A 144,179-nucleotide genomic window follows, 5' to 3' on the forward strand; every position below is an offset into this window, starting at 1 on the left:
GTGTATTCCATCTCAAATGAAGAGGAAGTGTGAGATGATTTGATTATCATTTTCCTCTCTGTGCTCATTTGTACTTGAAAAATTTTATAATATGAAAGTGTGTTACTTCCACAATCAGAGAAATAACTACTTTTAAAATATTCTTAGAAAGCATAAGAAGACATTAGCTTTCCCTGGGATAATTAGACAATGCTTAAAAGAGGATGAAGAAAAAGATGTTGCACTTTTTCTGCCTTTCACATACACAGACCATTCAAAATATTTCTATAAGCAAAAGCTGTCAAAAGAAGGTAAGGAAGTACAGCAAAGGAAACTAAAAGCAAACCATTCTTTAAGACCTTTAGTTTTTCAAATGAGGCAAAGTTCTCCCATCTGGTAGCCTTGAGAAAAACGTCCTACCAAATGTATCATGACAGTATCATTATGACAGTATCATTATGACTTTCTTACGCTATCATCAAAAAGAGTGGTGACATCACCATTACCATAAGACTCAAACACCAGGAAAATATTACACAGCATCTGATTTTTTTTACAGAGACCTCAAGATATAATGCTTGGGAAACATCCTAGGACTTTTTATATCACCAAAGGTAAGGCTCTTAGGAAGGAACCATATGAAAGCTTGGATAATCTGGCAAAATCACAGATGGGGATGATCCCCAAACCTTGGCCTTAAAATTATGTTGTACAAAATAGGTGACACATCAACATATGCCTGGCCTTTAAAAATAATGTCATTGAGGGCAGGCTGCCAGAAAATAACCTGGCTAAATGGAATCTTACCACATACATAGGGCATTTCTGATGGTCTTGAATTTAAAAGGTGGTCATTTCACATTTCAGGCACACTAAACTTGTGCCCAGTTGAAGCCTTCCCAGGGTGATATTATCTACAGAAGAACCGTAAAATAGAAATACAATGCAAGCCATACTTGTAACTTTAAATATTCCAGGAGCTACACTGCAAAAATGTAAAAGAAATATGAAATTCATTTTAATAATGTATTTCATTTAACCCACTGTATCCTAAATTTCATTTCAACATGTAATGAATAGAAACAATTATTAATGAGTTATCTCACATTATTTTTTTCATACTGAGTCTTCAACGTCCACTGTTGAACTAGTGACATTTCAAATATCACCAGTCACTTGTGGCTAGAGGTGACCATGTTGGAAGGTACAGATCTAAAACATCTTCCTCATTAAATGAGGGTTCAAAAAGTAAATATCGGAGACCTCTATTTTACTCCAACACATAACCTAAAAGCAGGACCTGTTTCTGGACGATGTCTACCGAAAACCAATTTATGCTTGTGAACAGAAATCCTGCCTAACACCTTCAACACAAGCTTGGTCATTGGCTGAAGCCAAATATTCCATTTTAGAGCTTAATGCCTTTAATTTAGATTTTCAATCACTGTTTATAAGGATATACCTTTGAAAGATCTCATATATATTTAGGTTGCTGGTCCTATAGACTTTGAATAAATTATCAGTCAATATTTTTGTGTGGAAAATACATACATAGATGGATTGATAGAGATATATAAATCAACTTTGGGGGCAGAATATACCCTAATGCATAATGATGTCTCCCTTAATACCCCATTTTATTGTCACAGAAGCCCAAGTAAAATAGAATGATTTTATTGAATTTCCTATACACAAACATAATGACTTTGATAAAGGAATACAAAAAGAATATCACAGACACTTTGAACCTAATTTAAAATGGATCTCTCCTAAAGGGCCCACCCTTAGGGAGATTTTTGCAGCACTTCAAACAGAATAGCTGGTTCTCCTGACTCAAGTCTGCCTTCTGCCTAAGGCTGAACATTCTGGAATCAGACACTTGGATTGATGGCCAAGCTTACATAAATTTATCTGTTATTAGAAAATGGCAAGAAAGTTGTTTTCTACTTCCTAAAAAACTTTTTCTCCTCTTTCTTTCTAGGAGAGAATGAATACCAAATGGAAAATACTGTTATTGATTGTATTTGCTTTATCCTTGATGTTGATTAAGCATCATTTTCGGTAAATACAAAGGACTGATGAGTTATTATCTTTAATGATTGGCAGAGTTGATCTAAAATGCTGTTGCCCCAAAAATATTAACAAATATTCCCTAAATTAATCAGAAATTACTTTCCCTTTGGGGAACAAATCAAATCATAAATATATTAATTCTTTCATTTTTCAACATTTGACAAATATTTATTGAGCACCTTCTTGGTGCTAGGCCCTGTCTAAGTACTGGGAAAACAGGAATAGTACAAAGTGACTGCCCTTATGAAGCTTTACATTCTAGGTGGAGAAGATGGACAATAAGCAAAGAAATATATAATGTCAGGAGCATTGTATTTTGTGTAATAATACTATGAAGAAAGAAACTAGTCAAGATAAGAGGATAGAGAGTGTTGGGGGCTATTTCACATACATTTTAAACTACATCAAAGTTCCATCTAATAGGAATAAGGCTCAAAGTAACCTGCTACAGATACACAGCTATACTGGAAAACCAATCTGTTAACCCACTAAAATTCTCTCACATAGAAAAATTCAAATTCTTCCCTCCTCCATGTCTTCCTTTTTATGATCCTTTTTAAATAAGCAATGCAATGCTACCGGTGCTATTTGAAAGTCAGCTATTTGTGGGAGCTAATGTCTTAAAATTAACCCTATTGCTTGGGTATCATGTTCTACATGTTATTTGCCCCTCTGAGGTGTTGTGCCTTAATAGAAAGGACTTGTGGTCACTTGTGAGAGTATTAATATCATCTTTTTGAAGACAACATGCTATCTTAATCAAAAAGGAAATCATAGATCATAAGCTCATTGCAGGCCTGGATTCCAGAACTGGAATGTCGTGTCAGAACTAGATGCCATGTTTTCCAGAAGGGGAGCATTATGCTTGGCATATAGTACATGTTTAGTAATTATCTGGCTAACAAGTGAGTGAATGAATGGGTCTGAATTCTAAATTGTTTTGTTATTCAATTGCAATAGGCATTTGTTCGAATTTAACACTGATATGTCTTTTTTCTTGTATCTAAAGAATAAAGAAGAACCTAGAGGAGATTAATCTCTGCTGGTAAGAATCTTTGTTCTATGAGTACTTTGCAAACTGTATGGAGGGCAAACTGCCTGGAGTTGGGTGGGTTTTAATGGTAATGGCAGTCAGGAAGAAGAGAAAACTAGACTGAATTCTCTAGAGGCAACCACTGGCAAATTTCTTGGGTATCAGTTCAGAAATATTCTATGCACATGCATATGTGCATGTATGTGAGTTTGTATGGACATTTCCCAATTTTGCTCACTTGACACACTCACTTGCTTATACCAAACAAGTTTTTGACATTTTCTGTTGGGAGCCGTCTGGACAAGCCAATGCTGTGACAAGCTCACCAGGCTCCAACGAGGACCGCAAGGTGAGAACTCCTTGGAAGGGCATTTCGGAGCAGGAGGATCGCAAGGCGGCGGCTCCCAAGGACAAGCCCCAGACCATCTCCACCCATTTTACATTCTGTTCTTTGTTTCTTTGTAATACTATGCTTACCACCCACTTCCCCTCCCTGTTTCTATGTCCCCAGGAAAGAACCAGGGTTTGACACATTCTTTCTCCATGTCTGCCCCACCAAGTTCCCTCCCACCACTCCTTGGTGGAAAAGGCGGGCCCCTCAGGCTACTGAACGCTGGAGAAAAGGGGGGGGGGGTGGCTCTTTTTGTAATGCTCATGATTGCAGCAGGCATAAGTATAGACATAGACATTAGGCATAGGTATGGGTGCTAAGGGCTATAGTTTGCTTAGATATAAGATTAAGAAGTTATTTACATATGTTTACCTCAGAGTTGCAAGGTTTGCAAGCCAAACCTGAGGAAAGAAAGAAACTGGTAGATGCTGAGGGAAGATATGCTCTGCCATAAAAGATTTTTTCTGAGATATGTTTACTATATAAACACAAAAAGCTCTGACAATAAAGAGAGATCCTGCATAGCAGACACAGGCCTCCTCTTCTCTTCCTTATGCCAACACCACTCATCCCTTGGGTACTCCTGGACCCGCCGGAGCTGGACTTCGGCAATTTTCTATAGTTTAAGTATCTCTGTCCAGGATGATATTTTTCTTTAGATTGACAGCCCTCTTTAGTCAACCATGTTTTCTACCATTGACCATTGTGTGGGACCCGAGAAATTAGTGAAAACCATCTTAAAAGAAAAAAAAAAAGCAAATAAAAAACTTTTTTTAAGTTCATTCGTCATTGTATATTTTTAATAAAGTTGGGTGATTTGAATTTTGAAAGAGCACAAATCTTGAGCAATCCTATAATGAAATATCTTTGACTAAAAATATTTATGAAATGTCAAAAAAAGATACACTTTTAAAGGTTTTTTTTTTTTAATATTTGATTTTGAAATAAAGATTCACAGGAAGTTGCAAGGATAGTACAAAGAAGTCACATGTACCTTTCACCTAATTTCCCCCAATATTATGTCTTACATAAATGGTTATCTAATAACAAAACCGGAAATCAATGTTGGGACCATGTGTGTGTATAATTATATAACATTTTATCACATGTGTAGATTCCTGTAACCAACACAGCAATCAATATACAAAACGATTCCATCACATTAAAGATGGAGCTATGACACCCAATTCCTCTCCCCGACTCTCCCCAAACCCTGAGACCACTAATCTATCTTAATATCTATAATTTTGTTTCCTTGAGAATGTTCTATAAGCAGCATCATATAGTATATGATCTACTGAGATGAGCTTTTTTCACTTAGCATAATGCTTTGAGCTTCAGCCAGGTTGTTATTTATAGGTCATTCCTTTTTCATGCTGTGTAGTATTCCACAAAGAGATGTGCCAAAGTTTGTTTAAGCATTCACCTACTGACGGACATTTTGATTGATAGTTCTTACAGCAAGTGGAAAATATGGTTCCATTCCTTTTGGGTTCAGTGTTTCTGATAAGAAATCTATTTTCATTCAAATTATTTTCCCCCTATGGGTGAATCATTTCTGACTGCTTTTAAGATTCTTTTCATCTTTAGTTTTCAGAAATTTGACTATCATGTGCCTTAGCATGGATTTCCTTAGGTTTATCCTGTTTGGAATTCATCCAGCTTCTTGAATCTGTACGCCTGTGTCTTTTGCCAAATGTTACGGAGAGCTCATCAACTTAAAAAATAATTTTTAGTCCCATCTCTTTCTTTCCCTCTGGGACGCCAATTGAATGAATATTACGTTTTTTGTTACAGTCTCACATATCTCTGAGATGCTGGTTTTTGTTTTTGTTTTTTGAATTTTTTCCTCTCTTTTGTTCAGCTTGAGTGATTTCTATTATTCTGTCTTCAAGTTCACTGACTTTTTCCTCCATCCTCTCCATTCTACTGATAAGCCTATCCATTGAGTTTTTATTTCAGGAATTGTATTTTGAGTTCTAAAATTTATATTTGTTTCTTCTTTCTTTGATTTTCTATATCTTTGACTTTCAACTTCTTTGTTGTAACTTTCTATTTTTTCATGTTTCAAGTGTTTGTAATTGCCCATTGAGGCATTTTTACAATGATTGCTTTACAATCCTTGTCTCTGTGTTATCAAGGCATCTGTATATTGTCCTTTCTCATTCATGTTGAGGTCTTCCTGATTCTTGGACTGACAAGTGATTTTTTTATTGGAACTTGGATATTTTGGGTATTATGAAACTCTGGATCTTATTTAAATCTTGCATTTTCACACGTGTTGACTTAAAAACAATATATGCACAACATGAGAGTTGCGAGTTAAGTTTCATTTGGGACAAAATGAGGACTCAGCTCTGGAGACAGCATTTCAGATAGCTCTGAGAAACTGCTCCAAGGAGGCAAGGGGAGGAGCCAGCATATATAGTTTTGCAACAAAGGACAGGTAGTCAGGAATGTCAAAAAATTATTGTTAATTAAAGAAAACCAGATATCTCAAGTTTAGGAATTTAGCGCTTTTCTATGTATGGAAAGATGCAAGCTCTGGGTTCACTGAAATCATTCCTTTGATATGCACCTTAGCTATCTGTGGCCTGTATTTTCACATCCTCATTTTCCTCAGGGCTAACCACAGGGAGTGGCTTGCAGTCTTGATGGCAGGTATTCTTTTCAGCCCTGAGCTTTCCCTGCTCACTGGTTCATGTTGAGCTGCAATTGTTGATGACTGTGACGTTCTTTGTCTATTGATACAGCAGGAAATATTCCATTTATAAATATTCCATTTATCACAGGCATCCTCTAATACTGCTCCAGCTGGGAAATGGGTTGGTCAGTTTGAGGGGTGAAATTTCAGGTTCTCAACTCTGCCTCCATTGGAACTTAGTGGGGAGGGGCTCCTTGTTACTAATGAGTGGGGATAAGAGTTTAGGCTCCCCACATGGTCTCCACTGACACTGACCACAGGGAGATGGCCACAGCTGCTGAGCGGTGGTGAAGTTTCTACCTCCCACTGACCTCCTCCAACTCCACACCAGTGTGGAGAGCAGGGGAGCCTCATTACAGTCTGGTGAGGGTGGAAGTTTCAGCTCTCCTCTTAGCCTTTGCTGGAGGGATGGCTATGGGGCCACAGTTTTTCTGTGGTATTGGGTGGGAGTAGAGTGAGTAGTGTCTAAAGGTTTTCTGTCTTGCTAGGCTGCCCTTTTCCTGGTCCTTTAGTTGCAAAGAGCAGGCTTTTCTCAGGGCTCTTTTTGTGTCTATACCCATCAGCATTTCTGGGTTGCTGGCTTTTCTTGCACTCAGTCTGGGATACATGAGGCAGAAAACCCAGGGAACTCACTGCCATGGCAATCCTTGAATTCTGAGGTGCCAACCTGAACTGCCTTTTCACTTTCAGAGTCTTCTTTTGTTTGCTTTATATATAGTGTCCAGGGTTTTTAGCTATACTTAGGGGTAGGAATAGGGAAAATTAGGACCATTCCATTTTTCTGGAAGCACAAGTCCCTTAAAGTTATTCTTATTTTACAAAAATCCCCAGTTTATGAAAGTGAAGTTCCCTGATAACCTTGTTAATTATGTAACTAACTTAAAGGTACAACAAAACCTTAGGTGCATCCTATCTTTAAGTGGAAATCAAAGATGGACATCTGGACCCCTACTCCAATCCCTTTATTTCAATACATAAGAGTATTTATCACATAATAAGCTACTAATGTTTGATAAATTAAATCTGCATTTTCTATGAATATACATTATCTTCTGGTTCTGTTAATTTTTAAAATATATCCCCCCCACTCCTACCCAAGAACCATACTGTTCCTTGCCTTCCTACCCTTGGTTATAATCTCTTCACCCTACACCACTTTCCTAATGTAGCCCTTATTTTTCCAGACTCAGTTTCCTATTTCTTCTCCAAGTGGTTTCCCTTAACCACAAATTTAGGTTGGATGTCCCATTTATATGCTCCCATAGAGATCTGTTTTCCCTATTAGCACTTATCACTCTGTACTGTAATTAATCTATTCAATATCATCTTTCCTGCTCGTCTCTCAGCTTCCTGAGGCAGGAGACTATCTAAATGTTCATAGTTATAGAACCAGCACCAAACAGTGCCTGTCATGTTATAGGGGTGCAACATATACTTGCTGAATGAGTGGATTACTCTTAACATGATTTTCATTTTGTACCCAGGGATCAAGAAGCAGGAGAACCTCAGCTCTCAGACTGGTTTAACCCCAAGTAAGAACCAAAAATTCTGCTCATAAAATAATAATAATGTAACTCTATTGGAATGGGGGAGATTTTTTTTGTTTCATCATCAAATTGTAGCTAACCTGGGAGGTTTCCAGGACTTGGAATTTTTACTTTTAAGGCATTTATATACAATCCTAGGACCTATTTATCAAGAATTAGGCAATTAAGGGTCAAAATGAGAAAGCTGTTATCTGGTTTAACATTCCTAGTTTTATTAGGGGAAAGAAAGTCTTTTAGTAACAGCCTGAAAAATGCCATTAATGACTCCTCTTGATTTTGGCATTAACATTTGGGGGAGAATTTCATTCTTTATAATGGCTGTATACCATAATTTAATTATTAGCCATTCCCTGTTGATTTTGTATTGTTTGCAATTTGGGGGCTATTGTAAGTAATAGTTCAACAAATAGCCTTGTATCTATATTTTTGTAAACTGCTGTGTGAATTAATCCATAAGATAAATTTCCATTATTAGTTTAAGAGGATGTAAACATTTTAAATATTGCTTCAGGTTGCTAAATTGCCTTTTAATAATTATACTATTTATTTTCTAATCTAAAAAGGATAAATGTTAATAATGTTTTATTTGTTTTATAGTATCAAACATATTATTACTTGCAAAACAGTTGAAATATCTCAATTCAATTTGCATTTCTGTAATTATTATTGAATTTGAGCATCCTTTGTTTATTATTTATTTGTATTTCATCTTATGTGAATTCCTTTTTTATATTTATATTTTTTAATGAACTGCAGGTGCAGAGAATTAGATTAATAATCCTTGTTTCATGACTCACTCTCATCATTAGTTCATGCAAAATCCACTTATTTTATTTATTTGTGTGCTCCCTTGCTTATTTTTAATGAAGCAAAAATTACAACCTTCTATAACTTCAACATCTAGCTTTGTGTCCTTTTCAATACCCCCAATCTGCCTCCTTGCCCTAGCCCCTGAAATAAGCACAATGCGCAATCCTGTTTCATTATCCTCTCGCTTTCTTTTTTTAAGTATAAATTTATATCCTCCATGTGTATTCTGGAAAAAAGTGTATTTTAAAATTTTAGTTGTTAATAACTTTACAAAGTGGATATCATGATGCATGTAATCTTCAGGGATTTATTTTTTCCCTTAATATTAGATAGCTAAAATTCATCCCCAAATTGCATATCACTGTCATTCATTTTGACGGCTGCATAATGGACTGTAGAAACATACCACAGTTTGTTCATCCACTGCTTGGTTAAAGGGCGCTTGAACAGTTTCTAGGTTTTTGCTGTTATGAACATTAAGAACTAATGCTCTTTTAAGATGCCTCTTCAAAGAGTTCAAAGAGTTTAAAAGGTGAAAAAAAATTATAGATAAAATAGCTGCCCAACATCTTCAACATTTGTCTCCTTCACTCCACTCCAGTCATACCGGCCTCCTTGATGTTCCTCAGATACACCAAGCATGCTCTCACCTCAGGGCCTTTGCACTTTCTCTTTTCCTGCATGAACCATGCATCCTCTGTATAGTCAAATGGCTCATTCTTTCAGTTCCATCAAGACTCCACTCAAATGTTATTTTATCAGTGAAGCCCTCTCCAACTGCCCATGTAAAATGGCCCCTCACATTCCCTTTTTCCCTCACGCAGTTTTATTTTTCTCCATTGCACTCATCAATATCTGGCATACTATTTATTTGCTTGTTTATTCATTTATTATCTGCCTCTCTCAATAGACTGTGCCTAGAAAAAAATCATATAGTAGAGGCTCAATATTTATAGAATAAATAAATACATGAAACCTCTTGACTCATTGAAATGATAGCATTTTCATAACATAGCATACCATTACATAATAGTGGTAGAAGTCATTTTTTAATTAAAGGGCTTGTTCTTTATTATTAAGCATCAAACTGGCTTTTAGTTTAAAATGAAATGATCAGGAATTCCTTGGCAGTCCAGTGGTTAAGAATTGGCACTTTCACTGCCATGGGCCAGGGTTCAGTCCCTGGCGGGGGAACTAAAACCCCACAAGCTGAGCAGTGCAGCCAAAAAGAAAGTAATTGGGTAACATCATTTAAAAATGAGCATATGTAAACAGGAATCCTACTCCTAGGATTATGAAAATAACAGCAACAATATATAAAGACATAAGATTAAGAAAGTTTGTTGTACCATTTTTCATTGTGAGAAAAATCCCAGAAATAAAATGAATACCTATTGGTAAGGAAATGGCTAAACTCCACACTGTGGAATATTATGTAGCCACTTAAGAAAATGAATAAGAGGGGCTTCCTAGGTGACGCAGTGGTTGAGAATCCACCTGCCAATGCAGGGGACACAGGTTCGATCCCTGCTCCAGGAAGATCCCACATGCCGTGGAGCAACTAAGCCTGTGCGCCACAACTATTGAGCCTGCGCTTTAGAACCCATGAGCCACAGCTATTGAGCCCATGTGCTGCAACTACTGAAGCCCATGCGCCTAGAGTCCATGTTCCGCAACAAGAGAAGCCATGGCAATGAGGAGCCCGTGCACCACAACGAAAAGTAGCCGCCACTCATTGCAACTAAAAAGAAAGCCCACGCACAGCAAAAAAGACCCAACACAGCCAACAAAATAAATAAATAAATAAATTTATAAAAAAAAAAATGAATAAGAACTAGTCCAGATAACCTGGAAGGACTTTTACAAGGTTGTATTGAGTAAGAAAATCAAGGTGCAGAACTGGGCATATACCCTGAGAAAACCATAATCCAAAAAAAAACATGAACCACAGTGTTCATTGCAGCACTATTTACATTAGCCAGGACGTGGAAGCAACCTAAATGCCCATCAACAGATGAATGGATAAAGAAGATGTGGCACATATATATAATGCAATATTATTCAGCCATAAAAAGGAATGAAATTGAGTTATTTGTAGTGAGGTGGATGGACCTCGAGTCTGTCACACAGAGCTAAGTAAGCCAGAAAGAGAAAAACGAATACCAAATGCTAACTCATATATATGGAGTCTAAAAAAATGGTACCGATGAACCCAGTGACAGGGCAAGAATAAAGATGCAGATGTAGAGAACGGACTTGAGGACATGGGGTGGGGGAGAGAAGGGGAAGCTGGGATGAAGTGAGAGAGTAGCACTGACATATATACACTACCAAATGAAAAATAGATAGCTAGTGGGAAGCTGCTGCATAACACAAGGAGATCAACTTGATGATGGGTGATGACTTAGAGGGCTGATATAGAGAGGGTGGGAGGGAGTTGCAAGAGGGAGGGGATATGGGGATATATGTTTAAATACAGCTGATTCACTTTGTTGTACAGCAGAAACTGGCACAACAGTGTAAAGCAATTATACTCCAATAAAGAGCTTAAAAAAAGGTGCAGAAAAGTGTGCATTATTTCATTATTGTAAAACAAACAAAATTTAAAAGCCTGGATACATATATATATTTATGTATATGTGTTTATTGTACACATAGTACCTATAGAATTATATGAATATGGAGGAAAAAAGAAAAGAGCATAAACTAGGCTGCTAACATGGTGATCCAGCCAGGAGGCAGAGAAATTGTATACTGATGGAGCAGGAGTAGAGGTGGAAATTCTCTAGTATTATCCTATCGTGATTCTGTCCATGTATAGTAAATTTATTTCCAATTTATCACTTCTGATTCTTACACCTTTTAGACTTATATACTTAGTTTCTTAGAACTAGATATAGGTCAATATAGCCTTGACTTGTAGGAAGAGTCCCCACCTTCTCTCTCCAGGTACACTTTTTGAACAAATTATTCCCTCCCATATTATCATGAGTCACAACTCATCAAATCTTAGTGACACCTTCTAGCATCAAAATCATTTTAGTACCTATTCTCTCTTTTGTAAGAATGTAAATATCTTAGGCCATACATATTATTTCCCTCTCTTATCATTGTGCTTCTTTCTGTGTCATACCTATGATAGCCTATAGTACCATGACACTTCAGCGTTTTATGTGTGTATCTTTCTGGAAATTTTCACTGTAAACAATATACTTCGTGAGCAGGTCACTTCGTGTCCTGCTGCACACTATCTGCTCAGGCCTCATAAGGTGTTGTCTAAGTTTCTCAGATACTGAATATGTCAGAGTATGAAAGAATTTGTTATTATATTATTACTCATATACTATTAAGTATTGCCAAATCCTACCCTTGTCTGGGTTTGGATTTGATTAAAACCTGCAATCACTAATAGCAACATGGCTTCTCACTTTGTATTCAATTCCTTCCAAAATGAAGGTCTTGATTGGCTTTAATAGTTTAATGCCCTGCCTCCATCCAAACTATTTATTATTACAAACACTGCTACCTCTGCTGTCATTTTGTTATTATTAGGAGCAAATCTACTGTCCTTCTTCCTTTATGGACTAATCATATTTTCTTCCAGGTTGCCGTGATGGGTGGGCCTAAAGCATTAAGGAGAAGGTGAAAAGAGAATACTCTGGTTCTTCTAGGAAAAGAGGAGGGAAAAAGAGGAAAAGGAGAACTGGGGTGGGTGTGGGGAGAAAGGAAGATATAAGGAGACAGTGGTGCTGTCTGCTTTAGGCAACAATCAGAGAAATGTTCAGACACTGGGCTACTTCAGTTCAAGCTGCAGTCAGAGCTCAAAGGAAAAAAATCCCTGGGCTCAAAAGGCAGTATGGAGTAATGACTAAAATCTAGATTTTGAAGCCCAGCTGGCTGATCTTGAGCCCTGACTCTGCCATTTATTAGCTGTGTGATACTAAGCAACTTACTCAACCAATCTGTGGCCTAAATTTCCTCATATGAAAAACAGAGATAATAATAATACTTCTAGGACATTGCAAGGACTAAATGAGTAATGGAAAGCACTTAATCACCATGCCAGGCACATGGTAAATACTTAATAATCATTAGCTATTATCACTTAGACAACAACTTTTCCTGTCATAATAAAGTGGTACCTGTTTACTTTGTTTCTTGTCTGTCCAACAGAAAACGTCCTGATGTAATAACAACAACTGACTGGCTTGCTCCAGTCATATGGGAAGGAACTTACAATAGACGAGTCCTGGAAAAATATTACAAAAGGCTAAATATTACCATAGGCTTGGCTGTAATACGTGCTCCTGGAAAGTAGGTGCTACTAATAGTCATCCTTTTTTTTTTTTTTTTTTTTGGAAAAATATGGATAAGCACCCATAGACTTTCTGCATTCAAAGAGCTGTTCATATTTAACTGTAACCATTATTTCTAGCTAACTGTGTAATTATTTTTAGTGGTTATTTTCTTCAGCCATGTCTGAGTCCTTAATACTACTTGGGAATCTTTTCATTAATATCCAGTTAGCTTTCACAGCAAATGCTATGGCTCTCCTCAGGCCCCCAAGCTCACTACATTCTCTTTTACAAACTGATACAGTTAAATCCTAGACCCAACTGTTCTACCCTTATCTACTGATAGTTCTTAAGCAACAATGACACATGTGTTAGACGGCATGTTTAAATGACAGGAAATCTCCTGATAATTTTTAGCAAAATGAGTCTTTTCTGTTATGTTGTTTGTTTGTTTTTCATGTTCCACAGGTTTTCACCTCAGGACTACCAAGAGTTCATCAGATCTGCTAATAAGCACTTTATGGTTGGCTACAATGTTATCTTTTACATCTTGATGGATAGCTTCTCCAAGCTGCCTCCCATAGCGCTAGGTCCCCTTCGAACATTGAAAGCACTTTTGGTGGTCAAAGAAAATCCACAGGAAGACTTTTATTTCATACACATGAAGAACTTATTTAACTACATCATAACACACATCCAGCATGAAGTCAACTTTCTCTTCGTTATGACTGCAAACCAGATCTTCAAGGATGACTTTGGAGTGGAAACCCTGGGAAAATCTGTAGCTCAACTTAGTGGCTGGTGGTATTTTAAAAATGGTAAAACTTTCCCTTATGAGAGAAGACGTAAATCAGCAGCTTTCATCCCTTTTGAGGAGGGAGATTTCTACTACCATAGTGCAATTTTTGGTGGCACAGTCCAGGAGGTTTTAAACTTCATTAAAGAATATCAGAAAGGAGCTATTCAAGACATCAAAAATAGACTTAGCAGCACATATGAACATCACCTAAACAAATATCTTTTTATCAAGAAACCCACTAAGTTATTATCACCAGAATACAATTGGGATCCAAGTTTTAGAACTCCTCCACAAATTAAATCTGTTAAGATAGTATGGCAGTCAAAAAGTGTTGGATGGTATTATTTTAGATTTGTGGATTAAGTTCATTATAATAATTCCTCAAATATTAAACTTATTAAAATTTTTGGTGTTTTAGAAACTTACAAAAATGTGCCATCTTCCAAAATAAATTGTTTTTCTCCTTCTAGTTTTGAACCATCTAAATCTACCTATGCTGGATTAAGAATAAATGGATATTAATTTAATGTTAATACACAGTGATGCTATTACATATACTCTCTCTCTCTCTCTCTATATATATATATATAATGTAGAAATACTTTTGGAGGCATAAAATAAATGTTTTATGAAGAAACACATCCAGACTCTAGTTCAAAAAAATAATAATAGATGGATAAATAGGTAGATAAATAGACAAACAGACAGATACACACACAAATATCAAAGGGATATGTGTAAGGGGAAAAATATTCGTCAACCCACTCATCAAATATTTACTCAATTTCTTAATGTTGAGATATATATTGCTTGTGATAAATCTCCTCAATCTAGTACCTGACTGAACTTAGGTGAACTAGAGACATTCTAACAAATATGTATCTTACTTTTATTGTTACAAAGACATTGAGTTCATTTTTTTTAATGTACAAGAATTTTATTTAAAAAAATTAGGTATCTACTGAATTCCATGGTAAGTTTATTAGATGCACTCAGGGATAGAAAACAAGTTTCAAAAATATATAATGTGCCCTCAAGCAGCCTACAATCTAGCAAGGGAGATAAAACTAATCATAAATATCTCTTTTACAAGTTTAGAAGTACCAAAAACTCATAAGGAAGACATGGCTAAAATGGCAAAGTGGTTCAGGAAAGGGAGTAATCACCTTCACAAGAATCTTTATGTAGTTATATCCACTATGTTTCCATAAATTAGTGAGGCACTATAGCATAGTTAAAAGAACTAGAGTTTCTAAAGTCAAAATAAGTTATTTTAATCCTCTTTTATGGGAGGAAAACTGAGTCTTAATAAGTAGTCAATAAAAGATAAAAATTATTGTCTATTAAAAACACTAAAATTATAAAGAATATTGATAATGACTGTGGCAGGCAGACCTTATGATGGTCCCCAATGATCCCCATATCCTGGTATTCATGTCTTTGTGTAGTCCCCCCTCCACCCGCCCACCTGAAGTGTGAGTTGAATGTAGTGACTTCCTTCCAACCTATAGAATATGACAAAGACGATGGGATGTCCTTTCCATAATTAGGTTACATAAGATTGTGATTTCCACCTTACTAGCAGCAGACTCTCTTTCTTGCTGTCTTTGATGAAGCAAGTTGAAATGCTGGAGAGGCCCTCATATCAAGGAACTGAGGGCAGCCATCAGCCAACAGCTAGAAAGGAACTGAGGCCCTCAGTCCAACAACCCTCAAGGAATTGAATTCTGCCAACAACCATGTAAGTGAATTTAGACGCAGATCTTTCCCCAGTTGAGTCCTCACATGAGACCTTATCTCCAGCCAACACCTTGATTGCAGCCTTGTGAGAGACCCAGAAGTAGAAGGTCCAGCTAAACCATGCCCAGATTCTTGAACCAGAGAAACTGTGAGATAATAAAGATATGTTGCTTTATTAAGCTTTGGTGTAATTTGTTACGCAGCAATAGATAACTAATACAGATACCATACCTGAAAGTGGGGTGATGCCATTAAAAAGACCAAAATTGCAGGAGCGGTTTTGGAACTGGGAAGTGGATGGAAGCTGGAAAGATTTTCCAGCGCGTGGTAGAGTAAGCCTAAATTTCTTTGAATGGACTGTTAGTAGAAATCTGAACTTTGAAGATGCTGTCAGTGAGAGCTCAAAAGGAAGTGAGGAACATATTATTGGAAACTGTAGGAAAGGGGGATCTTTGTTATGTAGTGACAGAAAGCATGACAACATTGCCCCCTTCAGTTATGTAGAAAACAGAACATGTACCTAATGAGCTTGGTTTTGTAGATAAGGAGATTTCTAAGCTTCCTTCTTGCTGTTTATAATAAAATGTGAAGAACTATGAAATAAAATAGTCTGCTTTCTTTATGACTTCTGGTCCTAAATGAGATGACAAAGACCCACTGTCCCTTTTACTTCCCTCAACATACAACTAAAAATCCTGGAAATAATTACAGACAACCATGAAAGGACTCCAAAAGGTGGAAAGAGGAAGGCAGGCTGGCTAGGGACGTTTAGGACTTGCAGAACAACATGGTGGTAAGTCCCCTGGGATTTCTTTTTGTCTCCCATATATCCCAGACTGGGCACTGAAGAAGCCCCACAACTCAACCACCAAAAGGTATAAATTTTTTAAAGTTCTAGGAAAAGCCAACTCTCTCTGGTTGAAGGCCCAAGAAAGGGGCAGCACAGCATAGACCTAGTGGGGAACCCCATCTTCACTTCATACCTGGCTGGCCTGCTCTGCCTGTACCAGCAGCACCTGCAAGAATAGGCAGCTGACTCCACCCAGAAGCACCACTAAGCCCAATGTCTCCTGGCCATCCACTCAGCAGCAGAGGGAGGCCTATATCCAAAATCTCCTGGCCTCCATTCAATGGCAAAGAATGACCCTCAGCACTACCACCAGAGTCAGAAGGAGGCCCAGGTAGATGTTTCCCTCCCTCTGTGGCACTGGCACCTGTTGGTACAAGATGACCTAGAGAGAAGCTCCTGGGATACACTCTCTGTCCCACAGGCTCAGCATCCTCTACCCACCACCTAGCAGCATTGGGGTGCCCAGTAAAGTGCCTTCCATACCCCTCAGGCAACACCATCAGTGATTAGGCAGGCACTAGGTGGTAGCCTTGAGAACAGGCTCAGGGAAACATTCACTGCCCTGTGGTCTAGCATCTCCACCGCTCCCCTTAGCAGGACCTGCTTGGGAAAGTGCTCTCGGTCTCTGCAAGCAGCATCAGCAGAATCAAACAGAAGCCAGGGGAATGAAGTGGACCAGAAAAGCACTGTATAGGCTCTAAAACCTATATTGTTGTTGGACCCACATATGAAAAAAGTAAGCAAGGGACTATCCACCAAACATAAACAGGATGTTACCTGCTGAAAGAAAAGACTTAAATAGGATTTAGGGTCTCATAACTTAATTCTCAAAATGTCCAGGATGCCAAAAAATCACTCATCATAGCAAGAACCAGAAAAGTCACAACCTGAATGAGAAAAAGCAATCAACCTGTATCAATATAGAGATAAACCAAATATTAGAATTATCTGACAAGGATTTTAGAGCAGCTATCATAAAAAATACTTCAGGGTGGAGGGATAATTTGGAAGACTGGTATTGACATATACACAGTACTATATATAAAATAGGTAACTAATAAGAACCTACTGTATAGCACAAGGAATTCTACTCAATACTCTGTAATGACCTATATGGAAAAAGAATCTAAAAAAGAGTTGATATATGTATATGTATAACTGATTCACTTTGTTGTACAGCAGAAACTAATACAACATTGTAAATCAACTATACTCCAATAAAAATTAATTAAAAAAATAAAACCAACTCGATTTTGCTGAAAAAAAAAATGCTTCAACAAGCAACCCAACTTATCTCAAAACAAATGAAAATATAGAAAACGTCAGCAGAAACATTTCTATCTGTAGAAGGACACATACCATATACTATCATTTATATATTACTTTATAAAATGCAAAGTAACAATATATATTATTTAAGAATATACACATATAAGCAAAAATGTAAGGATACGAATTGCAAAAATGATCACCAAATTTGTGATTGTGGTTACCTTTATGGTAGGAAGGAAATGCAATTAGAAAGGGATACACAGTATGCTTCATCTAGATGTGCAATGTTTTATTTCTAAAGCTTCATTGTTGGTATATGTTTGTTATAATAGTCTTTACATTTTTATGTCTGAAATATTTCATAATAAAAATGGCTATTGAAAAACTCTACTAAGTGAAATCTGTCTCTTGTAGTTTGAAACTTTTCACTTAGTAGCTTAAACAAAGCATTAGAGCTTAATGTGTTTGATTTTGGCTTTAATTTTCAAAGTTTTAAATAAAAATATAAGTATAAAAGATAAATACAAAAGAAGAAATAGAAAATTAGAATATCTTAAAGAAATTGAGTCAGAGGGGGAAAAATCGTTTCACAAAAATAACTTTAGGCCCTTACCTCATACCATTTACAAAAATTAACTCAAAATTGATCAAAAATCTAAATGTGTGCTCCCATGTCTTGGCTATCACAAATAGTGCTGCGATGAACATTGAGGTGCATGTATCTTTTCAAATTAGAGTTATCTCTCAATATATTACCAGGAGTGGGATTTCAGGATCATATGGTAAATCTACTTTTAGTTTTTTAAGGAACCTCCATATTGTTCTCCATAGTAGTTGCACTAATTTACATTCCCATCAACAGTGTAGGAGGGTTCCTCTTTTATCCACACCCTCTCCAGCATTTATTTGTAGATTTTTTTAATGATGGCCATTCTGACTGGTGTGAGGTAATATCTCATTGTAGTTTTGGTTTGCATTTCTCTAATTAGCAATATTGAATATCTTTCCATGTGCCTGTTGGCCATCTGGATGTCTTCTTTGGAGAAATGTCTATTTAGGTCTTCTGCCCATTTTTTTGATTGGGTTATTTGGGGGTTTTTTTGTTGTTGTTTATATTAAGCTGTATGAGCTGTTTGCATATTTTGGAAATTAATCCCTTGACAGTAGCATCATTTGCAAATATTTTCTCCCCGTCCTTAGGTTGTTTTGTTGTTGTTTATGGTTTACTTTGCTGTGCAAAATCTTTTAAATTTAATTAGGTCCCATTTGTTTATTTTTGTTTTTATTTCCATTACTCTAGGAGATGGATCCAAAAGTATATTGCTGCGATTTATGTCAAAGAGTATTCTGCCTATGTTTTCCTCTAGGAGTTTTATAGTATCCAGTCTTACATTTAGATATTTAACCCATTCTGAGTTTATTTCTGTATATGGTATTAGAGAATGTTCTGATTTCATTCTTTTATATGTAGCTGTCAAGTTTTCCCAGCAACACTTATTGAAGAGACTGTCTTATCTCCACTGTATATTCTTGCCTCCTTTGTCATAGATTAATTGACCATAAGTATTTGGGTTTATTTCTGGGGTTCCTTTTCCATTGATCTATATGTCTGTTTTTGTCCCAGCACTATACAGTTTTGATAACTGTAGCTTTGTAGTATAGCCTGAAGTCAGGGAGTGTGTTTCTTAGCTCTGTTCTTCTTTCTCAAGATTGTTTTAGCTATTTGAAGTCTTTTGTGTTTCCATACTAATTAAAAATTTTTTTGTTCTGGTTCTGTGAAAAATGCCATTGGTAATTTATTAGGTATTGCATTGACTCTGTAGATCGCCTTGGGGACTATGGTGATTTTAACAATATTGATTCTTCCAATCCAAAAACATGGTTTATTTTTCCATCTGTTTGTGTTGTCTTCAATTTCTTTCATCAGCATCTTTTTTTTTTTTTTTTTTTTTTTGGCACATGGGCTTGGTTGCTCCTTGGCATGTGGAATCTTCCTGGAGCAGGGATCGAACCTGTGTCCCCTGCATTGGCAGGCAGATTCTTAACCACTGCGCCACCTAGGAAGTCCTCATCAGCATCTTATAGTTTTCAGAGTACAGGTCTTTTGTCTCCTTAGATAGGTTTATTCCTAGGTATTTTATTCTTTTTGATGTGATGATAAATGGGATTGTTTCCTTAATTTTTCTTTCTGCTGTTTCTATTTCTGTTAGTGTATATAAATGCAGCAGATTTCTGCATGTTAATTTCATATCCAGCAACTCTACCAAATTCATTGATAAGCTCTAGTTGTTTTCAGGTAGTGTCTTTAGGATTTTCTATGTATCGCATCATGTCATCTACAAACAATGACAATTTTTTTTCTTCTTTTCCAACCTGGATTCCTTTTATTTCTTTTTCTTCTCTGATTACTGTGTCCAGGACTTCCAAAACTATATTGAATAAAAGTGGTAAGAGTGGACATCCTTGTCTTATTCCTGATCTTAGAGGATATGCTTTCAGGTTTTCACCATTTAGTATGATGTTAGCAGTGAGTTTGTCATATATGGCCTTTATTATGTTGAGATGTGTTCCCGCTACGCCCACTTTCTGAAGAGTTTATCATAAATGGATGTTGAATTTTATTAAAGGCTTTTCTTGCATCTATTGAGATGATCATACGGTTTGTATTTCTCAATTTGTTAATGTGGTGTATCAAATTGATTGATTTGAGGATATTGAAAACTCCTTGCATCCCTGGGATAAATCCCATTTGATCGTTGTGTATGATCCTTTTAATGTATTGTTGCATTTCATTTACTAGTATTTTTTTTTAAGGATTTTTGCATCTATGTTCATCAGTTTTATTGGTCTGTAACTTTCCTTTTGTGTGATACCTTTGTCTGGTTTTGGTGTCAGGGTGATGGTGATATGGAATGAAATCAAAAGTGTTCCTTCCTCTGCAATTTTTTGTAATAGTTTCAGAAACATAGGTGTTAACTCTTCTCTACAGGTTTGGTAGAATTCATCTGTGAAGCTATCTGGTCCTGAACTTTTGTTTATTGAGAGTTTTTAAATTACTGATGCAATTTCAGTACTGATAATTGATCTGTTCATATTTTCTTTTTCTTCCTGGTTCAGTCTTGGGAGATTGTACCTTTCTAAGAATTTGATCATTTTTTTTCTAGGTTGTCCATTTTATTGGCATATAGTTGCTCACTGTAGTCTCTTATGATCCTTTGTATTTCTGTGGTGTCAGCTTAATTTCTCCTTTTTCATATCTGGTTTTATTGATTTGGACCCTCTATCCTTTTCTCTTGGTGAATCTGGTTAAAAGTTTATCAGTCTTGTTTGTCTTTTCAAAGAAATAGCTTTTAGCTTCACTGATCTTTTCTATTGCTTTTTAGTCTCTATTTCATTTATTTCTGCTCTGATCTTTTTTATTTCTTTCCTTCTACTAACTTTGGGTTTTGTTTGTTCTTCTTTCTCTAGTTGCTTTAGGCATAAGGTTACATTGTTCATGTGAGATTTTTCTTGTTTTCTGAGGTCAGCTTGTATCACTATAAACTCCCCTCTTAGAACAGCTTTTGTTGCATCCTGTAGGTTTTGGATCATCATGTTTTCATTTTCATTTGTCTCTAGGTACATTTTTATTTCTTCTTTGATTTCCTCAGTGATCCATTGATTTTTTAGTAGGGAAAATTGTTTAGCCTCCACATGTTTGTTGTTTGTAGCTTTTTTTTTCTTGTAGTTGATTTCTAGCCTCTTAGCATTATGGTTGGAAAAGATGCTTGATATGATTTCAGTTTTCTTAAATTTATTGAGGCTTGCGTTGTAGCCCGACATGTAATCTATCATGGAGAATGTTCCATGTGCACTTGAAAAGAATGTGTATTCTGCTGCTTTCAGATGGAGTGCTCTATAAATATCAATTAAGTCTATCTAATGTGTCATTTAAAGCCTGTATTTCCTTATTGATTTTCTATCTGGATGATCTGTCCACTGATGTAAGTGGGGTGTTAAAGTCCCCCACCATTATTGTGTTACTATCAATTTCTCTTTTTATGTCTGTTAACATTTGCATTATATATTGAGGTGCTCCTATGTTGGGTGCATATATGAGGGTGAGTCAAAAATTAACTGCACTCTGGCTGTAGACTTTATTTTAATTAACTTTTCGAAAAGGCAAATACATCATTTTTTGACATAATCTCCTTGCTTTTCAATACACTTTGTCCATCTGTCAACAAGCTTTCATAATCCCTCATTAAAAATGTTTTAGGTTGAACTGTGAGCCATGAATGCACTGCTGTCTTCACTTCTTCATCAGTAGTGAATCTTTATCCTCATAGGGCTGCTTTCAGGGGACCAAACAGGTGAAAGTCCAATGGAGCAAGATCAGGACTATAGGGAGGTTGCTTTAACACCTCAAAAATGAAGTAATCCACAACAGACTTAGGTTTTGAAAAGTTTGTGCAAGATGGGTACTGAAACAACTCACAGAAGAGCATAAACAGAAGTGTTTGGATATCTGCAAATAAAATTTGGACCAATACTCTGAGGAAGGTGAAAGTTTCTTCAAGAGAATCATTACTGGTGATGAGACATGGATTCCTCACTACAAGCCTGAGAGTAAACAGCAGAGTATGGAATGGAAATATCCTCTGACCAAGAAAAAGTTCAAAAGTCAACCATCAGCTGGAAAATTGATGCTTACAGTTTTCTGGGATTCTCAAGGGTAGGTATTGGAACATTATCAGGAAAAAGGTTCAGTAATCAACAGTGCTCATTACAGTGAGATGCTTATTGAAGAGCTGAAGCCTAAACTTCAGATTAAAAACAGAGGACTGCTATCCAAGGGCATTGTGATCTTGCATGAGAATGCATGTCCTCACACTTCTGCCCACACTGTCGACACTCTGTAAAAAAATTTGTTTTGAGGTGTTAAAGCATCCTCCCTGTAGTCCTGATCTTGCTCCATCAGACTTTCACCTGTTTGGTCCCTGAAAGCAGCTCTATGAGAACAAAGATACACTTCTGATGAAGAAGTGAAGACAGAAGTGCATTCATGGCTTGAAGCTCAGCTGAAAACATTTTTTAATGAGGGAATACAAAAGCTTGTTGACAGATGGGCAAAGTGTATTGAAAAGCAGGGAGATCATGTCAAAAAATAATGCATTTGTCTTTTCTAAAAGTTAATTAAAATAAATTCCACAGCCAGAGTGCAGATAATTTTTAACTCACGCTCGTATATATTTACAATTGTTATATCTTCTCCTTGGATTGATCCTTTGATCATTAAGTACTGTCCTTCTATGTTTCTTGTGACAGTCTTTATTTTAAAGTCTATTTTGCCTCATATAAGTATTGCTTACTCCAGCTTCCCTTTGATTTTCGCTTGTGTGGGATACATTTTTCCATCTCTTCACTTTCAGTCTGTGTGTGTCTCTAGATCTGAAGTGATTCTCTTGTAGGTAGCATATATACAGGTTCTGTTTTTTAATCCATTCAGCCAGTCCACTTCTTTTGGTTGGAGCATTTAGTCCATTTACATTTAAGGTAATTATTGATATGTATATTCCTATTGTCACTTCGTTAATTGTTTTGGATTTGTTTTTGTAGGTCTTTTTTTCCCCTTTCTTCTTTTGTTCTATTCTCTTGTGATTTGATGACTATCTTTAGTGTTATGTTTGGATTCCTTTCTCTTCTTTGTGTGTATATCTATTATAGATTTTTGTTTTCCTGTTGCCATGAGGTTTTTGTATAGCAGTCTATATATATGTATATATGTGTGTGTGTTTGTGTGCAGTTGTTCTAAGTTGCTGATTTCTTAATTTCAAATGCATTTTTAGATACCCTGCATTTGCACTCTCTTCCCCTCATAATTACTGTTTCTGATATTATATTTTTACATCTAATTATTTTGTTTAGCCCTTAACTGCAGATGGATACAGATGATTTTACTACTTTTGTCTAGTAACCTCTCTACCAGCTTTGTGCAGGGACGATTTCCTACCTTTATTGTATGTTTGCCTTTACCCATGAGCTTTTCCATTTTGTAACTTTGTTTCTAGTTGTGGCCTTCTCTTTTCTGGCTGAAGAATTTCCTTTAGCATTTGTTGTAAAGCTGGTTTGGTGGTACTGAATTCTTTTAGTTTTTGCTTGCCTGTAAAGCTTTTGATTTCTCCATCAAATCTGAACAAGAGCCTTGCTAGGTAAAGTATTCTTAGTTGCAGGTTTTCCTCTTTTACCACTTTAAGTATATTGTGACACTCCCTTCTGGTCTGCAGAGTTTATGCTGAAAAATCAGCTGAGAGCCTTATAGGAGTTCTCTTGTATGCTGTTTGTTGCTTTTCTTTTGTTGCTTTTGATATTCTCTCTCTCTCTTTTTTTTAAATTTATTTATTTATTTATTTACTTATTTATTTTATTGGCCATGTTGGGTCTTTCTCTCTCTCTCTCTCTCTTTTTGTTGGTTTTTTTTGTTTGTTTTTGTTTTTTTGCTGTGTGTGGGCTTTCTTTAGCTGTGGTGAGTGGGGGCTACTCTTCATTGTGGTGCGCGGGCTCCTCATTGCTGTGGCTTCTCTTGTTGTGGAGCATGGGTTCTAGGCACGTGGACTTCAGTAGTTGCAGCACATGGGCTCAATAGTTGTGGCTCACAGGCTCTAAAGTGCAGGCTCAATAGTTGTGGCACATGGGCTTAGTTGCTCTGCGGCATGTGGGATCTTCCTGAAGCATGGATCGAACCCGTGTCCCCTGCATTGGCAGGCGGATTCTTAACCACTGCACCACCTAGGAAGCCCTGATATTCTCTCTTTATCTTTTTTTTAAGCTCTTTATTGGAGTATAATTGCTTTACACTCTTGTGCCAGTTTCTGCTGTACAACAAAGTGAATCCACTGTATTTACACATATATCCCCTCCCTCCAGTGACTCCTTCCCACCCTCCCTATCCCACCCCTCTAAGTCATCACCAATCATTGAGTTGATTTCCCTGTGTTATGCAGCAGCTTTCCACTAGCTATCTATTTTTCATTTGGTAGTGTGTGTATGTCAATGCTACTCTCTCACTTCATCCCAGCTTCCCCTTCACCCCCCATCCTGTGTCCTCAAGTCCTTTCTCTACATTTGCATCTTTATTCTAGCCCTGTCACTGGGTTCATCAGTACCATACTTTTAGATTCCATATATATGTGTCAGCATACAGTATTTGTTTTTCTCTTTCTGGCTTACTTCACTCTGTATGACAGACTCTAGGTCCATCCACCTCACTACAAATAACTCAACTTCATTCCTTTTTATGGCTGAGTAATATTCCATTGTATATATGTGCCACATCTTTATCCATTTATCTGCTGATGGGCATTTAGGTTGCTTCCACGTCCTGGCTAATGTAAATAGTGCCACAATGAACACTGTGGTACATGTTTCTTTTTGGATCATGGTTTTCTCTGGGTATATGCCCAGGAGTGGGATTGCTGGGTCATATGGTAGTTATATTTTTAGCTTCTTAAGGAACCTCCATACTGTTTTCCATAGTGGCTGTACCAATTTACATTCCCACCAACAGGGCGGAAGTGTCCCCTTTTCTCTGCACCCTCTCCAGCATTTATTGTTTTTTGATTTTTTGATGATAGCCATTCTGGCCAGTGTGAGGTGATACCTCATTGTGGCTTTGACTTGCATTTCTCTAGTGATTAGTGATGTTGTGCATGTCTTCTTTGGAGAAATGTCTATTTAGGTCTTCTGCCCATTTTTTGGATTGGGTTATTTGCTTTTTTTGATATTGAGCTGCATGAGCTGCTTGTATGTTTGGGAGATTAAGCCTTTGTCAGTTACTTCATTGGCAAATATTTTCTCCCATTCTGGATATTCTCTCTTTAATTTTTGTCACTTTGATTACAGTGTGTCTTAGTGTATTCCTCTGCGGGTTAATCCTGTATGGTATTCTCTGCACTTCCTGGATTGGGTGACTATTTCCTTTCCCAGGTTAGGGAAGTATTCAGCTATTATCTCTTCAATATTTTCTCAGGCCCTTTCTCTCTCTCTCCTCCTTCTGGGATCCCTATGATGCAAATATTAACATGCTTGATGTTGTCATATAGGTATCTTAAACTGTCTTCATTTCTTTTCATTCTTTTTCCTGTTCAGCAGCAGTGATTTCCATTCCTCTGTCTTCCAGCTCACTGATCTGTTCTTCTGTCTCATTTAGTCTACTATTGATTCTTCCTAGCATATTTTTCATTTCAGTTATTACATTCTTCAATTCTGTTCATTGTTTTTTATATTTTCTAATTCATTGTTAAAAACTTCTAATTTCTTGCTCCATGTCTCCATTCTCCTCCTGAGTTCCTTGATCATCTTTACAATCATTACTCTGAATTCTTTCTCAGGTAGATTGACTATCCCCACGTCACTTACTTCCTCTTCTGGGGTTTTATCTTGTTCTTTCATCTGAAACATATTCCTCTGTCACCTCATTGTGTCTAAATTGCTATTTGTATTTTTATGTATATGGTAAATTAGGCTTCTCAACCTTGGAGAAGTGGCCCTCTGTAGGAGATATCCTATGCATCCCAGGAATGCAGTCCCCTCTCATCACCCAAGGGCCAGGGGCCAACTGGTCCCAGGGTAGTGTCTGACCTGCGTTTGGATTTGGTCTGCAGGCTGCAGGACTGTAATTTTCTTGCTTCTGGTTTCTGCCCCCTGGTGGATGAGGCTGGTCTAGAGGTTTGTGCAGGCTTCTTGGCAGGAGGGATCATTGCCTGCCCACTGGTGGGTGGAGCTGGGTGTTGGCCCTCTGATGGGCAGGGCCATGTCTAGGGACATGCCCAGAGGTAGCTGCAGGCTCAGGAATTCTTCAGGCAGCTTGTCTGCTGATGGGTTGGGATGTGTCCCTACCCAGTTAGTTGTTTGGTCCGAGGTGTCCCAGCACTGGAGCCTACAGGCTACTGGGTTGGGTCAGGTCTTGGTGCTAATGATGCAAACAAGATGTCAGCCTTTAGGAGAATTCGTGCAGGTGAGTGTTCCCTGATATGTACACCTCCAGTGTCTATGTTCCCAGGGTGAGCCACAACTGCCCCTCACCTCTGTAGGATACCCTCTGAGACCAGAAGGTAGATCTGGCCCAGGCTTCTATGAAATTACTGCTTTTGCATGTGAGATTTTGTGTGCACTCTTTAAGAATAAAGTCTCTATTTCCCCCAATCCTATGGAGCTCTTGCAAAGCCCCACCGGCTTTCAAAGCCAAATGCCTCCCAGTGCTGGACACTCAGGCTGGAGTGCCTGACATGGGGCTCTCTCTCCTGTGGGAGAAACTCTGTAATATAATTTTTCTCCAGTTTGTGGGATGTCCCCCTGGAGGAAATGAAATTTGATTATATGATATGTCCAATCCTCCTACGAGTCTCATTGTGATTCCTTCTTTGATGTCTTTAGTTGTAGATATTTTCTGGTAGGTTTCAGGCTTTTTCAATGATGGCTGTTCTGCAGATTATTGTGATTTTGATGTGCTCATGAAAGGAGATGAGCTTAGGGTTCTTCTACTCTGCCATCTTGGCCATGCTCCTCTGCCCTTGCCTCCTTTCAGCCTGTTTTCAATGCAACAGCCAGGGTGATGATATTAAGTTGTACATAAGACCACACCCCTGCTCAAAACTTTGATATGATTTCCCATCTTATTCAGAATAAATGTGATAGTCCTTGCTGTGATTCCAAAGGCCCTCATCTCCTAATACTGTCCCCCTAGTTCAGTCTACTCTTCCCCACTGTTTCTTGAACTCACCAGGTATGCTTCTACCTCAGGGCCTTTGCACCATTTCCTCTGCCTGGAATACTCCCTCACTACCTCTCTTTTGTTACTCACAGGTCATCTTCTCAGTGAAGCCTCTCTGATCACCTGGTCTAAAATTAGAGTCCCCTCAATCCAAAATGTTAAACTTAATTCTTCCTTCCTTAATTTTGTCCTTACCATTTATAACTATATAGCATTCTATATATTGTATTTTACTTATTTATCTTATTTATTGTCTTTCTCCCCATGAGAATGTAAGCTTCCATGAGTTCAGGGTTTTTGTGATTTTGTTCACAGCTTTAATCTCAGTGCCTAGAAAAGTAACTGGCATGTAGAAAGTATTCAATCAGCATTTGTCAAATAAACAAAAGAACACATGCCTGATGACTGGAAACTGTCCTCAGACTCTTAATTCATCTGCTTCTAACTAGGACAAAGGAGTACATGAAAGTTAACACTAGATGGTGCAATATTACAAAGAAAGTAAACTAATCCTTTCATCCAGACTGGAATTGCTTCAAGAAAAGCCTAAGTGTTGCCAAGTTTCCTCTGGCCTCCCCACTCCTCAGCCTGCTAATGTTATGTTTTGCTGTAACAACTCAAATTTCACTGATTTATGCCCCACTTGCATAAATGTTATTCTGCCCTATTGAGTATTTCAGTGCTTCCATATGCCAGTTCATGTTACCAAGTTCCTCTTCCCCATCCCTTATAATCTCCAACCCATCTTCAACTGAAGTCATTAATGCACTAGAGCCTTCAAGTTTCCAGAGCTGTGGGTAGTCTGTGATGAGAAAAAAATCTGTTCCCTCTTGGGCGGTGTGGGGGGGGGGGTGTCACAGATTTTACCCCCAACCTCCTCTCTCCACAGAACTCACATTGGATCCATGGGTTCCAAGGGTTGGGGATGGATTTGAATGACAGCTACCATGGAGTCTTAAGAATCACCATTTCCCTGCACCACTTAAAGACTCCTTTACCAGGCCAAATTTAACACATCTTGACTGCTCACTCTCTAAGGACTGGTCAACCCAGAAGGTGACTCAGTGCTCATGCCAAGAAGATCCTGTCACTAATCAGCCTTTGCCAGTTCATAATAGGTTGTGGTGACCAACTCATTCTGGTTTTCCAGGGACTCTCCCTGTTTTAATGCAGGAAGTTTCAGTTTATAGGAAATCCTTCACTCTGGGGCAAACCAGGGCTGTTGATAGCCCTACATTAAGCTCATATCTCACTCCACTTAAACTCAAACCAGAACTGTGTCACATCTGTGTAAAATTTTTAATACACATATAGATTTCTGTTCTCTCCTCCCACCCACATCATCAGTCACCACATCTGCTGATTCTATCTCCTTTGTGTCACCCATATTCATTTTCACCTCTATATTCTCACTGCAAAAGTTGGTGGGAAACTACAGTAACCAAGACAAGACAGAACCACTGAAGATCCAGAGCCTTCAGGAATGAAGCTTTGGATCACACCACTTGGTACAGGTGCCGGCTCAGAGCGAAGGAAATACAGAATGAGTAGGGGAAGAAGGAAGTTACAAGTATCAACTACAAGCTCATAACCAGAGAGAAGAAAGGACTAATACCTAAAAATTATTTTCTTCTTTGCTTAACGTATGTATGCCTGTATATGTGTGTGTTTATGTATGTATGTATATACAAACTAATTTTTACTTCTTTCACATTGTAAGAATTAATGACAGTGGTTAAATTTACAGTTTCATCTTTAGCTTACATGATATTCAAGAGGGACTATGAATTTGAGGAGTAACTGACATCAACCAAAGATTGATAAAATGACATTTGTGATCTTTTCTTTTTGTGGAAAATGTGCGAGTGCCTATTTCTACAAAAGACAGTTGTATCTTGTTAAAGAAAAGTTGAAATTTGTTATTGCTGTATAGGAATTTGAAATATATGTAGAAAGTTGTATATGGATATTGAGTAGGTAAAGTGATGAGCTGTCCCAGTTATTGTACCATTGTCTCTCAGTCCAGACCCACACTTTTATACCCTGCTTTGTGATGCTAGAGTTGGGACTATAAGAACTATATTTCTACTTTGCCAGTTGACTTCCTGCAAGGCAGAGGAGGGAAAAAGGATGCACCCCTTCTCTGAGAAGTGGTTATCAATTATAGTATTCGGCTTTGGGGGGGTGGGGCACTCCTAGACCCAACCTCATCAAGCCTAATCAAAGACATCAGCAATAGTCAAGCCAGGGCCCCGCCTCAGAGGTCTCAGGGTCCTCTCCTTCAGACTTCCTTTTGTCCCCCCAAGCCCCAGGAGTGACAGCTTCATCATACAGTTCCTATCTCTGGGTTAGCTCAGTATCCCCTTTTTTGCCTTCTCAGTTCTCCAAAACTGCTTAACCAATTCCTTATATTAAATTCTATCTGTTGAAATGTCAAGTGTGTTTTCTGTTGTTGTGATTATATCCTGTTAGTCACCCTGCCAAGTAAAGAACCCTAACCACCTGCAGTGCTAGCTAAAAACAAATGAAATATAGAATAAGTGGTAAAAAAAAAGGGAGGGGAGTAATAAATATCAACAATGACCTTGTGACTTTTTACAGCAACAAGGACGATAGCACTAATACATTTTTTTTTTTTTTTTTGGGTGAAGTAGAAAAGAATTGCTTTATTGCTTTACTAAGCGAAAGGAGACACAGCAGGCTCCTGCCCTCGAAAACTGTGTGTCCCAACCCAGGAGGATTTTTTTTTTTTTTAACTAATAGGCTCATTGTTAATATCTTATGAGCTTTTTTTTTTTTTTTTTTTTTTGGGGGGGTACACCAGGTTCAATCAACTGTTTTTATACACATATCCCCATATTCTCTCCCTTCCTTGACGCTCCCCCCTCGAGTCCCCCCCACCCTCCCTGCCCCAGTCCTCTAAGGCATCTTCCATCCTTGAGTTGGACTCCCTTTGTTATACAACAACTTCCCACTGACTATTTTACAGTTGGTAGTATATATATGTCTGTGCTACTCTCTCGCTTCTTCTCAGTTTCCCCTTCACCCCCCGCCCCCTCCCATACCTCAAGTTCTCCAGTCCATTCTCTGTATCTGCTTCCTTGTTCTTGTCACTGAGTTCATCAGTACCATTTTTAGATTCCGTATATGTGAGTTAGCATACAATATTTGTCCTTCTCTTTCTGACTTACTTCACTCTGTATGACAGATTGTAGTTCTATCCACCTCATTACATATAGCTCCATCTCATCCCTTTTTATAGCTGAGTAATATTCCATTGTATATATATGCCACATCTTCTGTATCCATTCATTTGTTGATGGGCATTTAGGTTGCTTCCATGTCCTGGCTATTGTAAATAGTGCTGCAATAAACATTATGGTACAAGTTTCTTTTGGGATTATGGTTTTCTTTGGGTATATGCCCAGGAGTGGGATTACTGGATCATATGGTAGTTCTATTTGTAGTTTTTTAAGGAACCTCCAAATTGTTTTCCATAGTGGCTGTACCAACTTACAGTCCCACCAACAGTGCAGGAGAGTTCCCTTTTCTCCCCCCGCTCTCCAACATTTGTGGTTTCCAGACTTTGTGATGATGGCCATTCTGATCGGTGTGAGGTGATCCCTCATTGTGGCTTTGACTTGCATTTCTCTGATGATGAGTGATGTTGAGCATCTTTTCATGTGTGTGTTGGCCATCTGTATGTCTTCTTTGGAGAAATGTCTATTTAGGTCTTCTGCCCATTTGTGGATTGGGTTATTTGCTTTTTTGGTATGAAGCTGCATGAGCTGCTTGTATATTTTGGAGGTTAATCCTTTGTCCGTTGTTTCATAGGCAATTATTTTTTCCCATTCTGAGGGTTGCCTTTTAGTCTTGTTTATGGTTTCTTTTGCTGTGCAAAAGCTTTTAAGTTTCATGAGGTCCCATTCGTTTATTCTTGATTTTATTTCCATGATTCTAGGAGGTGGGTCAAAAAGGATGTTGCTTTGATGTATGTCAAAGAGTGTTCTGCCTATGTTTTCCTCTAGGAGTTTGATAGTGTCTGGCCTTACATGTAGGTCTTTAATCCATTTGGAGTTTATTTTTGTGTATGGTGTTAGGAAGTGTTCTAATTTCATTCTTTTACATGTTGCTGTCCAATTTTCCCAGCACCACTTATTGAAGAGGCTGTCTTTTTTCCATTGTATACGCGTGCCTCCTTTGTCAAAGATAAGGTGCCCATATGTGTTTGGGCTTACTTCTGAGTTCTCTATTCTATTCCATTGATCTTCCTTTCTATTTTTGTGCCAGTACCATACTGTCTTGATCACTATGGCCTTGTAGTATAGTTTGAAGTCAGGAAGCCTGATTCCACCAACTCCATTTTTCCTTCTCAAGATTGCTTTGGCTATTCGGGGTCTTTTGTGTTTCCATACAAATCATAAGATTTCTTGTTCTAGTTCTGTGAAAAATGCCATTGGTAATTTGATCGGGATTGCATTGAATCTGTAAATTGCTTTGGGTAGTACAGTCATTTTCACGATGTTGATTCTTCCAATCCAGGAACATGGTATGTCCCTCCATCTGTGTGTGTCATCTTTGATTTCTTTCATCAATGTCTTAAAGTTTTCTGCATACAGATCTTTTGCCTCCTTAGGCAGGTTTATTCCTAGGTATTTTATTCTTTTGGTTGCAATGGTGAATGGGAGAGTTTCCTTCATTTCTCTTTCTGCTCTTCCGTTGTTAGTGTATAGGAATGCAAGAGATTTCTGTGCATTAATTTTGTATCCTGCTACTTTACTAAACTCATCAATGAGTGCTAGCAGTTTTCTGGTAGAGTCTTTAGGGTTTTCTATATATAATATCATGTCATCTGCAAAGAGTGACAATTTTACTTCTTCTTTTCCAATTTGGATTCCTTTGATTTCTTTTTCTTCTCTGATTGCTGTGGCTAACACTTCCAAAACTATGTTGAATAACAGTGGTGAGAGTGGACACCCTTGTCTTGTTCCTGTTCTTAGAGGGAATTCTTCCAGTTTTTCTCCATTGAGAACAATGTTGGCTTTTGGTTTGTCATATATGGCTTTTATTATGTTGAGGTAATTTCCTTCTATGCCCATTTTCTGGAGAGCTTTTATCATAAATGGATGTTGAACTTTGTCAAAAGCTTTTTCTGCATCTATTGAAATGATCATATGTTTTTTATCCTTCAATTTGTTGATATGATGTATCACGTTGATTGATTTGCGTATATTGAAGAATCCTTGCATCCCAGGGATAAACCCCACTTGATCGTGGTGTATGATTTTTTTAATGTGCTGTTGCAGTCTGTTAGCTAGTATTTTGTTGAGGATTTTTGCATCTATATTCATCAGTGATATTGGTCTGTAGTTTTCTTTTTTTGTGACATCTTTGCCTGGTTTTGGTATCAGGGTGATGGTAGCCTCGTAGAATGAGTTTGGGAGTGCTCCACCTTCTGCAATATTTTGGAAGAGTTTGAGAAGGATAGGTGTTAACTCTTCTCGAAATGTTTGATAGAATTCGCCTGTGAATCCATCTGGTCCTGGGCTTTTGTGTGTTGGGAGATTTTTAATCACTGCCTCAATTTCTGTACTTGTGATTGGTCTGTTCATGGTTTCTATTTCTTCCTGGTTCAGTCTTGGAAGATTGTATTTTTCTAAGAATGTATCCATTTCTTCCAGGTTATCCAATTGATTGGCATATAGTTGCTTGTAGTAGTCTCTCATGATGTTTTGTATTTCTGAGGTGTCCGTTGTGACTTCTCCTTTTTCATTTCTAATTCTGTTGATTTGCATCTTCTCCCTTTTTTTCTTGATGAGTCTGGCTAATGGTTTATCAATTTTGTTAATCTTCTCAAAGAACCAGCTTTTAGTTTCATTTATTTTTCTTATGGTTTCTTTCCTTTCTTTTTCATTTATTTCTGTTCTGATCTTTATGATTTCTTTCCTTCTGCTCACTTTGGGGTTTCTTTGTTCTTCTTTCTCTAGTTGTTTGAGGTGTAAGGTTAGGTAGTTTATTCGATCATTTTCTTGTTTCTTAAGGTAGGACTGTATTGCTATAAACTTCCCTCTTAGAACTGCTTTTGCTGCGTCCCATAGGTTTTGGGTTGTTGTGTTTTCGTTGTCATTTGTTTCTAGATATTTTTTGATTTCCTCTTTGATTTCTGTAGTGATTCCTTGGTTGTTTAAGAGTGAATTGTTTAGCCTCCATGTGTTTGTATTTTTTGCAGTTTTTTTCCTGTAATTGATATCTAGTCTCATGGCGTTGTGGTCTGAGAAGATGCTTGATATGATTTCAATTTTCTTGAATTTGCTGAGGTTTGATTTGTGACCCAAGATGTGATCTATCCTGGAAAATGTTCCGTGTGCACTTGAGAAGAAAGTGTAGTCTGTCGTTTTTGGATGGAATATCCTATAAATATCAATTAAGTCGAGATGGTCTAATGTGTCATTTAAAGCTTGTGTGTCTTTATTTATTTTCTGTTTGGATGATCTGTCCATTGATGTAAGTGGAGTGTTCAAGTCTCCCACTATTATTGTGTTACTGTCGATGTCCCCTTTTATAGCTGTTAGCATTTGCCTTATGTATTGAGGTGCTCCTATGTTGGGGGCATAGATATTTACCATTGTGATATGTTCTTCTTGGATGGATCCCTTGATCATTATGTAGTGCCCTTCCTTGTCTCTTTTAATAGTCTTTACTTTCAAGTCTAATTTGTCTGATATGAGTATTGCTACTCCAGCTTTCTTTTGACTTCCATTTGCATGGAATATCTTTTTCCATCCCTTCACTTTCAGTCTATATGTATCCCTTGGTCTGAAGTGGGTTTCTTGTAGGCAGCATATAGAAGGGTCTTGTTTTTGTATCCATTCAGCCAGTCTGTGTCTTTTGGTTGGAGCATTTAATCCATTTACATTTAAAGTGATTATTGACATGTGTGTTCCAATTACCATTTTCTTAATTGTTTTGGATTTGTATTTGTAGGTGTTTTCCTTTTCTTGTGTTTCCTACTTAGAGAAGTTCCTTTAGCACTTGTTGTAAGGCTGGTTTGGTGGTGCTGAATTCTCTTAACTTTTGCTTGTCTGGAAAGCTTTTGATTTCTCCCTCAAATCTGAATGAGATTCTTGCTGGGTAGAGTATTCTTGGCTGTAGGTTTCTCTCTTTCAGGACTTTCAGTATATCCTGCCATTCCCTTCTGGCCTGCAGAGTTTCTGTAGAAAGGTCAGCTGTTATCCTGATGGGTTTTCCCTTATATGTTGTTTGTTGCTTTTCTCTTGCTGCTTTTAATATTTTTTCTTTGTGTTTAATTGTCGTTAGTTTGATTAATAGGTGTCTTGGTGTATTTCTCCTTGGGTTTATTCTGTATGGGACTCTGTGCTTCTTGGACTTGGTGAATTATTTCCTTTCCCATGTTGGGGAAGTTTTCCACTAGAACCTCTTCAAATATTTTCTCAGACCCTTTCTTGTTTTCTTCTTCTTCTGGGATGCCTATAATTCGAATGTTGGTACGTTTAAGGTTATCACTGAGGTCTCTGAGGCTGTCTTCTAGTCTTTTAATTTTTTTTTCTTTTTCCTGCTCTGTGGCGTTTATTTCTCCCATTCTATCTTCCAACTCACTTATTCGTTCTTCTGCCTCAGTCATTCTGCTGGTTATAGCATCTAGAGTATTTTTAATTTCAGTTATTTTGTTATCCATTGCTGTTTGTTTTTCTGAGTTCTTATGAACTGTTTCTTGTACTTTCTCTCTTTTGTTATCGAGATTTTGTATCATTTTTACTGTCATTACTCTAAATTCTTTTTCAGGCATTTTTCCTATTTCCTCCTCATTTATTTGGTCTTGTGGGTTTTTTTCCTGCTCCTTTGCCTGCATGGGGTTTCTTTGTTTCCTTATGGTTGTCCAAGCTTTTGGGGTTGTTTGTCCTGGTGATAGAGGTGTTTATAGAAGACTGTCCAAGCCTCAGACTAATGTCCAAGTATTGGATTAAACGAATATTCAGTCTAGGAAACACATACATGTATAAGACACACAATTATTGAATCCGTTAGGACATAAGGCTCTAGAAAGACCTGACAGAACCCCAGTGTGCTATCAGATATTCAAAGAGAAACCCAGCAGAAATTGACAACTGAAACAGAACAAATCAGAGACAAAAGCAAAAGCAAACAAACAACAAATAACACCCTACACATACAAACATCAATCCAGGGAGATTTTGTAAGCTAGGATCAAATATAGAAATGAGCTGGAGTACCACCAGAGAGAATGGAGATTCTCAGAATGTAATTAGACAACTGTACTAAGAACTAAGATAAAGACAAAAGCCTAATATTAATACCAAGGCAGTGCATCATCTGGAGAATAGAGCAAGGAGTCTGAGCAGACCGATAGTGTTGCTTATAAGTATGTTAAGATAAAATACACTTAAAATGGCTGGAAGAAGGGGGAAAAGAAGAGCGTAATGTGGTTGGAAATATGCAAAGAAAAAGAAAGGAATAGAAGTGTATAAAAGAAAGGGATGAAAGGAAAGTATGAAAGATATTTTGTCCGTACTACCAAAAACTTAGCTAGATATAGAAGTATATAAAAAGGCAAAAAAAAAAAAGAATAAAAAATATCCTTAAAAAATTATGTTGTAAAACTTGTAGATCCCTTAGGGCTAAGATCGTATTTAATAAATCAAAAAAAAAAAAAAAAAAAAAAGGAGCGAGAGAGAGAAAGAAAAAAAAAAAAAATCCAGAACTGATCCCAGAATGGACCAGTTCAATAGGTATTGATACTACTATTTTTGTTTCCTTAGCGTCTCAGCTGTAAGTGTCCTTCTCCTTGCCTTGGGTTTTTTTTTTTTTTGGGTTATTCTGTGACCAGCGGAGGTTCCTTTATCATTCGTCTGTAAGCCTCGGTGTGTGGGGAGGGACAGGGTACAATAGTGGCTCCTTCTCCTGGGAGGGAGTGAGCAGTGGCGCACTGTTGTTTCAGTCAGGCTTGGAGGTGCCTGTTGCAGAGGGCGCTGGTGGCTCAGGCGTACACAGAAAGTCTTAGAGTTGGGCCTCTCTCCGGGTTTTTTCTTTTTGATGCTGGTTTTTTTTTTTTCTCTCGGCAGCCTCCCTGCTGCTGGCGTTGCAAGGAGTTTTAATCTAGCCCCGCCCGAGTGCCTGAGGGTGCTTGTTATCCCTGAGCGCCTTAGGTGGCCCGCAGGGCGTCTCTCCACTGCCTGTTGCAGAGGCACAGAAAGAGAGGGAGAGGCTATGCGCGCGGCTCCTCCCCCCCGCCCGGGAGCCTGCAGCCTCCAGCCGCCATCATGGCCGGGCAGCTCTCAGGGACCGGCACTCCTCTCCGCGGACCTCCTCCCTCCTGTCCTCTCGGTCCGTCACCCTACTGGAAACAATGTTTCTCCCCCTGAACCAGCTCTCCGGTTCCCACGCTCCCGCTCCTGGACCCTCCGTTCAGCTGCGGATCGATGTCTTGGTCCGGGAACGCTGAGCTGCGGTGCGGACCCTCCGTATGTTTCTCACTCCCTCCCGTCTGCCACAGCTCCGCCGCTTCACCCTCTTTGAGCCCTCGTAGATGCCTCCCTACCGGCTATGTCGGGCTCCCCGCAGCCCTTTCTGGTGTCCGAGGCCGTCTGCTGGTGTTCAGCTGGTTCTCTGTGGGAATGACTGCGTCCTTCCGTGCATTCCCAATGCATCTGTGGAGAGGGATGCACTCCACATCTCTCTACTTCGCCGCCATCTTTTCCCAGGACCCAAATGCATATTTTTGTTATGTACCTGTTAACAAATTATTTCTACTTCCCCCCTCCTTCCCCTTCTCCTATAGTTTTGTATGGAGTGTTGGTAGAACTTAATTTACAATTTAGTTCATAGGTCACAAGGCCACAAAAAAAGTTACATCTGGACCTGCTGGAGGGGAGTGAGGCTCACCAGTAGATCCTGAACTCAAGGAGACAATGACTAATGGGACTTTGAGTCTCTCGTTGTTTGGGGAGAAAGGGAGAGTGTCACTGTATGACAGGCAGAAGTATGAAGGTATTAAATATGGGCAGAAGGGTGAACTTAAATGCTGAGTAGCAAAAGGGCTGGCTATATAGATTCTGAGGCTCTTTGTCCTCACATCCATTCTTTGCCCTTCTGCTGCACTGCTCTGGACTGCAGGAGGCTGACCTCTGTTAACCGTGAAACCCAAACTCACTATCAGCTGATTTCTGAAAGACTGGAAGACAGGGAGGGAAGGAATGGGCCAGGACATTTTTCTCCTCTCTCTTCTAACTCAGGCATTTCTTCAGCAGTGACTGAACCTCCTTAGTGGCCCCAGCTTCCACTAGACAGGTCCTTAGAGGTCCTGGTCTCCAGCAGATGACCCACAGTTCTGGGATTTCAGTAATAGAGGCTTTTTATTTATGTCTCTCCAGGATACAAGCTGTGGCTCTTCTGCTTCACTTTCTCAGTTAGATTCTCAGTTCTTCTGTCACCTGGTAAACACTTCCCTGCATTACAGCTTCTCCGTTATAAATACTAGAAGTGGGTGCTGTTTTTCTGATTGTCCCTGTCTCTGCAGATGACAGCTAATTCCACTCCAGATCCACTGTAATACTAAGTCCATATTCTGCAACTCTTCCACTTCTGGGTATGTATATACAAATATATCTGCCCGCTTACAAAATGAGGTTTGTAGTAGGTTATTTATTGCAGTGTTGTTTGCAACATCAAAAAGGAGAAACAAACCCCATTTCCTACAGGGAATTGGTTAAACAAATATTGGGACATCCACGGAGCTGTTAAAGAGAACAAAGAAACTCTCTATATACCAATGCATATTATTTAATGAAGAAAGCAGAGCACAGAACAGTTTAAATAGTATGTTATCTTTTGTGTAAGAAGGAGAAGAATAAGAATATGTTTGTACTTACATAAAGAAACACCAAAAAGACACACAAGAAAAATAATAAAACCAGTCACTAACGGGGGCAGGACAAGGAAGATTAAGGTAAACAGATATAGGAGGGAGAATTTTTAATATATACTTTTCTGTTGTTTTTGGGTTTTGAGCCACAAAGATCCATTACCTATTGAAAAAGTAATAAAAATTATTAAAATGCATAAAAAAGAAAAACTGCAACCTAGTCACTAAATGATAAACATCACCATCAAAATATTTTACATAAAATTAGAGGAAAATGAAAGATGAGAAAAGACTGCATACTGTATGATTTCAACTAGTTTACATTCTGGAAAAAGCCAAACTATGGAGACAAGGAAAAGGTCAGTGGTTTTCAGAGGCTGGGAGGGAGGGATGAATAGGTGGAGCCCAGAGGATTTTTAGGGCAGTGAAAATACTTTGAGTGATACTATAATGATGGATACATTTCATTATACATTTGTTCAAACCCACAGAAGTTCACCCAAGAGTGAACCCTGAGGTAAACTATGGACTTTGGGGGATTATGATGTGTCAGTGTAGGTTTACCCTTGATAACTAATGTACCATTCTGGTGAGTGATGTTGATAATGGGGAGGCTGTGCATATGTGGGGGCAGGGAGTACAGGTATACCTCAGAGATGTTGTGGGTTCAGTTCCATACCCCTGCAATAAAGCAAATATCACAACGAAGCGAGTCACAGGAATTTTTCATTTTCCCAGTACATATAACAGTTATGTTTACCCTATATTGTAGTCTTTTAAGTGTGCAACAGCATTATGTCTAAAAAAAACAATGTACATACCTTGGTTAAAAAATACACTATTGCTTAAAAAAATGCTAACCATCATCTGAGCCTTCAGTGAGTTGTAATATTTTTGCTGGTGGAGGGTCTTGCCTCAATTTTGGTGGCTGCCAACTGATCAGGGTGGTGGTTGATGAAGGCTGGGGCAGCAATTTCTTAAAATAAGACAACAATGAAGCTTGCCCTATCAATTGACTCTCCCTTTCACGAACAATTTCTCTGTAGCACGCAGTGATGTTTGATAGCATTTACCCACCATAGAACTTCTTTCAAAATTGGAGCCAGTTCTCTTAAACCCTGCTGCTATTTTATCAATTAAGTTTATGTAACATTCTAAATCCTTTGTTGTCTTTCAACATCATCACAGCACCGTTACCAGGGGCAGATCCCATCTCAAGACATCACCGTCTTGGCTCATCCGTAAGAAGCAGCTCCTCATCCATTAGAGTTTTATCATGAGACAGCAGTTCAGTCACATCTTCAGGCTGCACTTCTCATTCTAGTTCTCTTGCTATTTCCACCACATCTGCAGTTACTTCCTCCACTGAAGTCTTGAATCCCTCAAAATCATCCATGAGAGTTGGATCAATTTCTTCCAAACTTCTGTTCATGTTGATATTTTGACCTATTCCTATGAATCACGAATGTTTTTCATGGCATCTAGAATGGTGAATTCTTTCCAGAAAGTTTTCAATTTACTTTTCCAGATCCATCAGAGGAATATCTATCTATGGCAGCTACAGCCTTATGAAATATACTTCTTAAGTAACAAGACTTGAAAGTTGAAATTACTCTATCCATGGGCTGCAGAGTGGAAGTTTTGTTAGCAGGTATGAAAATAACATCAATCTCATTGTACATCTCCATCAGAGCTCTTGGGTGACCAGGTGTGTTGCCAATGAGCAGTAATATTTTTAAAGGAACCTTTTTTTCTGATCACTAGGCCTCAACCGTGGGGTTAAAATATTTAGTAAACCATGTTGTCAACAGATGTGTTGTCATCCGGGATTTGTTGTTTCATTTATAGAGCACAGGCAGAGTAGATTTAGCAGAATTCCTAGGGGCCCTATGATTTTCAAAATGGTAAATAAGCACTGGCTTCAACTTCAAGCCACCAGCTGCTTTAGCCCTGAAAATGAAAGTCAGTCTGTCCTTTGAAGCTTTGAAGCTAGGCACTGACTTCTCCTCTCTAGCTATTTAAGTCCTAGATGGCATCTTCTTCCAATATAAGGCTGTTTTGTTGACACTGGAAATCTGTTGTTTAGTGTAGCCACCTTCATTAATTATCTTAGCTAGATCTTCTGGAAAACTTGCTGCATGCAGCTTCTATATCAGCACTTGCTGCTTCACTTTGTACTGTTATGCTATAGTGATGGCTTCTTTCCTTAAATCTCATGAACCAGCCTCTGCTAGCTTCAAACTTTTCTTCTGCAGCTTCATCACCCCTCTCAGCCATCATCAAATTGAAGTGTTAGGGCCTTGCTGTGGATTAGGCTTTGGCTTAAGGGAACGCTATGGCTGGTATAACCTTCTAATCAGACCAATAAAACTTTCTCCACATCAACAATAAGGCTGTTTCACTTTCTTATCATTTGCATGTTCACTGGAGTAGCACTTTTAATTTCCTTCAAGAACATTTCCTTTGCATTCACAACTTGGCTAACTGGTGCAGGAGACCTCGTTTTTGGCCTGTCTTGGCTCTCAACGTGCCTTCCTCAGTAAGCTTAATCATTTCTAGTTTTTTATTTAAAGTGAGAAGTATGAGACTCTTCCTTTCTCTTGAACACTTAGAGATCATTGTGAAGTTATTAACTGGCCTAATTTCAATATTGTTGTGTCTCAGGGACTAGGGAGCTGAGGAGGTGGAGAGAGAAGGGGGAAGAGCCAGTTCGATGAAGCAGTCAGAATACACAGAACATTTATCAATGAAGTTCACTGTCTTATATGGGCATGGTTCATGGCTCCCCCAAATAACTACAATATCAACATCAAGGATCACTGATCACAGATCATCATAACAAATGTAATAATAATGAAAAACTTTGAAATATTGCAATAGTTACCAAAATTGATACAGAGACATGACTTGAGCAAATGCTGTTGGAAAAAATGGCACCAACAGACTTGTTTGATGCAAGGTTTCCATAGACCTTCAATATGTAAAAAACACAGTGTCTGCAAGCACTATAAAGCAAAGCACAGTAAAACAAGGTATGCCTGTATATGGGAACTCTCTGTACCTTCTTCTCAATTTTATTATAAACCTGAAACTTCTCTTTAAAATTCTTAAAAAATAAATAAATAAATAAATAAATAAATAAATAAATAAATAAAAAGAGGAAAGGTGAAAGACAAGGGAAGGAGAAAGAAAGAGAGCAAATGCATGGAAAACTACAGTCCTCGTTTATATAAATGATCAAGAATCCATAGTGGATATTTTGACTCCCTTCCTCCACCAATTCAAGCTTTGATTGCCTTTGGCTAAGTGTCAGTTAAAGTTCTTTGCCTAGTCAACTGACCCAAACTTTGAGTCCTGAAGTGTCTAAGCCTGCCTTGTTTTTTGTTAAACTTAATAACTGGGTATGTAAAAGAAAGCATTCAGACTCCACTAGCTTTATAAAAGACTCTGATACCTTTGATAATCAGGGCCAATCACACCAACCAACACCAGAAGCCCTACTCCTCTAGCTGTGAACTGAGTTTCTTGACTGATCACAATGTTTTATGAAACACAACAATGGTACCAAAAAAGGCATTCAGTGATTCCATGGATTATATCAATGGGAGAATTATGACAAACAGAAACGGCAAATAATGAAGATTGTCAGTTTTGATGATTAAAAAATGTTTCCCCCGAGGCTTCCAGAAAAAGATTGCAGATTAAATATAATAATTCAATTTCACTTCCTTTTAAAACTATGGTTAAAGCTAGTGGGAAGCTGCTATATAACAAAGGGAGATCAACTCGATGATGGGTGATGCCTTAGAGGGTGGGGCGGGGAGGGTAGGGGGGAGTTGCAGGAGGGAGAGGATATGGGGATATGTGTATAAATACAGTTGATTCACTTTGGTGTACCTCATAAGCTTGTACAAGAGTGTAAAGCAATTATATTCCAATAAAGAGCTTAAAAAAAAAAAAAAGAAACTATGGTTAAGGGATTTTTTTTTTTAAACTCACAAACCTATAAATCCAGAGAGAAGAGAAGAGGAGACAATAGTAACAAAATATTAAGACTGGAAAGCAGAAAAGTGACTTAGGATATAGTGGGGAAAGCCAAGAACTAAACTGATGTATATCACAGAATCTTCCAAAGGCTCAGGAAATAAGTGGACTTTTGGAAAGGGAGTGGGTAAGAAGGGATATTAAATAAGGATTGATAGAATGCAGTTTGAAAGTACATTCCCCACCTCTTGAGTGCGGGCTGGGCTTAACGACTTTCTTCTAAGGAATAGGGTATGGAAAGAGAGAGACAAGTAACTAGAGAAACCAGAGACACCACCTTAGCTAAGTGAGTACTCAAGGTACGATCACCAATCATGGGCTTCCCTGGTGGTGCAGTGGTTAAGAATCCGCCTGCGAATGCAGGGGACACAGGTTCGATCACTGTTCTGGGAAGATCCCACATGCTGCGGAGCAATTAAGCTTGTGTGCCACAACTACTGAGCCTGCACTCTAGAATCTGTGAGCCACAGCTATTGAGCCCACGTGCCACAACTACTGAAGCCCTTGCACCTAGAGCCCGTGCTCCGAAACAAGAGAAGCCACCACAATGAGAAGCCTGCGTACAGCTTGGGGACTAAGGAAGCATGATGACTGAATGCAGTGTAAAATCCTGAAACAGAGAAAGGGCATCAGCACAAACACTGGTAAAATCCAAATAAAGCCTGTAGCTTTGTTAAGAGCACTGTACTCATGTTAATGTCTTAGTTTTGGTAAATGCAGCTTGATTATGGAAGATGTTACTTTTTGGTGAAGCTTGGGGAAGAGTGTACAGGAACTCCATACTATATTTGCAACTTTTTTGTAAACCTAAAATTATTTCAAAATAAAAAGATTTGAAAATATAAAAGGGAGAAAAGGAGCTAGCGCTCCAGTCCCCCTCACTCACGGCATTAACTCTTCCTGCAGAAGACTAAACTGGTGAATGCAGAATGCATGGATGCAGAATGGCTGAACAGCTGCAGGCGCCCTGCTGGGAAACAGGAGCATGACCTAAGCACTGTGCACTCAATGATAAGACCTAACACCAGGCTTAGAACTGGGCACCTGGACCCCCCTTTTCAGAGAGCCCTATGTATCAGAAGAATAAATTCATGAAAGAACACACGGATATTGTTATCAATCAAGCCCCAGTGCCCAGTGTTGGCACAGTGCAATCTATAACCTTAAATATGTCCCTTTTGTGACACTAACTTCACTGGGGCTCCAGGGAGATGCTTCTCCACATCTCATGCTCTTGTCCTCCTTTCTCCTCTAAATAAAAGGTGACTGTCCCTGAATGCTGTGTAGGTGTGTGGGCTGTGCCTCTTCTGTCAAAGACAGATGGAAGGAATATGAACAGCAGAAGCACTTTGATAAAAGAAAATACAAATTAATTAGTTTCACAAATCCTTCTCTCTGTGAGCATGGATGAAATAGATACTTGTATATTAAAGTCTCAAGAGTGCCAGATGTCCATTTTTAAATTTCACTTCAAATTCCAGTTGGAGAATCCAGTGATATACACTAATTAGTATACTATTCACATGGCCTTATACATGGCTGCTGAGATACACTTTGTAATATTAAATAATTCATATTACTCTTAAGCCTATGTGCATATATTATCTAGATGTAACAAGTGTGAAGTGAGCTATGTATTTTACACTGACAGATGGATATTGATTCTAGAATTGTAATTTGTTTTACTTTTATAAAATGTTTAATATGATTTAAACAAAATGTTAAGTTTGAATTACCAGATAAGCAATAATGAGAGATGCAGCATGAGATGACTTCTCAGTTTTCTCTCTCAATGAGTCATGGTTTCCCTAAGCAAGGTTTGCACAACAGGTAACACTTATCCAATGCTTCTCAAACCCGAGGCAATTTCCTGCCTTGCCTCACCTGGGGAGCAGGCATTTGGCAATATCTGGAGACATTTTTGATTGCCATGACTCAGGGATGGGGTGCTACTGGCATCTGGTAGATAGAGGCCAGGGATGCTGCTAAACATCTCACAACACACAGGGCAACCCTCACAACATAATAATCCATTCCAAAATGTTAATAGCCCCACACTTGAGAATTCTGTTTTAGATAAATCTAGGCGTTTGGGGTTCTTTAAGCCCTAGTGTCTTTCATATAATGCTATTCCATTTGTCAAGCCCCCACTCTTCCCTAATCTAGCTTAACCTGACATTCATATAAAATGCTTAGCAAAGTATGTGGATTCACATACTAATAAAATTTATCAAATCACAGAATCAATCTCTGAATTTGGTTTTCAGTTACCTCAGCCTTAGGATTACAAGCTATAAGAGATTTTTTACAACATTATCTCATAAAGGCTTTTGAGTTTCATTCCATTAAGGCAACAATGTTGCAATTTGAGTATGTCACCTGCTTGCTTCAAGTTACCCCGTGCCATTAAAGGCACCCACCATGGTTCAATCACACCTGTTCCCCTTTAAATTGAACTATGGCAACAGCTACCTGATTCCCCAGAGCTTGCTCCTCAGTGAGTAGCAAGTACATAGTCCCATATAACCATACAAGATAACGTGATTAGCTATTTTTTCATTCCATATGGAATGCCACTTTACCATCATGGAACATGAGAGAAAGTCTCTGCATTTTGTCTGACCTCTATATAATAACCATTTTCCTGAGGACATGTTGCCCGCAGCCCACTGTCGGGAACCACTGAAGTAAGCTCCATGGAGGCAGGGACCAAGCCTATCTTATTATCACTGTATCCCCAGCACCTAGGCTGTACTTGGCACATAGCAGCCACCTAGTTAATATTTGCTGAATTAATTAATAAAGTCAAATGTCAATTCCTCTAAGAAACTTTTTTTTACTATAGTGCTTATTACATATTTTTCTTACCTGTTTTTCTTCCTCAATTAAGTCTCTCGAGACAGAAACCTAATAACAAAAACACCTAATAACCTAGGTACAGGAAAGACCTTTCAAACAACTCATACAATAAAACCACATCTCTGCTACCACTGTCAAAAGAGACAGTGTGAAAGAACTGAGAGCTTAAGAACTTATAGGCTCTTCACATAGGGAAGTGAAACTGTGGAAAGGCTGAACAGCTTAGGTTTCTAAGTACATGCAGAACTGGTCTCCAAGAGATAACCAAACTGCTTTCACCCCTACCTCCCCCTCCAAAATGCCCTCTTGAAACGGCCTGGATTTTTTTTTACATTCCAATAATGAAATTCTTTCAAATTTAAATTCATTGGGATAGGCATTCTTCTTTAAAATAACAATTATATCTGAAAATATTAAGAGGTTGGCTATTAATTATCCATGTGCTCATTAGGGCAAATCAATACAGTGAAGTTACTTTTCTTCTAATATCAGAGACTCTCCAAAACAGGAATGAAGGTAATTGTGGTGCAAAGAGCTTTAACAGGAGAAGACAGGCTTGGATGCATTGGGCAATGTGGTAATTAGGGTAATTAGCACCAAGCACTATGAAGTAGAAGAGAAGCAGATAAGTGAAAGGCTGCTGAAGACAAAACACACCAATTTACAAACTGCCTAAGATCACTTCAAGACTTAGAAAACATCTTCAGCTCTGGTTTCTGCTCTTCACTTTCTCTCTGGTTAGTACTGTGGTTCACCTGCTTCTAAATTAAGGATTACATTACAGATTCTGAGAGAAGGCTTCTTCTGAACATGAAGTCCACAAAATACCACAACTGTGCTGCTCACTTTCCTTGCAGCCACGAAGTTGTGCATGCCCAATGCTCCTGTTAGTACTGCTGAGGCAACAACTAAGTTCCTGCCACTTTGGAAGGTCTAGAGTTCTCAAAAAAGTATTGTGATGATTTCATCACCTGAATAAATTACCTAACATGGAGCTAAGAATGATTCCATGACAGCTTACAGAGTATAAAACTGATTAATTTCACTCAAGGAGAAAAAAAAAATCACTGATACAACCAAACACTTCTACTAATTACTGCAGTCCAGTGGTTAGGACACTGCACTCTCAATGCTGAGGGCCTGGGTTTGATCCTTGGTTGGAGAACTAAGATCCCATGAGCTGTGAGGCATGGCCAACAAAAATAAAATATATAAATATAGTTCCACTATGCTGAATTACAATCACTTAGTTGAATGCTAAGCATAATTTAATTTTATCAATTTTGAGATTTGTATAAAATCGCCCCTTGATTTTACGAAACGCAGATTACAACATAGACTGTTTGCCATGATTTAACGTGTAGCTTGTCTTTTTATTTTCCTTTCAGTCTATGTATATTTGATTAATAAATAATGAAAATTGAACCAAACACAGCAGTAGTTCTCAACTTATTTTCTTCCAATAGAAAAAGTTTCCATTTCTCCATGGATAAATCAATATTTAGGGGAAGTGTGGGGTAACAAAAAGTCACTTTGCTTTTGTATTTAAAAAAAAAAGAAACCCTAAAAGTGAAAGGAAAAAGCAATCATTAGTTTACTTCCTATATACAGTTTGACTAACTTTTAGTAACCAGAACCCCTATGTTCAGTAGATTAGAAGAAACCTTATGTTCAGACCATTTTAACTTCTCAGGGGATGTGAACTCTATCAGGAATAAACTTTTAATTTATCTTTAAATCAAACACTATTTACTATTAAAAAATCACATGGCACTGAAAGGCAGAAAAGAAGACTTGAATAAATGGAGAGACATATACTGCAGATCAGAAAACTGGCCCTTCAGCCACCCATGCACTGCCGACTCCTGCCAGAAGTTAGCTTCCCTAAGCCTGTCATGAAATACCCCACATCTCCTGCTTCCCTCAACTAGTCAACTGGTATCTTTGCACTTTCAATCTAATCCACCTGCCATGATCTATCTGCCTTTCAAATTCTATACATCATTTTATCCCTTAAATTTCTTTTGCCTAAAAACAATCCTTTCTTCACCATTTCCCGTTCTGGGTAACATGCAGCACTTTTTCTCCAGATCACACCAGCCCAAGAGTAAGGTAGGATCTCAGTAAGTCTCCCAAATCTGTATGTCTCTGACTCAGATTCTGACTCTACCTGCACTTCAAGAGTTCCAGTTTTGGGTGCCCCAATGGTTGCCTCACAAATGCCCTACAGAAAAATCCTCTTGATTACCCACTTGGTTGGCGCCATCTGCTTTTCTGCTGGTGATTTTCCCTGGCGTTGCTAATGACCAGCAGCCATGCTGCCATGCCCACCGACAGTACTCTAGGTAGCTACTGGGGCCCACCAACAGGTGCCAGTGCTGATGGAACCTGCCGATGTCTGTGCCATGGGTCCTGTCCTCAGTTCCCAAGCCTTGGAACTGATGCTGCTGACGCTTGCTGTTTTCAGCGTTATAGCCACTATAATTCCTACACCATGTTCCACTTGAGCTACCATGCGCTATCATCCTGAGTCTGAGAGTTGGGCTGTAGAACTCTATGCATAAGCCTCGGCTATACTCAGATCATCGGTCCACTACAATGCTTGCCAAATGTCCTTCACTGAAACACACGCTCCTGAGAAATCTTCCCTAGTTTAAAGAAGTAAGCATTTATTTACTCTGCCTTTTTAGGGAAAACAATTCATCTCCAGTTGATAAAGGAAAGCTCCTCTTTATTGAAGAATGCTAGGTAGTGATAATAAACGTAGAAAGAATGGCAGAATCATAAAATCACCATTTGGCAGCCCCTGCTCCTCAATGAAATAATTGATTCAGGCAACAATCATCATTGGAAGTCAAAAAAGATAAATGAAACAAAAATGGCAAAATGCTAGCACTTATTGAATTAAATGGTGGGTAAATTCTTTCCATCCTCTGTATGATTAAAATTTTTTTTCAATAAAAAGTTGGGGCAGGATCAAGTCTCCCTTAAGGTGAGGTCTTTATCATGAGGTTGGTGTTCCTTTATGTAAATGGAACCCTGGAGTCATCTAAGCATTCCAGAAGCCAGATGTATTGACTTGTGAGGTGAGCACAGCTTCAGCCCAAGCTGAGAACCCTGTTACACCTGAGTCATAATTTCTGCCCTGATGCTTTCCTCTTTCTGACCCTTTCAGCTCTGTTTCCTCCCATCTGTCTTAAGGGCAACCCTTGAAAACAAACATGAGTTTACAATTGCATAGTCACAACAGGGAGCAAACCAGAACCACCTGGGGAGCTTTTTCAAAAGATAAACACCCAGAGCCTGACCTTTAGATATTTCTGTTCTTGGGTGGAGCCCTGGAACATGATCTTGAAGAAGTCTCCAGATAACTCTGATACACCTCTCTGAATGAGAGGCATTTCTCTGAATCTACATTTAGGCTTTTCCCTGAAGAATCTATACAGATGGTCCCAGATTTACCATGGTTGGACTTATGAGTTTTTGACTTTACAATGGCACGAAAGTGATATGCATTCAGAAGAAACTGTGCTTTGAAATATGAATTTTGATCTTTTCCCCAAGGCTAGCGATGACACTCTCTCTTGATGCAGGGCAGCCACAGCTCCCAGTCAGCCACACGATCACGAGGGGAAACAAGATACACTTACAACCATTCTGTACCCAGACAACCATTCTGTTTTTCACCATCAGTACAGTATTCAATAAATTGCATGAGAGAGTCAACACTGTATTATAAAATAGGCTTTGTGTGAGGTGATTTAGCCCAACTGCAGGCTAATGTAAGTGTCTTAAGCACGTTTAAGGTAGGCTAGGCTATGCTATGATGCTCCGTAGGTTAGGTGTACTAAATGCACTTTTGACTTACAATCTTTTCAGCTTATGATTTCAATTTAGGTTTATTGGAACATAATCCCATTATAAGTCAAGGAAAATCTGTATACATAAAAGGATGGGGGCAGATTTAGAAGCTGGAAAGATAAATATCAACTTAGGGAAACTGAAAAAAAATTCAAATTATTGGTATGGTAGTCATTAATGCTGCTCACTGATGTCTAATTCTCTCTTTCCTAAACCCAGAAAACTGCACTTTTCCCTGCTTATTTCAAGTTGGACCTGGCTGTGTTACTGGCTTTGGCCAATGAAATATAAGCAGCAGTGCATGTGTCACTTCCAAGCAGAAGCTGTCAAGAGACAGTGCACAAGTCACCACATCCCCTTTCCCCTCTCTTAGTGATGGCAGACACACATGTCCAGATGGAGCCTCCATCAGCTGAGATCCCTGGGTGACTGTGATGAAAAAGCCTCTGGCATCCCAGGACGTGAAAAGGAGTGAGAAATAAAGATTTTTGTGAAAAATCATGGAAATATGAAAGCTGTTCCTTAATGCAGTGTTATCTACTCCAACCTGACTGATAAACTGGCAAACCTTCTTTCACAGAGTCTAAGCAATTTAAAGAGAATCAGTTCTGTCTTCATCAATGACTAAAAATTTACAGAGACGGTGCTTAATAGAGGGAAAAGGGGGAGCCTTGCAATCAGAGCGACCTAAGTTTGTGACCATGGTATCGTCTGTTGCAATAATGAAAATAGTATATAATGTCTGTGTAATATACAATTACTTTTAGCAACCACTAACACTTATGAAGTGCTTACTATGTGCCAGGCACTGTGCTGAGGACTTTACGTGGATTATTTCACTTACTCTTCCATTTTAAAGATGAGAAAAATGAAGTTTAAAGGAGTTAAATAACTTATCCAAGGTCAGAGAGCTCAGAAACGGTGGAACAAGGATTCTAACACAGGCAATGCGGACACAGAGCCTGTGATCTTAACCATCCCTCTATACTGTCTCCCAGAGTGACTCTGACCAAATTACTTGACCTCTCTGCATCTCAGCTTCCTAGATTTAGAATGAGGTTGAAAGCTACTAGGCCGGGTGTTTCATGAAGATTAAAGGAGATAATATCATTCCTGGCATAGAGTAAGCATTTAAGACATGGTAGCTTTTTTTTTTCCATAGCTAATATGTCACTCATTTGCCTCTTCTATAAAAGGATATTAGTCAACATGCAAAAAGGTAACATGAGTGAATACTTGTCAAAACCTATGGGAATAGAGTACTGTAAAAAAGATAGCACAGGCACGATAATCAAATTCTACATTACTATGCTTGCATTACTTAATGGCTAGTATCGAAATGATCGTTAACGTCTTTAAATAAAGGTTTTTTTTCAAAATAAAGATACAGTGTACAAATAGCACCCATAAAATTCCCAGTGATGTAGTAACTGTGTCCAGTAGCTCTAAACCACTATGTCTTCAAGTCCAAGAAAAAAGATTTCAACAATAGTGAGAAGATACTTTATACTCAGCTAGCCACAAATGATATACTGGGATCATTCATTTCAATAACCTTATGTTCACATATTAATTGTTAACTACATAAGAAACCACCATTATTAAACATGAAACTATTTGTTCTGGGCTCTTTGTTTGTTTAACTTCCTCCTTTCTTTTGCTTCCTTATGAAATATTGTAAGAGTACAAGCACAGACATTCTACATAGACAATCATGTCCTCTGCAAACAAAGACAGTTTTATTTTCTCCCTTCCCAATCTATACAGCTTTTACTTCCTTTTCCTTATTCATTAGCTAGGACTTCTAGTATGATGTTGAAAAGGAATTGCCTTGAAAGCTTCTAATGTCTCACTATTAATGATGTTCACTGTAGGTTTTTTGTACATGTTCTTTATCAAGTTGAGGAAGTCCTCTCTACTCCTACTTTACTCAGTTTTTATGATGAATGACTATTAGATTTTGCCAAATGCTTCTTCTGCATCTATTGATAGGAGCATGTGACTTTTTCTGCATCTATTGATAGGAGTATGTGACTTTTCTTCTTTAGCCTGTTGATGTGATGGATTACATTGGCTGATTTTCAAACGTTGAACCATTTTATATGTAACTGTATATCATCCTTTTTATACACTGTTGGATTCTATTAGCTAATATTTTGTTGAGAACTTTTGCACCTATGTTCATGAGAGATAATGGTCTCTATTTTTTTTACGTAATGTCTTTGCCTGATTTTGATATCAGAGTAATGCTGGCCTCACAGAAAGAGTTAGGAAGTATTCCTTCTACTTCTATCTTACGGAAAAGGCTGTAGAGAATTGGTATTTCTTTCTTAAATGTTTGGTAGAAATAACCAGTCACTCAATCTGGGCCTGGTACTTTCTGTTTTAGAAGGTTATTACTCATACTCATTTCTTTAATAGTAAAGGCCTATTCAGATTGTCTATTACATGATCTTTTGATAAGAGGCGTCATTCCATCCCTCTTGTTAAGATCTTTCATAACTGATGGCTTCATAATTACCTTCTCAGTTTGGCATATGCCTTTTAGTCCATTGTCATCTCATCACTCCCACTCCCTGCATATCTGACTACTTACATTTCCCCCCAAATATCAAACTCTGTCACACTCCTATGCATTTACAAGAGCTTCACTGTATTCCTAAGGCATCCTTTTCTAACTTGTATTTATCCTACCAAACTAAGCTTTCCACAGAACCCTTTCCTGATGTCTCCAGGCAGGTTAGCTGCCCCATTCAACTTGTATAACAGAAAAACAAAAATTATTCTTTAAAATTACCAAAAAAAAAATCCAAACTTTTTAAGTTATTTTAAATGTTCAATGTAATTCAAGGTATACAATGAAATAAACTGTAAGATACTCACCTGGTTGTGGACTGTGTCCTTTATAAATTCATTAAATAAGGCAGACACACTTTGACACAGCACATCAATGACAATACAAACACTGAACAACAAAGTATCATTTCAAGATAAAGGTTAAATATATATCAAGATGGAAGACAAACGTTGAGTATTCATTTACGTGTATGCTTAGATGTGTCACTACCAGAAATGCATTATGAAATGTCTGCATCCTTTTGTTTCTTTTTATTTATTCTGAATGATTAAGAGCTTAAACTCTGAAGTCATACAGACCTGGGGGAAACACTACTTATAATCTGTGCGATCTTGGGCAAGAGAGTAAACTGAGTCTCGGTTTCCTCATGTGGATAAAAAATACACAGTAATTGGTAGTGATAATAAATGATAGTATTGATATTACTTGAATTATTAAACATAGTGTCATTATGTAGACCTCTCTCTCCTTCCACATACATTGGTAGAAAAAATGTTTTTTACCATGAATCCTTAGTGCCTAGTGAATAATAACCTGTTGAAAAGAGAACCCCTTCTCCAACATAGTTCCCCTTTATTAATTTTTATAACTTCAACAATAGTAGTTGAATACAGTGGTCACTAGATGGAGCAACATTCCTCGCAGAGTAATTCTTCCTAACCAAGAACTTTCCTTTTAGTATTTATTAAAAATAAATCATGTCTAGAAAAATAATCATTCATAGGTTACCTGGATATAGTTTATAGGCAAACATACATGACTTTGAATACCTCAGGGATATGGATATGAGAAAATAAGCAGGACAAAGATTTGAATACACCATAGTCATATGTGGTATTATGGGCTGAACTGTGTTCCCCCCAAATTCAGATGTTGAAATCCTAACCCCCAGGACCTTAGAATGTGGCTGTATTTGGAGGTATGGTCTTTGAAGAGGCAGTTAAGTTAAAATGAGGTCATTAGGGTGGGCCCTAATCCAATATGACTGGTGTCCTTATAAGAAGAGGAAATTTGGACAGATAAGTGTAAGAGAGAAGACAATGTGAAAACACAGAAAGAAGACAGTTATCTACAAGTCAAGGAGAGAGACCTGGAATAGATACATCCCTCAGGCCCCTTAGAAGAAACCAACTCTGCTGAAAACCTTGATCTTGGACTTCTCACTTCCAGAACTGTTAAGAAAAATAAACTTCTGATGTTTAAGCCATCCAGTCTGTAGTACTTTGTTATGTAAACCCTAGCAAACTAATACATGTGGAAAGGAATCCTAGAAAGTAAGCTCCATGAGGGCAAGAATTTTTGTCTTTTTTGTTCATTGTTGTATCCTAAGCACCTAGAACAATGCCTGGCACATAACAGGTATTCAATAAATACATACTTTGTGAACTAATAAAGCAGATTAACAAAATTCTTGCCATAGATGACTCTATTAAATACCACCAATGTTTCAGTAATGCTTTTGATTTTCATAAGACCTGAGAATACAAACACCCAGTGCTCTTACCAATTGCTGTGGTGTAACTGGTCTGCTGCCACAGCCCAAACGTACAAAATCCGCTGGTGAGACTCCTGTTATGATTCAGTTCCTGGAGTAATTTCCTGAAGAACAGAATAGCTAAGAAGACAAAAATTCTGCTGTAACACAATAAACGTGAATTAGTCCACACAGAGAAACATATCAACCTTGTTAGATCCATCCTGGAGAAAATGTCACAAACAGATATAGCTTGCTGGTACTGCTGTTCCCTCAAAAGCATTTAGTTAGCTGATTTCACTACAGACATTGTGAACAGCCTGGAATCATAATTTAGAGGAAAAAAATAAATAAGGACTTTTCTCTGTTGTTCTTAAAGCATTTCTTATGTGGACACAGGAAAAAGACTAATTAAATTTCCTTCTGGCTTATTCAATTATAAATTCATGGTGCATGTCTGTCTTCAAACCCATCTCCATGTCTTAATGTCACCACTAACACCATCTATCAATATTTAATTTGGTACCCTGAATATACTAGGGAAATAATAGCAAAATAAAACATGAAAGAAATATGGAATAAATACTCTGATTTTTACCTTGCAGGCAAATATGCTTTAAATAACAGCTAGAGGAAAAATTCACCAAAATAATAACAGTTCTGTTGGAGGCAACAACACTATAAATAATTCTTTCTCTCTTCCAACTATTTATAATTTTATATAATAAGTCTCGGTTTTTAAAGCATAAAGTTCTCAAAAAACATTTTAACTTCTAATCACTACTGGAAGAAATTTTAGCACTAGAAATTCCCCCAAAGGGAGAGGATGATACAGTATTTATTTTTAAAGTATGTTTAATCAATACATTCACACAGAATACGCATGAGAAAGCCAGAATACAACAGTTTCATGGGCAAGTGAAATTCAGTATTTTAAAATCTAAATCTGGAAATGCCCATCTACTCTGAAAGCAATCTAAAAATCAAGTCAAAGCTTGTTCTGTTTGGGGCCTGGAATTAGCTCCCGAACTGATGCAAGCTGAAACCAGGGCCAACAAATATTTACCAAACTCTTTGTCCCAAAGGGAGAAGTCTCTCTTCTAATTCTCCAGAAGTGATGCTGATGGGATTGCCTTGAGAACTGAATCAAGGCAGCTGGTAGAAGTACAATCATTAAATTCACTCTGAAATATTTTCTTTTCCAGCAAAAATGAACGCTAAATACTTTTCCACAATATGCAATTTGTAAGCAAGCCCTCCTTTATGAAAGGTTTTAATTAGCTGCTTGTGCTTTTGCTCCTCATTCCTGGGAACCAAGGCATAAACAGGAAGTTCATGCCTCTGGGGCTTATTCGTGCAGAACGGAAAAAATGAAGCTGTGGACTTTCTCAAGGATGATTTAGAGAGAAAGGATCATTAAATTACTATACTCCCCTCCTTATCTTCTCCAGAAGGCTTATAAACCAAGTGACTGTACAAGCTCTACTCCACCCCCAGGAATATAAAGAGTTCTTTCCCACATATGACAGGAGATGAACTTGAGAACTCTGCATTAGGCTTGTACCGCACACTAGCGTCTGCACCCCAAAGCAACGATGATCAGCCACTCTCTTAACACCTGTTACAATTGTGTGTGCTCCACTTTTCTACCCTAACAACCACAAGGCTCCAGAGCTAACACTAGAGAGAAAGTCTACCATTTCAATTACCCAAACACCACAAAGTGTTGGATGTTATAAGGCCAAAGGGAGATCTTTGTGGTGATGGAATAGCTCTGTATCTTGACTGCAGGGGTGCTTATACAAATCTATGCGTGAGACAAAACGGCACAGAACTACACATACGTCTTGTACCACTGTCAATTTCCTGGCTTTCAAACTACAGTTAAGCAAGATGTAACTACTGGGGGAAACTGGGTAGAGGGTACACACATAACCTCTCTGTACTGTCTTTGCAACTTCCTGAGAATCTGTATGTAATGAAATGTTTTAAAAAGTGCACCTGCCTGTGTACACCACCGTACTTTGAACGGTCTGCCTCGGGACCAGTCAGTCATCCAGAATAAACCACAGCCTGGTTTTCAGATGAGAGGCTTCCGCCGCCGCCCAGCACAAAGCCGGAGGTGGGGAATACTCCTGCCCGGGCTCTTCCCCCCGCCTGGGATTCCCTTTCCCACCTCCCGCCCCGCCTGCCCCTCTTCCCAAGGGTGGCTCCTTCTCATCCTTCAGGTCCCACCTCAGGGCCAACCTCCCCACAGAGGCCTTCCCGGGTCCCCTGAACCAGCGCAACTGCCGTCGGCTCTCCTCGGAGCCCCCGGTGCCCCGCGTCGCGCTCTCCGCCGCGTCCAGGGACGCGGTTCGTCTGATGCTCGCTACCTGTGTCAGCTCCACGAGGGCGGGCCCCGTGTCTGCCCCTCGTCCCCAGCACTGGGCGCGCCGCTGGCCGACGGCAGGGGCCCGGACAGGCTTTTATTGGAGGACACCGCGCCCCACTCGAACTCACTGCCTGGGGCTCGGGCTCGAGGGTGGCCGCGCCGCTTTCTCCCCCTCACGCCACGGGCGCTCCCAGCACAGGGCCGGCCTCGGCGCCCTCACTCTGGCCACACGGCCCCTCCGCCTCCTCCCTTCCCTCGGACCCTACGCCGCTCAAGGAGGGCACCATTTTCTCCTAATTCGTCGGCCCCAAAGCGGGGAGGGGGGGAAGGAGGGCTTCTTCTTCGTAGCCTCTCCTCAAGCCCTCCTCTCAGCCGTCCGCCCGGTGCCCTCAGCCGTCGCCCCTGCCCCATGGCCTCCGCCCCTCCCTTCCGGCGCCGCCCCTCCCTTCCGGTGTTGCCCCCCGGCCAGGACCCCCGCCTCAAGGGTGCCTCGCCCCTCAGGCCACGCCCCTCAGCGCGTGGATAGCGGGAAGCGCCCCAGAAGCGGCCTCGCGGGAGGAGAGGGCGGCGGAGGGGGGGGCGTGTCCTCCTCGGTCCTGGGCGTCGATTGGCCGGGCCGCGGGGAGGGGGCGGGGCCGCTGCCTGGGTCTTGGGCTCCCGGGTCGCCTCCGGGCATTCCTCGCAGCTCCAGCTCCCGTACCGCCGAACGCGACGTCAGAGTAGCGAGTCCGGTTCGGGCGTTATGTCTGAGAAGCGGCCAGCAGCGGACACCCAAGCCCGGCGGCTTCCTGACTCCTTCAAGGGTGAGCCCTGTGCCCCCGGCGAGGCCCGTGGGGTCGCCTGCCGCCCCCGACCCTCCCCCGCGGGAACGGGGATGGTCCCAGGAAGGTCTCCGATGTTTCTTAGCCGAGGAGCCGCTGCTCAGAGCCGCGGTTTGCCCACTTGTTCGCTGAGAATGACGAGCCGTACTTCGCGGGCTGGGGGTAGCTTTAGGGGCGTCAGGGTGCAGAGTGCACGCCCTGTGCCCGGCGCACTGTGGACACTGCAACAGAGGGCGCGTCTCCAGCGCCCACAGCCAGAGCGGGGGCTCGCGTTATCCGGCGGCTGCCAGATGCCAGGCCCTGTGCCAGCGCTTTCCGCTCACTATCTCGTGCATGCACGCGGACGAGGAGGGACTGGCGGCCAGCGAGCGGTGGACCGGGCCCCAAACCTGCACGCCACACCCGGGAGCCAGAGTCTTCGCCCCGCGCCCCCTTCCTTTCCGCCCCATCGGAGGCCGACTCCTTTACCCAGCCCTCGCCCACCCCCAGAGTAAGCCCCGGTCCTCCCAAACTAGAAAGAACTCCTGCTCCCCACCCCTGCCAATTTTCTGTTAAGCCACAAGACCGACCTGTGGGGTTTCGCCACAAGTTCCCGACACATTTGCGCTAGAAAAGAAGGAAGTCTCTTTGGGGCATCTTTCCTATATTTCTTTCCAGCTTCACTTTCTACCCCATTCTGCCCCCTCCACTTTACTTCCTTTGTTCTAGGAACCTCGCCTTCTGGGCTTTTGTCCCTCACAAGGAACTGTAGGTTCCCTGTCCTGCCAGGGCCTTCCCAACCCTGAAGGCAGAAATTGTGTGAGTGACTCAGTTTGCTCCCCTGTGAAGGTACTAGTACCCTTGGGAGGGCTATCACCTTGAACCTTTATTGGCTAACTACATGGGGGTGGAGGGGGGAGGGTGTTCATAAAGAGAGGCAGTAAACCTCTCAGGGGTACTGGTTCCCTCCCAGGGGCTCTTAGTGATGCAAAGGAATTATTTCTAAGGATGGAATTTCAGACAGAATGACATAGTGAAAGAAAATTAGGGGACTTGGTGGGCTTTTCCAGTACCCCACAAAGAACACCGTAGTGGACTCAACTGTTCTGATTATTTGTAATTCCAGCCTTGTCCACCGATCCCATATGTCCCCATCTCCTTTCCCCAGCAGTCTTTGTCTTTAGTTCCTCCCCAGGAACATCAAAAGAATTATAGAAATCTTAATTCCCCACTTTTCTCTACCTTGGACAATTATTTTCCCAAATCAGGAGTGTAACAGGGAGGATGTACTTGAAGAAACTGAAAGGTTAAATTACTTTAAAGTTACACAGTTTGTAAGTAATGGAGACATATTTAAAGTCTGGGTTTGACTGATTCTAAAACCTGCCCGTATAAAAATTGTGCAATCCGCCTCTTTGATAGTCAGCTCTATCTTTTCCTAGAAAGGAAGGTGGGCAGGAGCCTTTCCTCTGTACCCTGACATCCTGGTGAGAAACTAAAGGACCATGAGGACAATGTTAGAAGTTTGGTGAAACTGCAGTGGGAAATCTGTAGAAGTTCTTTGGGAATAAACGTGATCTTTGTACTTAACATTAGTTGTATTTCATGGTCATAGAACAGTTTTCACTCCTGTTCTTTTTCCTGGTTCTACACTCCTTTTTAGACAGAAGTCTTTTAAGAATCTAATGAAAACTGTGCCTGCTTTCTTCTGAAAATCACACATATAAACAATATTTTGCTTGGTCTCTGTCACCTTTTTTAAAAATTAGACACTGGTAGGAAAGCCATTACTAGAATTTATTAAATAGAATTTATCGAGTGCTTGTCGTATGCTAGACAGCCTAAATGCTTTAAAAGCATTATCAAATGCAATCCTTTAACAGCTCCACAAGGACAGTGTCATTATCTACCAACTTCACAGCAAGAAAACAGAGGCTCGGAATGGAAAAATCACCCACCCCTGCTAACTAGGTTCAAACTTGGGCTGATTTTCCAAATCATTTTACCTATCCTAGAGCTGCTTCCAAATTGCACACCCAAAAGGAGGAACTTGTCAAACATCTGTACTTCACTGATGGTGAGAGACAGCAAACAAAGCCCAGAGCAACCTAGCTTCAATCAAGACCTCCTGGATAGGACAGCTCCCGAGGGCTGCTTCTGAGAGAAGCAGTGAAATATGAAAGTCCAAACTGTCCCTTTATAATTTTGCTGATAATTAGTCTTAGGAATGTAAATGTAGCCAAACCTAGGGCAAGACTAGTTCTTAAAGCCAGTGCATTCGCTTTGTAATGAAACAATGCAGGTGGATTGCAAAGAAATGTATGATTGTAATTAACAGCCATGTCAACAGACTAAATCCCTTTGGGAGAATGCCTGAAAATAAGCAGAATCAAGGGACTGATTTGTTTATTTCAGTTGTTACAGCCGATTAGATTGGGGAGAACTTTGTAACTTATTTAATAATTAATCTGTTAAACCATCAGTGGTCATAAATTAAATCAAACGATGACCAAGTCTACAGAAGTTGGCATTTATGTAATTTTTTTTGTAATTAAATAGGTTATTGGTTCCAACTGATGGTGTAACTTGTACACTGTAAAAGACAGAGTCACTGACCATCTGGTCAGCTTTGAAGACAAAAAATTTTTAAATGTGATAAAGTGATGAAGATTGGATTCAGAGTCTGTTTTTTCAGATGTGGAAAAACATTTTCCTAAAATCTATTGTAATCAGGAAAAGTGAGCACCTCTCCTCTGTGTCTGCCTGGCATCCTGTGCCTGCCTCTATCATAATGTTTATTACCCAGTATTATAAATATCAATTATAATCACCTTTGTTAGATCAGGAGAGCTTCTGAAAGCAGAGATTATGTCCTTCATTACTGCAATAAGTTCAGGGTCAGGTGCATAGTAGGTATGCAAGAATAGTTGTTGAAAGAAAAAGGAAGCAAGGAGATAAAGACACCCATGGAGTAGATCAAATTGTGAAATGTTTGGCTTACATTGGTGGAGACATTTTTCTGTTTACAGTTTATTTTATTAAGTTTGTTAAAACCCAAACTATTGATTTTAGGGTGTAGACCTGTTCCTCATACCTGTCGTCATTACAGATAGACTGTCTGGGTTCGTATTATCAATAAAAGTATTCTAATTGTCATGATAATATATTGTACTTAATAAGGAATCTCCTTTTGTTTATGAAAGTGTGGAAAGAGAGCAGTTAGAAGGGAAGGAAGTGTGTGTCAGCTCTCTGTTGACACACATCATTCCTTCATTCTTTTTGAACCTTTGTCTGAGACTAGTAAAGACACCTGAACACCAAGCACTTGGCCTGACATTTCAGTAGATTAGCCTTGAAGATACGAGCAATAACGTGTCTGTCCTAAAATATCAAACAATGAAAATTAGATACCAGCCTTGCCTAGTTGTGGATATGCACTGATGGTAAGATGGTATAGGATAGCGAAATAAGAGTGGAGTCTAGAATTTGAAGATGAGTTGAGACCTCAGTAGCATCACTTACTTACCTGGGTCACCTTGGGGAAGTCTCAATCTGCAGAGTCAATTCCTCGTCTAGATGTTGGGCTTAATCTTACAGCGGTGTCTAGCCCTCGAGGTTTTAAGTGTCAAATGAGAAAATTTATGTGAATGTACTTTTGAAGCTTAGGCTATTATTTAATGGGAAAAACAAAGAATAAAAAAGTTAACAATGACTATTCAGGAAGCCTAGCAATTATACAGGAAATTAAAGTTTATGGACAAAAAGTTGTATGAAAGACAGTCCAAGAAAGTTTAGGGCTCTGACTTACCTCCCCAAATGTGGTCTGTTTCTCCTCCAGAGACAGAGTCCCCAGGCAGGTTGTTAGTCTTGATATTTTTCTCTATGGTGTACAGATCCCAGAAGGCAATTCACTTAATACAAAGTTTATTCCTATAAACTGTATCAATAATGACCTTGGGCTTCCTAGGTGGCGCAGTGGTTAAGAATCTGCCTGCCAATGCAGAGGACATGGGTTCGATCCCTGCTCTAGGAAGATCCCACATGCCACAGAGAAACTAAGCTCATGCGCCCCAAAAAAATAAAATAAAATAATAATGACCTTAAGGTTCTGATAATAATAATGGCTACTATTTATTGAATGCTTCCTAAGTATCAAGCATGTTACATATTTTCTCCTATGAGATAATGACTGTCCTCTTCCCGCATTTTACTAATGAGAAAATTTAGTGGTAGATGGAAATCTGATACCAAAACCTCAGGCTCTTAGCCTCTGCTTAGCTACTCAGCCTCAGTTGGAAGAATTGGGAACCTTATGATCTAGTTTCCTTATGCTTCTGATTCCCCTTTTTTAATTAAAATGATGTTGCCCTCCAAAGACTTTTATGAGAAAAACTTAATTATAGATACTTTTAAGATGTCCAAGTGAAATGGCAGAATTTCCTTTTTTTTTTCAAGGCTGAGTAGTATTCCATTGTGTGTGTGTGTGTGTGTGTGTGTGTATACACACACATACATTTTTATCCATTCACCCATTGATGGACACTTGGGTTGTTTCCATATCCGTGGCTGTTGTAAGCTACAGTAAACATGGAAGTGCATATATGTCTTTAAAAAAAAAAAAAAAAGGTGTCCAAGTGAAAGAGCTTAAAAACAAAAAACAAAACAAAACAATCAAACAAAAAAACTGAAGAAGTAGGAGGCCTTTATTCTGTTTAATATATTTCAGGCCTAGTCTAAATTTAATTAACTTAATAACATTACAAAATTGTTTTTCTCTCCAGTTTTTGTGAACATAACTATTTTTATCTTTCCAGACATGGGTCATATTCAGCCCATCCTTCTACCTTCCTGAATTCTCTCACTTCCCGGGTGAAAAGGGCTGATTTTAAAAAGAGAAAAGGAAAGAAAACATTTGAGGAAAGCAGTATAACCACTGCTTTGGGACAGAGGACAATTCTGAACTGTATTCTTTCTTTTTTTTTTAAAGTAACGTTGGTTTATAACATATAAGTTTCATGAGTACGACATTGTGTTTCTACTCCTATGTACCTACCTATCTACCTACCGTACAGCATACTCACCACTAAAAACTGATGAACTGTATTCTGAGATCCTGTATGCAGACATGTAATTTCCATTTATGTTCTGTACTAGTCAGCCTTTCCTCCACCTTCCCCCAAAATAGCAGAATCTGGGAATTGCCTGGTGGTCCAGTGGATTGGACTCTGTGGTTTCATTGCCAAGGGCCCAGGTTCAATCCCTGGTCAGGAAACTAAGATCGCACAAGCTGGGTGGCATGGCCAAAAACAAAACAAAATGAAAACAACAACAAAACCCAGCAGAATCATTCAATTCATTCAACAGCTATTTACTTAACAAATGTTGTTTGAGTACCTGCTATGCCCTGGGTGTCTTCCGTGATAGCCCACTTACTCTTCACACTGACCCTCTGAGGAGGTACTCTTATTAGCCCTCCTTTTAGATGGTTAGACTGAAGCACAGAGAGTTAAGACACTTGCCAAAGATCACACAGCTAGTAGGTGGCAGAACCAACTCTGAAGCCATTATGTTATACTTTAACAAGACCAAAATCTCATGAAGAAGACAGACATTGAATAAGATAATTACAAGGATGATAAATGGTGTTTAAAGAGGGTAAAGTGCTACAGATTAGGAGAGGGAGCCCTATTAAAGACTCAAGGGTTCATATTTAAAATTATTGATGATACTCTCACCTATTTTTTTCTTCCTGTTTTGTGGCTAGAAATATTTAAATGAAGGAAAGCTACAGAAAATCCTCAAGATGCTTGGGAAATAAAATATTTATATTTATTTAATTTCCTTATTCTTCTTGAGCTAAGCACAGCATTCCCTTTATTTCAACTTTTATTGAAAGTCTCTCTTGGGGACTTCACTGGCGGTCCAGTGGTTAAGATTTCATCTTCCAATGCAGGGGGTGCAGGTTTGAACCCTGGTCAGGGAGCTAAGATCCCACGTGCCTGGGGCCAAAAAACCAAGCCTTGGGGCCAAAAACCAAAACATAAAACAGAAGCAATATTGTAACAAATTCAATAAAGACAAAACAAAACAAAAAAAAACATTGGGTTAAAAAAAAAGCCTTTCTTAAAAAGGCTAGTCCATTTCCTCTCCTTACTATCTGGTGGTAAACATATTTTGAGTTTTGTAATTCAAGTCACATAATGCTTCATCAGTACTAGTTCTTTTAGTCTAGTATCTATAGGTTTATAATAGGGAGGAAAAGTTACGGTCTTCAGTCATGGTTCTTAACCTGATGCCATCTGGCCTGTAGCCACTCCAGCCTACAGCATAATTTTTTCCCTAGAGGTTTAAGGATAAGGGCATTCAAAGAACTATAAACCATGCCTAATTAAAATAATCATTTGAAAGGTGGGTTATAGTGTGTGCTTGTTTGCTTTCAAAGCCTCTGCCCAATGAACTGCAAGTTGTGGTCACCAAGAAAATACCATCATTTTCAATGTATACTTATTGACACCCTACTATGTGCTAAACTCTGCCTCTCTCCCCTCGATCTGTTTTTAAAAAAAAATTTTCACAGTTCTTTTATTTTTTATATAGATTTTATTTATTTATGGCTGCACTGGGTCTTCATTGCTGTGCATGGGCTTTCTCTAATTGCATGGAGCAGGGGCTACTCTTCGCTGCTGTGTGGGGCTTCTCCTTCTGGTGGCTTCTCTTGTTGCTGAGCACAGGCTCTGCGCGTGGACTTCAGTAGTCGTGGCACGTGGGCTCAATAGTTGTGGCTCTCAGGCTCTAGAGCACAGACTCAGTAGTTGTGGCCTGTGGGCTTAGTTGCTCCACGGCATGTGGGATCTTCCTGGACCAGGGCTCGAACCTGTGTCCCTTGCATTGGCAGGCGGATTCTTAACCACTGCGCCACCAGGGAAGCCCATGACTGGTGATCCTAACCTTGAGTACTCACTTGGCTAAGGTGGTGTCTCTGGTTTCTCTAGTTACTTGTGTCTCTCCTTCCATACCCTATTCCTTAGAAGAAAGTCGTTAAGCCCAGCCCACTCTGTTTTAATCTTTCACGCAATAGGATTCTACCTTCACTTTTGTCTCTTTTCTTTACGCCTTTTCTCCATATCTCTTATTTGCCTTTTCTTCTATTGTTTCCTTGCCTTATGTTTCTCCTAAAATCCCCAGTCATATGAAAAACTCAGTTACAGTAAAATTTTGATTAATTGAAGACATGTTTACATTCACATATTTTATCTGCCCTTTTGCCTGTTTCCACCTTAAATTCTTATTTATCAGGTTTTTCAAGACCTTGTTTCAAAAAAGTTAAAGGGAAGAGAAACTAGGAATCTGGGAACTGTACCCTTATCTGAAAAACTGGAAGAAGGATCAAATGTCTTATTTAATTTACAATGTCCTCCTCCTCAAATAGACAGCTACATGACATAGAACAGGAATGGGTTGTATGGCTTGTGGACCAGATCTGGCCTGACTGCCTGCCTTGTATGCCCCACAAGCTAAGAATAGCTTTTATTATGTTTATACTTAAAAAGAGGAAGATTTGAAAATCATTCGGAACTCAGATTTTAGGGTTCATAAGTTGTGTTTTCCTGGAACACAGACGTGTTTGTTCCTGTATGTTTAGCCTGTGGCTGCTTTTGCAGAGTATTCAGTGGTTGTGACAGGCTTTCTGGCCTATAAAGCCTTAAGTGTTTATTCACTGGCCCTTTACAGGAAAAGTCTGTCACACCTTGACATGGAACCTCCAATGAGGAATAGTTGTGGCCAAAAAGAACCCTTGTATGCTGAATATATTTGCTTTTAAGAAAAACTCAAAAAATGCCAAGACCTTTCATTTCAACCTGCTGTTGCCCCTTATAACTTGCTATTAGAACCAGATAACGTGTTTATGAGACTAAATTCCTAGCCATGCTATCTTTCCCCACCCAAGCAACTGTTTTTGACAATTTACAACATGAAGTATTTCACCTGCATACTGGGAAGAGGAAGGAAAAGGTTGTGCTTTAAATGTTGGTATTTCGGTAATTCTTTGGCTCACCTTTTTCTGTGTGTGGTAACACATATGACTCAGTCAGACTTTCAGATATTGCATGAAGATATGTTTTTGGCCTTTGCTTAAAGAGGAAATCCAGTATCTTTTGAACTTAGAATAAAGTGCTGGTGGTTAGTGAAATTTATCATTTCACATGATCTCTGGTAGTGCCAAGTTCAATCAACCTTAAAGGAAATCTGCTGAATGGGATCATTAACAACATGCAGTGCTGTGAAATTATGCCTGTTATCATCTTGAAAAGAATATTTTACTGCTTGTCTGGAAGCCAACCCCAAAAAATCACTGTACAACTGGTTTTGTTTTTTTGTTTGTGTGGCTTTGTTGTTTTTTTTTTCCTTTCCATTTGTTTCATGGTTTTGTTTTGTTTCCTTTTGTCTCTTCCCAGAAATTCTTTTGCTTTAGTACTTTGGGACTCTGGGTGGAATATTTTACACCTACTTTACAGATTTTTGTGAACGTGAGAAATAATGTCTATAAGGAGTTAGCTTGTGGCTGACATGTAATAGGCATTCAATAAATGGTTATTAATAGTATTACTAAAAGGTACCTCCAGAATGAAATATAAGAATTGTGTAATTTCATCCTTTCAGCAAAATTTGTTTACACAGTAAGGATGTATGGAAACGTTGCTAAAAGTATATTCAAAGCAACAGAGTTTCTAGTTGAGAAAACTGGACACAGCTTAAATGTTCATCATATGGGACAATGGAATATTATTCAACCTTTAATAATAAAGAATATTTCCTGACACGAAAAGATGTACACAATATTGGGGGGGACAGATTTAAAATCACTATGTATACCATTATTTCATTTTTGGAAAAAAGCAGGATAGAAAAGGTCTGAAGGACACACATATATTGTGTGTCCAATAGCAAGGCAGAAAATAATCACCATCCAGAGAGAAAGTATAGATCATTTTTCTTCCTCTATTCTAAACTATAATTTTAATTGTTACAGTGACAATGTTTTGCTTTTAAAATAAGAAAAAGTAGTATTTTTAAAAATGTACATTAGTTTCCTGGAGGTAAGCCCAATTTGAATGCTCAGTTAAAAAATGTGAATGTATGGGCTTATATCTGTTTTCAATACCTTGCTTTGGTTAAAAAATTTATTCTAACACAGTTTTCAGGAAAGAGTTTGGTAGTAAAAGAAAAAAAAAAAAATACTCCAAACCATGGCAAAGTAGTATTTACAGCCAAGTATCATGGAATCGCTAATCTTTAAGATTGTTCCTACCCAGCAAATATCGACAAGTGTATCAACCAAAATATCTCAGAAATGCATATTATTCATTATTTGTCTTTTACCTCATAAAGGTAGGAGGGAGGATTCAGTCCTCAAGGTAATAAATGAGAATCTTGAAGGAAATGAATTTCATGAAATTTGGGGGAGTAACTGAGAATTTCTTTTCCCCTTTGGCCTGTAGTGACTGTAAATGACTGAGGGTTTGTTTACAGCCTGGTGGAGTTTAAGCCTCGCCTCTCCCAGGAAATGTGATTTAGGCACCTTTTTAGGCTATAACCAGGTGGGGAAGAGTTTCTGGGGTTGAGAATGGGATAGTTTCATTATAAAGGCACTAGAATATTATGAAATAGTGCTGTTTCCCTAGTGTGTATGCTTGATTATTTCTAGCTGAGCATTTGAAAAGTGAAAGACCAAGCCCAGTTTTCAGAAAATCCACTTAATTTCTTCCTCCTCTTGATTTGCAGTCAAATCCCGTATACTCATCTGGGGTTTTCAAGAACATAATGGAAACAGCACAGAAAACCTGGGCTGTACTTTCTGGTTTGTCCTTATGTAGAAAATAATTCAGTGACTTAATCATTTGATTCATACCTGAGCTTCTTGAAGGTCTCTGAATGTCCAGGCCTGCACTGGCAAAAGGGAGGCATGAAGTAAGGGAAAAATTAAGTAGTTTCAGGGACTTTTATCAAGAAGGTAAGAGCCACCTATTTTCCCATTTTTCATGGTGGAAATTGAATACCTGAGTGAAATAGGAGAATGACAGAAAACTGTCATCTGCGTTTATTGAGCACTGCTTTAGTCCTGCAAGGCCAGTCTCAAGTAAAGACACAAAGATTCAGAGGGGTAAAGTTTGCACAACCAAGAAGTCACAGAAAGTTGAAACTTAAACACTCCCTATTCTCAGGAAATTCATTAGTAAGGGATATAAATGCACAAGAAATTACACATCTAGCTGGAAAACTAGCTAAGTATTTTATATCCACTCTCTGAAAGATACTGTGCTAGACATTGAGAATATAAAAATAAAAAAGAAACATCCCTGCCCTCAGGGAGTTGATAGTCTTGTGTGTTCAGAACACAGGGCTGCCTAGAGTATGGGAGACTTGGGGCAGGATTTTAGAAAGCACCAAATGCTGTCAGGTAAGTATTTGTGGCCCATCTGTTCCTTGTTTGGAATTCCTTTCCCTTTGGAAACCTAGACCTGAGCCTGGCAGTGAGCCTTGAGACTGTCTTTTGCTATAAATAGGCACAGCTAGAATTAAGAGGGCTTCCTCTGCAAGAATATCAGATTTCAATCTCTGAACTCCTACCATGCTTTCCCAGCTTGGATTCTGTCTTGAGGAAGTGCTCCAAACACAACTTCAATAAGGATTTTTTTTTTTAATTAAGAGGCAAAAGCTCAAAGAGTGAATTGATTTAGAACATGGGCTGTGGAGTGAGATGACCTATATCTGAATCCCAAGCTTCCATTGTGTGACCTTGGGAAAGATGTTGCTTCAGTTACTTCATTTGCAAAGCGGAATTAAAAATACTTGGCCAAAAAAAAAAGTGAGACTTCCCTGGCAGACCAGTGGTTAAGACTCTGTGCTCCCAGTGCAGAGGGCATGGGTTCGATCCCTGGTCCGGGAACTAGGAACACGCATACATGGACAAAAACAAACAAAACAGCAAAACCACCTAACTTCCCAAGGCTTTGTAAGGAGTAAGTGAGATACGTCTAAAGTAATTTAACACAGCAAACTGTCTAAAAAGGCTGGTTCGTATCCATTATGGCAGCACCTGATAGGGCCTCTCCACAAGCAGCACCATGGCCTTGCTTGGAATATTCTTTCACTGAATATATCTGTATCCCTCAAAATGATAACTTAGAAGCCTCCAGGATTAACTTAGATCACTTTTACTTAAGTATGCATTAGGACGTTAACCTCACACTATGACACAGGATCAGAAAACTGGAAAGTCATGTATAACCAAAGTTCTCATGTATATTTCTGGTTTTTCTTCTTATGTCTTAGAGCACTTAACCTGGATGCCCACGTGTGTCTCTCTTTTCTCCATGCTCACAGCCTTCACTCTGCTTCTTTCTTGGCGTCCTATTTTCTCAAAGGCCCATCTCACTGCTGTCTTCGCGCCCCTTCCTCCCTCCCACCCGATTAGTAACTCACGCCTGGCCTACCTCTTCTCCTCTGGCCACCCTCCCTGCCTCCCATTATTAAAACAGCTCCTGGAAAGACAGCCCTCATCTTCTGTGGTTAATAAGAAAAGTGATCTATCCCTTGGCCTATTCAGCCCTTCTGTCCCCCACAGAAAGGAAAAACAAACTAAAAATGAGCAAGACATCAGATACAGAGAGTGGGAAACAACTCAGGAAGGGAAGGGAGTTTCCCAGGATGACAGTGAAAGGCGAGCCGAGGGATCGCTCTTGCACTAGGAGTAAGAATAGGTCCAGACACAGCTCCGGGACTCTTCCTCTGCAGGTGAAATTAGTAGAATACCTGAGTCTGCTGAAAGGAGGTTTAGACAAGTAAAAGGTTTGGGATTGAATCAGTAAGTACATTGAAAACTAAGCAAAGGGGAAAAAAACAGGACATTGACTCCAGGGGGAAAAAAAAGTTGTACAGGAAAGGAAAACAAATTATGCTTCACTGCATGGCTTAGCTCTGAATCGCATTTGCATATTCATGAAGTAAAAAATTTGATATTGATCTAACCAAAATTATGATGCAATTCAAAGGATGGGTATATTTACATGTGGGGGCGGGGGTAGAACGTCAATAGATAAAGCTCAAAACTGAAAAAACAACAATAACAAAGCCAGTGTATTATTTAGAAACAGAAAGGTTAAATACCACCATTCTCAGCCAAAACAGCAGTTGACCTGAATAGAAGAAATTGGAAGAGGTGAGCAGGGAACTGCCCTCTTTTTGTACTCGTGAAGCTATTTGACTTTTTAAGCTTGATGCAACTTTGATAAAAAATTAAAACTAAAACAGAAAAAGCACAAATGCATAGCAACAAAGGCTAAAAAAGGTGAAAGAACAGTAGCTAGAGGGGAGAGACATAGGTGACAAATTTTATTTATTTACTTCGAAAACTGCATGCGCATAGAAAGGGTTAGAAGAATATCATCTCTGAATTGAGTAATTTTTCCCTTCTTATACTTTTCTAAATTTTTTTTTACAGTGGGGCATGTATTATCTTTGTGATCAGATAAAAGCTGTTTTAAGAATTCCCTGGCGGTCCCGTGGTTAGGACTCTGGGCTTTCACTGCCAAGGGCGCGGGTTAAATCCCTGGTTGGGGAATTAAGATCCCACAAGCTGCACAGCACGGCTAAAACAAACAAACAAACAAAAACCCCACGATTTCATATTACAGAAAAGGGGAACCATTAGAAATGTGAGAGGGAAACTATGTACAGAGATGTTCTCATAACATTGTTCATAATAGTAAGAAATCAGAACCAACGTGGATGATAAATTGTGCACATACCCAGTAAAATATTTTACAGGTGTCATTTGTAAGAGGACCTAAATGAGCTTATACGCGAGTAGTATATGATTTTCACCTTTAATTACTCTGTACTGTTGGCTTAAATGTCCTTTTCCCTCCTTCCCCTTCCTTTTCATTGGTATTTTCCCTAACCGTTACACCTTGCAAGAAGCCCCTCTGACAACCACCACCATTGCCTACCCACCCCACCCCCCTTTCACCTCCATCCCACTGGTGTGGTGTGTTACCCCTATTCTTTGTTTTCAAAATATTCTGAATGGACACTGTATCTGCACTTAGTATTATAATGCTTATAGTATTATAATGTTTGTCTGTTTTGCCCACTAAACTTTAACCTTCTTGGTAGTCGGGATTGAGTCTTACTTTTATCACTTCACTGCATGATAAAGATTAGGGAAAGTAGCACTTGCACTTCAAGGTTTTTATGAGGATTCGATGGGGAAATTCGTGTTAACAGTTGGTGTTCAGTGAATAGCAAGGATGGAGGTGGGGCATTCGTGAGAAGAACAGTGATAAGAGCTGTATGTTTTTGGTTTTCACAGATAGCCCCAGTGCAGGCCTGGGACCTTGTGGATGGATTTTGGTGGTGGTATCGTTCTTGTTCACAGTTTTAACTTTCCCGTTGTCAGTATGGATGTGCATAAAGGTAAAGAATATTTTATCAACATCTGGAAAGGTGGGGAGGGTGGGACGGACTGGGAGATTGGGATTGACATATATGCACTGCCGTGCGTAGAATAGATAGCTAGCGGGAACATGCTCTAAAGCACAGGAAGCTCAGCTTGGTGCTCTGTGATGATCCAGATGGGTAGACTGAGGGGTGGGGTGGGAGAGGGGTCCAAGAGGGAGGGGATATAGGTATACATACAGCTGATTCACTTCATTATACAGCAGAAACTGACACAACATTGTAAAGCAGTTATACTCCAATAAAAAAATTTTTTTTTAAATCTGGAAAGGGGTCAGCTCTTAAGTACATAAACCCACTGTGTGTGTGTGTGTGTGTGTGTGTGTGTGTGTGTGTGTGTGTGTAAGAGAGACAGAGAGAGACCATACTGGCCTGTAATTCTGAACTCTAGTCACCTATTACAGTGGAGTCTTTAAACTTCTTTTCAGCCACTGTCCAGTCAGTCTTTCCTGATGGTTAAGGTAGGGATGACCATGTAAAAATTTCTGGAGTCAGGGATGCAGGATGGTCCTGTGAGAACAAGTCCTCCAGAGTCAGGATGCTGAGGTGTGACTGCTGGTGCCATTGTTTCCTGTGTGACCTTTGCTGTGTAAAATGGGAGGAAATAGCAACACCTGCCTTGTAGGGCTGTTGTGAGGATTAAATGAATTACATACGTATCACAACACCTGGCATGTGTTATTAATAATGTTAATAACATGTATGAAGTTATTAATACTGTGATAAATGACTATCATTTTCCTAAAAAGATAAAATATGCTCAGAAATTTTCAGATTAAGTTACTATTATAATTTAAGGAATCAGGAGACAAACTGTGAGGACTTTAGCTTTTTTTTCCTGTATTGACAGTGCATGAGTAACTGAATAATAATGTTAACAGCTGAGGAGTGAGGTTGTGGATTTGCTTTTTTATACTCTTTTAAACTTTCCAGATTTTATACGAGTATCTATTGCTTTTATAATCCTTAAAAAAAATAAATGACTTCTGGTTGTTTTGGCAGGGGTAATTAAACATTAACCATGTTACCTATAGCTGTTATCTGGACTATAGAGGAAAAAAAAACAAAATAGAGGCATCTCACCAGTTTAGAGCAGAAATATATATTTTAAAAGCTATGCGTACTTGTACTCTTCATGTGAAATTATTATTTGTGTTTTTAATCTAGATCATAAAAGAATATGAAAGAGCCATCATCTTTAGACTGGGTCGCATCTTACAAGGAGGCGCCAAAGGACCTGGTCAGTACTAAGATTCTGAACTGTTTGCCTGGAGAACAAGATGCGTCCTTTTACTGATGCCATTTCCCTCATGAGGGTCTCTGTTGACTCAGAAGAGAGTTCTCATAGCAGAAGTTCTACAACAATAGCACTGCTCCCTACCAGAAATTACCCTTTCCTTCCTACCTCTCCCCTCCCTTTCCTATTTGAGTTGATATTTTAGGCCAGAAATAGCTGCAGCTATCAAAATTTGAGCGTGAGAGTCCCTAGTGAAATAAATGCTTTCAGTCATTATTTTTGGCAAACTTCAGTTAAGCTCCCACCGAGTTCCAGGCTCTGGGAATTCAAGGGAGATGAAAACACAGTCCCTGCCCTCAAGGATCTTACTGCCTGGAGGTGGGACATCCACAAGGAAGCAGGTAGTTACGATCCCACCTGGGAAGTATTACAGTCAGGTAGTCACAGATGGCTGTGGAAACCCAGAGAAGAGTGACGACCCCAACTAGGAGATGCTTTCTGGAGGTGCCATCTTGGCAGGAAAAGGCGCGAAGCAGAGAGGTGTCCCTGGCAGAATCAGAACATGTGCAGAGCGATGCAGAGGAGAGCATTGTAGGCTCAGGGAACTGCAGGCAGCCCAGGCCAGCCAGAGTGCAGGACGGGAGGAGAGGGGAGTGGCTGAAGAGGTAAGCGGGGTCAAGGTCGTGCAGGACCTTGTACGGCTTGTCCAGGGGTTTGTACTGGTTCATAGGAGAGAAACTAGAAGAAACAGCAAGATGACTTGGGAAGTGATCGCATTGGTCTAAGGGAAAGCGAAAGGGTGACAGTAACAGTGGAGTAAGGAAATGCAGTCCAAGGCCTTGCGGGGTTGCTTGGATGTGGGAAGAAAGCGGTGGGACACAAGGATGACCCTCCTGGCTCTGGCTCATTCACTGACATGAACTGCTTGTTTTGGTTGATCAGGTTGATTCTGTGAGAGCCAAACGGTGCAGTGAGCTGATCAGGCGCTGGTGTCTCTCTCTCATCTCGTGTGTGTCTCTGTTGCAGGTTTGTTTTTTATTCTGCCATGCACTGACAGCTTCATCAAAGTGGACATGAGAACTATTTCATTTGATATCCCTCCTCAGGAGGTAAGGTTGCCTTTTGCTGTGAATAACTGAGCTATCCCCAGGGTCTTGAGAAGCAGCAGGGGACAGTGGTCAGAGCACAGCTTTGGAGCCTGTCTGTCCTCACTGTTTTCTGGCTGTGTGACTTCGAGCAAGTTCTTTAACTTCTCTGTGCCTCTGTTTCCTCAGCTATCAAGCAGAGGTTATAATAGCGGGACCCACTTTATAGAGTTCTTGTGAGGACTAAATGAGATACTCTATGTAAAGTGCTTAGAGCAGAGGCTAATACATAGTAAGTGCTATGAAAGTGCTTATTATTATTACAAGGCATGCTGTAATATTAATGTAAGTATAATGTCACCATTGTCACCGTGGCCATTGTTTTTACTGTCACATTTCTCCTCGCTGGGTTTCTGATACAATATTCTTCTCACGGTTCTTGACTGTATTCTAGATAAATTGATCAGAAGCCAAAGAATTAGAAACTGCCCGTTTGGTACTTTAGATAAGCATATAATGTTTTATATTAGTAATTATTTCAGGCTTTTTCAAACTGCTTCACAAATCACCGTTGAAACCCACAGCAGAATCCCAGAAAGTAGATGGTTGCAGTGAGGCAGAGGAATTCCTCCAGACTACAGCGGCAGGGCCAGGACTCAACACCAGCCCTTTGATTCCCTGTCCGGTGCTTTCCCCACAGCTCCATGCTAAGTGCCTCCTATAGCAGGTCCGTCCTGGCCCTTGACTGCAGTGATGGCCATCCTGGTGCTCGTGTCTAAGGAGGTGTGATAACCATCACAGGCAGAGAGCCTGAAAACATGAAGGGAGGGACAGAAGGAAACTGCCAGTGTTTCCTGGTTACAGGCCAGGTACTCAGCAGAGTGTTGCAGCCTTGTCACAAAGTCCAGAAACCAGCTCAGGCACTTCCCTGCTGGTCCTGAACCAAGTAGTTAGAGAGGTCAGACTTTGTAATCCACACATACGTAGTGGCACCAGAAATCATTGGTACCCATAAGAACAAGACTGAGAGCATTGCTATATTCTTTGCATGGAAGATTGACTCTCAGAAGGAGCTGCTTTCAGCGTAGCGGGGAATTCTCCTGGCACTTTCCTCCGTAAACATGGCAGGCGTCTGGCAGGGTCACTGTGAGCTTCTGCCTTCCAGCTGCTCTCTAAACGCAGAGAGGATTGGAACTTGGCAAGCGGTCCTTTTTCCGATCCCCTGTGAACTTACTGCAAAGGGAGATAAACACTCTGCCTACAATAATCAGTAGATAAAGAGGCTGCAACGTTACAAAGCTCCAGCTGTGGCAGAGTCACAGTGGCAAGAATTCCTTTAGAAATTATACATGTTTTCCCATCACATCATGGGAAAAACTTAATTTTCACACAAGATGGTAAATATGCTGTGTATCTATTTACAAATCCCCCACTTCTCTTCCAAGTTAGAAGTATTTTAAGGTTATTAAAACAAAGATTACTGCTTTCATGCCTTGCAAAACTAAACCACTATGTAGTAGCATTGTTTTTATTACATTCTATGTACATAGCTCTTCGCACTCTCAAAAGGGTTTTGTTTCCAAGCATCTTTTTATTTGACCTTCAAAGAACGTTGCATAGACTTGGGCAGAATTATTAGCCCCATGTCACAAATGGGGAATCACTAAGTTAGCTAAAGGCCTTGCTGGAGGTCACTGAGGGAGATACTGGCAGAGCTGGAATACAGTTGGGGTCTCCTGACTCCCACTTCCACACTCTTCCTCCCTCACTGTGTTCCTAGGACCACATTTCAATCCACTCCATCTCATGTTTACTGACTTCACCTGCTGTGTATCAAGCACTCTACCAGTGCTAGAGATACAAAGACAAGCTGCCCTCAGGAAATTCATAGTCTAACAGAGAAATAATGATGTAAATAAATCATGTCACTGCAGTGAAGGGGCAAAGGAAAGAGTGTTTAATTCTGCTGAGTGAGTCAGGGAAGTTTCATAGAGAAGAAGACACAAGCTGTGTCTTAAATGATGAGTGAGGACGTGCCTGTCTGAAGCGGTTGAGGGGAGAGAGAGGGAACGACATCCAAGCAGAGGGTCACCTGCAGAAAGGCCTGAGACGTGGAACGTGATGCATGTGGGGACGTGCATGTCATCTCGCACAGACTGTGTGCAGGAGGACTGGGAGGAATGAGGCCAGAGGGCGGATGTCAAAGGGCTTTATACCAAACCAGGAACTTTGCCCTTGAACATGATAGGATGCATTGACACATTGTGTCCTGTTAAGCATTTTCATGTAGCATGCTGTAAATATACTTTCACCCTGACCTCATCCTATGAAAACAGCTTCCTTCACTTTTTGTTCTAGTAACACTATGCTACTTATAGTTCATCAAACCTAGGCCCTCCAGTACCTCTGCTTATTTTCACATAGTATTCTCTTTGCCTTGAATACTCTTTTTTTTTTTTTTTAAAGAATCCATTGTCTTTTTTTTTTCATTAATTTATATATTTATTTTATTGGCTGTGTTGGGTCTTTTTTGCTGTGTGTGGGCTTTCTTTAGTTGCGGTGAGTGGGGGCTACTCTTCGTTGTGGTGCACAGGCTCCTCATTGCTGTGGCTTCTCTTGTTGCAGAGCACGGGCTCTAGGTGAGTGGGCTTCAGTAGTTGCAGCACATGGGCTCAATAGTTGTGGCTCATGGGCTTAGTTGCTCCGCAGCATGTGGGATCTTCCTGGAGCAGGGATCAAACCCGTGTCCCCTGCATTGGCAGGAGGATTCTTAACCACTGAGCCACCTAGAAAGCCCCTCTCTGCCTTGAATACTCTTTCACTCCATCCTCAGAAAATATTTATTTCCTTTTTCAAGATTTCATTCACGTATCACCTCTGCCACCTACAACTGTCCATCCTTTGTCCCTTAGAGCTTCCCCTGATTCCCCAGTCTCTTCAAAAGTAGGAACTAAGTTTTCATGTCTTTATCCCTGGAATCTAGCACAGTGCCTGCTACTAAGTCTTAGTATTTGTTGAATGATCAAATGAGTGAATGGAATAAATAAATAAATGAATGTACTTTATTAAAATTTTAAAGACATAGTTAACATTCTGACGCTGTCTTAGTCCCTTCGGGCTGCTGTAACAAAGTACCATAGACTAGGTGGCTTATGAACAACAGAAATGTATCGCTCACACTCCTGGAGGCTGAGAAGTCCGAGGTCAAGGCACCAGCAGATTCGGTGTCTGATGAGGGCCTTTTACCTAGTTCCTAGATCACTGCCTTCTCATTGTGTCTTCACATGGCAGAAGTGGGGAGGGATCTCTCTGGGATCTCTTTTCTAAGGGTACTAACCCCATTCATGAGGGGTCCACCCTTATGAGCTAATCACCTGCCAAAGGCCTCGCCTCCAAACATCAACACGTCGGGGATGGGGTTTCATCACCCAGATTTGGGGGAATACAAGCATTCAGTCAATAGCACTTACTAAAGAAAATCAGCTAGTGTTTTAAGGTATTCTGTTGAATAACATTCCTTACAGTTTTATTGAAGAAAGAGATGGCTGACAGATGGAAAATTGCTTCCTTTGTGTTGTAGATCCTCACTAAGGATTCGGTGACAGTTAGTGTGGATGGCGTGGTCTACTACCGTGTTCAGAACGCCACCCTGGCTGTGGCGAACATCACCAACGCTGACTCAGCAACCCGCCTTCTGGCGCAGACGACTCTGAGGAACGTCCTGGGCACCAAGAACCTTTCCCAGATCCTCTCTGACAGAGAAGAAATTGCACACAACATGCAGGTGAGGAGGGCACCAGTGCTGCTACCCACCAGAAGTTGGAAAATGAAGCAAAGGGTCCGTGGGTGTTTGAGAACTTTTCATTAAGTCAAGTTGGGGCATCGCCGGCCTTTCTTTCTTTGTAGAAAAGTTTTCCCAAATTTGATGAAAGGGGTGTTTTTTTCACATACATAGCTCATGGGTTAATAACGCTCCAACATGTGCATTGTTTTTTAATTCCCTCCAGTGTGTATTTTTTCCCCAGAATTAGTGTTTCTTTCTTGGTATTTTTTATAATACTTTATTTATTATTATCATTATTTTGCTTTTTTGGCTGCATTGGGTCTTCATTGCTGCACACGGGCTTTCTCTAGTTGTGTTGAGCGGGGGCTCTTTGTTGTGGAGCACGGGCTCTAGGCACGTGGGCTTCAGTAGTTGTTGCACGCAGGTTTAGTTGCTCTGCAGCGTGTGGGATCTTCTCAGCCTGGGATCAAACCCATTTGGCAGGCAGATTCTTAACCACTGTGCCACCAAGGAAGTCCCGAATTAGTGTTAACCTTTTTCTTTAGCATAATAGTTCAGAGGCCATCCTGCAACAGAGTGCGGGTGTAATTAAAACCATATTCTCTGCAAGTCCCATGACTTCCTTTGTAACTCTCATGCTTTCCAATCTTGCTTACGTACCAGATGGTGAATCGAACCTGACTTGTTCAAAAAAGATCAAGTACTATAAATCTGAACTGTTATTATTTGTATAGACTTCATTGTGTGTAAAATCTCTGGTCTTACTTGATACCCGCAACCACCATGTGAAGTAGAATAGTATGATGTCATTCCTCCCATTGTAAAGGGAGGAAATTGAAGCACAAAGAAGTAACATGGCTCGCACAGAGTCACATTAGCTCAGGAGTTCGCTGGCCACCTGATTTTATAAGTGAACTTTCATTGGAATACAGCCACACCCATTGATTGACGCGTTATCCACGGCTGCTCTTGACCTGCAAGGGCAGGATTAGTTGCAACAGAGGCTGAAAATAAACAATCAATCACTTTCTGACTGTTTTAGAAAAAGTTTGCCAGCCTGCATTGGCTTATTAGTGACAGAATCAGGATCAGCTCCCAGTAAGCTAGCCTCCGACGTCGGCCTTCCTGCCTCCCTGGATACCTAGTCTCTCTGCAACCCTCCACCAGCGCCTTTCCCGCTCCAAATCGCAATCAGTAGAGCTGCCTTAGGCCCCTGGGCCAGGGCCGGACATTTCTAGCCTGCCTTCTCTCCTCCTAACAGACTACCCTGGATGATGCCACTGATGACTGGGGAATAAAGGTGGAACGTGTGGAAATTAAAGATGTGAAGCTCCCTGTGCAGCTCCAGAGAGCCATGGCTGCAGAAGCAGAGGCATCCCGGGAGGCCCGAGCCAAGGTAACCTTTTGTGTGTGTGTGTGTTTTGTTTGTTTTTCCTATTGAGTTTTCTTTTTCAACGACACGAAGTAAAACGGGTTTGTTGTAAATAATTGAAATAATCCTGAAGTAGTGAAGATGAAGGCTCTCCCCATCACTTTAAATTTTATTTCTCCCAGAGGCTGCCACTCTTTTAACAGCTTCACGTATTTACTTGAAGTTTTCATTTGGGGTTTATTTGACTAGGTTATTAGTCTACTGGCTTGTTTGTTTTACAGAAGGAGGATCATATAATACATACTGTTTTTCACCTTGCTTTTTTCACTTAACAGCATTTCCTAGGAACAGCAGTACATAGAGAGCTACCTTGTTCTAACTGCGTGTCCATACGTTATTCTCCCAGTCCCCTATTAAGGACATATTAATAGTTCTGACTTCAGAGCAAATGGGCAATCTCATCCGTTTGCTTACCATTCATTCCTTCCTTATTTTTGTCTTCTGTTTCATTCTCTCTCTTTTCCCAGGTTCTTCTTCCTTCTTACTGTTTCCTCTTCCTTCCTCTCCTCTTTCTTTTTTTCACTTCCCTTTCTTTAATCTCTGCTTTTTTTCCCCTTTATTTTTTTGAAATCATATCCATGCCTGCATCTTAACCCTACATGGGTACATGACCCCCATGGGAGGTGCTGAGGGAATATTTGTGAACCTGGAAAAGAGGATCTATTGAAATGATAGCACATAAGGATACAGGGATATCTCACCAAACCCAAGGGTAGGAAGTAGAGTCAGGCCTTACCAGAATTGGAGCCAGAGACCAGAAAGCAGCCTCGGGAGAAGTAGACATTCCACATCCTGGACCACATCTCACCACAGACAGCTGGAGGGGCAGAATGTCTGACTCCCAAGTGCATGTCTTCCCAGCTGATCACTGAAGGAGACAAACCAGCCCCGATTCCAAATTCACAGCAGAGTGATTCTTTTCAGTCCAGCTTCAGTCAAAGATCCTAATAAGGTCTCACAGCCCCTTACCTATGAATGGGTGGAGGAAGAGGGATAGTTTTCATAGGAGCGGTTGCTGTGGACGTGACAGATCTCCCACGATACCAGGAGCAAACCATTTTGTTGCTGTGAGAAAACGGTAGTAACTGGTGATAACTGGCTAACCACAGAACCCTGCCCTTCTGTTAGGATGCCCTGTAAGCCACAGATTGGTCACTCTAATTTTTAGCCAGCACCAAATAGGATAGTAGTTCATTTGACACACTGCATCCAGAATTTTCTACTAACTAGAATTTTTAGATTTTCCTAATGTGATAATTGATGCTTGTGATGGTACCACAGAACCCTCAAGTACTTTCTCTCCAAACCATCATACTTTAGAAGATTATATTTATGATGATATTAAATATGCCCCTCTATAATCTAGTTATTTCAAAAATTAGGCAACGCTTTTACCTAGAGTATGTCATTAACCAAAAGCCCATTTCCAACCCATATTGAATAATAGAATTTACATACATAGACTGCGTGGAATATTGGAGCCTTAAAGGTCCTTAGAGATTATCTTCTGAAGGTGACAAACACCTGGCCCACGTGCTGCCACTCCACCCTCCAGCTCCCGTGCAAGTAATTAACCACAGCACTGTTTTCCACTGAGCTTTGACTTGACCTCAGAACCCTGCTGAAGCGCTCCAGGTAACAACCTGCAACTGCTTGGCCCTAAGAATGACACTTATTTGCCACCTTACGCTTTAGATGAAAAACTGAAGCCAGAAAAAGTTATGTGTTTTCTTCAAAAATCACACAATTGATGAGTGACCATGGAAATTATAATTTCTTCTGAGCCTCTTCTACAAATATTCTCACCAGTTAGGAAAGAGAGCTCCTGATTGCCCTTTATAACAATAAGAAGAGTTAAAGGAAGCTGGCTAGAATTCTGAATTACGATGCTCTCACTTGGATGGGGCTGTAGGGTTAATCTGGAAAGAGTCTCATGGACACAGGAGGTGGCTGTCTCTAAGGTTTGGGTTAACACGCAGAATCGCAAGGAGTCTAATCCTTCTGTGAGGTGCAGTAACCCTGCAACAACCGTAAGGCTCTGTATTCAAGTTCTCAGGGAAATAGGGGTCGCCGTTTCTTCAGCAAATAAATTGCAGGAATAAAGGGTGGAGGAGTCTATAGATAAGAGACTTCAGAGGAAAATTCCTCAGGTTAATTAGCCATCAGGGAAATGTGAATTCACAAGCAGATGCCACCCTAACCATCCACCAGAATGATGTAAAAAAAAAAGAAGGAAAAAGATCCAAGTGTGGGTGAGGGAGAAGGTTTTGTTAGTGAGAATCGGTACAGCCACTCTGAAAAACTATCTGGCCATATGTATCTGAGAAGAATGCAGTTGTTTGTTTACGAAAGGGTGTGTACTGGAGTATTCACTCCAGCCCTGCAGCAGCGCTTTGTAATTACCCCCGACTGGAAACTACCCAAATCTCTCTTGCCAGTTGGATGAATAAATAAATATGGCTGATTCATATGAAGGCGTACTACACAGCAAAGAGAATGAACATACAAGTCCTCACAGGCGTAATTTGAAAGAAAAGACACAAAAGAGGACAGATTCTCCCGAACATGTTATGATATGTTGGGGAGACCTCTGGTTTCTTTTTAATATTTATTTATTTATTTTGGCTGTGCTGGGTCTTGGTTGTGGCATGCGTTCGGGATCTAGTTCCCCGACCAGGGATTGAACCCAGGCCCCCTGCATTGGGAGCGAGGGGTCTTACCCACTGGACCACCAGGGAAGTCCCAGGGGGACCTCTTTTTAAAGTTTTCAGACCAACTCTTAATGACTGAAAATGTAATGTCTTTTGTGCTTGCAAATTCTCCTTTATTTCCTTTTTCACGGTTCTCAGAAAAGTACCTGGCATGTGCTTTCAGGCTCATATCTCTGGGACTAGTCATCTAATAATTGAGAGGGTGGAATGCAAGGGTGCCCGTCACCTTTCTTGGCCCTTCCCTCAGAGCAGCGCCTTTGGAGACAGCAGGACCCTTCCCATGTACCTGAAAATGCCAGCGTTGACGCGATGGTCTGTGAATGTGAAGTGTCGACTGACAGGGGGCTACTGCACTTTTGGCAGAAGCTTCACATGCCCACGGGTAGCTTGCGTTGCTTTCAAAGATCCTGCCCACAGCACCCGCTTGGCCTGTTAGACACAGCCCGTGGTACTGCGCTCACATCTTTGGCAGCTCACTCAGAGCAGCTTTTCTATTAACAAAATGTGAGACAGTGGGCGGGTCTGGCTTCCCAACCAAGAGATGGTGTATTGATTGGTAGTGGGAGATGAGCTATCTTTGTAGTTGGTCCGTGTCCAGACAGAAAAAAGTAACTAATCGGACATCTGAGATGCCATGGAAAAAAAGTTAGAGCCTGCTTTCCTCGTGGCAGGGTCGGCTTGTGCGTCCTCTCCAGTGCTTGCCTGGGGGGACAGTGGATTCCCTCTCAGTGTGGCTGACCCTGGCCCCTTCTCACACATCTCGTAGGGCGTAATGGTTTGCTTTGATAAATTAAGGTGTTTACCCTCTAATCTGGGCTCCATCTCCCAGGAAGTATCCCCTGTCTCACCTAACGCACCACAATCCAGGAACCTGGACTGAGCCTCTGTTCCCCTCTGGTCCCAGTCCCAGTCCACCCCACACTGTTGGGTCTCCCTCCAGAGCTGCACCCGAGTCCATCGATCCTCCTCCATCTCCACTACCCGTGACTGGCCCCAAATCGCTGAAAGCTGTCCCTCGCCCGTCTTTTCTCTTATTGATGCCCAGACATCTTATTGATGCTCAAACTAGATCTGATGAGGCTTCCTATTGCTTCAAAACTGCCTGCCTCTCAATGCCAGCATTTGCACATGTCTCTGTCAGCATTTTTCACACTGGGCTGAAATGATCTCCTCCCAAGTCTGTGTCCCCTGCGTGGCCAGGAACTGAGGGAGGCGAGGGAGTCCCCCCTCTCTCCCTAGCCCCTCACAGGACTTGACACCTGGGAGGCCCCCAAAGTTTATTTTGTAAGTGAATGAAATGGTACTTGCTTTCCATTCTGATAGTCACGTGAGTGTTAAGAACCGTTAATATTTTGAGATCCCTGTGAGAACAACCTAACTATACTTTTAATCTTGAGGATTATGGTATCTTTACACCTCTTCTCCTAGGATTAGGAATTAGAAGGAACTGCCTTGAGTTGGCTTCTGAATGTTTTAGGAATTAGGGCATAAGTGGATCCAAAAATTAGGTCTTGACTTGTCTCTTGCCCTTCCTATATAATTAGCCTCTCTTTGTACACTCGGCATGTTAATAGACCTTCTCTGTCTTCCTCACAATGGTTACATGAGGTAGGTCCCATCCCGTTTTAAGAAGAAGAAACTGAGGCTCAGAATGTTAAACAGAGTAAGTCCCCTACATACGAACCTCAAGTTGTGAACTTTCAAAGATGCGAACATGCGTTCTCATGTCCAATCACATAAGTCAGCTCGCGTGTCTGGCATACATCGTCACATGCCTGCATCCTCTACAAGTGGTTGTGCTTTTGTGTACTTTACTGTACAGTAGTGTATAGAGTACAGTAGTGCAGTATCTTTATTTCAAGCCCAGGATGTCTGGAAGCAAGCGTAAAAGCAGCGGTATATAGCCCATTGTGTCAGTTGGGTACCTAGGCTAACTTTGTTGGACTTATGAACAGATTGGACTTACGAACACGCTCTCAGAACGGAACTCGTTCGTATGTCGGGGACTTACTGTAACCTTTCTGGGGAAGGATTAGGTTTGCAATTTGAGCTCAACCATCCAAACTCTAGTGCCCTTGCCCTCCCCACCATTCCAGTGATCTTCAAACCGTTTGCTCATGTAACCCCTCAAAGAATTTAGAAAAACTCTGTCCCAGCTCACATTTTAAATGGACATGTAAAATTTTTAATTTTGAATGTACGTACTTGCCAAGCATATAAGTCCTGGCATGTTTTAAATATTGGCATTTTAAAATGAAAGTGTTAACATCATTCTTTTAAATGTATCCAGTGAAATTTTGCTAACAACAATTTTATCCTCTATTTTATAGAAAGATGAAAGAATAAGTTCCTTTAGCAACTAGGAATTTTTCATTTTTTCTTTTTCTCCTTGAACTTATATTTCCATTCCACCTCCCCCACAGAGTCTTTTCCTAATATAATATATTTTGCCATGAATTATTTTATCACCTTTCTGGAACACATTTAAATATAAGTTAAAATATATTTTTGATTTTCTCTGACTATAAGCAGGGGTCTCAATGAGATGAATGAGGAATGAATTCGTGTCTTTGTCGATGGCTGTTACTTTTTGCTAGAGTAAGACAAGATTCAGCATCAATTCTATTTATTTTTCATTTTTACAGATACAAGGAATAAGAAACCTTATTTGCATAAATAAGTAGGTGGAATTGGAAGGGTTTTTTTTTTTAAGTAACTTTATACAATTCTTAGCACTCCCTCTGAATTTATGTGCTGAAAAATCCTACAGTGATCTTTCATCAAAAAATATTTTTAATTATCTATCCGCTTGCAGTACAATAAGGTCCTCTTCCCTTTCTTTGAAATCAAAGAATTGGAAATCCATCTGACTTGCAAAAGGCTTTGTATCCAGTCATTGGGGTCATTCACTATCTCAGTATTCTGAATTGTTGCTTTGTTTGGTGCCCTAGAAATGGGAGAAAGGCAATAAATAGTAAAAGAGGATGTCTTGACCTCATGCATATACTCAGGCAAATCAGTTATAGGAAAAAGAACATACAGAGACTGAGTATCTGGAAATGATTTCCTTAGAACTATTCTGGCCGACTCCCTGGAAAGCTTTGTGTACCACCTGAACTAGACATACCCTGGTTTGAAGATCGCTGCTCAACACCTGCCGTTTTCTCCAGTTTGATTTCTCCTTGCCACTGTTCCGTAGGTCATTGCAGCTGAGGGAGAAATGAATGCATCCAGGGCTCTGAAAGAAGCCTCCATGGTCATCACTGAGTCTCCTGCCGCCCTTCAGCTCCGGTACCTTCAGACACTGACCACCATTGCTGCTGAGAAAAACTCGACCATCGTCTTCCCTCTGCCCATAGATATGTTGCAGGGCATCATAGGGGCAAAACACTGAGCCATATAGGCCGATGCAGAGATGAGCTCTTCCCTCCTAAGGATGAAGTGGGGACCAAACCAGCCTCTAACCCGTAAGGAGGAAGTAGGGTAGGGCAGGAACCTTGACTTTTCTCCCTCTCTTCCCTTTTCCATGTATTAAGTGTGCTGTTCTTAGAACGTGTAGTACTCCTAGCCACAGATGAAGGTTGTTAGCTTATAAATACTACATGAGAGAGAGAGAGTGGTGATTACGTAAGATAATCTCTTACTCTGAAATACTTAAAAGTTCATATTGTTAGATCGTTATGTGATAGGTTAAATCCATCTTCTTTCGAATTTCATTGAGTCATTCTGCACCCTCTATCAGCAGCCAGGCCAAAAGCAAGAAGATAGACTAGCATCCCAACCTGATACCCTGGCTGGACAAATGTTTTGCAGAGAACAGTGACCTTGGGCTACAACCAGCTTCTCTGGGCCACACGTGCCTTACTTCCGTGAAATCTTAGTTAAGGAAATTTTCCTAACATCTGTCTGCTTTCTAAACTCAAACCATGTTGCACAATAATCCTTACTTGAGAGTAGATGTTTTCTTGCCAGTACCTGTCAACACTGGAGAAGAAGGTCAAGATCAAGGAAAATGATTACCCTAACTCTTGAAAGACTTTTAAATCCACTGCTACAGAGGTCCTTTTTTAAGATAATGTGGGTTTTTTTTTTAACTTCTTTGAGCCCTTTTATGAGTAAATGATTCCTCTGTGGTCTGTCTTTCAAACCAGCTAAATACTTGTCACAAAAGTGCTTTTTCTCACCTTTGCCTATTTTCATATCAGGTTCTAAGTAGTTTTGATTTTTTAAAATAAAATTTTCTCTAAGTTCTGTAAACAGTTGTTTACCCATTTGAATAGCTTAAGAACTAATACTTTCAAAAATACGTCTGCAGAAAACCATTATATTTTACTGTCTGCATGCTGTCAACTCCTGTATACTGTGAGCTATCTTGGTTACCCTTCATTAAGTAGTAGAAGGAATTCATAGTTTGTCAGGCACACAATATCCAAGGGGCTCGGGAAGACGCTGTCAAACTTAGCATATCTATATAGATATAGGTCTTTTTTATTTGCCTGGTGATTTTTTTTTCTGTCATATATGTTGATGCTGAAGGGAGAAGTGGTCAGCCCTTCTGAACCACCACTGCTGTACTATTAAGAAGCATCTTCCGTTTCACAAATGCCTGTGAAGCCGAGTAACCTATTATTCTTCTATTGGTCTGCAAAGCCGCCTGGTGACATTTGTACCACTTCCTCTTTGAAGTTCCAAGTTCACCTGGAAAAGTCTAAGACTTGCAGCTTCCTTACCCAGAGCCACCCTTAGTATCTGACCTTGGCTGAATCATTCTGTCAGTCCTAGCCTACAAGAGTCCCCTTCCCAGTGGCCCATTTCCAAGGTTATTTTACAAACCCTTGACCCACCATGGATCTGGGTTCCTGGCTGAGTTCATTAGATATACGATATATGGAGCATTTTGGCTTGGAACTCAAGCTGCATTTATATTTTGAATTTTAAAATGATGATTTTTCTCTCTTTTGTGAGGTGGCTCTCCCTTGACCAGTGAGGGCCAGGAGGCAACCACATATCCTGGCTGAAAATCTCTCAGACTTAGAGGCTCAATGCTTTCTGTTCCTCGAGTCTATCTCCAGATACCAAACAACCTTCACTCTTCTGCCTTGTGGATTCATAGTCCAGCGGGTTGCAATTAAATTGCCTGGGAGGGAGGAAGCATAGAAGGAGCTCTAGGATGACAGCTTTAGTGTGAGAGTTTTTTCCAGGTGGCTTCCCTTTCCAACGCTGTACATAATAAAGTATGCGCTTTTACTAATATTCTGTGGGTGAAGGTCTGTTTCTGTGTGCATTTAGTGTATGTGGGTTTCGTTCTTCACAAGTGGCACATCAGCTCCTCCAGTCCTGGTCTGGACTGGCTGCTTTGGCTTCTGTGTGCCCTTTCTGAGCCAGAGGAAGAGGAGAGGCCGTGGTGCATCTGCCGTCTCTCATGTCCCTCTGGTGCACCTGCCCGCCGTTTCCCTGGGGAGTTTGACATTCATGAATCCTGGGCTGGTCTCATTTCCCTTTGCCTTAATCCAAACAAGATAGGACCTCACTTCTTGCTGTCACCCAGCTGCTCACACAGGCATACGCCCTACTTAAAAAGAGAAATAAGTGATATGAAACCAGTGGGTGTGACCTGCAACCTTCAACCTGTAAAGAACCGTCTTGGATTCATGGCTACCTCGTGTGGAGCACCAGGTACCTGGCTCTGTGCTCAAATACTCATACACAGAGTCTATCATTTTATCTTCAAAACCACTTGACGAGATACATTTTTATTCCCATTTTATTGACGTGGACCCTGGTGCTCAAAGGTTAAAACTTACCCAAAGTCATGTGGTTAGTAAGGAGCAGACTTGGGCTTTGAACGTGGATGGATCTAATGCCAGAGACTCCTAAGGTGTGTACACGTATCGTCATGTGGTAGTGCCTGTCTCCACCACTCGCATGTGCACACCACCACCAACAGGCATTGTATATGTAGATCACAACTTTTCAAGACTGGTGAGACTTTGCATTCATACCCAAGCAGGCCTTCAACTTAAACTTTAGCTTTGGGCCATTGGATCTAGGCCGAAGTTTAGTCCAAATGAAGGAAGTAGATGGGGTGTTTGTAACCATGATGTTTCAACACGCTTGCCTGAGTGGGAAGAAACCAGGGTTTCACCGATCTTTGAGGTTAGGTGACCTAAATTATCTCTGTGATCTTCACCACACTGGGCTTCCCAAGGTCACTCAGCTAGTAAACAGTGAACCACCTGTTTCTAAACCTCTTTTTAGCAGCAACCCCCCCACTTTTTTAAAGGAAATTACAAAGTAAAAGATTTAAAGGATAAGTTCTTAAGTTCACATGTATAACATTTACTTAATGTCAACCAATGAGGCTGTTTTGAAAAAAAATTAATATTAATCCGTTACAAAAGGCAATTACAGCCTTAAATTAGGCTCTACATTCAGTTTCTCCATTTTGTTTCAAGTGTCTGTGATGTTTGTTACCACTTTAAAAACAATTTGAATCAAATATTTATAAAATCACTGAAGCACCTCGTAGAATTCTATAGATCCCAGTTTTAAAATCACTGCTCTTGACGAGTTTCCCAGTATACCATTGAACGTGTAAGGTGACCTCAGATAGGTCATACTCCTTTCTGAGGCTCATTTTCCTCACTTGTAAAATAAGTTGTGTTCCACCTGTTTGGGTCTCAGACCTTTAGAGAACATGTTGGAAGCTATAAGCACAAATTTGTACACAACATCAAGAGAGGCACTGACCCCACCACCCTGCTTGTCCAAAGACTCGAGAACCATTGGACTAGATGATCGCTAAGACCTTTCCTAATTTCAGCAGCTCTGGGCTCAGATCAGCCTGGGATTTACTTAAAGGAGTCACACGTGCTAACAGGATGCAGCCCTTTTCAATCCATTCTATAGCCAGAGTTTGTGGACAAAGGAAGTTGAAACCACTAACAGGTTTTAGGAAGCTGTAGAAACTTAGTAACCATGAGGGAGACTGGGAATCTTCTCTCAAAGATGCTGGGGAAAAAAAAAAAAAAAAAAAAAAGCAGGCTGGAAATTAAGCCCTCTGAAAATTACTAGACGTCATAGACTGTAAGGAACCATTCCTGTTCGTTATTATTTTTAGCATCTGACTCCAAAAAAGTCTCCAAAAATGCCTGTCTGCTAGCATCCGTTTACCCTCTTCCTCCTTCCTAGGAACTATGACTGTGTAGGGTCCTCCCCGTTAGAGCTGTTACCGCAGGGGAAGAGGAGTTCAGTCCCAGCTCCGGTCATGAATTTAATCGGCCTGTTGATAATTCTACCCCCAGCCCATGATTTGGTCAGGAATGGTCATGTAACCCCATACGGGCTCCTGGGATCTAAGGAAAGGTTTTCTATGGACTGGGGGGGTAGCTCCTCCTCCCTTTTCTGGGGGAGCGTCTCGAAACAATCCTTTCTCTTTTCCTTTGGGTGTTGCCATGCATGGGTGTCTACAGATGCATGGGTGGGACAGCCAGGATGCCTACAGGTATTTCACTACCGGGTCAGGAGCGGCAGAGCCGAGAGAATCGGCAAGAAACCCAGACAGACCTGCTGGATTTAGTCAACCAAGATGGCCCGTAAACTCTGCACTAACATTTATGAGAGCATGTAAGTGTGCTTATGGTTTAATTTGATTTGAGTTAGTTTTCCACGGCTTGCAGCCAAAAACATCCTCTCTGATCCACAGGGTAGTGGGTCTTTACCTCCACGGATATATACTAGGTCCTGCTGTGGACTCGGCTCTTTAGTTTTACCTAATAATATGATAATAATAATAATTTTTACCATTTTGAGCACTTAAGTGGGCCAGGTATTGTATTAAGCATAATCTCATAGAAGTTTTAGTTGGGTAGACTCTGTTCTTATTCCCATTTTGCAGCTAAGGAAGCTACAGAGTTGAAGTAAGATTACACTGCTAATTAGTGGTGTAGCTAGAATTTGAACCCAGCTCTGACTTCAAAGCCCTGCTTTCAACCCCTATATTGTACCACCTCCAGTTATATACTAATGAATACATTATTACCACTTTGCAGGTGGGGAAACTGAGGCACACAGAAATTTTTTTTTTTTCTGTCCTATCCCTAGTGCCTTGCACACTGTTTGACATACATATATATCCGTTGACCTGAATTGTCCAAGATAAGATGCAGGCTCCAAGCCCAGGCCAACCTCTTCCCAAGAGGCGCCCCCTTGGCACCCTCATGGCATTTCACAACGACTTCTCCACTGTAAATGAGGGAATCCAACGTCTCTGAAAAACCAGCAGGAAGAAAAAAATACGTGGTTGAGGTCATAGTGGTCCTGACATTATTTTGTCCTTAAGAGACAGAAATATGGAGTCCAAACAACTCAGCTGCCGCAGGCAACTTCCCTTCTCAGAGCACACAGACCTCTCTCTCTGAAGCCACCGACACCAATAAACGGAAATTGACCGCCTTGAATGCCAATCAATGGAAAAAACGCGTGGCAGGTTCCCCTGCATTTGGCCTCCTGCAGGTTTCCCGGACGTGAGCTGGCTCTGTCTAAACAGGCCTCCACCTGCCTCTAGTGAAGGCCCTACAAGCTCCAGGTGGTAAAGGCTGCCTTTGTTCCAGAACTTTGCCTTTGTCAGGTTGATAGCTTTGACCAAGAAAGCGGCCCTCTGGAGCAGAGGCAGGCGTTACAAATCAAGTCCAAGCCCCTGAGCGTGGCATTTGAGGCCCTCTGTGAACTCTCGGCCTCCCCACCTTCTGCTCCAGTTCCACCGTCCCCCTCCTGCTGTCTTCCCTAAGCACGACATTCTCCCCCATAGCTCCATCTTTGTGTAGCTGCACATCCTGCCTGAGATGACGTGACTCCCTCCCCACTCCACGCTTCACCTGGAAAATTCCTTCCCCGCTGCCCTCGTCACTTCAGCAATGAATCAGACTCTCTTGAGGTAGGGACCCTAGGGAATTACTCTTTTAAAAAGCTCCCTGGGCAGTTTGGGTGATCAGCCAGCTTTGGAAACGACAGTGTAAACACACGCACACCCTTCCCACCACATAAACCCTCACACTGGTTTCTGTTCTTCCACGGTTCTATGCATGGGAGTTTTCACTCTGTAACTTGATGGGCATGGGGTAGGGGAGGTGGCATGGAACAAAAAAAGGGGGAAAACATGGAGAGAAAAGACCAGAAGGATAGAGGGGAGGGGAGGGGATCTGGCTCCCAGCAGTTCCTTGGACTGGTTTGGGATCTCCATGGAGAAAAGGTTTAGAGACACAAGTTCATAGAAACATCTAAGAGGGACTTGGTGACAAACTGTGGATGAGCAGAAAGTCAAGGCCCAGGGGACCGAGTGGGGCACAGAGGAAGTCCCTCTCCCACACCCCAAAGGGTGCAAACTTCGGGAGCATCTAGGGACACCTCGCGTCAGCAGAAACGCTCGTGGGAACCAGAGGAAGCGGGGAAGATCCAGGCAGAGATTACTGGGTGTGGTAATCTTGTCTGCTCTCTACTACAGGGAATGTGAGTGACTCAGGGGTCCAGCTGCTGGCTTTGAACTCCTGCCCACGGTGCTCCGAGGCCATGCCTCCCAATGACTGAGTGTAGTGGGGAGACAAGACACCCCGCCACCCACTCCTGGGAGACCTTCAACTCCTTTGTTGGCTGGTTTGACTTGGGCTCGAGAATCAAACAAATATTGGTACACCAACATTCACACAGCTTCATTCACAAGAGCCAAAAGGTGGAAACCACCTGAGTGTCCAACGATGGAGGAACACATAAATAAAATGTGGTATAAACACACAATGGAATATTATTCAGCCTCAGAAAGGAGTGTAATTTTTACACATGCTGTAAAATGTATGAAATCTTGAAAACATTATGCTAAGTGAAATAAGCCAGAGAGAGGACAAATGCGTGATTCCACCTACAAGAGGTACCTAGAATAGGCCAATTCATAAAGACAGAAAGTGGAATAAAGGTCGCCAGGCGCAGAGGGGAGGGGGGAAGAGGAGTTACTGTTTCATGGGCACAGTGTATAAACGTAAGTTGGGGGTCATGAGAAAGGTTTGGGTACAGACAGTGGGGACAGCTACACAACACTGTAAATGTATTTAATGCCACCAAACTGTACATTTACAAATGGTCAAAATGATAAATATGTACAGTTTACTACAATAAAAAAAATAACAAAAATGGGACTATACCATTCATCTTTTTTTTTTTTTAACTTTGGCTCAAGGACTCCCCAGATGCTTTGCCAAAGCTTCCTGGACCGCACGGCCGCCTCAGGTGCATCCACCCAACCCCTCTTCCTCCCTCCTTCACGCGCGGTCAGACTCGCATCGGAGTCGGACGGCTCTCCAGCCTTCTCGGGTTCTTTCCCAGTTTCCTTCCACACGAGCATTTCCCCCCCGGTACAGTCTCTACCCATTTCATCTCACTGCTGCTCGGAGGGCAGGATTCACACTCAGGGTGAATGAAGCTCGTTCACTGGTCCACAGCCACAGGCAGAGCCCTCCCCGCCACCCCCGGGCCCATCTCAGAACAACGACCAGGACAAACTGGGGCACAGCAGACGGACACACTTCAAAAAGCTTTTATTGAATTCAATTTCCAAAAGTACAGATACTTGAGACAAATTTGCAAGGACCCTGAATTTTTGCAGGGCTGTTTTTGGCTACTATAAAAAAACAAAAACAAAAACAACCCCCCCCCAAAAAAAAAAACAAAAACCGACCACACACACACACCAGAGTGGCCCTGCTCGCCGTAAGGTCTCCTCGAGGGACGGACAGTTCTGAAAGGCACTGACCGGTAACTGGGTGGAGCCTGCCCTTCCTCAGGCAGCCAGCTCAGCTAGGACCCTGTCCAAGGGATCCACAGACCAATAGTTGTCATCCCAGCCAAGGAACCAGCCCACGAAGGAGGGAGGCTCAAAGCCTTGCTTCACCAGGGTGATGGGGGTCCGCCTATCGCGATTAGCTGGGTCTGTCTCGATGTACCGCTTAGCTGCAGACACACGGGCAGGAGAAGAATCTTTAGTGTCTCCCTCACCAAGGAGAGGTGGCTCCGTTGCCTCACATGGTTTGTGGTCCTACTGTCCCTAATGCCCAGCCCCGGCACTGGATACCACCATCCCTTAAAGGCAATGACACCCACGTGACTCCTCCAGCTCCCTGCCCAGAAACACAGGAGGAGACAGGGGTCGCAGATTAAGCCCCAGCTTCACGAAGCTTACATCATTTTTCGCTAGCTCTCCCCTATTGGAAGATATTAAAAAACCAGCTTTGGGGTTTCCAGCTCCCAAATCAGATCTACTCAGCTACCAGGGATCTGCTTTCCCACATCTAAATCCTGACGAGTTTGGTCCTTGGGCATTCTGGGAACTTGAAGCAGCTTCTACCTGAGCCTTGCTTTTGGCATGACCGGAGGCTTCTGCAGGAACTGAGCTGGTCTTTCACCACCCCAGGGAGGGCTCACCAGGGGCCGGTCATGGGTGAGGAAGCCCCAACCCCGCTGTCACGAACCCCTAGACTCCAGACAGGAAGCTGCCCACCCCCCCCACACACACCGCGTGAAACAACCACAGGCACCCTTGGGTCCTCACCAGAGGTCAAGGCTTCCGTCTTTTCTTCTTCTTGAGAATCCTTTCCAACCCAGACAAAGACCTGGAGGAGAGGCGTGAGATGAAAGACGTGAGCTGAAACGGCAGGAGGGATGCTGACCCCACCGGAGGAAGAGGGGGAGGGTCCAGGTGCGGACCGGGCACCCCCTCCGCTGACAGAGCCCACAGACTGTGACCAGAAGGATTTGGAACAGAGACTGCGAACTGGTGACCTACAACCTGCTTCACTGGCCCACCCACCCCTAGGGGGTGGTCTGCAATGTCTTTTTAGACAAACTGAGTTACTAGGTGATTACATTCAATCCAGACTTCCAGCTGCCCTTGAAAACGGGGAGGGTCTGGCAACCTTTACCCGCACGTGGATGAAGGTGAGGAGCGGCTGCCCCTCTCAATGGGAAGGACCAGTTTGCCTCAGACTCCACCATGCCTTCATGCCTCCCCATCCCAGCCTGCTTTGCTCACTAATGCTGCCAACCAGGTGCCGTCGGCCACTGAGATTAAGACCCCTCTCTAGAAGTTCAGGAATGATCCCTTTCCGGGCATTTACTTGTTCAACAAATGAGCAGCCTAATACGTGCTCACTGCTTTACTCATCCAACAAATATGCATTGAGAGTCTGCTATGTGCCAGTCTCTGTGTGTCTGAGCCAACGCGGGTCTAAGGCTTGAAATAAAAACAACTCGCCACCACTACCACCACCTTGAGTCTTATGACAAGCCTGTTACACCAAAAAATCTATTCAGCTGATTTCCATGTATCATCTATTTGGATGTGTTTCTAAAATATTTTAAAAAGCATCTGTCATTGATAAGATAGTATTAGAGAATAAAATGCCAGACTTTCTCGCCCTTATTTATAAATGTGTACATTTGCAAAATTACTTATTTGCTACATCACCCCCTCAACACCAGGTATTGTGACTACCGCTCATCACAGGACTGCCAGCAACCCAGCATTTTGCCTGGCAGACAGTGGTGCTTCATAAATGTTGGCTAACTGAATGAATAAACGGATGAACAAAGATTAAGTAGCCAATGGAACAAAGTTGACAGCAGCTGAATGGCAAGACTGTCAACATTTTGGTACTAATTTTCCCACCGGGCAGCCCAAGCAGCAGCCCCATAGGTCGAGGGGAGTCTTTCGCCTGCACGGCTGCTCTCTCTCACCCTGACAACTCAGAGAGAAGCCAGCTTGATAGGAAGGGTTATTGCCTGCCACCCTCCCATGAGAATGCAAGCCCCGTGGGGACAGGGAAATGTCTACTTCTGTGTGACATCGGACAGTTTATGCCTGCATGTGACATGCTGCAAAGTTCAACTTTCTTTACCAACACATTTTTTTTAAGATTTTTTTTTTTGATGGGAGCCATTTTTAAAGTCTTTATTGAATTTGTTATAGTATTGCTTCTGTTTTATGTTTTGGTTTTGGGGCCACAAGGCATCTGGGATCTTAGCTCCCCCGACCAGGGACTGAACCTGCATCCCCTGCACTGGAAGGCAAAGTCTTAACCATTGGACCACCAGGGAAGTCCCTACCAACAGATTTAAAGTAAGAGTGCACACTCCCCTAAAGCCTGGGAAAGAATGCTGGTCCTCGGATTTGCATTTATATGGTGCTTTGCAGTTGGCAAAGCACCTCTCATCTGGCTGGATTATGCAAGGTAGGAACTACCATGCCCATTCTGCAGATGAGGAAATGGAGGCTCAGAAAGGGAAAATGACTTGCGCAGCACCATCCTTCACCCACCTGGTCCCAGGTGTCCAGAAGCATGACATCATCGGTGGCCAGGTCTTCCTGCATGAGCTCGCCAGGGACCTCTTCGATCTGGGAAGGAAGGGAAGAGGTTAAGGACAGCACACCAGCAAGCCGCCTCCCCCCCGCCCTCCCACCATGCATAGGCCTGCTCTATCTGCCCCTTGAGGGAGCTGCCGAGCTGGCTCCAGCCTCCAGGGGTCTGTGCCGGGCGACAGAAGGGTCTCTCCCTGCCCCTGCTATGGATGCAACGGCCCCCTCCCTGGAACACACCTCCCAAGGGGCAAGCAGAGGGAACGCCCTCCGCCCTCTGCTGGGACTCACCACAAAACGTCCGATCTTGTTGGAGCAGGCGAAGAGGCGAGGAGGGTGGGCATCCATCTTCTTGTCCTTCAGCCGTGGGGACGTGCGGTAGGCGGCCTTCCCACCCAGGGCCTCCCAGAAGCTGTCTGTGAGGGGAGGTCACGCCAGTTGCCAACTGACACCACCCTCCCTGCTCCAGCACTTCGCCTCAGACCCCGGGAAAAACCCTGCCATAGCACAACCAACTGCTCTCAATCCCCACCCTGCACCTTACAATCCCAGGGCACCAACGAAGGAAGGGGCCTGAGGGATTTGACGGTGATGAAACGGAGGCCCAGAGAGGGGAGACTTGGCAGTAGACACACAGCCAGGACTACTTCTGGTTTGAGATTGACGACAGCACTGTGGGTTGGGGATAATTATCCCCACTCAACAAATGAGGCAGCTGAGGCTCAGAGAGGTTAAGCAACTCGCCCAACATCACACAGCTAGTATGCGGTAAAGCCACCTTATTTGACTCCATGTATTTTTTCCCACTACACCTGCTCTGTCCACATGTACTATTTAAATTTAAATGCATTTTCCCACCAGTCACATTTAAATATTCATTAGCCTAAACACAAGACTAGTGGCCACCAAACTGGACCTGGCAGATATAGAACATGTCCATCCTCTCAGAAGGTTCCAGTGGACCTGCTGCTCTAGACAGAACTACTCTTCCCCGTTTCTGCTAAGCATCAACAGGAGGGAGTGGGCTTAAAAGTGAGAATGGAAAGACCTAGGGTTGGCATAACTCAGGTGTTCCTGACCCAAGCTCTGGAAACAAAGCAGGCTTGTGGCACTTCTGCCCACAGAGATTCTCGAGATTAGGACAGACCTCGGCCCCTGAGAGGCTGTTACTGCTGCCTGCAGTCTTTCAAGGCTTCCTAGCAAGTCACCCCTCCTCCAACAGCCTTCCACCCCGCCCCAGCCCACCCTGAGCTCTCCTTTCTCTAACTCCTAGACACCTCCCTCTCCCTGACAAGTCCTCATTTTCATCCAACTCGCTTTTTTTTTTGGCCACGCTGTGGCACGTGGTGTCTTAATTCCCCAACCAGGAATCGAACCCGGCCCCCTACAGTGGAAGCACGGGAGTCCTAACACTGGACCACCAGGGAATGCCCCAACTCACTTTTAGTAACACACATTAGGGCACAGGCGCCGAGGAGGGGAAGGATCTAGAAACCCCCAAGCAGAGAGGAGGAAGGGAAACCTAAAGGCTGCATCCCCAGAGAGCAGCAGACCCCTCTGTCCCTCGTCCCACCTGGCTCGCTGCCTTCTGCCACCTGCACAGGTTGGGCCCGAAGCACCTGGAGCAGCTCCCGGGCCCCGGTCTTCTCCGCCTCACTGGCTCCTGTACCCACCCACAGGTAGGCAGCCGAGGGGGTTTTCAGGACAAAGGCATCGTTGGAGTTCAGCGCACCAGCCTTGGGGATCACCTGGGAGGGCAATGCTTGATTAATTAACCAGATAAGAAGCCCTCAGCCCCTTCCTCGTAGCCCAGGAGACGCTGCAGCAGGACCAGCTCTCAGGTGGGGACTTGGAGGCGCACACACCCCATCAGCACTTTGGACACGGACTTTGGACACTGAGGGGCTTAGTTGACTCCCATGAGGCATGAATGCACCATAGCTAGCCAAGGACATTGTAGAAATCTGGGCTGCGTTAACAGAAGCTGAGTGCCCAGAACAAAGAAGGTGACAGTCCCATTCTCTTTTAGGCTGCTCAGCAGGATTATGTGCAGCCAACTATAATCACCATGAAAGGGATTGTAGCCAACTATAATCAAGAACAACATCCAGGTTGTGAAGAATGGACTACCTGTGAGGTAGTGAGCTGCCTGTTATGGAAGGTATGCAAGGGGCACTGGACGTTCTTGAAACAAGGGAAAATCTGAGGCATCAATCCTTCTGCCAGGGCAGAACAGTACAAAAAGCTGCTTCTTAACCCCTAGCCAACCCCACCTGATCCTGTGCCCGGAGATCTGCCCATCAAGCCTGGGAGGTTTCAGAGAGGCCAATCCTGCCTGCGGTCTAGGGCCTGGGCATTACCTCAACGGCTCGGGTGGCTCCAGAGCTGCTGGCCCGGACCTGGAAGAGGCGGGTACTGGCGGGGGCCGTCTGTCCACCCTCGCGGGAGGTGCCACCCCTGTAGATGATCATGGGTTTCCCGCCGAACAGGCTCATGAGGTGAGCGGGCTCCTTGCCTTGGACCACACGGCTCTGGGAGGGAGACAGGAGAGCAAGTCAGGAAAGGGGGTGGGAGCATCAGCCCTGGGCGGCACCAGGCTCACCGCCACCCCCTACAGCTGGCACGGCCCAGGCTCGCCCCTCAAACAAGGCCGTCACGCTTGGGTCTGTGTGTGGGGTGGGGCGTGACCCTCCAGCACACGGGGGCTGGCAGGGGAACAGGAATTCCAGGAAGGCCGGAGACAGCACTATTGCCCAAGGTTCCCCGGGTACTGCCTCGGCCGCTCCCCTCCCACGAGGGCCTGCCTTGCTGAGCCTGAGTCTAGTCCAAGAACCAAGAGAGCCCACGTTTGCAAATATTCCCTTAAATGGAAGCACAGGGATTGTTCGTGGACATTCTTCCAGGATGGTGACGTCAGCCTTGGGCACGAAAGCTGGCAGAGTGGTGGGAATAGAGCCTTCCAGAGACCCCTTCTGCACAGCCAGTGCACCCCACAAGCAGACTGCAGTCAAGGGCTTGGTGGTGGGAGGGAGGGGGCGAGGAGGGCTAAGATATACCACATCTGCTCCTGCCCTGTGTGGCCGTTTCATCTCGGATCCCAGGTGGGCCCCTGGCTAGCTAAATCTAGGAGACAATCACACATGTGGGTTGAAGGTATTGTGGTCACTTCCCAGCATAAGCCACCACTCCTGGGTCAGAGCTCAGATCCCAGTTCCACCCTGATGGTGAGAATTCAGGCACAGGCCCCAACCTCTCAGGTTCTTCCTCTGTGAAATGCGGCCAAGAAAGCTACCCCTAAGGCTGCGGTTGGGGTGAGTTAAGGCAGTAATCATCCCACTTGGCACCTGGGACTCGAGACCCAGAGGATCCCACTGTCATGGTCAAAATTCAGGGCACCAACCCCAGATCTGAATCCAGAGCCCTGACCACTCCAAGGGTAGGATAAAGGAGAACTGTCTCCTTCCCCCATGTCCTCCCCACTTGCCGCCCTCCAGGGCTCCACACTGCAGCCAGAGCAAACTTTTAAACCTATGAATCCCTTCACATTACATTTATCATTTTAGCAACGTCCCCTTGTTCTTAAGGTCAAGGTCAACATCCTCACTGTGGCTTCTGGGTGGTCTGGTCCCTCTGATCATCACCCCAGATTCCTATCATGGCACTCTCCCCCTCACTTTAATACCCAATGCCCCCTCCCACCTTAGGACCGTAGTATGTACTCTTCTATCCGGAGTGTGCCCCGCCAACTCCTACTCATCTGTTAGGTCCCAGCTGAAAAATCCCTCCCTGGGTGGGGGCCTTGTCTTATCCAATTAGCTCCTACTTGGGATCTATATGTCCTTATACTTAATACACCTGGATAAGGGGTCTATTATGGACCAAGCATGGCTCTAAATGCTTTACAGATGTTAACTCTTCATCCTCACAGCAATCCTGTGAGACAGGTATTGTTATTAACCCCAGTTTGAGAACGTAGAGGCATAGAGAGGCTAAGTGACCTGCCCAGATGTGAAGACTGGATTCAAACCCAAGCAGGCTAGCTCCATGTCCATCCTGTGAACTATACCACCACACTGCCTCTCCTGCTCCTCTCGGTGTCTTATCATTTTCACTCACTACACGTCGCCATGTGTGACTGTACATCCTTTGCCTGTGCGTCTGTTGAACATCTTTCTCCCCTCTAGACTGTAAACCACATCACAGCAGTTCAGGGCAGGGCAGGGGTGGAATCTGTGTGTTCGTGGCTGCAGACACAGTGTCAGAGCCCTGCATAAATGTTTGTTGAAAGGATGGATGGATGGATGGATGGATGGATGGATGGATGGATGGGATGATGGACAGTCAGATAGATGAGTGAACATATCGACAGGGCCCAGGGTGTGGCCCCGAGGGGCAGTGGGCTGGGCTCACCTGCACAGGGGTACCTCCTAGTTCCTCATCCAGCTGGGCAGTCAGGATGGCAGACGCAGCAACCTCATCCTGGGTAGACTGGGCGCCCTGCCTGGAAGGGAAGTGATACTCAGTACCAAGATTTGCACAGAGCCCCAAGTCTCTCCTTCACCCTGGGCCTGAGAAACCCACAAATCTCCAGATTACAGGTAATGAAACTGAGACACAGAGATGGAAAGGGATTCTCTCAAAAGCAACCAGTGCCAGGAACCAAACCTAGATGCCACATCCCCCAGCTCAGCACCTCACCTTCTTATAGAGATCTGACCACAACCAACAGACTTCCTCATCCTAAATCTGCCCCATGGGGAGATTTATGGTGGGTGGCTTTCTGCCCCACCTCTTCCTATACTGTCTTAATTTCCCACCAACAGATGTTATCTGTATAAGCAAACAATCTGACAAATCAATGTGCTGATGCAGCTAATTAAAAAAAAAAAAGCCTTCTTGTGAATTTTGTACCATGTGTGTATTCCCTAGTCCAAAAAAATTTCTTTCAAGCTGCTTTTTAAAGTCGGAGGTTGCCAAATTGAGAGGCATTCTACAGAATAAGACTAGTTCTCTTCCAAAATATCAAGGTTGTGAAAGAAGAGTAAAGACTGGGAAGTATCACAGATTAAAAACATGATGATTAAATGCCACTAAGGAGACGCGATGACTAAATGCCATGTGAGACAGACCAGAAAAATGATATTAGTGGGAGAACAAACTCAAGTAAGGTCTATAGATTAGTAAATAGTATTGTAACAATGTTAATTTCCCGGTTTTGAAACTTGAACTATGGTTAAGTAAGACGTGACCATAAAGGGAGCTGTGTAATGGGTATATGGGAACTGTCTGTACTATTTTTGCAACTTTTCAGCAAGTCATTTCAAAATAAAAAGTTTAAAAAAAGAAGAAACCCAACAGTCAATCTTCAAAAAGTCTGAGATTGCACATAAGAGAAATGAAATGAAAAATGAAAAATACTGAGATACCATTTTATAAACTATAACGTTGACAAACAGCAAAAGTTTGATAACATAGTCCACCAGTGAGGCCATGGGGAAACAGACACTCTCATTAGTTGCTGGTGAGAACGTAAATGCTACCAACTCCATCTAGGGAAATTGGATGCTATCTATCAAAATGACAAGTGCATTTACTGTTTGACCCAGCAATCTCACTTCTGGGAACTTACTCTAAAGATATTTCTCTACACATGCAAAATGATATTTGTTTAAGGTTACTAATCACAGCAATGCTTGTAATAGCAAAAGTCTGGAATCAATCCAAGTACGCATCAGCAGGGAATTTGTTAAATAAACTAAAGGATTTCCATGCAGTGGAATATTATGCAGCTGTAAAAAAAAAAAGTGAGGAAGCCCTTTATGTACTGACATCAACTAGGCTCTAGGAAGTATTAAGTGAAAAAGGCAAAGTGCAGGACAGTTACAGAGTATGTTATCTTTTCTGTAAGGAAGGAAAAGAACTAGGAATATAGGATTAGATTTTGCAACTTATATTTGCATCAAAAATTACTGAAAGAATACACAAGAAACTAATGAAAGTGGGTATCCATGGAGGGGTGGGGGCTGTAGAGCAAGATGGAGAAGGACAGAATGGGGACAAGCTTTCTCAACAGATGCATTTTAATTTGGTTTTGATCCTTGACTCATGCATGTACTATCTATTTTTAAAGAATTAAAAATAATTTTTAATTAGGAAACGTGGGAGGATAAACAGTACTTAGAGTGGGATTGTAGGAGAGATTTTTTTGTTTCTTTCTCCCGTCCCCATGTCTCCTACAATGGACATGTAATGATTTTATGAGCATAGTTTTAAAATTTGTTTCAAGAAAAAAAGACAAGCAATGTTGCCTTGTGGACGAGAGCCTTTCCCAGTGGAGAGTGGCTGTCCTGGCTCCGATCCACACACCCGCAGGCTTCCCTCAGCCCTGTTCACTGTCCCCCTTGCTGCCACGCTCAGGGCCCAGCCTGTGCCCCCACGCTCCACCCACAGCCCAGGGCCCCAGACCCTCACCAGTTGTAGATGATCTGTCCCTGACGGCCGCCATGACGGTAGTTGTAGAGAATGATGTAGCTGTCACCACCATAGAACTGTCCATACGTGGCGGGGTCCACGGGCACTTTGTTGGAGCCTTCAATTCTCCAGATCTACCAGAGCAAAGCTGGGCTCAGGCACAGTGCTGCACCCCCAGCCCCCAACTCAGACCACCGGAGAAACCACAGCGTGGTGGGTAGCGGTTACACAACACGGTTGCACTCGGACACAGACTAAAGTTAAATAATTTGCCCAAATCACAGAGCCACTAGGATTCAAATCCAGCTTTCCTGCTCCAGAGCTTATACTGCACCCCTGTCCCACCCTGTACTTCCTCCTTGTAGAGACCAGATCAGGGCCTGGTAGCTGCATGGTGGTCTCTGCAAAATCCCTTCGGTGTGTGTTACACAGTGTAACAAAGGCTAAGGGTACAAATCAACAAACGACCTGAATCCAAGTCAGGCACCCCCCACCCAGAGGTTGTGCGGCCTTGGACAACTTGCCTAATGTCTATCAGCCTCAGTTTCCTCATCTGAAAAATGGGAATTATAAGGGATGTTATAAGGATCAAATGAGTGTATTCACGAAAGTCCAGCAGAGTGCCTGGCACAGGGTAATGGCTCTGCACGTGGCGGCTACTCTTAATTTTTAGAATTTATTATTATTTTATGACTAACGTTGCCATCACCTGTATCATTATTAAGTTGTCTGGATCTTAGGGATCACCTGCAGAGACAAGGCCATCACTAAGTGACCTCACAATGACTCCTGCTGGCAGATCTCTTTGCAGAGCTCGGGTGACACTGTTTTCCAAGTGGTCATGAAGCACTTCAGCGCCACCTGGTGGTGCTGCAAGTCCCGGGAAACAATCTCTGGACTTGGAAAATTTTTTAAGGTGATGGCGTGGGATTAAGCTTCATTTTACAGGCGAGGAAAGTTCAAAGAGGTTAAGTAACTAGCCTGAGGTCACACAGCTGAGCTGCCAGGGCTCTTTTCCACACTGCCCTATCCTGATCATTTTCATTGCATCCTCTCCTCTCGCTGAAGTAATGAATGAATGATGAATGAAAAATAATAACAGCAATGACAAAAACAATAATAAATAAAAATTAACACTTTTGCTATTTGTATTATGTAGGATGGAATCACTGTTTGCCTGAAGCAGATTCTATGTCATAAACATCTCTGAATTCCACCCCGCCCCCCACTGCCACCTCTCCATCTTCACTGTGACCTTTCTGGTCTCAAGGTCATCATCTCCTCCCTAAACTATTATAACAATTTCCTCAGGAGGTCTCTACCCTCATTCTCCTGCCTCTAATTCATTTTCACAGTGAATTTTGGAAGCACAGAACTGAACCTGTCACATTTCTGCCTTTAAAAAAAGAAAAAGAAAAAAAAAAACCTCACTAGCACCTAATGGTTACAGGATCAAGTCCACACCCTTGGACACAGAATTCAAGGCTCTTCCTTAGGGATGCCATCAGCATCAGGCTCCCAAGACAGCTCCCTGCCTAGAACACCCACTCTTCCTCTCCAGCAGCAAACTCCTACTCATACTCTGAGGCCCAACCAAAGGGTCCCCATCTCTGTGAAGACTGCCCCAACCACTCACCTTCACTGCCCTTCAAGTGTTCCCATAATCCCTGTACACCTCCCATCTTCCACTGACCATACAGATCTGAAGAACCAGTCGTGGCTGTGGTCACCTCCCCTCCCAGAACAGGCGCTCTTCATGGGCAGAGTGGGGTCTCAGACACTTGGCACGGGGCCTGGGAGCCAGTAGGTGCTTAGGGTATCTTGGTTGTAAAAATCAAGCAAGACAAAAGAATTCCATCCACCAAAACTGTGGTCAAAACCTCTTAGAGAAACATCCTCAGAGAAGTGGGAGGCAGTGGGTGGGCCAGAGATGCCAGCGAGGGAGCAAGGAAGGGGCCTGGACGTGCCGCCCCTAGCCTCCCAGGTACCTGTTTCTGGCCTGTGCCATTGTCATCCATGCCGTGCTGGGCGGCCATGGCAGCAGAGGTGTGCAGGGTGGCAGCGTCGAAGGGCACACGCTCCACATTGGCGATGTGGCTGGAGAGATAGGCCAGACCCGGGCCATCTGTCTGGTCTGGGTCCCGCCAGTTCTTGAAGAACTGTTTGAACAGTGGGGTCTCGCCACCCTCAGGAAGGACGGAGACCTGGCAGGGGAGAGGGGAGAGCAGGATGTGCTGGGCTGGGGTCCCCCTGAGGACAGGGGCTGCCCAGCAGGGGTCCTCAAGGGGGCCTCAGACACCCAGTCCACACTGAGGGTGGGACACCCAGGCCAGCCCTTCCCCACCCAAACTGGGCCCATTCTCACTGTCCTACCTGGCTCCAAGACTCACCTGGGTCTGCTTGGGGTAGTCCATCTTGGAGATGAAGTCGGTGGCTGTTTTGAGGGCAGCCTTCCTCTCCTCTGTGTTGGCCTGCCTGCCTGTCAGCAGAGGAGAGTAAAGGGCCTGGGGTAAGTGCTGTGCCCCAGCGTCCAATGGTCCCGGGAAAGCAGAAGGCCAACCTCCCTCCTTTTTCTTCCTAGACTGTGGACAGCCAAGGCCAGAGACCCTACAGCTGATCATGCCGTGAGCTCTCAGGGTCCAGCCGGGGGTCCTGGGTGATGACAGTAAGACACTGACCACTGTGGCCCATTTACTGAGCTCAGAACTCTACAAAAATGACTGCATTTAATCCACACAACACCCTTTTGTGATAAAGATTATCTTGTCCTCATTTACATATAGGAACCTAGGGTCTTCAAGGGTTAAGTGACTTGACCAAGGCCACTCAGCCAGTGGGAAAGCTGCGACTTAGACCCTCAGGGCCCCTCCTCTTTCCTGGGCTCAGGAGCCGAGGTCCTGCAAGGCTTCAGGAGCTCCCACTTGAGGTCCTGTGCGAGCCCTTCCCCTCTCCCCAGTACCTTTCCAGACAAAGATTTTCCCATCTTTGCCGTGGTCCAGGATGAAGCAGTCCTCCGACTTCAAGGCCCCCTGGGCGAACGGGTTCTCATCAGCCACGAGGGAGACCGACATGGTGCCGGCACCATTGGAGACCTGGGGGGACAGGGAGAGGCAGCCCGGCCCGTGAGAGACCGCCACCACCTCAGCCTGCCCACGGGCGCCCCCAAGGCCACACATAGGGACCCACGTCCCACCCCCACTCCCAGATGACATTGCAGAGTGACATGAGGGCTTTCGTCCTCGGGCCCTGAGGCTCGTTCAGGACTTCTTTGTCCTCTTCTGCTCTGTCACAACCACGTCTATGACCTACACACAGGTGTAGTACGGAAACTACACACGGAAAGGGAAGGGTTTGGGATCAAACGCAGGAATGGGGGTGGCATAGGAGAAGAGCTGAAGTTGGTGAAAAGATACTCAACCTCATCAGTTAAAAAAAAGGAAATAAAAAAATAAAAGTAAAAAAGTCTAAACGCAGTGTGGGATTCTGGATTGGAACCTGGAATAAAAAATTGGGGAAAACTGAATGAAGTCTGTAGTTCAGTTAATAGGAGTGAACTGATGTTAGTTTCTCAGTTTTGACAAACCTGGTTATGTTAAGATGTCCGGGGGAAGCTGGGTGAAGGGTATATGGGAACCCTCTGTACTAGCTTTGCAATTTTTCTGTAAACCTAAAAATTACTCTAAAATAAAAAGTTCACTAAACATTTTTTTAAGTGTACGTACTCATCAAAATTCAAAAGACTGACAATACCCAGCGGTGACAAGGCTCTGGGTGAACAGGCACTTTCAAGCCCCTGGTGAGGGTAACTAGGGAGCCCTTCCAGAATGCAATTCAAATGCAGTTCATACCAGAACTGTAAATAATAAGTGCTCCACATTTACTGAAAACTTACTATGTGCCAGGTACTGTTCTAAGCAATTTATGTAATTCATAGAATTTAATCACTTCTACAATTATACAACTCCTTTCATCCTTACAACCACTCTTTGATAGTCCTATTACTATCCTCATTTTATTCACAAGGAAACCAAGGCACAGAGACGTTAAGTAACCTGCACAGGTAGAAAGTACCCGACCTGGGATTCGAACCCAGGTAGTCTGACTCCAGAACCAGTATTTTCAATCACTGACTCATTATTCAGCCTATGACCCAGCAATCCACGTCTGGGAACCTCGCCTAAATGCCATATTTAGCACAAGTGCACAAAGAGGGATTGTCTGTCATCAGAAAAGGAGGAAACATTCTAAGTCCGTCAATTAGTGATCTGCTGAGATTCCTACATTCCTAAAACAGAATACTACACAGCAGTTATAAAGGACCATGTGGATCTCTATTACAGAAAGATACTCCTGACCATGTCAAGTGGAAAAAAGAAGGCCACAGAAAAGCATGAATAGTTTGGATCTGTTCATATCAAATAGAGATGGAAAAATATGTAACTAGACAGAGAGCTGTATCTGGAGATTCTTTTACCAAAACGGTAGCCATGTAACCATGGTAACCCATGGAGAGGGGAGTAGGGAGGCTGATTTATTTTAATTGAGTATTGTTACTTTTGTAACTAAAACCTAGTTTTAAAACAGCACTAATTATCTTCAACTAGTGAAACCTCTTCGATGTTTTTTATGTTCCTGAGTATTGCTCAATACTGCTAGTTACCAGAAACATGTACTACTTTAATATCAGAATAAATATCAATAATGTGGTTTTTCTGTGGTGGTGATGAAAATCTGTACTTCATTTTATTCTTATTTTACCACAAACAAGCCTGGGTGTCACAGGCTCGGAGGCCAGAGGTCCTTGGCTCAAGTTCAGCTTCAATTCAGCTTTTAAAATCACAAGAAATTATAAATAAAGTCATTAATCAAACACACACACACAACTTCCCCGTATTTTCCTAAAACACTCCCATCAGTCTCCTCTGTGGACCCCCAGAAATCCTGCAAAGTTGACTCCATTGCCCTTCTCTCCACTTTACAGACTAGGAAACTGAGGCCCAGAAGAGGACGTGTGCTGCGCAAGACCCCACAGATGGATGTGACACAGATGTGTCTGCAGTCGCTTGCACGCTCTTATTCTTGGGGCAGGAAGGCAAAGGCAATAGATGGGCCTCTAGTGGAGGCACGCGGAAGCCGTGCTTCCCCCCCACCACACCCCCACATGTGCTTTGCTCAAGGCCCCACGGCAGTGGATCTCAGGAAGACCAAGTCTCCTGCCTCCCCGTCCTGACCCCACACGAAGGAGACACAGCAGCTGAGGCTCACCTTGTACAGCTTGGCCAGCTTGCGGTTGGCTGCATCCTCCTTGGCTGTGTCCTCGGTACCCGCAGGCAGAGCCGGCTTGGGGCCCAGCACCTGCAGGAGATGGAGAGATGGAAGAAAGGGTAACCGTGAGCTCCTGGCAGCCTCCTCCCCCAGGGAGGGGACTGAGTTCCTGAGGGAGCTCCCTCCCCAGGCAGGCGAGGACCACATGGGCATCCACCACCCACGGTGACCTACCACTAAGGGTAAGATCCCCTCCAGAGGCATCCTGTATCTCTTGACGTGCCTCCTGTGTGTGCAGCTCAACCAGGGCTGCCTGTTGAGTCCTTCCCTCCCTGTCCCTTGTCTCCAGGAGCCCCGTGCTCCTCTGCTTCCAGGACAGTCCTTCAGATATTTATTCTACCATTTCCTCTGAGCCTTCTAAGAATGATAAATTGAGCTATGAACACCTTCCACCGCTTGCCTGTAACAGACCTCAATTCCTCTTCACAGCCAGGCTAAGTGGCACAGATTATCACTCTCATTTCACAGGAGAGGAAATGGAAGTCCAGAGAGAAGTACCTTGTCCACACAGCTATCAAGTGGCTAAGTCGGAATTTGAACCCGTATCTCTGTGACTTTAGAGCCTATTTTCACACCTCCATTCTGAGTTACCTCCAGTCTCAACGGCCCCAACTTCCACCCCTCTCATCCATGTTTGGTGTCCAGGCTCCTACCCATAATAATCACTTTCTGCTCTTCCTAAAAACCAGAACTCAATAGCCCCCAACATGCAGGAGCCAAGTGGCACGGAGCAGAGCCCACAGTCTCCTCCTTTTCCTGGTGACCTTGCCTCTATTGATATATCCTCAAAGCACAATGGCTGGCAATGCCATCATGCAATTGACGAAATGGGCTGTACACTACTAGGAATGGTCAGAAGAGGAAAGAGAGGATTGGGCCTCCATTGTCTCTTTCTGACCTGGCTCCAGTGCCAGGCTTGTCCTCAGAGATGCCAAGACCCCCCGCCTCAACTCCTTTGGAAGACCTGACCCTCCCAGCGGGAGGGTGTGGCTCACAACCCTAGGATGTACCGGGTCCTAGGATGCCAGCCCCATCTCTCAGGTGAGTCATCAGGGAACTGCTCTTCCAGCTTGGTGGAAAAACAAATTCACCTCAAAATTGCCTTTCGGATGGAGGAAAGAAATGAGCCTCCTGTTCCTATGCTCGGCCCCACCCTGCACTCCTGGGATGTGGCTGTATGTACCTGGAGCATCCCCTCAAGCTCGGAGCCCTCCTCTGACACGTGCACGCGGGCCCGGCCACTCCGCTCGTTGTCCCGGATGCCCTTCGACACCTGTGTGGCCTTCAGCTTCTCAAAGCGGTTGCTGTTGGAGCCGCACCACTGGTAGATGTCCTGTAAGACAGGAACCCCACATAAAGCAGTGTCCCCGCCTTCGTATAAGCCCTGCCCAGTGACATGACAAGAAGGGAACTGTGGCGGGGGCAGTGTGAGCTCACCTTGTTCTCTGCTTGCCCAGGTGACGGCCGGCGGAGCACACACATGCCCACATCCAAGCACAACAGGTGTGATCTATGTGTACCAGGGTACGTGGGGGCATGGTTTGGGATATGTGTTTTTCCCTATGACATCTATAGAGCTGCACACTCAGGATTCACACACACTTCTGTGTACCTGTTACACTTTTTTTTTTATAAATTTATTTAATTTATTTATTGGCTGCATTGGGTCTTTGTTGCTGCACATGGGCTTTCTCTAGTTGCTGCAAGTGGGGGCTACTCTTCATTGTGGTGCGCAGGCTTCTCATTGTAGTGGTTTCTCTTGCTGTGGAGCACGGGCTCTAGGCGCGTGGGCTTCAATAGTTGTGGCACATGGGCTCAGTAGTTGCGGCTCATGGGCTCTAGAGCACAGGCTCAATAGTTGTGGCACACGGGCTTAGTTGCTCCATGGCATGTGGAATCTTCCCAGGGCAGGGCTCGAACCCGTGTCCTCTGCATTGGCAGGCGGATTCTTTACCACTGCACCACCTAGGAAGTCCACCTGTTACACTTTAATAACAAGCTTACACTCAGTGTGCGCCTCTGTTTGCATGGACGTTACACCATGTGTATAATATATGAGATTGGGGTAGAACATCCGGCCATGTCCTTCTGCCGGTATGAGTATATGTGGATTTGGGAAGAATGTGTACAAAGCATCACACGTCTGTAAGGTGGGCCTGGGTAAGTGCACCCCACACACACTGCCACATGCAAGTGTGCATGTGCAACTACACATATGACACGCACATACATGGGTCCTTGAACAACACGCCCAGCTCTCCATGTGTAGGCATTCATCGTGGTGCTACGTTCATGTCTGCTGGGCAAGAGCTTACAGTTGTTTTTAATTGAGGTATAGTTGACTTACAATAGTATATAAGCTTCAGGTGTACAACACAGTGATTCACAGATTTTCAAGACGATCCTCCATTTGTAGTTATAAAATACTGGCTATATTCCAAGAGCCTATATTTTTGCACACGCTGGCCATATATTTGCAAGTGAGTGACTATGTGTAAAAAGGTACACAAGATGTGCAAATGAACATGTCAGGGAGTCTGTATATCTGTGCACGAGGTCTGTGTCTACACACCAGGCACGTCTGTACCCAGATCTCTGTAGGTACGTGTGACTCCCACATGAAGCATGTGTGCATGGGGACTGCTGTCTCTGTGGCTTGCCTTGCTGTGTCTTTACACTTGTTCACGTGGATGTATCCACCTCCCCAGAGTCAGGCCTGCAGCACCTCAGTGGGCCCTGGGAAAGGGGAGGGCAGGACTCACGTTGCCCAGGTCCAGGATGAAGCAGTCGCCATTGTTGAAGCTCTCCCAGGACACAGGCACCTCAGTGGCGCGGACCACACGCCGCCCTTTGACCTGGAAGAGTCTCTGCACCACCACCTCATTGGGTACCACGTGCTTGAATCCTGATGCCACGCCTCCTTTCTGTGGGGTCAAAGGGAGAGTGTTAGTCCAGGGGAGAGGGTCTGGGGAAGGGACAGGGATGAGTTGAAGGAAATTCTGGCTCATGCACCGGTGGCCTTCCAGCAGATTCCCTACCCGCTGCACCGTGCTGCGATCCCCTTGAATCTCATATTCCACTAACAAAGACCCCGGGGCCCACTTTCCTGGATCAAAAAGCTACAAATCTTCCTTTCTCAAATCCTGCATTTCCCAAGGGATGTTCTAAGGAACTCTAATCCCCCAAGATATTCTGCAAAGAAAGGATTCCATGATCAAATAAGCACAAGGAATGTTCTTTACTTGCTCCCTGACTGTTACACAATGCACATCCGCATAATAAAGGCTCTGGGAAGTCCTATGGTAAATAAACCTGCTTGCCTTTTGCTTTAGAGAGCATTTCCCTGCCTTACTGAATCAAGAACTGCTTTTCTCCTCCATATCCTGCCTGCAGCTCGAGTATTCTGCAAAACCCACTTTGAGAAGCGCTCACCCATCCTTCAAGGCTCTCTCGGTCTCCACCCGAGACCATCCCCCTCCCTCCTCCAATGCCGCTGCATTAAGTCCCACCCAGCTGTGCCTTCAGAGGCAGCTGCGGGTAAACAACAGAGCACCGACCTCAGGTTCAAGTCCCTCCCCTGCTGCTACAGTGCTGGGTGACTTTGGGTAAGTTTCTTTCCCTCTCTGAGCCTCAGGCCTCTCCCTTCTGAAATGGTGACATAAGCCCCTGCTGTGCCACCCTCTGCAGTCATCACCAAGCTCCAGGGAACTTCAGGAGGGCTTCCTGGCAGCCGTCAAAACTGCCCTCGGAAAGTCAAGTCTCATGAGCAGTCCCCAGCCCCAGGTGCTCACCGACCCCAAGCCCCAGGGACATCGAGTCAGAGCTGAGAAGGTCCTTACGAGGTTCCTGTCTTACCCATGTGTAAACTGAAGCCCAGAGAAGTGGAGTGACTTCCTCAAGGGCACGCAATATGCACGCAGCGAAGCTAAGGAGTAAAACTCTGCCTCCTGTTCCCACTCGTCTCTCTGCTCGTCACGGGCCACCAAGGCCAGACATGTGGCCACCCTCTCCAGCCCCCTTGCTGACACCTCATTTTGCAGAGCAAAGCCAAGTCTGACTTGCCGCACAGAGTCCACGAGGGCATGGGACAAAGGCAGCGAGTGTGACTGGGTTCCTATGACGTCTACACACAGCAAGCGATATAGAAGCGGTTGTGAAATGATAATACCCACTGTGCTGGGCATTTTGCGTGTGTCATCTACGAGGGAGGGGTCATTCATTATCCCCACCGCGCAGAAGAGGAAAGCAGGTCCCAGAAATGACGAGACTTGCCTACGATCTCAAAGCTAGTGAATGACGGAGCTAGGATTCAAACCCAGGTGTAACTAAATCTGCAAGGCCCACATTTTCCCCCAACATCAGGTTTTCTTACAGCAAAGGTCACTAGGGTCACTCAGGATGCGAGGCAGGAACAAACCACGGTTCAGAGCAAGGTCCCTCAAGTAAAAATGTGTTTTCCCTGTTGCAAGTGGAGCGCCCTCTGGTGTCCTTTCATAGTAGGAGCATAAGGCCTTCCCTTGGGCTCAGCACGGGGGGCCAAGTTATTCACAGAGCCTCTCTTTCCACCCGGCTTCAGGGGCCCTCCTGCTGGGGAGCAGGTAAGGAAGGGCAGCTGGGGAAGAAGATGCAATGCCCCATGCTCATCTGGTAATGACCACAGAGGCTGCCACTTAGCCCATGCCAGAAGCTGAGGCACCTGCCAGAGGCTGAGGATCACATGCAATGTGGCCCCCACAAGCCCCTGAGGCAGTGACTCGCACTACCCCACTTCACAGGCAAGGAAACTGAGGTGCAAAGAGATTCAGCCTTGTGCCCAGGGTTCCAGTTAATTAGTGAAAGTTTTACCCCCAAGTTCACCCTTCTTGGGACCAGCCTTGCCCAAGTCTGACAGCCCAGGAACTCCTGAGTGTCTGTGGGCACCACTGACCGTGGAACCCCACTCAGCTGGAGGTAAAGAGACAGTGGATCTGAAAAGCTTTTCCAAAAGGTGCTGAACTGACACACTGACCATTTCCATGGATTCCTCAGAAAGGAAGAAACAGGGAAATGAGGGAAAAGAAAGACCCTTAACTTTTCAAAATATGCCTCTAAAATATTTTACTTGTTCAAGCATGCCTTTTATTTTTTATTTAAAAATAGAAACTTTCTTTTAAAAAAGAAAAAGGGTTGTTCAATGTCACACATCTTGGTTCCAATAAATTCGCTGTATTTGAATTTATAAATTAAAAAGAATAGTTGATTTCTAATGAGTGTAGACAGGCATTTCCTGATTAATTCCTCTCATCCTACCAATCTAGGAAATTAGACTTGGAAAGATTACTTAACAAAAAAACAAAAGTAAGCTCTTAGGAGACATTAGTGGCTCCTCAAGTACAAGGGGCAGGAGTTTTTGGCTTTACTATTTTTCACTATTTTTACTTTAATCTTTAAGATTGATTGCTGCCTTCTATGGTCTAGCCATTAGGCGGGCAAAGATTGGCATGAAATTATTTGCACAAAATTTAATAGGATATTGTTTTAAAAGCCACTTTTCAAATTAAAGTGATGATATATATGTGTGTGTATATATATCACATATATGGACAAATTCTATATCTATATATAAACATACACATCTATATATTCATATAGAGAGAGAAAAAAATTACATACCATTTGGCATGTATCTCCAAGAGCAGAATCATGGGGGACTTTTACTTTCTAAAAGCTGTATTTCTATGTTTGACATTTTACAGTAAGCTTGTATTACACTTGTAGTCTGAAGAAGGATAAAAGCTATAAAGATCTACATTTTAAAATATGTTAAGCTGAGGCACAGACTTCCAGGTTTAAGCTGAATAAGTTCTGGGGATGTGATATACAGCATGGTGACTATAGTTAGAATACTGTATTGTATACTTGTAAGTCGCTAAAAGAAGAGATGTTAAATATTCTTACTGCAAAAAAAAAAGTTCACTATGGGAGCTAATAAATGGATTATTGATTAGCCTTATTGTGATCATTTCACAATATATACATGTATGAAATAATCACATTGTAGACCTTAAATTGTTACGTTACATGCCAAATATATCTCAATAAAGCTGAGAACGAGTGGGGGAAAAGGAAAAAAATAAAATATGTTCAGCTGTTTATAAAACAAAGAAAAACCTGTTGATTGGGGGCTGAGGCACAAACTTCCAGTTTTAAGATGAATAAGTTCACTCTCTAAACTCATGGTTCCTTATCTAAGAAACAGGAGGGAGGACAGGAAGGGTTCAAGTGATTCTGTGGGTTTCCCACTGCGTTCCTTGGGACCAGGAACGTCTAGAACTCAGTCCACTCCAGACTCTACTTGAGTGAAGGTTTTCAAATAACACAGCCACATGGGGTCTTTAGGGTTCTGTCTGGGAGTCAGGAGGAGGAGGGAGAAGGAGAAAAAGGGGAGGAGGAAGAGGGATCAAATGCAGTGACTTTTAAGGATTTGGGGGTCTCAGAACAGGATGGGCCCTGTGGGAGTCCTTTCCAGCGGCTCTCATCCCCTCCCTGCCCCTTCTCACTCACCCAGGACAGAACTGCCTCCGAGGAGCAGGCTTTCACAGAAACAAGTCTTGCGTAACAAGCTCTGCTCCTTAGAGATCTATAATTGATGAGGGCGCCAGGCCGAGAGCCCCGGGCTGGGCCTGCCAAGTGCGGGGCAGCTGGAGGACGGGGCAGCTGGAGGACTTGCAGAAAGTGGAAAACAGGACTGGCCTTGGACCTCACATTTCCACCGGAAGCCAGGACCTTTCAGGACTGAAGTCCCAAATCCAGGCGGAGTTGGGAACCCATCCCCTGGAGCATTCCTCAGAATACGGTCCAATAACATTTTGGAAAAATCACTGGAGGGTGGAGGAGGCTTGCTAAACATGCACCTTCCTAGGCTCCATCTGAGCTAAGATCGAGACCAGGGAGTCTACAGATGTCCGCTCTGAACTTGCTCTGAGCTAGGCCCTTCACACCTGGGTTTAAGTCCCAGCTCTGTCACTTACCAGCTCTGTAAGCTGCTTAACTTGTCCACAAGTTACATTGCTGCTGTCCATACAGAAACAACAAAAATCAGGCACTGTTGTTCAAGGGGCTTGACAAATATTTGCTGAATGAATGACAAATGGGGAATGTGTGAGAGCGTCCACTCGGAGGCACACAGCAGTGAGAGGGGTGGCCTTGGGACCTGAACCAATCTCTCTGACACCTGACCAAGTGTTCTTCCCAGTTTCTGCTCCAGGAGCTGCAAAAAGCCTTGCTCCTTCTCCAAGTCCAGGGACTGGGTCCCAAGCTTCTCACCTATCCCTCTGCTGGCACCAAGGCCCGAGACGAGGCTGTAGAAAGAAGGTAGAGCTGGACAGGAGGTGCTGTGGGTACGGGCGAACTGGCCAACAGGGGGCGCTGGTAGGTTCCAGGGAATCCAACCCAGCTCCACCTAGCCCAGGGCTGAGGCCCTGTTCCCACGACACACCCTTCACTCTGCTATCTCAGTCTCATGAGAGCTTTTCCATCGTCTGATCCCTGATGTGTCAGCTGAGCAGACAGCATGTCCAGCCTGCTAACACAGATGACCCAGAGGCCCAGAGATGGACAATGACTTCTCTGAGGTCACACAGCACATCAGCAGCATAGATGGGGCTTAATACTTATTCTAGAACCCTGCTCATGAGACGCAGGTGGTGTAGTGGGAAAAGGCTGGAAGTCAGGAGATCTGGTTTCTGGTCCTGGCTCTGAGACTGAACTGATGTGTGACCCTGGACCAGTTGCTTAACCTCTCTATGCCTTAGCTGCCCCTCCCTCTCTTAAAATAAGAGATTTGAACTCGGACATTAAGGCCATCAAAGCTTGTGATCCCCTCCTTATCCTGACCAAAGAGAACCCCAGCTTTGCAAAACTACAGCTTTCCAGGAGCCCTTCCAAGGTCCCAAGCCCTGTGCAAGGCATTTCCCAGCTACACCTTCACCAAATCCTCTCCCCAGGCCTGAAGGGCAAGTACAACGGGCTCTCATATAACAGAAGAGGAAAGGGGGGCTCAGGGAGGCCAAGTGGTTTGCCAGAAGTCACATAGCATATAGGGCACAGCCTCTTGGGGCTTCCAGCTTGGTGCTACTCAGCCCTATCTGGCTGGGGCTGGGTCTCAGACTCTTCAGAGTTCAAGTTCAAGGGGGATTCTAACAACCAGAAAGAGAAATGTGACTGAATGTGTCTCAAGTACCTAACATGGGCCTCTCTGCTGGCAGGGCCTAAGAACTAAAGGGTACAGGCTCAAGCTCTGGGAAAGCAAGGTTCCCACCCATGGCCCACCCCTTACTGCTGGGGCTAGGAAGACCACCCTGTGAAGTGATAGAGAATTTTCTTCTCTCGACTTAATAAGAAACCAGGCTCAGAGAGGGAGTGTGATTTGTCCAAGGTCACACAGTTAGGAAGGGTCCGGGGCTAACCAGCTCCAAAAGCTCTGACCTGTCTGCCCACATCAGCACACAAGACTGAAAGATGGATGGACCTGAGTGAGCCCTGCCATTGATGCATCTGTCCCTGCTGCCCGGCACCCACCTTGTACTTGAGGCCAGACTTGAAGTAGCCAAGGAAGGTGGCCGACTCGAAGCCCTGGACCTCGCGGTGCTGCACAGCACGACCATTCAGGTAGTCATCCAGCTGCACGGTGAAGATGGCGGCCGCCCCGCTCTCATCCTGGCTGCATTCATTGCCTGGGGGACATCACAGCAGCATGAGCCTGGCTTCTGGAAAGTGGTCCCAGCCTCCCATGGAGGAGGAGTCTAGAGCCCCCAGCAGCGCCCTGGCCTGGCTGTAGAACCTGGGCAAGCCCCTGCCTCCTGTGAGCCTCAGTTAATCCATCTGTATAATGGGGGAGGTGGGGGGCTGACTCCAAGGTCTATAAGAGCCCTCCCAGCTCTGACACGTTCCCCGTGCATTCACTTTCAGGCCTCCTGAGCATGGAGTCAGCCCAGGGAGCATCAGGAAGCAAAGGCACAGTGAGGGGGCAGGACTCACAGAGTCACACAGCAGAGCCATGGCAGGACTCCAGGCTCCTGACTCTGAAGGGCAAACTGGAGTGTGGCTGGAGCTGTGGAGGGGGTCCAGGGTCCCCAAGTCATCCCCAGTCTGAGTGCCATAGTGGCTTGTTTAACCCTCACAACAGTCCTACGAGGTAGTCTAATGCAATCATCTGGTCCACTTTACAGAGACACTTGGCAAAGTGCAGAGCTAGGGCCTGAACTTGGGCAGGCTGGCTCTAGAGTCCTGGGAACATGTAACCAAGGGTCTGGCAAATACTTGATGCTCAATAGTCACTTAACTCCCGTGAGCGCTTCCTGGGGACCACGCCTCAAAGGTCTGTGCTTTACAGCAGAGGGGCTGGGGCGGGGGGCTGGGGCGGGGCTGGGGCGGGGCCAGCCTCACCCAGCCAGTAGTGGAGGTCATACTGCAGGTTCCCATTCCTCAGCTGCACTGTCTTCAGGATGACATAGGCATCGCCTGTGAAGAAGTCTCCGTAAAGGTTGGGGGGCACGGGAACCAGGTCGAACTTTTCCACACGCCAGATCTGCAGGCCGGGCTCCTTCCCCGCCTTGAGGAACTCAGGGTGTTCCACCACCATGCTGCTGGGCTGCAAGAGACGGGGTGGATGCTGAGCAAGGGCAGGGGCCTCGGTGGGGAGAGACCCTGGGGCACGAGGGAGGGTGGTTTCCAGCACCAAGAGCATCTCACTTGAACCGCTGACTCTCGCCACCCCGCTCTACGACTCCTGCCTCGACGAGTGAGCAAACAGGGCAGAGTTTAGGCTCCAGACCCTGTCCTTGGCCAGCATCTGTCTCTCCCCCTCAGCTCCCTGGTGATGGGGGGACAGAAGGCTCTCCCGCCCTTCTTCCTTCCTTTCTTAGCGCCAATTAGATGCAACAGCTGAGGCACAGAGAGGTGACGTCAGGGACCCCCAGTTAGGAAATGACAGAGCAGGAACTGGCCCAGGCTCCAAGAGCACGAGCTCTGGGGCCATGGGAAGACCCCTCACATGGCAACGGTAAATCTGGGGGTCGCCAGGGGCTCAGCCTGTTCCCTCCCAGCATCCTCAGTGGCCTCAGAACTAGAAGGGTCCTCAAAGAGCTCATTATCCAATTCCACCCTGCAGACAGGGAAATTGAGACCCCAAGAGTGGAGGGGACTGGCCCAAGGTCACACAGCCTGTCTGCTTTTGCTCTTTGGAAGTGGGAAGATTTCCCAGGCCCCACCCATGTCCCCATCACACCTCCAAGAAGGGCCTAGATGACTGAGCCCAAGTGGCCTCCTGCGCTGTCTGCCTCCTCCCTCCTGCCCCCAAAACCCCACCCCCCAAATTCCATTTCTTGGAAAAGGCGAGAGGATGCAGCCGGGGTCTGCAGGAGCCTGTTGGAAATGAGGCGGTCAAGGATGGGGGGGATGGTCGTCAGACATGCACGGGGGCTAGAGACGGAGCAGAGTGGGATGGTTAGCTTGGAGTCAGAAGGCGGAAATCAGCAGGCGCAGGTCACCTCGGGCCGGATCTGGTGGAAGAAGTCAAAAAACCAGATGGGAGAAGTCAGGCAGAGGGAGAAGTCACTCCTACAGAAAAACAGCAGGAGTGTGGAGAAACCAGACAGGGCAGAGGAGGTACCAGAGAGGGGAGAATAAATCATAGGTGTGAGGGTAAGCAGGTGGAGGTGAGATCATACAAGAAAGAAGGGGGGACATACTGAAGAAGGAGAGAGAAATCAGATGAGAAAGAGGAATGTGAAATGGAAGACGAAATCAGAAGAGGGAAGGAGAGAAATGAGGCAGAGGGAAGGAGACATCAGGCAAGGAAGAGGAGAAATCAGGAGGCAGAGGTGGGTACGAAGAACGCAGCTGGGAGGGAAGAAGAAATCCGGCCAAGGTGAGGTTAGCCTCTAGGGAGGGAAACAGCCAGGGTCCTGAGGCTCCCACCCCATCCACCGGAGCCCCGAAAGCAGCCAGAGATACTTACAAAGCAACAAAACAGTTTTTCCATTCTAGACCTGAATTATTCCCCTTTTCCTAGCGCTGTATCTGCAAGAACTTACAATAGAGAGTTACTCCGGGAGCCCCCCGGGGCCCCCCGGGCACTCACCCGCGCCTGGGGCACCCGCCCCTGGGGCGCCGGTGTTTGGGGCGCCCTCCGCGACGCGGCGGCAGCGCGGGCCGGCGGTGACAGCGCGCACAGCGCCAGGACCAGCGCGCCCAGCAGCGCGGAGCGGTGCGGAGCCATGGCAGCGACGGCGGCAGAAGACCCGGGCGGCAGCCGGGGCCTCCCGGGTCGCCGACCTTAAGTAGCCGCCCGCCCATCCCTCCCAAGCCCGGGACCGCCCCGTAGAGAGGGCGGGGGGTGGGGCGGGGGGCAGGGCTGGGCCCCCGCGGGCCCGGGAGGGGCGGGGATCTGCCCTGGATTTTGGCGACGTCGGGGTTCCCACCGGGACCGACCCAACTGGGCGTGGGCCGCCCCTTCACCCCTGCTCCGGGGTGGAGACCAAGCACAGGACCTGGCATACAACAGGCGCTACCTCAGTGCACACTAAATGGGCACATGCACGAATGGCAGGAAGCTCACTCAGCGTGGCCTCCTGTGTGATCCACGCAAGACCCCTCCCCTCTCCATGCCTAACATCTCCAGCAAAAAACACCGTGAACTAACATTTATTTAAGGTTTTCCACCTCACATGAAAACTAGCACATCCTAACATCCTTTACAGACTGGGTACTATCAACAGCCCCATTTTAAAGACCGGAAAACTGAGTGCAGAAAGGTCCAGCAATTTGCACACAACGCACAACTAAGAAATGAAAGCGCCAAGATTTGACCCCAGGTGGTCTGAGTGGACCGCCCACTTAGGCAACATGTGGCTGTCACCAGCTAAGGACACAGTCCAGGGGGCTGAGCTTCACTGGATCTTTGAGCAAGCCAGACAGAGAGGGGAGGGCAGATCTCTCAACAACTGGGATTGCAGGTTCTATTTTACTCAAGACTGCTCTTCTTTCCTTCCTTTTTAAAAAGTTTTTATTTTTTAAGTTTGTTTTATCAAAACTTAAAATCACATTATTTATACAAAGTTTTGCCTCTCAACCCCACTTACTTGTACCTCGGGGCAACCAACCACTTCTCTCTTCCTCCTTTAGCTGATTTCAGTGTTTGCCTTCAGGTCTTAAATACAAGCCCTTGTTGTTCAGGGTTTTTTTGTTTTGTTTTGTTTTTTGGTTTTTTTTTTGGGGGGGGGGGTTGTTGTGTTTTTCTTCTTGTTTTTTCAGTTTTAGGTCTTATCTGTTGCCTCTCCCTGGGGAAGACAAGGATTCGGGTCTCCTTCTCTACTCCCAGGCTCCCTTCCCATCTCTCACTCTCCCTTCCCATCTCTCACTCTCCCACTGGAGGCTTAACAGTCACTGGGTTAGAAGTGCTATTCAGACTCACCCAGGCCTGCTTTCCACCTTCCCAGCCCTTCTCTCCTCCCTCCCACCACTCTGCTGGATCCAACTTCTCTATTTCCAAGTTCCCTTTGCATCCCAGATCTCCTCCTTTCCCAATAACAGGGAATGCAATGACAGGGAAGAAAACAGGGGAGCTGGAGAACTGGGTTGGATTCCCACCTCCACTGTGTGCAAGTTACTTTCTTCTTCTCTGCCTCCTCATCTAGTAAATGGGTATAAAGTGGTTGCTGAGAATTAAAGCAGTCTCTGTGTGTGAAAATGGCCTGGTCTGACAATTAGTAAATGGGAGTTCCCGTCCATCTTCCCTACGAGCTCTAGTCAAATGCCCCAGCTCCTCCTGGAGCCCAGCTTGTATCTAATCAGGCTGAAATTTGCCTTCCATCACACACAACTTCCATTTAAGGGGGACTGTGGGTCAGATAAAGGGCTAAAGGAACACACACAGAGAGAAGACAAATCAGACTACAGGGATTATAAGAAGGCTTCCTGGACAAAGGGACTTGTGACCTGGACCTTGAAGGACAGGGAGGAGGTAGATTGAGAAGAAAAGGCATTCTGGGGAGGGACCAGCGTGGGCAAAGGGCAAATGCAGGCCACACTCAGTGACTAAGGAGGGGTCCTGTCTGAAACGCGGGAGCAAGAAGAGATGGGGCTGGAGAGGGCAGCGAGCATCACAGGGGCCTGTGTGCCACACTAAAGAGCCTGAATTTTATCCCAGTGTCTGTGGGGAACCTCAGAGAGGTGCCTGAGTTCTCGAAGCTGTATGTCTCGTCCTGGGCCTGCAGAGCCTGCAGCGGATCAGCTCTGGCCTAAATTCAGAGAGCCCTTCCCTCTCCCTAGGCATCTGGAGGCTTATAAACACCCCATGGTTCCCATATGCTCTTGATGGAAGCATAAACCAGTTTCCCCTCTCCTGAGAGCAATGTATGACTATACAAATTTGAAACACACAATGTGACAACAGTGCCATTTCCTTCAGTATTACTAACAGAGGAACACAAAAATATATGTGCAAGGATGTTCACTGAAGCACTGTTTGAAGAAAACTGGGAAGGGCCCAAATGTCCCTGTTACGTCAATTACGGAGCCGCCATACAATAGACCGCTCTGCAGCTGTGAGAAAAGAATGAGCCAGCGTGGACCGTGCCTGGCACATAGTAGGCACTCAATAAGCACAGAGAGATCTCCAAGTGCAAAAAGCAAACTGTACAATGACTATAATGTGACTCCTCTGCTCTGTCTTATAAGGGTGTCTGTTCTTGCATACATCTTTAAAAAAATCGAAGAGGGTAAACACCAAATGGTCAAGCCAGTTTGTTGGAAAGGGATGAAAAGGCTGGGGTCAAGCGCCCACTTCACTGCAATTGGCACGAGGGAACATTTTAGGGTGATGAAAACATCCTAACACTGGATTACGGTGATGATTACAGAACCAAAAAATGTACTAAAAATCACGGTGTTGTCTGCTTACAATGGGTGAATTGTTACGCTATCTAAACTATACCTCAATATACTTGTGGGAAAAAATGTTTTAATGTGCTATAGGGTTTGAAACTATTTACAAGTATTTATCCAATGAAGTTTTTCTTTTTTAATAAAAGACTAATCTAGAGGGACTTCCCTGGCAGTCCAGTGGTTAAGACTCTGCTTCCACTGCAGGGGGCACCGGTTCCATTCCTGGTCAGGGAACTAAGATCCTGCAAGCCAGATGGCATGGCCGAGAAAAAAGAAAGACTGATCTAGAAATAATACCTTAAAAATAGCCAAAGTGATACCTGCTCATTAGATAATTTGGAAAATCCAAATAAGCAGGAAGAAGAAATTTCCTTGCCATCCCTGCCCCCCTGAACGAACCTGAGTGGCCATCCAGCCCAGCTGAGCACTGAGCAGTCCCTTCTGCTCAGCTGGTGATTAACAGAGGAATGCTGTGGCTTGGCCTTGGTCCCTGGGGTCACTGACCACTAGCCCAGGGTCACTGACCCCTGGTTAATGATCACAAAGTCTCTGCAGCTTTCCTATCACATAGCTCTGGAGCCTGAGTCCTCAGCACTGGAGACCTGGTGAACAGGCCCTGGCTCCTGCCCTCGGGGAGCCCATGGCCTAGAAACTCTCACTACAGGGCAGTGATGTGTGGAACTGTGATGGGGACTTCATGGTCTTATGCTGCTCCCTGCCTGGAAGAGGATGTATAAGTTCAAGAGAGCAGGGGAGACTTAAGTGCAAAAGAAAAACCTCTAGGTAGAAAGGAAGAGTCCTCACCCAGTGCTAGGCTTGCTTCTGCTGCTGACTTCCTGGATGACTTTGGACAAACCACTGTCCCTATCTGGGCCTTGGGGTTTTCGTATGCAAAAGATGGGGTAGGCCCTGATGCTCTGACTCTGAGCCTCATTCCTAGGCCAGCATTCCCAGATACTGACTCTGCAACCATATCCAGAACCTACAGGTCTCTGAGCCTCAGGGTTTCCATCTGCAAAATAGGAGCACTGGTCCAGGTTGTCTCTGCAGGTCCTTCTGAATCAGAAAGTACAGAGCCCCTGACCTACATAAGGGGGCACGGCCATCACCGATGGGTCCAGACATCTCTGGGAGAAAAGAGGGAAGGGAGTGGTGGCGGCTCTGATACTGAGTCTCCACACAGCAACCAGGGGAAATAGGTATTAAAGTTACCATTTTATTGGACCTAATAAAACTTAAAAGTTTTTGCACAGCAAGGGAAACCATAAATATGATGAAAAGACAACTCTTGGAGTCGGAGAAAATATTTGCCAATGAAGCAACTGACAAAGGATTAATCTCCAAAACACATAAGCAGCTCAATATCAAAAACAAAAACAAAAACAAAAAACAACCCCAACCAAAAATGGGCGGAAGACCTAAACAGACATTTCTCCAAAGAAGACATACAGATGACCAACAAACACATGAAAAGATGCTCAACATCACTAATCATTAGAGAAATGCAAATCAGAACCACAATGAGGTATCACCTCACACCTGTCAGAATGGCCATCATCAAAAAATCTAGAAACAGTAAATGCTGGAGAGGGTGTGGAGAAAAGGAACTCTCCTGCACTGCTGGTGGAAATGTAAATTGGTACAGCCACTATAGAAAACAGTATGGAGGTTCCTTAAAAAACTAAAAATAGAACTACCACATGACCCAGCAATCCCACTCCTGGGCATATACCCAGAGAAAACCATAATCCAAAAAGAAACATGTACCACAATGTTCATTGCAGCACTATTTACAATAGCCAGGACATGGAAGCAACCTAAATGTCCATCGACAGATGAATGGATAAAGAAGATGTGGCACATATATACGATGGAATATCACTCAGTAATAAAAAGAAATGAAATTGAGTTATTTGTAGGGAGGTAGGTGGACCTAGAGTCTGTCATACAGAGTAAAATAAGTCAGAAAGATAAAAACAAATACCGTATGCTAACTCATATATATGGCACCTAAAAAAACGGTAATGAAGAACCCAGTGACAGGGCAAGAATAAAGACGCAGACGTAGAGAACAGATCGGAGGACATGGGGAGGTGGGGAAGGAGAAGCTGCAACAAAGTGAAAGAGTAGTGTTGACATTTATACACTACCAAATGTAAACTAGATAGCTAGTGGGAACCAACTGCCTAACACAGGGAGATCAGCTCAATGACTGCTGATGACCTAGAGGGGTGGGATGGGGAGGGTGGGAGTGGGGCTCTGGAGGGAGGCTCAAGAGGGATGGGATGTGGGGATACATGTATAAATATAGCTGATTCGCTTTGATATACAATGGAAACTGGCACAACAGTGTAAAGCTTTATACTCCAATAAAGATTGAAAAAAAGAAGTTCCCATTTTATAGACCAGGAAACAGAGATTCAGGGAGTGTCTGTCATTTGCTCCGGGTCATTCAGCTGGAAAGAGGCGCTGCTGAGGTTCATACACAAGTCTAGCTGGCTCCAGTGCCCAAGCTCTATCTGGGGATTCAGCAGGGCCTCCAGCATCATCCCACCTGAGCAGGAAGGGAACAACAGTACCTTTTACAGGTAAAGGGTTGCGGTTACTGACCCAGTCAGGCCCAAGCCAAGCCTAGCAGCCCAGACGCTCTGAGGCAGCCGTCCCTACCACACCTCCCAGGCTGAAGAGGTCGCCCCAGGAAAGCCCTCCAGCCCTGCCCCTGTGTGAGCACCCAGGACACAGGCATATCCTAGGAAGGTCCCCACTGCAGAGGATGGACTGTGACACCTACACTCTGTGCCACTCGTGGGCGCTCATGGGTCAGGTGCGGTCTCCTGTACTTGGAGGCAGCCTAGCTCTGCCACCACGCGTTATGTGAGCACGTCTTCATCCCTGCCCTTCTCTGGACCTCAGAGATCCCCTTGACCTCTGATCTTGGGTGTTCCTGGCTCCCGCCTAATGCTACACACTGTAGGCAGCTTTCAGCATCAGCCCACATCCCCCCGCTGTAGTTGGATCCAGGACCCCCATCACCAGCTCCAGCCCTGCTCCTCCGGGACCTTAGGCTAGCCTCCGTGTCTCCCTGGGTCTCCCAAGGCAGCTACCAGAGATGGGAGGAGGCAGCCTCACCCTCCACCCCCGGCCACGATATACAAAAGGCTGTGGCCAGTCCTGGAAGACACCACCCTGTTCTTTTCTCTTCATCCCAAACACTGTTGTTCTTGATTCCCAGGCAGCCAGCCACTCACGGGGAGCCCTCTCATGGAGCTTGTTTGCTTTCTGGCTCACTGCTCTGGGTCCTCCTGGGAACACCCGCCCCACTGGTTTTGCTAAATGGGACAGTAAACAGAGAAGCCAGTTACGAAACCCAGTGAAACTGGACAGGGCCTCTGTGAGGTCTGGGGAGCCCTGGGGACTTGAAAGAACACGTGTTTTAGAATCTGGGAGACTCAGCTCCTGTGATCAGGGCCTCAGTTTCCTTATCTATAAAGTGGGCAGAATGATACCCAGCTCACAGAGCAGTGAGGAGGCCCAAGGCCCGACACACAGTAGGAGCTCCCCAAAGTTAGTGCCCCCTTTTTTGAATTGGTTTCTTTGCACAGAGGCCTCTGTTCAGTATGTGCATGCCATGTGAGAGCAGCGTGGTGGTGCTGGAGAAAGGTTACAGATTTCACAGTGAGATTCTTGAGTTCAGGCCTGGGCTGTGTGACCCGGAGCAAGTTGCTTTCCCTCTCTGAGCACTGGGTCACTCATCTGTAAAAAGGGATAGTAATGCCCAGTTGCAGGATGGTGGGGAGCTCTGCAGCGAGACTATTGGAGTGCCCTGCACAGAGTAGGACTTATCTGCAGCAATGTTCACTAGTCCATCCTCTCTTTGTAGACTATGACACCAAGAAAAAGAGTGTAACTCCTCAGTCACATAGCGAGCACCTGGCGGAACAGACCTAGAAGCCAGGTCCCTGTTCCCAGGCCAGAGCTAAGGCCTGAGCCCATGACATGACAAGGCACCCTGTAAGGGCCAGCTGGACCTCTGCCTTGGCCCAGTCTACCCTGGGTGTGGACAGCTGTCGGGGAGATGGCCAGTGGGACTCCAAGAGGCCGACTATCCCAGGGACCGAAGCCATTGGCTCTTTCCCAGCTTCCAGAGGCAACCCCACCTAGTGTCGGGAGCCAGGGCAGGACATTCAGAGAGGGCCTGGCCCCGCCACTTCCTGACCCTGTGCCCAGCCAGATCTGGCCATGGTTGTGAGCCAGTGCCCTTCCTGCCAGGGTCCACTTTGAAGTCGGTCTCCCTTTCTCCGGGGGGGGCAGTGGCCCGGGGAGGCTTGGCGGGCCAGCAGCTGGGGGCTGCAAAGAGCTGCTAACAACTGTATCCTAGCCCCTCCGGCACCCCGCAGCCCACAGACAGGGAAGGCCAGGCACAAACGCAGATCAGCAGCAGGACGATGAGGCTTAACTGCAGGCACTGCGGTGCAGGACCAGCAGAAGATGAGGACACAGCCTCTGTCTGCTGACCGCCTGAGGCAGCAGGGTCTACAGGGCCCCCACCAGAGCCAGAAGCTGCAAGAGTCACAGGCGGCAGCTCCCTTCTCCACAGAGGAAGGGCTTTCCAACAGAGAAAAAAACACCGTGCGTGACTGTGGAAAGAGCTCCCGCCAGGAAAGCCTAGGTATAAATCCCTGACCTACCAGTTCTAGATGTGTGGCTTCTGCTCGCTGAGCTTCAATTTCCCCCATCTATAAAAGGAGGATTAGAAGAGCTTCTTCCCTGGGTTGCTGTGAGAATTTTATAAGGTAAAACGACGTTTGGGGCTTAGCACAGGGCTTGGCCTAGAGTGTGTGCTATAAAGGAAGCTGTGGTGGTTGTTTGCTGGGGGCTAGGAAGCGTCTCTCTTTCTGACATTCAAGTTCCTTATGTACAGAGTCAGGGTTAAAATGTCTTTCTCAAAGGTAAGTGGAGAGCACTGAATGAGACCATAAACGTGGAAGGTCCTAGGACCATGCCTGGCATAAGATAGATGCTCAAAAAGGCCAGTTTCCTTCCTCCTTTTCCAGAGAGATAATGAGTGGCCCAGTGGTGACCCAACCAAGGGGACTCAGGAGATGAGAAAACACGCCCATCTCTAAGGACCCTTCGAGCACTGGACTAAGATTCTGTAAAAAGAAAAAAAAAAAAAAAAAAAAACAGCAAAAGGCAAATAATATTTGAGCATCTGGCCAAGGTGTGTGGAAAGAGCTCCCTCCAGGAAACACCCCTCCCCGCCCCACCCCACCGTCTGTCTGGGGATCAAGTTCATCGTCCAGCAGGATCCAGCTCCCTAGGCCAATAATCACCATGATGGGAACAACAACAATGGGATCTCAGAAGATGGTGACACGTCCCTCCTGCTGCAGGCTCCAGATGAAGCCTTTCTCTGTTCCCAAGCCTCACGCAGCCAGCAACAGCCAAGACCTTCCTGTAAGCTGGAGCCCATCGTCCGGGTGTCAGTTTGAACCCTGCAGGCATAACTTCCAAGAAACACAGAGTGGGCAGGTGTAGGACAGAGGAAAGAGTCCAGGATCCATGAGCAGGGGCGGAGCCTCAGTGAGCTCGGGATACCAAGAAGGACCAGCAGGGTAAGGGGTGCACAACCTTCCATCCAAAGGAAAACAAAATAATGTCCAGGGTGAGTGTGAACAGAGCCCGAATCCCCACCTCAGCTGGGGACGTGGGCAGATGGCCCTTCTGAGTGTTTCAATTCCCTCCTCTATAAAATGGGGTGATGAGTCTTACCCTGGGGGTCATCTGGGAGGACTGAAGGAGCTCGGAGCCCCCAGCACTGTGCTTGGCACACAGAAGGTGCTCAGTAATCACAACACCTAAAGACAGCCCCTCAGCATGTGTCCAGGCCCTGAAAACACACAGCCCACGGGCCCCCATCCCCACTCTTGACTTCTATCTCTGCGCCCTTGCATCCGAAGCAGGGGAGCGCTGGACGGTCCCAGCCAAGGCCCCGAGACCTGGAGGGGTGGCCGGTGCCAAGGATGGGGAAGCATCTCAGGAGGGGACCTCGAGCCAGCACTTCAAGAGCCCACCTTGCCTCCTACCCCATCCACAAATCTCTCTACGACCCCCTCCCCTCTCCTCTGGTCTACTCCCACCCCAAGGAACAAGGGCTCTGGAGTCACCACCTGATCCCAGCCCTGTCTCTTACTACCTAGCTGACCCTGGGCAAGTGACTCAACCTCTCTGAGCCTGTGTCCTTGGGTACAGAGTGGCCAGACTATTTCACAGGCCAGCCGGAACTTGACACTAGTAAAAATCAGTTATGGAAAAACTCCAAATGCTATAGCATGGTTAGAAATTCTTTGCAATTTATCTCAGACTTTTAACTACAATAGAACTATCAGAGATTCAAAGATATTCTTTTATCCTTACTAATCCCTTTCATTTTAATAAGGCTTTTTAAAACATACTTTCCCCTCTTTGGGAAATTGGGATTGCCACATATACATTACTTACAAGAAAAAAAATATCAAATTGTACACTTTAAATATATGCAGTTTATTGTATGTCAATTGTATCCCAATAAAAGTGCTTAAGGAAATAAAAAAGCGTACTTTCCCCTCTTAAACAGAAACAGAAGTACAGTACTGGAATGCTTTTGTTCCTTTCCCAGCTCAGAGAATAATCGTAACCAGCTGGAAGAATTAAATGAGATCCAGTCCACAAAGCACAGTGCCTGGCAGGTCATAGGGCTCCAGAATGGATGCTGTCTCCTCTTCCCAGGTGTGCTCCCAGCCTCACCTCCATCCACGCCCCTGCCCAGGGACCTGCATCATTAGGCCCTCTGACAGCTTCCACAACCCTCTGGGATGCTCCAGAGTCATCCCACCAGGCCACACACAAGAGCTGAGGCCAGAGTAGAGATGCTCAACCCCACGTACCCTCCGTTTACACTCACTTCCCTCTCCTGCATCCCAGACGCTGTCCTGGTTCAGGGTCCCCATCTTTTCTGTGGAACCACTGCACCCACTTCCTCAGTGCCGTCAACTCTCCCGTTACCCACAGAGATCGCATCATTCCCCACTCAAGACCCTTCCACGGCCCCCAGTGCAAACTGAAAGAAGTCAGGACTCCTAAGCTTGGCCTTTAAGGCCCTCTGGGATCTGGCGCCCACACACTCTCGCAGCCTCGTCACCCACTGACACCCCCCACCTTCCTCCCGACAACCTCTGCAACACCTCTTGCCTCTATATGTCCTCAGTTTCCTGCCTCTGGGAGAGAGGGGGTCTAGCCTCAGCTCTGCCTCTCACTGTGTAACCTCGGGCAAGCTCTTTGCCTCTCTGAGCCTCAGTCTCGTCATCAGGCTATTGGGGGCCTTGTGCAGATGAGACAAGAAAAGGGAGTGAGTGTCAGGTGCCAGGAGGGCTCGGGAAATGCTAGTGCCTGAGTCACAGCCTCCTCCCCACACCTCCATTCCCCTTACTCTGACAGCAGCTAGGAGGGATCGGCTCCTCCACCCCTGCAGCAGCGGGGGCTCTTTATCCCCTAAGCCCGGAATGCAGACGAGCTCACAGCCAGCGGCGGCGGCCAAGGAGGGGAGCTGGAGGGAGGGCAGCTTAGAGGAAAATTACTCAGCTCTGGCCCAGCCAACAGGGCTCACAGCTGCCTCCGACAGAGGGGACCTGGGGGCCTGGCAGGCTCTTCCTGAGCCATGGACTTGGCCCCAAGCCTTGACCCCTGTCTGAGCTGGCGGGATGGGGGGGGGGGTACTCTGGGCCCCACTCCTCTGGGACACTCCCACTCTTCGGCATCCAAAGACACAGAGAGGAGGAGGGGAAAAAAACAGACAGGCCTTTGTGAGAGGAAAAAATTGGTCCTGCCACCACATGCTGGAGCCCCAGGCACGGACACGGAAAAAGGGACCCTCTGTGCCCCATTGCCGTACATCAAACCCTACACGCTGGGGACCCTGTCCCTGCGTCATATGCTTTGACCCACGGCCGGTGTCACATACACCATCTTCTCTGTGTCCCATACCAGGCCCTGTGTTCCTCATCCCTTGGCCTGCCTGTGTGCCCTGGTGCACGGTCCACATGCTGCGTCCCATGTCACTTACACCTTGGATCCTGTCCCATGGGTCATGTCACATGTGCTGTATGATGTACTCTGTACAGACAGTCCCCGACTTGCCATAGTCCAAATGATGATTTTTTGACTTTACAAGGGTGCGAAAGCAATACACATTCCACAGAAACCATAGGTTGAATTTTGAATTTTGAGCTTTCCTGGGCTAGCGATACGCCGTCCTAGTCTCTTTCATGACTTTGGGCTGCGGCAGCTCCCAGCCAGGCACACCATCACCAGGGGAAACAGCCGGTACCCTTACAACCCTTCTGCACCCACCCATTCTGTTTCTCACCGTCAGCAGAATATTCAACAAATTACATGAGCGAGTCAACACTTTATTATAAAATAGGCTTTGTGTGAGATGACTTAGCCCAGCTGTAGGCTAATGTAAGCGTTCTGAGCACATTTAAGGTAGGCTGGGCTAAGCTATGACATGTGAAGGCGAGGTAGGTTAGGAGTATTAAATGCATTTTGACTTAAGATATTTTCAGCTTATTGGGAAATGTAACCCCATTGTAAGTTAAGGAAGATCTGTACTATCTACCATCTTTTGAATCCCACGTCCACTGTCCCACACCCTGTTCCCTGGAAGTGTGTCCATAAACCTTATCCTGGGTCCACACACTGTGTCCCTCATTCCACGATTCCCATCTGCTGTGTGAAGGTCAAGGAGGACAGGTTCTGGGACAGACACCTAGTCCTATCAACCATTACCTACACGACCTTGCAAAAGTGCTTCAGTTTCCAGCTATAAAATGGAAATGATGTTGACATTTACCTAGTAAGTGTTGCTGTGGGGACCCAAGGAGATGCAGCAGTTACAAGGCTTAGACCAGCGCCTGACACACAGTGAGTCTATCCTATGTTTGCTGTACTGTCACAACTGCACCCGCATATCTATACCACATCCTGTGTGCTGCCTGCCGGGTTCCCACGACCCCAGCTCCTACTGTGCATCAGACACTCTCTCACATTAGTGCAATTCACACAATGAGCTACAAGGAGGCAATCCATCCTCCCCTGCAGGGGAGAAGTCCAAGGCTCAGAGAGGGGCAATAATCTGCAGGAGGTCACACAGCCAGAAAGGGTACAGCTGGGAGTGACACACAGGTCTGGGCATACGGAGAGACAGAAAGCAGATCAGTGGTGGGCTAGGAGGTGGGTGTGCAGATGGCTGGCCAGCAGGCACGGGCACCTTTCAGGGGTTATGAGGGGTGATAAAAATGTTCTCGAACTGGATTGTGGTGACACTGGCATAACTCTGTTTACTAAAAATGACCGAATTAATTAAAACCAGTGAATTATATGTATGTAAATTATATGTAAACTTAGTCCAGCAACTTATGAAAATTATACTTCAGTAAAGCTGGGTTTGGGGCTGGGGGGGGGGTTGTTCTGTTTTGTTTTGTTTTGTTCTGTTTTGTTTTGTTTTGTTTTGTTTTGTTTTAAAGCCCACGCGCTTCCCGGGCACCATTCTGCCAAGGCATTCAGCAAGAAAAGTGCTCTCTGTGAGTTAGTGCAAATGGTCAAGCAGAGGCTGAGCAGCCCTTCTGAGGCCCAGGAGAAAGCAGCCTTAAGGCACGTGGTTCCCAAACACCTCTGCAGACCAGGTGTGCAGCAGAGTCACCTGGGGAGCTCCTGAAAACTTGGATTCCCAGGCCCCACGCCCAGCTTCTGAGTCTTTAGCTCCGGATAGGGCCCGGGAACCTGGGATTCTCAGGCTCAGCCTGGACTGGGAACCTGGGAACCGCTCATCAAAGCAAAACATCTCCTCTCACACTTGAGGAAACTGAGGCCAGGCAGCACCAGGGACTTGCCAGATCTAGTCCATCAAGCAGTGGAAAAGCCCGGGCTGGAAATGGGGCCCCTTCCTGCTTCCTTCTCTCCTTCTCTCCTCCTCCCACCCCACCCCCTACTGGCCCTCAGCCTCCTGGTGACTCAGGTCTCTGAGTCATCCAGTGGCACCACAGAGGAAACTTCTTAGGAAAAACAATCCCCAAACAAAGCTTCGCCTGATCTGGGGAACAGAATAGGCCCAGGGGGCTAAGAGAGGGAGGGGAGGAGAACACAGGGTGGAGTTGGAAGCCAGCACCCCAAGATCTGGTCTTTCCTCTCCACCACTGAGCCCTAGAGAAGGCACTTCCTTGCTGTAACCTCAGCTTCGCCTGAGTAAATAACACCTACTACCACACATGAAAGCTCAATATGGGCCAGTGATAAGTCCTTCTCCGCTTCGTCTTGTTGACAATGTTTCCCCGAAACCCATGGCTAACATCATGCCCATTTCACAGATGGGGAAACTGAGGAGGCTCAGAAAAGTTCAGCCCAAGATTAGTTCAGCCCTGCCTCCAGACTTCCTGGCCCAGTGGGGCACACACATGAAATTGGGTATTCACCCAAGGGGCTCTTGACAGCAGGAACACAAATCAGGACGCACCCAGGGCTTGAGGAACCACAAAGGAGCATTTGAGCAGGGCCTTGAAGAATGAATGGAGGTTTGTCTTCGGGGAACAGCGAACCAGCACGTCAGGTGGAGAGGGCAGCAAAAGCAAAGGCTCGGAGGTGTACCCCCACAGGAAAATGCAAACACTGGAGAGGCATGCCTGGGGTTAAGACCTGGTGGGTAAACATTGGAGGCGCCTGACTGCTAGGGGTCCTGGCCTGATCTGAGGCAGTGGAGGACCTTTTCAGCCTGGAGAGAATAGGCTCAGAGCTGGTTTCATCTCTGCAGAAGGCCTGGCTGGCAGCTGAACTGGGAGTCAGGACTAGGACTTCCCCTGAGGCCTCCCTGAAGCCCCACCTCCAAGCAGGCTTTGGGGACGACCCTAGATCCCTTGCTACTCACCCATGGGTCACAGTTGCCCCCAAGGGCCTCTTCCTCTTCCATAGCTGGGCTGGGCAGAGGACAGGCAGGCCTCTCCTGACTATATCAACCTAATCACATCAGCCTATAAATAGGGCCTTGTGGCTTAGTCTGGAATAGCTGTGCCAGGCCCAACTCCACAGGCACCACATGGGCACGCACAGCTCCGGAAATGGTCCTTCGCCTTGACACAATTAAGACCCAAAACTTCCTCAGGAAACCATTGTTCACGTTCTAATTCACTTTCTTAAACATGAGGCAGTGGGCTGGGGGGAAGAGCCCGCCTACCCACTGCAGACTATTGGAAATAGGCCTTGTGATGGCTTTGCCGCTTTCCGTTGGGGACCCTGAGCAAGTCACTATCTCTCTCTGGGCCTCGGTTTCCCCAAATGTAAACTGGGAGGTTGAACATGATTTCCTTGGGGACTTTCTAGCCAGGATGCTCCCTAGAATTGTCTTGGGGTAACCCCTACCCTCAAATGCCTATTCCGCTGTTACCCCTTTCCCAGTCAACCTGGGAATTTTTGAAATTATCAGTATTTTAAAAATTAGAATTGCAGTGAGAGAGCAGCACAGACATATATATACTACCGACTGTAAAATAGATAGCCAGTGGGAAGTTGTTGTATAACAAAGGGAGTTCAACTCAAGGATGGAAGATGCCTTAGAGGAGTGGGGCGGGGAGGGTGGCGGGGACTCGAGGGAGGGTGGGGGGGAGTCGAGGGAGGGAGGGAATATGGGGATATGTGTATAAAACCAGATGATTGAACTTGGTGTACCCCCCCCCAAAAAAAAAAATTCGAATTGCAATAAATACTTGAGCCAGGCCCAAGCTCTGTCACTGAAGGGCTGGGTGACCTTGGAGGAGTCACTGTCCCTCTCTGAGCCCCAGATTCCTCAGTCATAAGATGAAGGTGCTGGTAGATTGATGCCCAAGGTCTATGACTTTTTTTAACTAAAAATTTTTTTCTGTTTAGTATTTATGAAAACTATGATAGGTCAGCCTTGCGCTGAGTGCTGGGGCTAAAAGACAGCTAAGACCTGGTCCAACCCTCGGAGCCGAGCCCTGTGCCAGACCCCAGTGGGGGAAACGTAAAGGCATTTTCAAACCACTCAGCACCCCATTACAGGCTCCCTTCAGGGCTTCTGGGGACACCCTGTTTCCAGTTCAGATTACAGATTTATGGCCACAGAGGAGGCCTCCCAAAGGGGCAGATCATGACACGGACTGGGCCATTACCAACCAACAGGCAAATAAAGATAGCCGAGCCACCACTAAGTACCAGGCATATGCTTAGGACTTTACTTCCCCATCATTAACCCTTAACAACCCTATTATCACCCCCATTTCACAGATGAGGAAACCGAGGCTGAAAGGGGTTAAAAGATATGTGAAGGGGCACATAGCAACTCAGAGTCAGAGTGATGCTCAGACCAGCTTGCCTCTGGAGCCCAGGGTGTAACCGAACCCCAGAGAAACAGCTCAGGCAGGCTGATCAATGGGGGAATGACCCAACAGGGCACAGAGACACAGAGCACTTTACAGTGCGTGCGTAGATGGGTGGGAGTGGCAAGGCTTCACCCAGCGATACTCATTCTCTCCAACCAGTTCACAGCACTGAGCCTCCGCTCCACCCTCCCCTCTGCCTCCCACCAACTGATTGTTCTCAAATCCCACTGCTCAAGCCACTCCTCAGCTCGAGACCTGCCAAGGCTCCCTGGCACCCAGAGGATCGGGACCCTGCGTTCAAGGCCTCTCCCACGCCCACTCTCCCGGTCGACCGCTGCCACTCCCCACCTCAACCCCACCCTCCTGCTTTAGCCCCTCTGCTCACTAGTCCCCAAGCACACAGGTGCCACAGGGAGCCAAGCCTTTGCACGTGTGCCTCCCTTGCCCGGAATGCCCATCCTCTCAGCCCAGCACCTGACTCAGGGGGAAGCCCTCCGTGGCTCCCAGGGCGCCGGGTGTCAGCCACCACAAGTCTGGGTCTCCCAGGGCCGGACGGGGTCTGATTCACCTCCCCTCCCCAGTGCAGAAGCTCAGCAATGAAAAACATGCAAGGAGCCCACAGAATGCTGGAAAGTACACACTTCAGGACTGCCCAACACCAAGCCTCATACCAAGGCACAGGGTCAGGACGCCACAGTGTGGAAGAGCCCAAAATGACAGCCTCGGGCTTCATCAGGGTGGGACTCGTGACTGTCTCTTTCAAGGGTTCTAATAAGGAAATCGGGGCAGACCCCTCCCCTACTTTAGAACTCCCAGTGGTTCCCGAGGGGTCTCGGACAAAATCCAAACTCTAACCAAGGCCCCCAAGGGCCCTCACGGCCGAAGTGCTGCCGGGTCTCCAGGCCCTTCTCCCTCGTGCTCCCTTCTTTCAGTTCCTCAAGGCCTCGCTCATGATGTTCCCTCTGGCCAGGGCTCTGTTCCTTACCTACTCAGCCACCTTCCACTCTACCTTCAGGTCTGAGCATTTTCAGGAAGGCCCCCCTCATCCGTCCAGACGAGATCCCATCACACCCACCAGATCCCATATGCTCTCATAACGCTGGTCCTTTCCTTCACAGCTGAGGAAAAGAATGAATGTCATGTGTATAACGACATGTGTAAGACCCAAGATTGTAAGACCCATGAGATTTGCAACAATCTCATTCTTTGCTGATTCTCCAACACCCAGTCCTGGGCCTAAATATCTGTCCAGCGAATGCACGCATGAGGGAATGAACGCGTGAATGGAACTCAAGACAAGAAGGTGGTCAGAATCCTGCTGAATATTTGAGGCAAAAAACCAGGGCCCTGATGAGAAGTAGGAGATAAAGTGTACAGTACAGCCTGCCAGAAGCAAAGAGGAGAGAGAGCTTCTAGAAGGAGGTATCCGAGGCTCCAGAGAGGTAGGACATGGAGAGCTGAGGAAACACCACTGGATTGTGACAAGGAGGAGGTCACCGGGCCCCCCCGTGGAGGTGGGCGTGAGGCGGGCACAGCCCAAGGGTGGAGGAGGGAAGAGGTGAACACGCAAAGCCCTCAGCTGACAGGCGCTCACTCAGTGGGTGCTCCCTTCTGCAGACGTGGGAAAGCAGAAGACGGTCCCTGTGTCATTGTCACCAAAAGCATAACTGTTTGGTGACACATCACTTTGGGGCAGTTGTCAGGCCTGGGCGTTGTCAGGGGTCGGTCTCAAGAGCAGGAGCTCCAGAACCAAGATGGCCCCCCTCCCTCCCATCTGGGCAGCATCAGGGATACCCTTTTATCTAGAACCCTCGGGACACAACTGCAGTTGCACAAGTGCCCCTCTCCAGACCCAGCGGGCTTTGTAGGAATCCCCAGTTTTGAGGACAAAGTATTCTGGAGACCATCGGAAGGCCCTTTCATGTAAGCTTGGGGAAAGAGGAACAGCTCCAACTGTGGTTAGCGTCTCGTGTCACCACCTGGAAGCCAGCTGGGCCGCAGCGATGAGTAAGCCCTGCGGCATTCGGCCTCTTCTCCTTTCGGCAGCCGAGGGTGATGTCGTGACCTGGAGGGGTGTCTTCCAGGCTCTCCGCACGGTGGCTGTCACAAACTCCCTTCTTTCTGTTCTGACACTAGAAGCTGGGTTATTCCCCTAGTGCTAATCCTTCCGCTTTTCACAGCCCACAAAGCCCTTCAGTTTCTACAAGCCTGTGCAGTCCTCACGACAAGCTTGTTAGGTGGGTGGGGGAGACCAATGCACTCATTTTCCAGGCAGAGAAACCGAGGCTCGAGCAGGGACCTGAGCCAGGTGTCCTGCTTCCAGCCAGAGGACTCTGCACTCCACCCTGCGCCTCTCAGCCTCCTTCACCGGGTCCCCTGTGAATCTGATAGTCAGGTGGGCCCCGCCTGCCAGCTGTCCCAGGTGGGTATGCCTCACCCACCTTCCCAGTGACTCACACGTCTCACTCCTCCTAGGGTCAACAAGCCGCTGGGAGCCTGGACAGCCGCACCCCAGCTTTTCTCACCTCTCCAAAGAATGCCTGCACCTCCTCCTCACGGGAGTCCACCCTCTTACAGAAGCGCTAACAGAGGCCTTGAGAGGGAAAGCGCTTTCCTACAGCCACGCAGCGTGCAAGCAGCCCAGCCAGGGTAGGGCTCCAGGAACCCTGGCACACAGCCCAGTTCTTGCCTCTTCCCCACGGGTCACCCTTGCCTGGCCTCCCTCTCAAGGGAGGGTGAGAAGCAAATGAAGTAAAGGGCAGAGACGTTCTCTGAGCCTTACTACAAAACCCCCAGGAACTGCCTTTGATTCACTTGTGGTGACCAGCGGCTGCTTCCCCAGTCCCCTCCAGGCTCCCCTGCGCAGCCAGCGCTGGGTTCAGAAGGACGCCGGGGTGTCTGCACTGCTCTACCTACCTTGCAGGGCTGTGGGGTGAAGAGGGTTGCTCCGTCGGGAGGTGTTGGGACCAAGGCGGAGGCACGGTACGGGGGTTATCGGCACCACCTGCAAAGAAAGGGCCAAGACTCCCAGGGTCAGGGGCTCAAGGTCATCTGGTCAAAGCCCCAATTGATGCTTCCACTCGTCCCCAATCCCTGCCCACCCTCCCAGGGTCACACAGCCCCTACTTGCTCACCTCTAGCAATGGGGCACTCACTTCCTGCCAAGGATGCAAGACCTTCTGTTAGACAGTATGGCTGGTTAAAAGAACTGTCACTAGGATGTGCTAAAATCTCTCTCCCTATGCCTCATACATGCTGGTCCTAACTCCACTCTCTGGGCTCAGCCAGAACAGGTCTGTCACTCTGCTTCCCAATGTCTTCTTAGAGACTTGAAGAGAGTAACTCTGAGCCCCTCAAGTCTTCTACAAGTTGTACACCCCCTTTCCTCCAGCTCTTCCTGAGATCAAGGTGTCTGGTCCCCACCCCCACTTCCCTGATCTACTTCAAATGAACTCTGTCCCTCCTGACAGCACAAGACCCAGAATGAAACATTTAGATGAGCTCTGTCCAGAGCAGGGCAAGCAGAACTCTCACCTCCATCACTGTAGATATCATGCCTCTACTAATCCAGCCTAAAATCCCATGAGCATTTAAGGTAACCTCATAGCATGACTGAATTTCACTTATTGTCCACTTCAGAGCTGTGGTTCAAGATCCTGGGTTGAGATTAAAATGGCCCCTCATTTAACTAATATGTAACTTAACCAAGTTCCTTCACCTTTCTAAGTCCCAGTTTCCTTCTCTGTAAAGGAGGGATTATGTGTAGAACCTACCCCACAGGGTCATCATGAGGATTAAATGAGATAAAATATGTCCACAGGTTTGAACAGTGTATGTGCTTACTTTGATTATTAGTTAAATCTCTAAGTCATTTTCTAGAAATGATATCTTCCTCATCCTGTACTTGTGCAGATTGGGACCCAAGCTGTTTACATGCCACATCCCCATCTCTCTGCTCAGCATTGCTCTACTGTTACAAGACTGTATTATCATTATCTGGTGAGGGGTCTTTCTCTCCCATCAGACTGTGAGCTCCATTAGAATGTTTGCCTCTGGAGCTCCAGCCCTGGCACGTGACCTGGCCCACAGAGGACCAGTGGGTATATGCTAGATGACTACACGAAGGACCAGCCTATGTCAGCCCCAGAGTAGATTGTGCAGCCCAGTCTTTCAGGCCCCACACTTTCAGAGACAATGTGGATCTTCACCCTTCCTCACTCCCAGACTCCTGGTCATCCACATTCAGGGAGTAGCTGAGCAAACTGGCTCCAGCCTGAACTGGAAAATTTCTCTGCCCAAACCAGCTTCTCTAAGCCAAGGGGAGAGAATCCAAGATTCCAAATGCAGTGGAGCCCTGCAGGCTCCTGGGATTAAGACACAAATGAACCCTATTCTTAGCTGACAGTTAATGGCCCAGACATTCCTGTGGATTTCTGCATTGAGAGTGGCACGGGGGTATAGCGAGGGATCTGCAAAGAGGCTGGCTGCTTATCTGGGCCCTATGACCTGGAGTTAAATGCCACCTCCACGGACCCTCTTCAAAGAGTTCCACAGAAACTCCCCGGTTCCACGGGACAGATTAAAGTAGAGCTGGGTTCCTGCAAGTGACTAACGACTTCCCACTTTCTGTTAACTCCGTGAGGACGAGCCTTTCAAATCTTCAACATGCCTCCAAATCTCACCCTCGTCCTCATCGGCGGTGCTGCATTTGTTCCCAAGTGCAACCTGGTCTGCCCTCAATGTCCCCCATCTCAGCAACAGCACCGTCACCCACCACCCACACGCTGGGCCAGGCCAGACACCTGGGCACCACCCTCTTCAGCCTCCCCCGATCTGTCACTCTCGCCCCCAAAACCGCCATGTCCCGCTGGTTCTACCCGAATGCATCCACTTCTCCCCACCCCCACTGCCAACATCTTGGTCCAGGCACCATCGCCTGTCACCTGGGAGACTGCAGTGCTTCCTACATAGTCCTCCCACTTCCGCCTCCTCCCCTACAGGGCAAGCCCAGACCACGTTCCTCCTCTGCTCAGACTCAACCATGGCTCCCCGAGAGGCCCCCAGATGAAACCTAAGATCCTCAGTGAACTTCTCAACATCTTTCATGATCTGCCCCATCAGCACCTTGAGCTTCAGCTCTCATCAGTTCCTGCCTTCCATCCACACCCCTCCAAGCTCCAGCCAGATGCAGCTGCACTCTGTTCCTTGAGTCTTCCTGTAATCTTTGCACAGAATGTTTCCTCTGTTCCCAAATTCTCTTCCATCCCTGTTCTTCTTTTCTCCTTCCGCTCACGATCAAGCCCAGCTTTCCTCCAAGAACTCTTCTCTAACCTCCGCTTCCCCTGTGAGGCTGAGCTCCTCTGAGCCCCCACCCATCTCCCCTGTCACACTGTTATGGTCTGTTTCCAAGTCAGCCTCCCCCATCAGACAAGACCTGCTCCCCTGTACCCCAACACCTAGCCTAGAGCGACCACAGTTCAAGATTCATCGAAGGAAGAAACGTCTAAATCACAGGCACACGCATTTACACGTGTGTGCACATGTGCATAAATTCTTACTCATGGCCACACACATTCACAGAGATGGCAAAGGGTACAGGTGCTGCCATCTATGGGCAAAAAGAGCATCACACTCTTTTCCAGGCTTTGGACACTGGGAGCCCCCGAGTTTCAAACTCGACTGGGTTTAGAATCAGCTCCAGTTAACTCCAAGTTGGTCTGTTTTCCATCTGGGACCTTAAGGCTGCCGCAACTTAGAGACAAGGTCTGTAAAGCACTGGCTCTAGTCCACTGCCCACAGGCTGGATGCAGCCATAAAGAAGGGGGTCTCCTTGCAGTACTCACCATCCCAGCCTGGTGCCTGCTTGCTGAATTAGATCTTAGAGAGGGAGAGCGGCACTTTCTAATGGTCAGAGCTGCCCACCAGTGGAAAGAGAGGGTAAAGAGCTTGCCGTTAGTGAAAGTGTACAAGCACCAGGGACCCCATCTGTTTGGGTGGCAGAAGAGGAGCTTTCTGCCCTGGCGTGGAGCGGGGGGGGGGGGGGGGGGTGGTTGGAGGAGGTTGGAACAGAGGTGTTTTTATCCTCAAAGACCGCTCCCAGCTGACTGGGAGGACCCTCAGATTTGGTGGGGGCAACATATCTGTCCAGGAACGCCAGAAGGGTTCAAATGGGCACCCCAATGACAGCAGTTCTCATTTTTTGAGCATCTACCAAGTGTTAAATTCCTTACATGCATCATGTCTCATCCTCACAATAACTCAGCCAGCAGATGTCACAGTCCCTATTTTGTGAAGGAAGGACACAAGTTCAGAGAGGTGAAGCAATGTGCTCGGGGTCACACAGCTAAGATGTCTGGGCGGCTCCCACCAAGTCAGGCTGCCTCCCTGATATCTGGGTCTCACTAAATTTCAAGCTATAAGGCTGGGCCACTTGCTCACTAGAGAAAAATATAAAACTCCAGTTACTCTAGACCAGGGGTTAGCAAACTTTTACTGTAAAAAGCCAGAAAGTGAATATTTTAGGCTTTACAGCCACTTACCCTCTCTTCCTTGTTTGGTTTTGGATTTTCTTTTTTACAATCTTTTAAAAATGTAAAAACCATTCTTAGCTTAGAGACATGCAAAAACAGGTTGGGGCTTCCCCAGGGCTGTAGTTTGCAGCCTACAGCTACAAGAGAATAATATTTATAATCTTAAGTATAAAAACTTCTGGTGGAAATGTTTATGCCAAATGCTAGGTCCTTCAGCTGTATTTCTCCCTCTTCAGATGGCTTCCTACTGAGTCAGTCTCTCCTGAAGAAGAGCCCTACCTCACTCTGCAATTAGGCAGCAAAATATTTCAAGGGGCTATTCAGATTCTAGAAATGCAAAACTGTGGACCAAATACAGTTCAACTCAGTGTTGTGAAGAGACGAGGAAGGCAAATACGATGCGTAGAAAGAACCTCAAAGATAAGATGTCAAGAGATCTGGGCTCTAGTCTGGGCCCTTTAGAATCTTACTAGGCAAAGTGTGGTCCCTACACCAGCCACATTTGCATTACCCAGGAAAGCATCAGAAATACAGAGTCAGGCCCCACTCCAGACCTACCAAACCAGAATCTGCATTTTCACAAAATTCCTAGGTGATCTGTGTGCAGGGTAAGTTTGAGATGCTCTAGAACATCTCTTACATCCAACTGTAGCATTGTTAACAAAACCCTTCCCTTGAGGAGAGAAAGGGTCCAAAGGCATCTTTTTTTATGTCGTAGTATTGTCTCTGCCCTAAGATTTGCACTAGTGACCTCAAAAAGCATCCCACTTTAGGATGCACAGTCAAGAAACCAAGACCTGCCACTGGATCCTGAAATTAAGCCTTCCACTGGTGGAAAAGTAGACCTGGAAGGACTATAGAAGGTGCCAGTCCCCATTTCACAGTGGCAGAAACCGGCTAGAGAGGGAAAAGATTTTCCCAGGACCACACTGCCAGCACAGACCAGAGGTCTGACCCTAGCCAGGTTCCTTAATCTTCCCAGGCCTTGGGTTTAATAATAACTGAAATCATTTTGGTTTAGACGAGTACTTTTAAAAGCTCACAACTGGTGGAGTGGTAATCAGAGAACTTGCTTTGGGCTTTAGGAAAGTCACTTGCTCTATCTGGGTGCAGGTATCCCTGGCCAGGAAGTGAGGAGGTGGGACCAGGAGACTCCCCAGCTGTTAATGGTCAGAATCTGGAAACGGTTTCGAGGCGAGGAGGCAGTCAGGAGAGGGGCCTCCAGCAGAGGGTGACCACAGTCACACCAAAGTCTCTGGGCTGGAAACACAAAGGCAGGTCCTTCCGTCCTCAGCAAGGAGGCAGAGCAATGACCGGGCATAAGCTCAAGGTCTTACGGCAAGTGCAACGCAGAACCTGGAGTGAGAACCAGCTTCTCTCTGCCTCTTCAACCTGGGATCTTAATCGTTATCCCTTACTGATGCTGACCTGTGCAAATCTACGGGCAGACCTCATTTTATTGCACTTCGATTTATTGTGCTTCAGAGATACTGCGTTTTTTACAAATTGAAGGTTGGTGGCACCCTTTGAGCAAATGGCCTTGTGGCATCATTTTTCCAACAGCATTTGCTCACTTTGTGTCTCTGTGTCACATTTTGGACATTCTCACCATATTTCAACCTTTTTCACGATTATTACATCTGTTATGGTGATCTGTCATCAGTGATCTTTGCTGTTACTACTATGACTTGCTGAAGTCTCAGATGATGGGTAGCATTTTTTAGCAATAAAGTATTTTTGAATTAAGGTATGTACGTTATTTTTTTAGGTAGGATGCTGTTGCACACTTCACAGACTATAGTATAGTGTAAACATAACTTTTACATGTGCTGGGAAACCAAAGATGTTGTGTGACTCACTTTATTGCGATATTCACCTCATTATGGTGACCTGAAATCAAACAGCACCTCCAAGTTATGCCTGTAATTGCCAAGTGAAGAAATGAAGTAGGATGTTTCAGGCAAATGGTCCCTCAGCCTTCTAACAGGACAGCTAGCCTTTTGATAACCAGCTTCTGATTCCTCGTGAATGGCTGGTAGAAACAAGAACTGCTACAAGCTTTCATGGGTGGCAATTTGGCAAATGCCAATTACAGCAAAAGCTGTAAATATATCATTTTCAACCCAACAACTTCATTTCTTGGGCTCTTTTCTAGAAAACAATGAAAGAGGAATAATTTATGCACAAAATGTTCATTGCAGCACTGTTTATAAACAGCCTGAATGTCTAATAATAGAGGATCAGCTAAGTGAACCATTCACACCATATATACAATAATCAAGAATAATAAAAAACCAGGTCAGCATTTATCATTTTAATAATAAAAACGTAAAACTTGTTTTTTACAAATTAAAGGCATGATTTCATTTCTTTAATCCCCTAGACTACTGGAATGAAAGATTTTAAATAAACAAGCATTTACCTACTTAGGTGGGGTAAACTTTTAAAACGCTTTAAAAAATTAAATTTAGAGTCCTAAATAACATGAAAAAATATTTATGTTACAATGTTGGAAAAAAGCCAAAAAGAATAGACAATTACAAATGTGGTATGACCACATTTATGTGGGGTAAAAAAAAATGTGCTGAAAATATCAGGAAGGAAATGCATCCAAATGTTAGCAGTGATTATCTCATGTTGACAGAATTATGGACAGTTCTTATTTTTTATACTATTTTTATTTTCTACATTTTCTGTCATAAAGAGTTGTTATATTTAGAAAAAGAAAAAAAGTCATTGCAGGGGAGGGGGAAGTACCCATATCCCATGGGTATCCCACCCATACCACTTTGCCACTCCCCCAAAATTAACTAGTCTTTACTGAGTACCCACCAAGCGCTCAGCCCAGCCACTACAGAAAGAAAATTAAGGGCCAAGCCCCGCCCTGAAGGTTCACATATACTGTGTATATATTCTTTGTTTGGCAAATAAGCTCAGCCCAGATGATATCCTGATTGAAGCTGGAAAGAAATAAGGCTGTTTGCTTAACCAGTTCAGCAGAATAAATCCACCCCTACTGGTGTGGCGGCGCCTTCATCCCAGTTCCCTGAGAAGCTCCGCAGCTCAAACTGCTTCTGGAGCCCCCTTGGGAAGAACATGTTTCAGGGATACATTACAGCCCAGGAAGAAAACTTTTAGCCCTGAAGCCAAGCACTGAATACAAGAGGTTCTGAGGCAGAACCAGCCAGGTACCAGGAATGAGTAGGATGGGGTGCCTGGGAAGGAACCTAACTGGCCATGGGGTCCCTGGGAACCGCTGGGCATGAGAGCTCACATCTCCAGGCCTCAGTTTCCTCATCTGTAAAATGGGACCCATAACAACCTCAGGGCTACTGTGAGACTCAAAAAAGAGAAAGTAAGGCATTTCATCTCTTTAGACTGAGCCTCAGTTTCCTCATCTGTAAAACGGAGCCAATATCTCCTCCTAGTAGAGCTGTTAAAAGATTAAACAAGGCAGTGAAGACAAAAAGTGAATGCAGACAGTAAGACTACTACAGACAGGGGCCCTCATCCTTATTGCTTGTAGAACAGGGAATAGGATACATGAATGAATCCTAGGCCTCAACTTCCTTATCTGTAAAACGGGCAACCAATTCAGTCCACAAAGATCAGATTTATGAGCAGTAGCTGAATCTCCAGCTGGCACTGGTACAAGTCACTGAAACAAGGACGACTGCTGTGGGCTCACTTCATGCTTATAGATGTGCAGGTCCCATGTTCTTACACGGGGCACAAAGCCCTCTGACTCAGAGGCCACCAGAGCCAGGAAAGCCTGACATTATTCTGTCCACCCTGCTAGTGCCAGGTGGACACTGGGGCCCAGAAGAAGGCACAGATTAGCTCAAGTCACCCAGTATTTTGTCAGTGGCAAAACCGGGACCTAAGCCCAGGCCTTCTGCTGTCCGGCCTTGCCCACCACGCCCACCGCTGTCCTCTGCCCTGCCCTGAAATTGTTGATGTGGTCCCGGGCAGGGCAGGGGAGAGCAGTCAGTCTACAGCAGGGGGTGGGGGGTGGAGAGGAAAAGCCACAGAGCAGCAGGAACCCAGTCTGCCTGTGGTCTCCAAACTCACAAACCACATCAGGCTGAAATATGACACACGCTCACTCAGTTGAAAGGGAAGAGATATTTTTACTTAACATCCCCCAGCTGTCTGAACACTGGTGTCTTTCTTTCCCTCCCCCCAAAAATGCATAGCTCCTGGGACCTGGTTTTCCCTGCTTCTGCTGGCATTTTCTCAGGAAATAACCAGGCAGAGGGGCAGAGGGGTGCCCACGCTTCCTGGCTTCCCCAGAAAGCTTCGCAGAGCATGGGCTCAAATGGTGAAAGGAGAGGGACAGGGCCTGGCTGGGCCCCCTGCTAACTCTCTGAGTGACCTTGGGCAAGTCTGTGCCCTCTCAGAGCCTAGATTCCCTGAAATGGAGGGAAGATGGACTTACACTCTGGAGTCTTCTAAACAGTACTGTAGGGAAAAGTGTGAGTCCTGAGAGGCCCCTCCAGGCCTCTGTGCTGCAGAGCTGAGTGTCTCAAGCCATGCACACTGGTTTGCATCCCTGTCACAGCCACAGCAAAACTCTCCCTTCAGTTCTCATAATGTCAGGACTGGACGGAACCTCCAGAAGAACACTTAGTGTAGTGATGAAGAGCTACAGCTCTACAGTCAGACCTCTGGAATCCCGGCACCGACACCTAACAGTCTCACAACCCAAGGCATTTATTTAGCCTCTCTGAGCCTCAGTTACCTCCTCTCTAAAAGTGGATAATAGTACCTACCTCAGAGGAATGGTTGTGAGGAACTAACAAAGTAATTATTGTTCCAGCACTTGGTTTACTAAAAGGTAGCTTTTTATTATTATCATGGAGACCAACATGCGCCTATTTTACAGATGAGGACACTGAGGCCCAGCAAGTGGACTTGCCCAAGGTCACTCAGAAGAACTCAGACTACAGCTCCACTCCTAAGTCAGCGTGTCTAACTTCTCTCAGGCCTGCGATCTCTAATAACCAAATATACGTGCTCAGAGGCTGTAGATACGGGCTGTAAGGTTTTCTTGAAGAAAACCAGAGACCAAAGTCTCAGCAAAGGATGACAGACCACGCAGAAATCATCTTCGTGACCTGGCAACTTCTCATGAGAGACCCAAACTGCCCACATGGAGTGTGGGAGACGTGACCCTCTGGCACTGGATGGCTAAGAAGTGTGAAGGCATCCAGTGTACAGCTCTTGCTTGTGACAGCTCGGCAGAAGTACACATGTGGCTGTCAACAGGGGCAACCTCTGGAGAAAGAAGAGGGTTTTCAGGGATGAAACTCACTCTGTATACACTTCTCTACGTGTGAATCTTTAACAATATTTTTTTGCTTTAAAAGTAAAACCCAATACTGAAAAACTCAGAATAACTTAGCAAACTTATCCAAGAGCTATAAGCCTATTGTCTGCTTTTAGATAAAATTTACTGTAGGTTTTGAAAGGTTCTCCAGCTGGGCTTCCAGAATCTTCCATCCTGGTCCATCCCATGGTCACTGCTTTGGTTCAGACCTGCACTCTTTCACTTGACCATCCAACAGCCTCCTCGGGATCCCCCTGCCTCCAGTTTAGCCCCTTCCAATGCATCTGCTACATCAGCCACCAGATTAATGAGAGTTTTGATCATTGCCTTCAGGCCAAAGTCCAAGCCCTTAGTTTACAACCTAGTTCCATTTTGATTTACAGTCTCAACTCCCACCACTTCACCACTCCCTCACCTGCCATTCTAGCCATGTAGATTGCTCAGAAAACCTTAGTACCTTTGCATGAGCTATTCCTGCTTCTTAGAATGTCTTTTTCTCAATCACCTTATTCCGTAGTAAACTGTTACTCATTTCTGAGGCCTGGGTCACCCAGACAGACTTAGTCACCCCTTTATAAGCTAAAGTAACTCTTA

The 144,179-nt window shown here is 44.1% G+C and overlaps 3 protein-coding genes across 5 annotated transcripts in view; 2 read left to right on the forward strand and 1 right to left on the reverse strand.

Annotated features, from left to right (window-relative positions):
- The first annotated feature begins 6,414 nt into the window (after positions 1-6,414).
- On the forward strand, positions 6,415-56,336 carry LOC130844283 (N-acetyllactosaminide alpha-1,3-galactosyltransferase-like 1). The gene is made up of 6 exons (XM_057720604.1): positions 6,415-6,467; positions 7,665-7,712; positions 12,711-12,851; positions 13,301-13,969; positions 55,468-55,996; positions 56,115-56,336. The coding sequence occupies exons 1-6, from the start codon at positions 6,415-6,417 to the stop codon at positions 56,334-56,336; spliced, it is 1,662 nt and encodes a 553-aa protein (XP_057576587.1).
- On the forward strand, positions 56,264-85,433 carry STOM (stomatin). The gene is made up of 7 exons (XM_057723098.1): positions 56,264-56,416; positions 69,786-69,889; positions 71,099-71,171; positions 72,195-72,277; positions 75,834-76,037; positions 77,299-77,433; positions 83,380-85,433. Exons 1-7 carry the CDS (start codon positions 56,356-56,358, stop codon positions 83,572-83,574), a joined length of 855 nt encoding a protein of 284 aa, XP_057579081.1. The 5' UTR covers positions 56,264-56,355; the 3' UTR covers positions 83,575-85,433.
- Positions 85,434-90,749: 5,316 nt separating this feature from the next.
- Positions 90,750-144,179, reverse strand: part of GSN (gelsolin) — a 55,282-nt gene continuing 1,852 nt past the window's right edge. Inside the window, exons 2-18 of one of the 3 annotated variants that reach the window (XM_057721209.1) lie at positions 134,643-134,730; positions 114,802-115,006; positions 113,935-114,089; positions 108,138-108,299; positions 106,559-106,708; positions 105,316-105,405; positions 103,010-103,142; positions 102,441-102,529; positions 102,039-102,254; positions 100,051-100,184; positions 97,990-98,080; positions 95,940-96,110; positions 95,153-95,327; positions 93,871-93,995; positions 93,541-93,618; positions 91,777-91,837; positions 90,750-91,178 (exon numbers count right to left, since the gene is read on the reverse strand). In XM_057721209.1, coding sequence (XP_057577192.1) covers positions 91,009-91,178; positions 91,777-91,837; positions 93,541-93,618; positions 93,871-93,995; positions 95,153-95,327; positions 95,940-96,110; positions 97,990-98,080; positions 100,051-100,184; positions 102,039-102,254; positions 102,441-102,529; positions 103,010-103,142; positions 105,316-105,405; positions 106,559-106,708; positions 108,138-108,299; positions 113,935-114,089; positions 114,802-114,997 — 2,196 coding nt within the window. In that variant the 5' untranslated portion in view covers positions 114,998-115,006; positions 134,643-134,730 and the 3' untranslated portion in view covers positions 90,750-91,008. Of the gene's footprint in view, positions 91,179-91,776; positions 91,838-93,540; positions 93,619-93,870; positions 93,996-95,152; positions 95,328-95,939; positions 96,111-97,989; positions 98,081-100,050; positions 100,185-102,038; positions 102,255-102,440; positions 102,530-103,009; positions 103,143-105,315; positions 105,406-106,558; positions 106,709-108,137; positions 108,300-113,934; positions 114,090-114,801; positions 115,007-116,497; positions 116,687-134,642; positions 134,731-144,179 lie in introns of those variants that run through there. The other 2 variants (XM_057721208.1, XM_057721211.1) reach the window with 2 other exon arrangements.

The sequence above is a fragment of the Hippopotamus amphibius genome, chromosome 2 (assembly GCF_030028045.1).
Source record: "Hippopotamus amphibius kiboko isolate mHipAmp2 chromosome 2, mHipAmp2.hap2, whole genome shotgun sequence".
Lineage (NCBI taxonomy): Eukaryota > Metazoa > Chordata > Mammalia > Artiodactyla > Hippopotamidae > Hippopotamus > Hippopotamus amphibius.

Excerpts from the sequence above, each read along its gene's own strand:
- LOC130844283 (XM_057720604.1), top strand. The coding sequence starts at position 6,415 with ATGGTCTCCACTGACACTGACCACAGGGAGATGGCCACAGCTGCTGAG. Across the intron at positions 7,713-12,710 it reads TCAGACTGGTTTAACCCCAA|AAAACGTCCTGATGTAATAA; the intron begins GTAAGAACCAAA and ends TCTGTCCAACAG. Across the intron at positions 13,970-55,467 it reads CAGTCAAAAAGTGTTGGATG|GTCCCACCTCAGGGCCAACC; the intron begins GTATTATTTTAG and ends CTCATCCTTCAG.
- STOM (XM_057723098.1), top strand. The coding sequence starts at position 56,356 with ATGTCTGAGAAGCGGCCAGCAGCGGACACCCAAGCCCGGCGGCTTCCT. Across the intron at positions 56,417-69,785 it reads GCTTCCTGACTCCTTCAAGG|ATAGCCCCAGTGCAGGCCTG; the intron begins GTGAGCCCTGTG and ends TGGTTTTCACAG. Across the intron at positions 71,172-72,194 it reads AGGAGGCGCCAAAGGACCTG|GTTTGTTTTTTATTCTGCCA; the intron begins GTCAGTACTAAG and ends TCTCTGTTGCAG.